Source organism: Ursus americanus, chromosome 26, assembly GCF_024610735.1.
Source record: "Ursus americanus isolate L20-20 chromosome 26, mUrsAme1.1.p, whole genome shotgun sequence".
NCBI classification, from domain to species: Eukaryota; Metazoa; Chordata; class Mammalia; order Carnivora; family Ursidae; genus Ursus; species Ursus americanus.
Window position 1 is genome coordinate 7,725,319 of NC_142152.1, and position 144,179 is coordinate 7,869,497.

Sequence of the window (144,179 nt, forward strand, 5' to 3'; positions counted from 1 at the left end):
GGAAAAAATATCTTGGTAATTACTAATTGATTTTCTTAACACATTCATTGTATAAGAGTATTCTAGAGGGCCAATGGTCTGAAATTATACTTTCTTACATTGAAAAAGGTTAATTAGGAATTGAGCTCAAAGTTAATTTTTTGAAGGTCAGCTGCTATGCTGTTGGGTGCTGTGACCCTGTCTCAAGTAATCACAGCATTAACATACAAGTTATAGCTTTCCTTTCACTTGATGACATAATCTCTTTAATTGGTGTCGGGAAGCCTGCATGTGAAAGAACCGTGGAAAACACCTAGACACTATAATTTTACTCTCTCCATTCACAGGGCAAATGAAACAAGCCTTAAGAATGTACGAAAGACTCATTACAATCCCTTGGCTGTCAACACAAAGCCCTCACATTTCAACTAAGAGTTTTAGGAATGATCAATTCTGTTTAGTTCTAACTTTGGCTGGTGAACTATTAACCTTTTCAGAAAAACCGTTGAATGCTAAATGTCAGATAATCTTCTATGAGAAAGCTAAGAGGGTAGATAATGTGATTTAACTGATTAGACATAAATGTGAGAAGGTAATATTTGCAAAGTTATTAAGCATGCTCTCTGAAAGAAACTATTGGAGTGAGACTCCCTAACTCTCACATTGCTACAACCTTTGACATCATTCTCATAAATCCCCTGCACCTCATCATGCAGGCTTGATATGGCCCATTTTCATTTGAGAGTTTTAATTCACCTCTTACAGAGAACTGATTGGCATTGTTGCGATCCTGTTTTCCCAACAGATTCTGCTTAGTAATGAAGAAAGCTACTGTGAAGTAACCCTTGAAATGCCCATTATGAAACTTTTGCAAGGACAGGCTTTGGGAGAAGGAAGAAAGGAATACTAAAGTTTGCTAAGCCTCTCAGCATCAGTTTAACAAGTGCTCGGTGCAAAATGGAAGGGCCCCGGATCTGTGGTTAATGGAGTTCCTGTCCTTGTAACACTATTTCAGTCTTGTCACCTTTCATGTTCCTTTTACCTCTTGAATTCTGAGATGACTTTTAAAAAGTCATTTTTAAAAAATTAGGTAAACATCCAACCAAGAAGTGCTATGCCTGGACTGCTTTGTGCTAAGGCCTCAAATCCAGTCGGCCATCAGCAGACTGGAAAATATGGGGATGTGCTACCTAGCAGAGTTATGAAATCATCATTTGGAACTGGTTCATATTTGGTTCTGATATAAATACTGGACTCTGCCTCTTATACCCTGTCTAGAAAAAACTGTACCCTGAAGGTGTGGGGAGAGAGAATGTGGGTAGAAAGAGCAGACAGGCGTCCATGATTACAGACAGTACCATACTGCCTTCCTATGACAACTATCAGACAATCGCAATACTGTGTATTGACATGTCTTTGACCATGGCTCTGTGTAGATAATACACTGGTCTTATGGGATCTGTTTTGTGTTTTGCATAATCTTCCATTTTTCTGCCCAGATGCATAGTACACACACTCAAGGCTACAAAGCCAGAAAATAACCTATTTCCTCCATTATTCTAATTTAGTCACAACCACAATTTTATTAATCAGCAAAATAATGATGCACAAATGCCTTAACTATAATTTGCTTTGTTTCACTCTGTGCCAATTTGGTGCAGCCTCAGTAATATCAAGGGGTCACAGATTCATTATGCCCTGAAAATTGAATTATATTTTCACCTTCACACAACAAAACCAACAACCTTCTTTTCCCATCAAGAGTTTTCAGCAAAATCTGAACTCTATCATCTAAGTTAAATGGTAACTTACAATGGGGAATTTGCATTCTTTTATTACCTGGGAACTTTCTGGAGGAAGAGGAAACAAAAATCACCTGTTAATGCCCCCTGCAGATCTAATGCCACTGTATCCTAAGATCTATCAGTATTTACTCACTCCCTTCAAGAAAAGTCCTGAGAGTGATGTCACTGAGACAGCAGCATAAGTCATTCCTGACTTCACTCCCCCTAACAAGAACCAACATCTATTCAAGAACAAGACACCACTGAGGGAATCCTAGAACATGGAGCTGAGGCTGAGGAGCACCCTGCACTGCAGAGACCAAGACAGACTGCATTAGAAAGGTAAGAAAAGTGACTAAATAAATGTACACCACATTGCCCCTCCCACAGGACAGCAGAGTACTACACTGAGAGGTCTCCCCCAAGCCACTACTTCCTCCAGTGGGAAAAGAAAACCAGGGGTACAACTAGCCTCCCCCAGCATGGTGGGACACTTTTTGGGAGCCCCTACTCTGATCTTGAACTCTGGAAATTGCAGGGAAATCTGTGGGGCCAAGCTGCTGGGCATCTGACTGTGATAGAAAAGCAAGAAAGGGCTTGCAATGACCATCATGAGGATCTTGGCAGACTGAGCTCATACCTGCAGTGCCCAAGCTGTAATCCCAAGCAGCTGCTTTGCTCATCTGCAGAACCAAGTGAGGAGCACACTCTGACCAGGGAACCCAGGGGGATGCAGACATGCATGATTCAGATCTTCAAATATAGAGTTTTGCTGGCCCTAGAGTTTGCTCACACCCAGGCAAGGTGCTGAGTCACAGACCCACTCACTGTTAAGAGTTCCTTCTAGGGGCATCTGGGTAGCTCAGTCGGTTAAGTGTCTGACTCTTTTTTTTTTTTTAAAGATTTTATTTATTTATTTGATAGAGCTAGAGACAGCCAGCAAGAGAGGGAACACAAGCAGGGGGAGTGGGAGAGGAAGAAGCAGGCTTCCAGTAGAGGAGCCTGATGTGGGGCTTGATCCCAGAATGCCGGGATCACACCGTGAGCCAAAGGCAGACGCTTAACAACTGAGCCACCCAGGCGCCCCAAGTGTCTGACTCTTGATTTCAGCTCAGGTCATGATCTCAGGGTCATGAGATCAAGCCCCACATTAGGCTCTGAGCTGGATGTGGAGCCTACTCGGGATTCTCTCTCCCCCCTCTTTCCTCTACCCCTCCTCCCTCTCTAAAAAAAAAAAAAAAAAAAAAAAGCCCCTTCTAGTCCCATCTAACCAGAAAGGCAGGGACAACTCCTGGAAGCTGTGTAGCCTAGTGGTGCTTGAGCTGAGAGGTGGGTGGGCAGAACTGATCACCCCCAGCGCAAAGCCAATACTGGACATGAAGACTTCCAATGCTATGCACAGTCAGGGAATTAATTCTTAGCCAAGGCTGAGGATAGCTCCTAGTCCCTTTGAAATGGAGAGCCTATTTGGGAGATTAAGAGTAGCCTAGGACATTCCCCTTCTATCCTGTCCAGGAAAGGGGGTTGAGACATAGTTCCATTTACTCTGGAGTGCATTCTGGTCTTATCTGATCAGAATGGTTGGTGACAACTTTTGGGAACTATGTGGCCCAGTGGTGCTCCAGCTAGAAGAAGTATAGACAGAGGTGATAGTTTGCAGAGTAAAACCAGTGGCCCTGTTTGTCCAGTAAAGTTGGGGTGTGAGTCAGCTTGAATTAAAACAACAAAGAGCTTTAGAGCTAATTTGTAGCCCTGTTCACTGCTGAATATAGCTTTAGCCTGTCTGACCAGGGAACCTAACCAGGGCACACAGGAAGCTGTATAGCTCATTCAACAGCCCTCTACATAATAGCACTTGAACAGAGAGCACAGCCTGTGGCTTCCCCTGTCTGCAGAGCAAAACCTCACCAGACCAGGAAATTCAGTGCATACTCAGGCCTGATTCAGACACCTAAAAAATGAGCTCTATAGGACTTGAGTCCTGGCCTGCTGTCCTGCCAGGGAGGGAAGCTAATTTATGGACCCACCTTCTATTGAATATAGTATCCAGTCCCAACCACCTAGGCACCCTGACTAGAAAATTCAGCAACTGTGGGGCCCATCTTACAGCCTCATTTGACTAGCAGGGAACAAGCCTGCAGTTCATTCCAGCTGTTCTCAGCCAATGGTACACCTACGTTCCCTATCCTCAAAGCTCAAACAGTTGCCACACTCAAAAGTAGACTATAATACTGGGCCTTACCTGCCCAAAGATTACCAGCAGACATAACCAGAAATCAAACTGAGCTGGAGTGAAGCACTGTCTCTGCCCAAGCAAACCTGTAAAGTCTGGAGGAGGAGCCCCATTACCCAAATGTGCAGATAACAATGTTAAGAATCAAGGATCACAAAAAATCTGGTAAAATGTGACACTACCAAAGGAAACTAATAAAGCTAATCATAACTGACCTAAAGAAAAGGAGATCTGTGGACTGTCAGACAAAGAGTTCAGAATAATCCACTTAAGGAAGCTTAGTGAACTACAAGAAAACATAGACAACAAAATGAAATTAGGAAAAAAATAGATGAATAAATCAAGAAGTTTGACAAGGAAATAGCAACCATCAAAAACAAAAACAACAAAACCCCCAGAAATTCCAGAGTTGAAGAATATACTAATTAAACTGAAGAATTCAATAGAGAATTTCAAAAGTAGGCTTGACCATGCAGAAGAAAGAATCAGTGATCTGGAGGATAGGACATTGGAAATTACACAGTCAGTGGATCAAAAAGGAAAAAAAAAGAATTAAAAAGAGCAAAGAAAGCCTACAGGAATTATAGGACACAATGAAAAGAAACAATATTTACATTATAGAAATTTCAGAAGAGGGAGAGAAAGAGAAAGTGAGAGAGAGTATATTTAAAACAATAATGGCTGAAAACTTCCTTAGCCTTGGAAAAGAAACAAATATCCAGATCCATGAGGCCCCAAGGATCCCAAACAGGTAGAACTTGAATGCACACACACACACCAAAGCACATTAAATTAAATTGTCAAAAGTCAAAGACAGGGGCACCTGAGTGACTCAGTCCATTGAGCCTCCCACTCTTGGTTTCTGCTCAGGTCATGATCTCAGGATCCGGGGATTGAGCCCTGCATCGGGCTCAGTCCTCAGTGGGGAGTCTGGAGTCTGCTTCTCTGTCTTCTCTCTTCCTCTCTTTCTGCCCTTCCCCCTGATCGCACATTCTCTCTTTCTCTAAAATAAATAAATAATTTTTTTAAAAAAAGTCAAAGACAAAGAATTTTTTTAATATGCTTTTTAAAAAATTCACATATAATGTATTATTTGTTTCAGGGGTACAGGTCTGTGATTCATCAGTCTTAAATAATACCCAGTGCTCATTACAACACAAACCCTCCCCATGTCCATCACCCAGTTACCCCATACCCCCAAGGATTTTAAGAGTAGCCAGAGAAGAAAGAAAAGTTACATACAAGGGGCACCCCATGAGACTATCAGTAGATTTCTCAACAGAAACTTTTCATGCCAATAGAGAATGGCATGACATTCAAAATACTGAAAGAAAATAATTGTCAACCAAGAATTCTATACCTGGCAAAGCTGTCCTTCAGAAACAAAAGAGGGATAAAGACTTTCCTGAACAAGCAAAAGCTGAGGAAGCTCATTACCACCAGACCTGCCTTACAAGAAATGCTAAAGAGAGTTCTCTGGGTAGAAGTAAAAGAAGGCTAATTAACATCATAAAAAACACAAAAAATTAGAGTAAATCTCACTGGCCATGGTAAATATATAGTCATAGTTAGATTCTGCAATATGGTAATAGTGGTGCTGAACTCACAACTCCAATTTAAAAGTAAAAAAAAAAAAAAGAATATAGCAAAAATAACCATAAGTAAGATAATCTGTTATTAGTTACACAATAAAAAACATGTAAATTGTAACAGAGATAACCTAAAATGTGAGGAATAAAAGTATGTGTTAAGTATACAAATTCTATTGATGTTAAGTTGTTATCAGTTTAAAATAGGATATTACAAGTTTAAAATATTTTGTGTAAACCTCATGGTAACCACAAGGGAAAATCTTGTAGTAATTACACAAAAGAACAAGATACAGAAGTCAAAGCATACTGATACCAAAATACATCAAAACACAGAAAAAGACAACTGGATAAGAAACAAGGAACAATACATATACAAAACAGGAAAACAATTTAAAAAATGATAATAGTAAGTCCTTACCTATCAATAATTACTTTAAACATAAATGGATTAAATTATAAAATCAAAAGACATAGAATGGCTGAATGGATAAAAAACCAAGATCCAATAGAATGTTGCCTACAAGAGACTCACATTAGCCTTAAAGACACACATAGACTGAGAGTAAAGGGGGGGGGGAATACACATTTCAAGCAAATGGTAACCAAAACAAACAAACAAACAAAAAAGACAGGAGTAGCTATCCTTAGACAAAATGGACTTTAAACTAAAAATGGTAAAAAGCAGGGTGTCTGGGTGACTCAGTCAGTTAAGCTTGATTTCAGCTTAGGTCATGGTCTCACAGTTGTGGGATCAAGCCCACCATCAGGCCTGTAGTGTGGAGCCTGCTTGGGATTCTCTCTCCCTCAGGCCTTCCCCCCCACCCAAAAAATGGTAAAAAGAGACAAAGAAGGTCATTAAATAATAATAAAGGGGTCAATACATTAAGCAGATATAATAATTGTAAATATTTATGTGTTCAATATTAGAGCACCTAAAATACAGAAATAAAAAAACAAACAGAACTAAAAGGAGAAATACACAGTAATACAATAATAATTTGGGACTTTGATACCCTTCTCTCAGCAATGGATAGATCACCCAGACAGAGAATCAATAAAGAAACAGTGGATTTGAACAACACTATAGACTAAATGGATATAATAGACATGTACAGAACAAGAGAATACAAATTTTTCTCAAGTGCACACAAAATATTTTCTAGGATAGACCATATGTTAGTCCACAAAATAAGCATCAATAAATTCAAGAAGATTGAAATCATACCAAATATCTTCTTTGACCACAATGCATACAACTAGAAATCAATAACAAAAGGAAAATTGGAAAATTCATGAACACATGGAAATTAAACAATATTCTCCTGTACAACCAATGCATCAAGAAAAAATTAAAGGGGACATAAAGTTTCTTGAAACAAATGAAAATGGAAATGGAACATTTCTTATGGGATATAGCAAAAGCAGTTCTTTTTTTTTTTAAAGATTTTATTTATTTATTTGTCAGAGAGACAGAGAGACTGGGCACAATCAGGAGGAGTGGCAGGCAGAGGGAGAAGCAGACTCCCTGCTGGGCAAGAAGCCTGATGCAGGACTTGATCCCAGGACCTCAGGATCATGACCTGAGCCAAAGGCAGACGCTTAACTGACCAAGTCACCCAGGTGTCCCAAAAAAGCAGTTCTAGGAGGGAAGTTCTTAGTGATAAATACATACATTAAGAAGCAAGAAAGAGCCCAAATAAGTAACCTGACTCTATGTCTTAAAAAACTAGAAAATGAAGAAAAAACTGAGATCAAGGTGTGCAGAAGAAAAGAAATATTAAAGATTAGAGCAGAAATAAATGAAATAGAGAATAGAAAAACAATAGAAAAGATTGACCAAATTAAGAATTGGTTCTTTGAAAAGGTGAACAAAATTGACAAATCCTTGACTAGACTAACCAAAGAAAAAAGAGAAAGGACCCAAATCCACAAAATTATAAATGAAAAAGGAGACATTACAATCAATACCACAGAAATTCAAAAAGTCATAGAGGTTATTATGAACAACCCATATACCAATAACTGACATCTGGACTATCTAGAAGAAATGAAAAAATTCTTAGAAACTTATGACTTGGGGCACCTGGGTGGCTCAGTTGGTTAAGTGTCTGCCTTCAGCTCAGGTCATGATCTCAGGGTCCTGGGATCAAGCCCTGAGTTGGGCTCCCTGCTCAGCAGGGAGTTGGCTTCTTCCTCCCCCTCTCCCTCTGCCCCTCCAGCCCCCACTCATGTGCATGCTCTCTCTCTCTCTCTCAAATAAATAAAATCTTAAAAAGAAGAAGAAACCTACAACTTACCAAGACTAAATCAGGAAGAAATAGAAAATCTGAGAAGAAGAATTGCTAGTAACGAAATTGAATCAGTAATCAAAAATCTCCCCAAAAAGAAAAGCCCAGGACCAGATGGCTTCAAACATTTTCAAAGAAAAATTAACACCAATCCTTTTCAAACTCTTCCCCCCAAAACTGAGGAGGACCAAAAATACTGAAGAGGAATATTATTTAGCCATGAAAAATGAGGAAATCTTACCATTTGCAATAACATGGATGAACCATTATGGTAACTAGAATACGTAAGACAGAGAAAGACAAGTACTGTATGATCTCACTTAGATGTGGAGTCTAAAAAAACAAAAAACAAAACTCAGAAGAAATCAGATTTATAGTTATCAGGCAGGGAGTGGAGGGTAGTTAGAGGAAGGTGGTTAAATGTTATACAAACTTCCAGTTATAAGATAAATAACCACTCAGGATGTAATGTACAACATGATGATTATTGCTAACACTGCCGTATGATATATAGGAAAGCTGTTAGGAGAGTAAATCCTAAGAGTTCTCATAAGGAGAAACTTTTTTCTTTTCTTCTTTTCTTTCCTTTTTTAAAAATATATCTATATGAGAAGATGGGTGTTAGCTACACCTATTGTGGTAATCATTTCACAACATACGTAATCAAATAATCATGCTGTATGCCTTAAACTTATACAGAGATGAATATCAATTATTTCTCAATAAAACAAAAAACAATAAAACAATAAACAAACAAATAAATAAAGTCCTTAGCCTGGCATACAAGTCTATGTATGACTTTGTTCTTCAATACACCTCTACCTCCAGACTCACACCGTATCAAACTTTCCTCAGTTACTCAAAGCACCATGATCTTTTTCTTTTTAGAATCTTTGTACAATGTTCTCTTTGCCAGAACTTCTCTTTCATTTGGACACTCTCTAACCAGATTAGGGGTTAGCTCTGGTGTCATTCTCCCCGAATACCTAACCAGTATGGACAACATTCTCCTACATTCCCCTACCTTCCGGGCCATATAACACTCAAGGTGTTCCCTTACATGCCGAACTCAATCTCAATATCCTCCACACCTTGCTTTAATGGTATGATACTCCTCAGGTTCTCTTGAGGGTTAGGACTCTGTATTTTTCATGTCTGGAACCCCAGCATCTAGAACAGTGCCTAGCATAGGTAGGTGTTTCATAAAAGTTTGTTGAAACTTTTGCATGTTTTGGTAAGAACATTGTGTTAACGTGTGGGAAATCATTTATGTTTTGTAAAAGTCATATATTTTGTATGATAAAATCCTTGAGTATAGGAACCCTGACGGATATATTATGTTTGCTAATCTATTTAAAAATAATTTCAGTATTATTTCAAAATTAATTAATTAATTAAATGACCTGGTTTTAAAACAACTGTCACTATGCTGGATCAGTCCTTTCAAAGATCCCAACATAATCTTTTATAGGAAATCAACCTAAGCCATACACAGGTCACTTTAATGGTGTCCTCAAGATTAAGAAGATGAGCTATTCTGCTATCTGCTTGTCTCTGCTCCTGTCTCTGAGCCAGGTTAAGATTTTAATGTGTTTGAAATGGTGACTGAGCTTTGACCAGCAATTTACCGTCTCTTCACAGAGGGCACAATCAAGAAATCAAAATTCTCTCTACTATTTTTGTCCAGTTGTTTTGCAAATGAATGAGCACGCATTGCCTGTCTGCCTTCAGCAAAGCAAGCATTTGGGAGAGCAGCTCTGAATAGAAGTTTTCCTGTTTACCTTCTTATCACTTGTTTAAGTTCTAAGGAGAGAGACCTGGCCATTTTGTTATAGAATGGGTATTTTCAATGCAAAGAAAAGAAAAAAAATCACAGTTTTGAGTTTTTACAATGTTTGCCCCTTTTCCCAGCAGGAATGTGTTTTGAGTGCCAGGAGACAAAAGTGTGGCCTCAACAAGCAGAATTTTAAAAAGAACATCATTTTCATTATGTAGTCAATCTCAATTACAAGCAAATGTTTTCTCTGTGGAGACTCTTCTCCTTTCAGGGCATTATGTGAACCTCTTTTGTGGATTGAGAGAAAGGATCAGTGGTCAATAGGGAGCAGAGTGCTGTGTACAGTGGATTTTTGTATCCCTCCGTCTCCTACATAATGCGTTTTGTCAGGAGAACAGCCTGCCATCCTGAGCAGATTTGCTGAATTAAAGAGCACAGCGGGGATAGGAAACTTGTTGCTAGGTGACTGACCGCTGCTGCTTGGCGGGTCTGGGCCGAAGGTGACTCTCTGCTTTTCTTCCACTACTTAATCTTGCCTTTTAATCTGCATCTATAATTAACTCTGTTAATGCCACACATCCATTTGTTTCTTTTATACTGCACTTCAGGCAACTAATTTATCATTATTTAGTCTTTACGCTCAAACAACAAACTATTTTTTCTCCATTAGCGTCATATGAGGTGAAACATTCTACAGGCAAAAAAAGATGTAGACTCAGTAGATATTGCCTGTGATTACTCACTTCCTCTGAGGATTTTCAGAGATACTTTTTGCTAATCTAAATGGAAAATACATCCTTGAGAAAACACTCCTGTTTTCCATTATCTCTACAGATTGATTGTGCCTAATTAATGGAAATGTTCTTAGTGACTTTAAATTCCTCTCAGTGGTGACACATATCAACAATTAAAAATTGCTTTCTTTATCAAAGGTTTACATAATTGTTTCACCTGAAACAATGTGTTGCCTCCATTGTCTTTGCAGGACGTATTCTTTGTGGTCATTATCAGTCATAGAGGCGGGACTTGGATGCAGGACCTAGGAATGCAAAGAAGTGGGGACTTGGCAGAATCAGTTCTGTTGAAGTGATGGCTATGTCCACTGTCTGGGGAATGCTGTAGTAGATTCTGGCAGCAGCATCCAGAATTCAGCTTGGCTGTGTTGGTGGTTCAAGTATGATGTTGTATGAAGAGGAAGAACTAAGGTGGTTTTAAGGAACTGGGTCTATGGCATGATTTTCAACACTGTTCCCGACCCGATGGCCCCACACCTAAGTCTCTGACCCTCCTCGACATACTGTGAGTTAAGATATCCTGCATGATATAATAGGCCTCGACTTGTACTTCTACCCCCCTACAGACATTCTGGTATAATAGTTAAAAGAGCTGACCTAGAGACAGACTGACTGCTTGGGTTCAAATCTCAGGTCTACCATTTACATGTTGTGTGGCCTGGGATAATTTAACCTCTCTATGCCTTGGTTTTCTCATCTCTAAAATAGTGATAATGATAGTACCTTCTGATTAGGGTTGTTATAGTATTAAATAAGCTAACCCTTGTAAGGCAATTAGTGCTTATTAGCTATTATTACTATATTGATCATATGATAAAACAATTATCTAATTTTACATGTCTTATTAAGACAATGCTGCATGCCCACAGTGAATAAAAATATTAAGACATGGAGATTAAATAATGCCTTTTAGGGTTTTCATAGCAGTTTGCTCACATGATCTCAATCCTCAAACTCCTCTAGTTTCACAAATTCTCAGTCTGTGTACAGAGACAGCTTACCATACCAAAGATAGTTTAAATGCACATTTTCCTTAAGAACGTATATTTTGTGTGTACTATAGGGTTATACTATAGTTCAGGTTTTTAAAAGTGCTCGATCTGACCTTTCTAAATTAAGAAAAGGCAGGTTATGCAGGCTTTTATGCCAGACATATTTGGAGAGCATTAGGCTGTAATTAGACTAACTGGGGCTAGTTGGAGGTTGTGATGGCTCTACTTCAGTGGTGCATAAAAGCATCTTGTGCACAGAGAATTAGGAACCCAGAATAAGGACCATTAGGATGTCATTTACTACATTTTCATTTAATCAATTTATACTCTTTAATGTGATGGCCTAGTTTGCATCCTTTATGCAGGTGTTAATTCTCTGCCTTTGACTCTCTTTAATATATGTCTATGAAATGTGGCTGCCTGCAAGTTCTATGCACGTGTGATGGTGGAGATGAGATCACACTGTTGGGGAAAGCGGGCCCAGTCCAGCACTCTTGATCATCACCAAACACAGTGGAACAGCTAGAAAACTTTTATTTCTGATATTCTGAGAGTGAGCTAAAAGCCCCAGTTTCTTACGAAGAGTGCCTGAATCTACATAACACAATGAACTTGAATTTATTTCAGGGTATTTCTTCCTTATTTTTCCTTTTGACCATCAATGATAAAGTAATGTACAATAACAGTTTGAAGTAGTGGCTCTTCTGAGCACTCATATATAATCTCACTTACCTTAAAAATCTGCGTAGATAATTCCATTTTATAAGTGAGAAAACGAAAGCCCAGTTGTTGACTTAGCTGCCCAACATGATTCAGTGAGTTGATAGCAGGGATGCGCTGAAGCATATATAAATTTTCCTTTAGGCCATACTCCATGCTGCTTCTCTGCTAGCTTTTGCTGATTCAAGTATGGTATAGACAGAACAATAAGTTGTTCCTCTTCTTGTCTTTCAGAAAGAGTAGGTGATGACCTCAATTGAACTTACAGGATTGTTTCACATTTTGACATTTTATAAGATTTTCCTTCCAAAAACAAATAAAACACTCTTTAAAACTACTGTCAATTTGTGAGGCTCCATAGCAGATTTCTTAATTCTCAGGTAAAGCATGTCTGGAAGCTGAAGCTCCATGAAGGCAGGGACCATGTCTTCGGGGTTCACCACTATATCCCCAGCATTTAGCACAGTGCTCATCAGTACATAGTAGGTGTTCACATCATGTCTGTTGAACAATAAGTTGGTAAACAAATGAATTACTAAATTAATATACTTGAAAGGAGAAGCTGGTGTCTACCATTAGTTCCCTAAAATCCATTAGTTCTCTAAAATTCATTTTTTCCAGTAGTTTTCTTTTTTATATATATTTTATTTTTTTGAGCAAGAAAGAGCATGAATGGAGCAGGGGCAGCAGGAGAAGGACAAGCAGACTCCCTGCTAAGCAGGGATTATGACCCTGAGATCATGACCTGAGCCAAGGCAGATGTTTAACCCACTGAACCACCCAGGCGCCCCTCCAGTAGTTTCCTTAAAGTGATTAAAATTTAACTTTAAAATGAATTTCAAGGATTACTATATTTTTTTGAAGGATTACTTTAAACTTGACTTAATTTTCTCATTTTGATTCATGTTCTCCTTTATTTATTTATTTGGGGGGGGGGTGCAGCAGGAGCAGAGGAAGAGAATCTTGAGTAGGCTCCACTCCCAGAACAGAATCCTACTTGGGGCTCAATTTCACAAACCTGAGATCAGGACCTGAGCCGAAAGCAAGAGTCCGACACTCAACTGACTGAGCCACCCAGGTGCCCATTTCCTCCTTTTAATAAATTCTTGGCTTTTCAGTGGGCTGTGCAGAGACTTGGTTATTGGTTTAAAATCATGGAGTAAAATGAGTTCAGTAATGGTATATCATTTTAATTTCTCCATATCCAGAAAAAGATGGGAAAAAATTAAAAAGTTAAGTTTAGAGCCTTTTTATTCTTTGCCTTTCCTGAGAAGTGACTAAAATTTTGAATTTAAAATGGATAAAATCTTTAAAAAAAAATAAAAATAAAATGGATAAAAAGCTCAAATTTAAAATTTGTGTTTGAAAGGATGGAAATTATATATCTTTTCCTTTTCAGCCTAATGAATTTTTTAAGAAATGTAATAAATAGTTATATTTATGTACCAGCAGCCATTATTAAATTAGTTTGTCATTTTAATATAATTAGAGAAAATTATCATCAAATAAAGTTCATTAATAAACTTCGATATTTGGTGGCTGATTATCTCTGATTTTGCAGCAGAGTCTGTTTTTCATTGAGTGCTAAAAACTCACCTTTAGTTAGTAAGTTCTGCTAAATGACATAAGTATGCATAATGAAAGCTATACACTAATAGGTTCACATTAATATCCTTTTTGCATCTGCTAAAAACCTAACACTAATTGTTAATAATTTTTCTGCAACAATCCTTTGCAGTTTTTCCAGAAATTTGTGGATATTTGTTTGGAACAAGCTTTCTATTTTGCTATTTTCCCCATATTTTGGGTCTGTTTTGTATTAACTTAACTACATTCATATGATTCCATGTCTAATAGGCAAGGATTATTTAAATACAAAAACTGCAATCAACAGGAAAGATGTTTTATAATGGTCTTCATTTTAAAAAGGAATATATCCTATGATTAGATCAATCTCATAGTATGAACTTCAGTCACTAGGATTTGGTGAAAATCAAAATAATTTTTAAAGTACTTGGAAATCACCAAACAAATTAGATTAAACAAGTGATATATCAACTCAGAGGAATATCTACAGCATTAAGGGACCTCATGTAGATTTATTACAAATAGAATGATATGCCAACTTGTTCTACAGTCTTTAGTACATAATGCTGGCATCGAATCCAATCAAAAGTTCAATTGCCTTTGCTAAATGTGTATTTTGGAAAGTTATTATTATTATTTTTTTACTTTTAAAAAATTTTATTTATTTTTTGTTTGAGAGAGAGAGAGACAGGGAGAGCATAAGAGGGGAGGTGAGGGAGAAGCAGGCTCTCATAGAGGAGGGAGGCCAATGTGGGGCTTGATTCCAGGACCTTGGGATCATGACCCAAGCTGAAGGCAACTGCTCAACCGACTAAGCTACCCAGGCACCCCTGGAAAGTTATTTTTCAAAGGTATAATTCGGTTTGTTTTCCTTCTGTTTGTGTGATGGTTATTTCATAGCTGAACACTTCACTAATTTCTCAAAAATTCTAATTCTTAGAAAACCTTGCACGTTGACCAACAGATTCAAATAAATATAGTGCCTTTTAAATTTAATTTTCTTCTTTGTTTACTCCTCAAAGTGCTGTGTTAAGTATGTTAGACAAAGTGTAGTGATAATGAGGCATCTATTGTGATATAAAACAGATTGTGGTCCTGTGTGGACATACAATCCATTCATTCTATACCTTCCTCCCTCACAAGTATTAATTTGTGCCAGGTTGTGTTAAATTCTGAGGTTTCTCTATATGTAGAAAAACAGCCTCTTCATATTTCTTCCTGAGCATCTTTAAAAAATAAATGTACTGTTTTCATGACATTTCTTCCAAAACATCCAAAACACTTAAAAAGTGATCATTCCATTTTTGAACACAATGCATGTAATAATGAAATTCCTTGGCAAAGCATCAAGTTTTTAAACAATTTTAAGTGAAAAAATGAATATTTATTTAGGACGAGGAAATAAATAACAATAAAGTATGGATATCTAAGGTAAACATTGTGAAATCTAGAAAACATAATTTTTAATTAATTGCCTGAAAAGCCTCTATAATACATTTTCCCTAGTATTTTTATGAAAACATTTTTGAAAATTCCTGTCAAATTTCTTTCCAATACTAGCTATAAAAGATGTATTTGCTGTTTGTATGCTTCTTTTAGGCTTGTGGTTACAAGCCTATGGAATCTGATAAACACTATTTCACATGATTACTATAAAAAAAAAGTGCTCCTTTCCATGCACGCTGCTACGTTGAGTATCTCACAACATGGCAGCTGACTTGATGCAAGAGGAAGTACATACAGGCAAGAGGACAAGAGAAAATGCTGCAGCAAGAGAAAACAAGCTAGCAAAAAGACAGTCTTCTTGTAACCTAATCACAGAAGTGACATCCCTTCACTACTCGGTTGGAAGGAATCCCTAGGCCCCACCCACACGCAAGCGAAAGTAATTACACAGGGTGTGAATATCAGGAAGCATCATTGTAGGAGCTGCCTGTCACAGAACCATAGGACAACTTCATATGGTACTGTGGGCTCTGGCCTTATACCTTCTTGTCACGCTGCTGGCTAAGCAGGCTCAGTGGGCCATGGGAGCATATTAAAAGCCATTCCAACACTATTCTGACATCCAACAATGCATTAAATAAACATGCAAGTAACTGCAAGGTACCCAAATATACTGCATCAAACTCAAAGAAGATGTACCCCCAACTCATTTGTCCCTCATTTGAATCCCAAAAGTGCCACGGGGTTACTCCAGTACCACCTCACACAAGTGGCCTTAACTGGTTACAGTTAAAATATTTTGGTCTCACAAATTTTATAAAAGCATAAGTATGTGCATACATCGGAAGGGGTCAAAGAATTGCTTAAGCTTTAGTACTTTCTCCATAAATTGCCTCTGAATGGAAGCCATCATTACTGACTAGGTTGACATAGAAAATGAAATAAAGTTGATAGAATTTAGAAATTACCTTGAAGACCAGTTTCCATTGCTGCTTTTAAGCCCCTTTATCACTAGGACTTTTCAAAATTTTTATTTTAATTCTGGTTAGTTAACATACACTGTTATATTACTTTCAGATGTACAATATAGTGATTCAGCACTTCCATACATCACCCAGTGCTCATCACAAGTGCACTCCTTAATACCCATCACCTATTTAACCCATTCCTCCACCCCTTTCCCTCTGATAACCATTAGTTTGCTTTCTATAATTAAGAGTCTGTTTCTTAATTTGTCTTCCTCTCTTTTTCCCCCTTTGCTCACTTGTTTTGTTTCTTAAATTCCACCTATTAGTGAAATCATACGGTATTTGTGTTTCTCACTGACTTATTTCACTTTGCATTATACTCTCTAGCTGCATCCATGTCATTGTAAATGGCAGGATTTGATTCTTGTTTATAACCTCTTTAGCAGTCTATATTAAGTTGATGGTTGTTCAAATTTGAACCCATACTTTACTCTTCTCCTCCCCACGTTTTAGGTACATGTTGTTATATTTTACATTCTTTTATTTTGTGAGTTCCTTAACTAATATTTTATAGCAATATTCATTTTTATTACTTTTGTGTTTCCTACCTTTATACTGTCACTTTTGCTCTCTCCTTTCCACTCAAAGAGTCCCCTTTAATATTTCTTGCAGGGCTGATTTAGTGGTCATGAACTCCTTTAGCTTTTGTTTGTCAGGGAAACCCTTTCTCTCTCCTTCTATTCTGAATGAAAGCCTTGCTGGATAGAGTATTTTTGGCGGGAGATTTTTCCCATTCGGCACTTTGCATATGTCATGCCACTCTCTTCTGGCTTGCAAAATTTCTGTTGAAAAAGTTCCTGGTAGCCTTATGGGTTTTCCCTTGTAGGTTACTGTCTTATTTTGTCTCACTGCTTTAAAAATGTTTTAATATCACTATAGTTTGCCAATTTAATTACAATATGTCTTGGGGTGGATTTGCTTTTTTTATTTTTATGGGAGTTCTCTGTGCCTCTTGGACCTGGAGATCTGCTTTCTTCCCCAGATTAGGGAAGTTTTCACCTATTATTTCTTCAAATAAATTTTCTGCCCCCTTTCCTCTCTTCTTCTTCTTCTGGGATTCCTGTAATATGAATGTTATTATGGTTGATGGAGTCACTGAATTCCCTAAGTCTATTCTTGTGTTGCATAATTCTTTTTTCTCTCTTTTCAGCTTGATTACTTTGCATTGCTCTGTGTTCTAGGTCATTAATTTGTTCCTCTGCTTCTTCCACCTCGCTCATTCCAACAAGCATGTTTCTCATTTTGTTTATTGAGCCCTTAATCTCTGCTATGTTATTCCTTATTTCTGTGTTAAGGGTCTCATTCATGTCTTTCACTCTTTTCTCAAGTCCAGTGATCATCTTTATGATCATTACTTTAAATTCTCTATCAGGCACTTTAATTTATATCAGTTTTGTTTGGATCTCTGGCCATGGCCTTGTCCTGCTTTTTCATTTGGGATCAATTTCTCTGTCTTCTCATTATGTCTAAGTCTCTGTGCCTGTTTCTGTGTTAAGAAAGTCAGCTATATCTCTTGTTCTTAAGGATAAGACTCCTTTGTTGTTGAATATATCCATAGTTCATTCTTTTGCATTGCTGAGTAGTGACCCACTATAGGGATACATTACAATGTTTATCAATTCATATTTGAGTTGTTTCCAGTTTTTGGTTATTGTGAATAAAGATGCTATGAACACTATTGTTCAAATCTTTGTGGGAGATGTATTCATTCCTCTTGGACAAATAGATAGGAGTGAAATTACTGGGTCTTTGGGGTAGGTATGTGCTTAATTAACATTATGGGAAACTATCAAACAGTTTTCCAAAGTGATTCACTATTTTGCTCTCCTGCCATCAATGGAAGAGTACTCTTGTTTCTCCACATTCTCACTAACATTTGGTTTTGTCAATATTTTTAATTTTAGCCATTCTAACGGGTATAAAACAGCATTTCATTGTTATTTTATTTTGTATTTTCCTGATGACCAATGATGATGTGCACCTTTTCATGTACTGATCATCTGCACATCCTTTGAGAAGGATCTGTTCAGTCTTTTGCCCATATTTTACTGAATTGTCTTTTGTTATTGATTTGTAGGAATTCTTTATATATTGCAGATAGAGGTCCTTTGTTAATTGTATGTATTAAAATATTTTCGTCTTGTCTATATCAGTCAGGAAGGGGAAACCACATAGTTTGAACAGGAAAAGTTTAATATACTTAAGAATTCTTAAAAATAACAGGAGATTGAAGAACAAAAGATTGGCCAGTGAAAAATAAAAATAGCTTTAAAGACTATAGAAATAGTAGTTATAAAGAGCAGATACTATCCCTAGGACTGAGATAAAGTGTCCAAGGAAGAAGCCCCACCAGAGCCGAGAGGCAGATCTTGCTGAAGGCACTGGCTATGCTTACCAAATGGCTGACAGGAATGTCACTGTGATGCCACATCAGTAGAACTTGTTAGAAATATTCCTCTAGCGTGCTGATGAAGGCTGTTCATAGGGAGATGTCTCACTGGAGCACTCTGCTACAAAACTGCCTGAGGGAAGTACCAAGTGAAGCTGCTTGCTACTGGGTGCTGCTGGCCACTGTGCACTATAGCACATGGGTGCTAGAGAAGCTGAAAATATTGCAGGAGCCTGAAGCTTAAATAGGAGTCTGTGAACCAGCATACCAAAGTCCTTTACTGACAAAGGTGGCAATGGAAAAATATATAAATGTCCCAGAGTATGTAGAGAAGGGTGAATTTGGAGGTAACAGGCCATAAATTGATAACAGGGACACTGTGGTTTGCCTTTTCATTTTCTTAACTGTTGTCTTTTGATGTGCAAAAGTTTTTATTTTCTATTAAGTCTACTTTATCAGTGTTTTTCTTTTATGGTTAATGATTTTGTGTACTCTAATAAGTCTTTGTTTAACTCAGGTTCTCAAAGATATCCCCTTACGTTTCTTCTAGAAGTTTATAGTTTTAGGGGCTCCTGGGTGGCTCAGTCAGTTGAGTGTCTTACTCTTGATTTTGGCTCTGGTTGTGATCTCAGGGTCATGAGATCTGGCCCTGTGTTGGGCTCTGCGGTCAGCGTGGTATCTGCTGGAGATTCTCTCTCTCCCTCTGCCCCTCCCCACTCTCTCTAAATACATATATAAATATATAAAATCTTTTTTCCCCCCAAATTATGTCAAATTGATTGTCAGGTTGTCAAATAATCCTTTATTGAAATATTTTCCTTTGTAGTTAACTAGCTGGGCATTCCACTACACCACTATTGATGTCATCTATGATGTCATGAGAGTGGTGGCCATCAACATTGCAGCCCACAGACTGGGCAGTCCCCAGGATCTCTTTAATGGTTCCAGGGAGTTGCCTGGCTAAAGATCGGTTTTGCATTTGTCAGGCAATATTGACAATCTCATCAAAAGTGGTATTTCCACTGTGCTTAATGGTTTTCTGTCTCTTTCTATCTCTTGGTGGTTCTTTGAAGGCTTTGATAATCAGGACAGAGGCAGAAGATACCACTTCAATCTGGGCCTGTCTGTTCTGAATGGTCAGTTTCACTATAATCCTTAAACCCTTCCAATCACTGGTCACTTTGGCGATGTCATCACCAACATTTTTGGAGACAGACCCAATGGGCCGATCTTCAGGGCCAGGGCAGACTCTGGTGGCACCAACTTTGCCACAAGTGCACCTCAGGTACACAACTTTGATCTCATTGGAGTCGAACTCAGGGGGCATGGTGGAGGCAGCTGGTGTTGGATGAACCTGGATTCTGGATGACCGAAGATAGTTGCACCTTTGCCTCTTCCAAGCCAAAAGCCAAAAGCCAAAAGCCATAAGCCATATAATCTTTTTTTTTTAAAGTTTATAGTTTCAGCTTTTATATTTAGGTCAATGATACATCTCAAATTAATTTTTGTGAAGTGTGTAGGAGTTGGGGTTCATGTTTTACATATATTTACCATTTTGCTGTAGTACCATTTGTTGAGAAGTCTTTCTTTTCCCTGTTGCACCAGCTTATTAGACAACCCCCTTGCTATCTTTGTAAAAAAAAAATCAAGTGACTACATATGTGAAGGTTTATTTCTGGATTTCCTGTTCTGGTCCACTGATCTATTTGTCCTTACTTACGACACCATCACATTGTTTTGATTATTGTAACTTGACAGTAAATTTTGAAATCAGAAAGTATACATCCACCAATTTTGATTTTTTTCCCAAGATTGGGTTCTGTTTTTCCACATAAATTTTAGAATCAACTTGTCAACTTCTAAAAAAAAAATCCCGTTGAGATTTTGATTGGGATTGAATTGAATCTATAACTTTAAGAGAATTGAGCTTTTAAATCTATAACCGTGGTACTTATCTCTGTTCTTATTTTGGTCTTTTAAAATTGCTCTGTGAAATATTTCTTAGTTTTCAGTGTACAGGACTACCAGTTAGTACCAAATTAATGCTTATTGAATTAAAGTCTCTTCTTTCATTTACTACCAGTATGTAGTCTAAATCCTTTGAGCACTCATCAGCACCCAGCCATCATCCTATAACTCCACCTCCATTACTCTGTTGAAACCACATTTTCCATAGCCATAAGTGGTTTCCTTATTACTTCTTCTTTTTTTTTTTTTTAAGATTTATTTATTTATTTGAGAGAGGGAGAGAAAGCAAGCACAGGGAGAGGCAGAGGGAGGGGGAGAGAAACCTTAGCAGACTCCACACTGAGTGCAGAGCCTGATGCAGGACTTGATCTTATGATCCTAAGATCATGACCTGAACTGAAACCAAGAGCCAGATGCTTAACCAACTGTGCCACCCAGGGGCTCCTCCTTATTACTTCTAAGTCCTCATTTTCCGTTACCTTTCTATAGCTCTTAAAGTCACCTACAACCTCCTCTTTGAAACTCTCTATGCATTTGGCCTTCATTCTACTGCATTATCCTGACTGTCCTTTAACTTTGTTGACTACCCATTCTGACTCTTCTTTGCTTATTTACTCCCTAACCATGAGTAGTCCCTCAGACTCAGCACTCAACTCTGTCTTCTCTTCTGCTTACTGCTTCTACCTCATAGAACCAGTTACTCAAAACCTAAATATAAATTCCAATCATCTTCCAAGTGAATGATTTCCAAATTTATATGTATCCCCATCCATCAATCTTTTGTGGAATGAGTGAGAAATAAATATTATCAGCCCTATCCCTTTCAGGGGTAAACTTGAGTCATCTATCTCCAACTGCCTTCTAGACTCATGAGTCATCATCACCATCTCAAGTATAATATACCAAAGTCTGAATTTACTATCTTCTCTCCTCCTTAATATCTTCAGCTCCTCCTCCTCTAGACATCATCATTGAGGCCTTTACTGTCACAGCCAATTAGTGAGAAAGTTGTTTCAATTCTTTCTTTTTCATAGTTTTCATCTGTCCTATCTTTTCCACTTCCAGTCACTCTTCGGATTTTGCATAAAAACTCCTCAATTATTACCAAACTAATTTTCCTGTTTCTGGTCTTCTATCACTTTCATTTCAACTTTCACACCATTGTTTGATTAATCTTTTAAGATCACCTTTATCTCACAACTTCCCTACTCAAACAGTCGTCTTCAGTGATCACTCACCTCTGAATTCCTTAACACTTATCCTTCCACATTTATTCAATCCTTTGCCCAGGAATTTAGATGTGTTCTTTATAATAATTCTACTCTGTCCCCTGAGATTTATTTCTATACTAATGTGAACATGTTTTAACTATATTCTTTTAATAAGTTTTCATCTGTTTCAAAAGTTTCTTGGGTTTTCTCATCCATTTATTTTTCCAAATTAACTTTAAAACATGTTGCTAAATTATTTGAAAAAAACTTGTTGGAATTTCATAATCCCATGTACTTTATAGATTTATTTCAAGAGAATTAAGATCTTTATATTTTTTATATTTTTTTCATTCAAGAATAAGCAACTTCTCTCCATTTATTCCAGGTTTTTATGTTTCTATTAAGTTTTCTGGTTTTCTTCATGTGACTGCACACATTTTTAGTCTATCTATTACAAAATATTTAATGGATTTTGTAATCATTATGAATAGATTCTTTTTCTTCCTTCCTTTTTTCTTTCTTTCTCTTTCTTTCTTTCTTTCTCTTTTTTTCCTTCCTTCCTTCCTTCCTTCCTTCCTTCCTTCCTTCCTTCCTTCCTCTAGTTCCTATTTAACCTATTGAATTCACTTTATTATAGAGAATCTCAAACAAGATAAACACTTTCTAGGTGATTTTGTGGATTTGGCTATATATAGATATAGAAACAAAGATATATAGATATGTGTGTGTAATTTGTTTTGTTTTAAATAAACAGTGAATGCAGAAACGTTTTCTCTCATTACATAGCTTGATTTCAGGTACCATACTTCTGACTGGGTACTTGAACTGCATAACCTAAAGAACAGTTTATATTCATTGAGAAAATGTGCAAATATCCATGAAATGACTATATTTATTTCATTCTGTTTCTTGTTACTTGTGTTTTTCTTCTAATCTTAATGAGAATCAGAATATTTCTATTCTAATGAGTTAAAAAGAGCAGGCTATTTATTTTCCTGAATGTTATGCACCCAGAGTAAAACAACAAAGACAGTATTAACAAAAGATTTAGTGCATGTTATGTGAATGTGCTCCCAAGTGAAGATTAATAAAACAATGCTTATAAAAAAAGGAATGTTTAAATATATTGGTTATCCTAATATATTATTTATCCTAATTATCTCATTTGTCAGTACTGAAAAAAAATACGTATATCCTCTGAAGTTTTTCTAACACTGGAATTTGCCATCAAAGCCAGAGGCAATTACATCCTACTGAGTGCACATTAAAGCAATCTAGAAACAGTTATTAAAATACATATATCCCTTTGCAGAAATACCAAGAGATGCAATAGCTGGATCATATAGTAAGACTACATTTACTTCTATAAAAAAAACTGCTAAACTATTTTCCATTCCATTCCATTTAGCTGTACCATTCTGCACCTAACACGTCCCTAAAACAATAAAGCCTATTTTTTTAAAAGGGGAAAAAGAAAGGAAAAAAAATACATCTACCCCAGTTCTGCCAAGATGGAGTACTTTTTTTCCTCCTAGGACCTCCTCCTTGCAACTAAAAAACCCTGGGCATACACAACAAACAAAGATAGGAAGACTCTGAAAGATAGTAAACTGCCCAGGGACCTCAGGACTTGAGGAAAAACATAGTGATGAATTCCTGAGTTTCCTTGTTGCCTCCCACATATCCCGGACAAGGAACTGCAGAAGCCTCCAAACTGAAACCATGAACAGGCATAGGCAAAAACCAAAACCAAAACCAAAACACTTCCATGAAAAATCTGTTTCCCCTAGCCAAAGAACTGAAGGTCCTAAAAACAGAAAAAGTGAGAAAGTTGTTTCAATTCTTTCCTTTTCATAGTTTTCATCTGTCCTGTCTTTTCCACTTCTAGTCACTCTTCAGATTTTGCATAAAAACTACTCAATTATTACAATTATTTCCTAACTAATTTTCCTGTTTCTGGTCTTCTATCACTTTCATTTCAACTTTCACACCACTGTTTGATTAATCTTTTAAGATCACCTTTATCTCACAACTTCCCTACTCAGTCATCTTCAGTGATCACTCACCTCTGAATTCCTTAACACTGGGCAATACCTACCCCACTCCAGGCAGACATCAGTGGGAAAACCCCACTCCTAAAAAAGTTCAAATAGCTCACAGGAAGGCAAGAGAAGACAAACAGAAAAAACAAACAGAAAACAATAAAATGACTGACTTAATCCTCAACATATCAGTTATTCCCTTAAATGGAAATAGTTTAAATACACCAATCAAAAGACAGAGGTTGGCAGAGTGGCCGAGAAAACATCATCCAAAAATATGCTGTATAGAATAAATTCACTTCAAATACAATGACATGAGTAGGTTTAAAGTAAAATAGAGATCAGGTGACATCAAAATGACAGAATAGGAAGTCCTAGCTCTCATTCCCACCCCCCAACCAACACAGATTTAAAAACATAAATTACAAAATACCTTTATGAGAAGTCCAGAATTCAGTTAAGAAGTTGCAGTATCCCAGGTAAGTAAAAAACCTGAGATCAGCTGCAGTAAAACAGGTAAGAAGAGCAATTTCACTTTTTTGGCATCAGTCCCCCAAACCTGGCACAGCTTATCACAGAGAGAGATTGTGACTCCTTCCTGGGGCGGGGGGAGAAGGCAGAGTGAGGAGAACATCCAACACCCCCAGGCTTTCAGTGCTGCAAATCAATTAATGTGATATACTGCATTAATAAAATGAAGAATAAAAATCACACGATCTTCTCAACAGATGCAGAAAAAGCATTTGATAAAATTCAATACCTTTTCATGATAAAACTCTCAACATACTAGGTATAGAAGGAATTTTATGCCCTTTTTTTTTTACTCTGAACTTAATATATTTGTATTTGAGTAGACAAGTCAAGTAAATTGAAGTAAATTGAACATGCACAAAATTCTTTACTATGAAAATAAATGGTTCCAATGTTTTTTAATAAAAAACTAATTTGTAAAAAAATAAAGTAAAATACTAGAAAGAGATAACAGGGATGCCTGGGTGGCTCAGTTGGTTAAACATCTGCCTTATGTTATCATAAAAATGTATGCAAACTCATGTACATACACACATATATTCACAAACACATAAGAGTTTTTGTCATTATTTCCCTTTATTAAAAGGGGATTTATATTACACACATTTTTCACTTTGTTTCCTTACTCAACTTTGTGAGAATTCTTTCAAATCAATTGGTATAGCTTTAACTCATTTTTAATAGATGTATATTATATATCATAATTATTCTATCACTACCAAATTCATGAGTAGTCACTTGTTTCTGAGTTTTGCCACTAAGAACAAATTCAGTAAGTGCTTATATGTGGTTTTATTTCTATGGAATAAACTCTCAGGCCTGAAATTAATGGGACTATTAATCCCATTATGAGAGATTTGGTCTGTAGTCTTTTGCTTTCTTTTTCTTTTTCTTTTCTTTCTTTTTTTTTTTTTTTTTTTGTGCTGTCTTTGTCTAACTTTGGTGTAATAGCAGCCTTATAAAATGAGTTGGGAGATGTTTCCTCCTCTTCCATTTCCTAGAACAGATTATGTACAATGGGTGTTAATTCTTCTTCTTTTTTTAAATGATTTTATTTATTTATTTGAGAGAGAGAGCGAGCACAATAAGAGGGAGTGGCAGGCAGAGGGAAAGAGAGAGAAAGAGGCTTCTTGCTGAGCAGGGAGCCCGACACAGGGCTTGATCCCAGGACTTTGGGATCATGACCCAAGCCAAAGGCAGATGCTTAACAACTGAGCCACTAGGCGCCTCTGGGTGTTAATTCTTTAAATGTTTCGTAGAATTTTCCAGTGAGCCTACCTGGACCTAATGATTCCTTTGGGGGGTGCTTTTTTTTTTTTTAATAAAGATTTTTATTTATTTATTTGAGAGAGAGAGAGAGTGAGCAAGAGAGAGCACAAGCAGGGGGAGCAGCAGGCTGAAGGAGAAGCAGGCTCCCTGCTGAGCAAGGAGTCTAATACAAGACATGATCCCAGGACCCTGGAATCATGACCTGAGCCGAAGGCAGATGCTTAACCAACTGAGCCACCCAGGCACCCCTGGGGGAGCTTTTCAGTTACAAACTAAATTTCCTTTATTGTTGTCAGACTTGAGGTTTTCTACTTCATCTTGGTTGAATTCTGATAGTTTGTGATATTTGAGGAATTCATTCATTTCTTCTAAGTTTATAAAGTTGTTCATAGTTGTGATGGTTAATTTTATGTGTCAACTTGGTTGGACCACAGTGCATAGATATTTGTCCAAACATTATTCTGGATGTTTCTCTGTGGGTGTTTTTGGATGAGATTAACATTTAAATTGGTAGATTTTGATTAAAGCAGATTGCCCTCCATAATGTGACTGGGCCTCATCCGATCAGTTAAAGGCCTGAATAGTACAGAGACTCGTCTCCTCTGACCAAGGAGAAATACTGCACCAGATGGCTTTTGGACTTGGACTACAACGTTAGCTCTTCCTGGGCCCCTAGCCCGACTGCCTTCATACTTGAACTGCAACATTGGCTCTTCTCTGGGTTTTCAACTTGGTAGTTTTAGAATTGAACTGCAGCACTGGCTTTTTCCTGGATCACCATGCAGATTTTGGACTGCCAGCCTCCATAACACATGAGCCAATTCCTTAAAAAAAGTCTCTTTCTATACATATACATCTTATCAGTTCTGTTTCTCTGGAGAATCCAACTAATAATTATTTCCTCCTAATGGCTGCAGGACCTGTAGTAATAGTCTCTGTTTAATTGCTAGTATTGGTGATGTGGGTCTTCACTCTTTTTATCTTTGTTGGTATCATTAGAGATTTATCAATTTATTGGTTTTTTAAAAAAAAAAACCAGTTTTTTGTTTTATTGATTTTTTCTATTGTTTCCAATTACATTAATTTCTGCTCTTCATCATTTTATTCCTTCACCTTGCTTTAGATTTATTTTGTCTTCTTTTTCTAGTTTCTTGAGGTAGGAACTTCAATTATTTAGTTAAGATCTTTTTTTCCTAATATTAGCATTTAATACTCAGCACTGCTTTAGCTGCATCCCCCATATTTTCATATGTTGTATTTTCACTTTCTTTCAGTTCTATGTATTTTTAAATTTTTCTTTGAGACTTCCTCTTTGATTTATGGATTATTTAGAAGTGTGTTATTTTATTTCCAAGTGTTTGAAGAGTTTCCTAACCTTTTTCTATTATTGATTTCTACTCTGGCTCCATTATGGTTACAGAATATACTGTTTGATTTCAGTTCTTTTAAGCATGTTGATATATTTTCTGTGGCCCAGGATATGGTCTATCTTGGTACATGTTTCATGGGCTCTAGAATAAAAAAACTGTATATTTTGCTGTTGCAGGCAGAGTATTCTGTATATTTCAGCTAGATCCTGTTGGTTGATTGTGTTGTTCAGATCTTATAGTTTGCCATCTAGTAGTTGTTTAGTAGTAATTGCTGAGAGTGGGATATTTAAGTCCCTGGTGTGCAATTATGGATTTGTCTATTTCTCCTACCAGTTTTTGTTTCATAGTTTTGGGGCTCTGTCGTTTGGTGTATACACATTTAAGATTAAGTCTTCCTAATGAATTGATCCTTTCATCATGTGTAATGTGCCTCTTTGTCTCTTGTAATTTTTATTGTTTTGAAGTCTATCTTATTTGATGTTAATATAGCCACTCCTGCTTTAAAAAAAATAATTTGTATGGTTTTTTTTTTTTTTCCAGAGAGACGGGGCACAAGAAGGGGAACAGCAGAGGGAGAGGGAGAAGCAGGTTCCCCGCTGAGCAGGGAGCCCGATGTGAGACTTGATCCCAGGACCCTGGTATCATGACCTGAGCCGAAAGCAGATGCTTAACTGACTGAGCCACCCAGGCACCCCCAGAAACACTTTAAAAAGCATCAAGTTATCTGTTTTTGATAGTTTGGTAGTAACAACCATTAAAACCCTTAAGGGCTGGCACATTTTATAGAGGCCAATTTTAATAAACTTCTCAACTTGTTACATGATTGTTTTTCCTTTTGAGTCAATTTTGATAATTATTTTTTTAGAAAATCATTCACTCCATCAAAATAATCTTGTCAAACCTTCCCATTTTGCAAGAGAAGCTTGAAAGAAGAAGTCTTATTAATATTCCTTTTATTAAAAATAATGTTAGACTTACATTCATGTTAATACCTTATATAATCACAGTACAATGATTAAAACCAGAAAATTGGGGCGCCTGGGTGGCTCAGTCGTTAAGCGTCTGCCTTCGGCTCAGGGTGTGATCCTGGCATTCTGGGATCTAGCCCCACATCAGGCTCCTCTGCTGGGAGCCTGCTTCTTCCTCTCCCACTCCCCCTGCTTGTCTCTCTCTCACTGGCCGTTGCTGTGTCAAATAAATAAATCTTTAAAAAAAATAAAAATAAAACCAGAAAATTAACATTGATACAACAGTATTAACTCATGTGCATACCTTCAAATTTCACCAATTGTCCCCCTAATATCCTTTTTTCTGAAACAAGATCTTATCCAGATACCACATTGCATTTAGTCATTTCTCCTTTGTCCTGATTTTAGCAATTACTTATAACACTGTGCAAGATTAACAAGACCCTCTGACCTCCAGTTTGCTACTTCTGGACAAGCAAGGCATGGCTGAAATGTACGTCTTATGTGTTATCAGCAACAGCTACCCTGGAACTCAAGTCAATGTGGGGATGAAGGAGAGCTGACAGAGTGTAGAGGAGTGAGTGTTCATTACATCTCTTCTTTCCTCAGTTTGCCAGATGGATCTTTTTTGTACTTCTTGCATCATATGGAAACCAGTTTTTATTTGCTTATTCTGGGATTCCCTACATCTTGCATGGCCTAGCATATAGAACATGTTGAATACTTGTTAAATAAATGAGTGAATTCTGACAAGGACAAAATGCTTGCTGTTCATTTAGAAAAAGTTTCTACTAGCAAGAAAGTATATATGCTATATTGTCATGGACATGGTGTTTTTGTTTATCTATAATCTATTTTCCCTTCTTTCAGAACAGGAATCTCATTTTCCTTTTAGAAACTATTTCCCCTGACTCCATGCAGTCTTGGTAGAACCATCGATCAAGATATCAGGGAGTGACCACATGACCTAGGTTAGGCCAATCAGCCTTTACTTGACATGCTGAGCAGGGAGCCTGTCCTGGGGCTCAATCCATTGACCCCAACAGCATGATCTGAGCTGAAATCAAGAGTTGAGGCCCAGCCGACTGAACCACCCAGGTGACCTATATCTTTTCTTTTTTTTAATTTTTTATTTATTTATGTGACAGAGAGACAGCCAGCGAGAGAGGGAACACAAGCAGGGGGAGTGGGAGAGGAAGAAGCAGGCTCATAGCGGAGGAGCCTGATGTGGGACTCGATCCCAGAACGCCGGGATCACGCCCTGAGCCGAAGGCAGACGCTTAACAACCGCGCTACCCAGGCGCCCCATCCTATATCTTAATACAACAGTGAGATGAGATATAGCAAAGGATACTGTACTATTTTTTCATGAAAAAAAAATTAGTTCATTTTAGAAAACAACGATTAGGCATTTTTTCAAGCTACCACATTAACATTTACTAAATTTAGTATCACCTTCTTAAATAGATAGTATGTTAATCTGAAAATATGCATTATAAACATTTTACCTCTAATTCCTTGGTAATAGCTGACCCACTGTTTTCTAAAATAACCCACCCTGTAGCAGTTCTCATAGTTGACTTATAATAGAAAAAATAAAAATAATGACATATTTGAACCATTTGCTTATAAGAGTAAATCTGGACACATTTTGTGTTATTTTTCTTATGTGTTTACAATATAGAATTTGGAGACATTACAAAAGGATTCTTATTAGTAGTTTATAAATCCATGCTTATTAACATTATAATAAAAATACATGTATTTGCATCCAATTTCATTTCTTAAATTACAAAGATGTGGTAAGCATTGACCATCAAATGTCATCTCTCATATATTGATAGCCCAGAGAAAAGGTAACTATATTTGAAGTCCTGGAAAAAATTGCTAAGCCTTCAGCATTCCCTTGTCAAAGTAATTTTCATAACTAACAAGGAGCAATAAATGACAAAAACCAGGAATACAAATAGTTTTACATTATGTCAGTACTTACAATTGATACATCCACCAGGCTTAGCCTCTGATGATCTTAATTCTGAAGTGCCATTTCCTTTAAGAACTAAAGGAAAATACATGAAAGTTCCCATGAAATTCAAATAGTTATTTTAGATCGGTCTTGATTTTACAAACAGAAAGAAACAGATCATGAAACATGTTAAATTTAAATAAAAGAATTATTTCTCTTATACAGCATTTTTGGCATTCTTCCTTGTTATCTAAACCAGAAAATATGCAACTGTGTGTATGGATTGGTGAAAACTCTTAGAAGTAAAATGGCAGTGGTATACCTCAACAGAGCTAACCCTCAGTGTATTTTCTATAATCCTTGTTCTGTTTTAGGCCACCTGTACCTTCCAGAAAAGACTAATTTTTCTCCTAATATAGAAGACTCACTGCATAGTTACAATTTTTCTTTTTATCTGGGGTAGAAGAGACTGCTTCATTATTCAATAAAAAATTTAATGACAATTTCTGAGGCATATTTCCCTAGGTTTTATTGCTTATAAATTCTAGTAGTTTTCAAAAAGAATTTTAATTATCTATTTGACAAAAATTTATGTAGTATTCTTATGTGAAAAATCCTGTACTAGGTGTTTCAGAGACAGCAGTGAATATGGCAGACTTGATCTCTCCTCTTCTGGAACCTTCAGTCTAGTGGCAGATACAACATTAAAGTACACATATAATTCCTTGTATAATTAAAGTTGTAATGTTATATGAAGGAGGTATGCAGAATGTTATGAAAGATAGCCTAACAGTCTATGGGAGGAAGGGAAGGCTTCTTTGAGAAACTGACATGAATCAGTGAGTATATTGGTGTAACAAAGCCTATGGTTCTAATCAGACCTGAAGCCAAACCTATGGTTCCTTTTGTGTTTAAGCTTGTATGAGTTGGGTTATCTGTTGATTACATCTGAGGAGTCTAACTAACATGCCATTTAATGTCAAAAAGATGTAAAATAACTTTTGTTCAAGATATTTAAAGAAAAGACAATTATTAGATTTTAGGTTGCTATTTGAAGTTAATTTCAGATTGCAAATCATTTTTCTGAGGTAATTTTTTCAAGTTCATTCTCTAAAGAAAATGTAATAATTTAATGCTGGTTAATATCAAAGCTATACATACTTTTTTTTTGCTTAAAAAGCAGAATATACTTTAGGTCAAGCTAATTATCTATTAAGATAAAAATATTCCAATTTCAAGTATTTTTAAATAACTTTAAGGAACTAAACATACTTTTCAAATTATCATCTGCACATACATTTAGCAAGTACATACTACATGCTACAAAGTAATTCAGTAAACATTCACTGATCACCTATTAAGAACCAGGCCATGGGGATATATTAAAGTTGAAAGACCAAGTCCCTGCTCTCAAGGAACTCATAGCTAGGGTTATGAGAAACGTTCTCAAGTAAAATTATATTCTATACAACAGCAGTGATAGAAACAGATGACATAAAAAGTAGTCTTTGATCTGTAGGATTGACTAGCCTATTGACCTAGTTGGCTCAGGCCATTCACTTTTCTTCCAGCAAATATTTATTGAGCACCTTACATGGGCTAGGTACCACACTAGATTCTATCTGAGTCAGAAGTATCAAACAAATTAGATTGGGTCAGGTGGGGAAAGTGGGAATTACTGAAGAATTACAAAAATAATTAAAGCATCATTGTACTTGGGGATACTAAGATATCTAGAGCATAATCCTTGTCCTCATAAAATACAAAGTCTAATTTTACAAATAAATGATAAATATTGTAAAAGCTATGCTAATAGGTATAACCAAACTATGTTTGGAGCACATAAGAAGTGCTGAGATCTGGGTGTCTGGCTGGCTCAGGTGGAAAAGCGTGTGACTCTTAATCTCTCGAGGTCATGACTTTGAGAGCCTCAATGGGTGCAGAGATTACTAAAAAAAATTTTTTTTTAAAGTGCTGAGATCTGCTTAGTGAAGTCAGAGAAGGCTTTGCAGAGGTGTCTTTGAGCTGAATTGTAGAGGATAAGAAGAAGCAAATAGCAGAGAGGTGGTATTTTAAGCAATGGAAACAGGTAAAAAATTTCCCCCCTCACAATTCTCTAATCTCAAAGTAAAAAAATAAATATTACTATTGTATTGATTTTGGTTTTTTAGGCATGTTAATTACATTTCTGTTTAATTTAGGATATCTGCTAGAGATACACTTATAATAATTTATTCTCGTGTTATGTAGAAATCTAGGAATAAAAATATTTTGTATTATACTCTCAACTGTATTTTTGAGACCAGGTTGGTTTTATGCATGAGTAAACTCAGGTTCTTATAGGGATGTTACTATTGCTATGGAGGATTAATTTTTGTTTAGCTCAGATAAAATAACACCACTATTTTCCTTTTCTTCTCTTCTCATTCACTTTCTCTGGCCATAATGACTTCCACCTTGTAGAAATGCCAGGTTCCTGCTTCAGGACCTCTGCCCATTTTGTGCTCATTACCGAGAACATTTTAAGTATTTATGCAAGTTTTGTGTACTGCCTATCATTCCCACTTGGTAGACCTTAACAAGTATTTCTTAAATTAATTATTATCAGTTTAACCGCATTATTAATTTTTGAGATCCTTTCCTTTTTCTACCCATTAGGTACAGAGAGTAAGAAAGAGATAGACTAATTCAACAGATATAGAATATTATTAGTTGTCAAAAACCTCAATTCGTAATTCAAATATTTTTATATCATAAGAAGGCACCAATTAATTATAAAGTTGGGCAAAAGAATAAAAATGAGATTAGGGAGTAAACATTTTAATGTTACTCCTTCATGATGTATTGGAACGCAAAATTATCTCTTCCTTGGCTAGAAAAAACATGCATAACTTTTGCAAGTAGTTATTTTTCAGACTCATTTGGTACTTGTATCATTGAACAGACTCTAAAAATACTTTAAAATATCTTTTGCCTCTATCATTTGATGTATTTAGCATTTCTTAATAAATTTTTAAAAATCTGAACATTAAATTATCTTATGTTTTGCATGAAAATCTCTATCATCTGTCTCTAAAACAAATTAGATCACCAAGCACTTAGCATGAGCTAAGTCACTTTAATACTCTCAATAATCTTCTTTGATAGGTAGGATGATCAACCTCATTTTTAAAATGAGGAAACCAAAGCAAAGAGGATAAATAATTGGCCTAGAGTCACACTTCAGCCTGAATCTTTTAGTGTTTAAACCCAGACAGTAATACCAGGGCCCACACTTTCCATTACTATTCAATAATCTATCCATCATCCTTCTGCTATACTCTCTTGTGATTCATCAATCTGGAGCTACAAATCCTTCATGAAGGAACTCCTGGCTGGCTCATTCAGTAGAGCATGTGACTCTTAATGTCAGGGTTGTAAGTTGAAGCTCCCACATTGGGTGTAGAGATCACTTAAAAATAAAAAATCTTAAAAAAAAAAACCAAACAACTCCTTCATGAAAAAAATACTTCCTAAAACCCAAAACAAACAAAACAAACAAACAAACAAAAACCCAAAAGGTGAGCTGATACTTTGGGAAAATTACCCTCTAAAAAGTAAGGGAAACTTCTAAAAAGAGTATCCTATTCATCTCAAATCAAAAAAGAAATAATGTTTTAAGAGACAAATTCTCAGCCAAATGTCAACATCAGAATACAAAGTGATGTACTTAGGAGCAGAACTGCTGCACTGTAAACAACCTGGGTGTGAGTCAGAGAATATTAGGACAGGCCTGTCCACCAGGGATATAGATTTGATTGCATGTGACTTGTGTCAGCTTAGGAGAAATCAAGAGCAAACTATGAAAGCAAGGCAATGGGAGTGTTTCTAAATGAGCCATTCAGCCTCTAAGGCAAGTAATATGGAGCAAATTGAAATTCAAAGGGAAAGCATCAACATGCCAGCCAGGTTTATACATTGCTTGTTAATTCATTCCTTCAAAAGATCAGAAAAAGTTTATTTCAAAAATTGTAATTTTTCTTCAAGATTACTAACACTCTCTAGTTAGATAGCAGTAATTAAAGCTCTAGTCAGTCATCTATTTAGGCCCCTGAAATTCTCAGTCACGATAAATAAAAATTAATATTTACATTTTCCATTACTCAAAAAGTATTTACAACCCTGCAATCAGCAAAGCAGTAGAAAGCTTAAAGCTGTGTGTGTGTGGTGTTCAAATTTTTCCGCTATTGATTTTTTTTTTAAGATTTTATTTATTTATTTGACAGAGAGAGAGACAGCCAGCGAGAGAGGGAACACAAGCAGGGGGAGTGGGAGAGGAAGAAGCAGGCTCATAGCAGAGGAGCCTGATGTGGGGCTCGATCCCATAACGCAGGGATCACGCCCTGAGCCGAAGGCAGACGCTTAACCGCTGTGCCACCCAGGCGCCCCCACTATTGATTTTTTTAATAGACTTTACTTTCTAGAGCAGTTTTAGGTTCACAGAAAACTTGAGCAAAAGGTAGAGATTTCCCATAAGCTCCCTACCCCCACACATGCATAGCCTCTCTCATTATCAATATCCAACACCAGAGTGGTACATTTGTGCAATCAATGAACCTACATTGACACATCATTATCACTCAAAGTCCATAACTTACATTAGGGTTCACTCTTTGTGTTGTACAATCTATGGGTTTGGACAAACTTGTAATAACATGTGTCCATTATTATAGCATGATACAGAGTATTTTCACTGTGCTAAAAATCTTCCACTCTGCCTATTCACGCCTCCCTCCCTCTTAACCCCTCACAACCACTGACCTTTTTACTGTCTCCATAGTTTTGCCTTTTCCAGAACTTCAAATAGTTAGATCATATAGTATGTAGTCTTTGCAGATTGGCTACTTTCACTTAGTAATATCTATTTAAGTTATCTCCATGTCCTTTCATAGCTTGGTAACTTATTTCTTTTTAACACTGAATAATATTCCATTGCCTGGGTGTACCACAGTTTACTTACCCACTCACCTACTGAAGAACATCTTGGTTGCTTCCAGATTTGGGCAATTATGAATAAAGCTGCTATAAACATCTGCATGCAGGTTTCTGTGTAGATATATGTTTTCATCTCCTGTGGGTAAAAATAAGAAGCACCATAGCTGGATCATATGGTAAGGGCATGCTTAGTTTCTTCAGAAAATGCCAAATTGTTTAAAAAAAAATAGCTGTACCATTTTGCATTCCCACTAGCAATGAGTGAGAGTTCTTGTTGCTCCACATCCTTGATAGCATTTGGTGTTGTCAGTGTTCTGGATTGTGGCCATCCTGATAGATGTGTAGTGGTATCTCATTGTTGTTTTAACTTGCATTTCTCTGATGACATATGATGTGGAGCATCTTTTCATATGCTTATTTGTCATCTGTATATCTTCTTTGGTGAGGTGTCTGTTCAGAGCTGTGGCCCATTTTTAAATTGAGTGATTTGTTTTCTTATTGTTGAGGATTTTTTTTCTTATTCTTGAGTTTTAAGAGTTTCTGTATGTTATGGATAGCAATCTCTTATCCGATGTGTCTTTTGCAAATATTTTCTTCCAATCTGTGGCATCTCTTTTTATTCTCTTGACCATGTCTTTTGCAGAGCAGAAAATTTTAATTTTAATGAAGTTCAGCTTATCAGTTATTTCTTTCATAGATTGTGCCTTTAATATTATATAGAAAAAGTCATGGGGTGCCTGGGTGGCTCAGGTTAAGTGTCCAGCTCTTGATTTCAGCTCAGGTCATGATCTTGGAGTCCTGGGATTTTGCCCCATGTTGGGCTCCCTACTCTTCAGTGAGTCTGCTTATCTCCCTTTCTCTCTCTCTGCCCCTCCCCGTTCACACTCATGTGCTCTCCTTCTCAAATAAATAAATAAATAAATCTGAAAGAAAGAAAGAAAGACCAAACCCTAGGTCATCACCAAACCTTAGGTCATCTAGATTATCTTCTAACTAATCTTCTAGGAATTTCATAGCTTTGATTTTATATTTACATTTTTGCAACCCATTTTATTTTTGTGAAGAGTATAAGGTCTGTATCTAGATTCATTTTTTTTTTTTTTTTGTATGTGGATGTCCGGTTGTTCCAGCACCATTTGTTGAAAAGACTATCTTCACTCCATTGTATAGCAATCTTCATTCCTTTGTCAAAGATCAATTGAACGAATTTGTGTAGGTCTCTTTCTGAGTTCTCTGTTTCATTCCATTGATCTATTTGTTCTTTCATCAATACCACACTGTCTTGATTACTGGACATTTACAATAAGTCATCCAACTTTGTTCCTCTCCTTCTTTATTTTGTTGGCTATTCTGGGTCTTTTGCCTCTCCATATAAACTTCAGAATCATTTTGTTAATATCCACAGAATAATTTGTTGGGATTAACGGCAATTGAATTGAATCTATAGATCAAGTTGGAAAGAACTGACATCTTGACAATATTGAGTCTTTCTATCCATGAACATGGAATATCTCTCTATCAAGTTCTTCTTTGAGCTTACTATCTTTTCTGCTTTTTGTACTATAAGTCTACACATTTCAATATGTTCTAGTCAGTAGTATTTATATCTTATTCCCTGACTATACTAAAGTACATTAATGCCACAATATACAAGTAGAAAGTTGTTTCATTCCTCTGAGTTTTAAATTTGATCTAAATTACACTCTTAAAAATCTGACAGAACACTGAAAAAGAGCAAGGTCAGTTAAATGGTGGGTTCTTTTAATATTTACACTGAATCAAACACTTAACAACCAAATCAAATGATTTTTACATAGTGATGGTATGGTTTCAGAACTGTTAAAGTCAATCCAACTTAAATAAATTTTCTTTTAGTCCAGAGTCTCAAAATGCTGCCTAAATTTCATTGCCAAAGATAAATATTTCCTCTTTTGTAAAGCTTCTTGCTAAACTCACCCACTTCACATTTTTAAGGTTTTGTTGTGTTTTCTTTAAAATTTGTATTTAACCTGATACAACAAGTCAATACTTAGAATTATGGGATTACTTCTTCTGAAAAAAGACAAATATGCCCTCATTCCCAAATATTTTACACTGTAAGTCTAAAAAAACAAAAGGTGAATGGGTAATCTGAGGCTGCTAACTCATAAGAAAATAATAGTTAGCAAATGGGACACCAGGGATATTAATTGGAGCAAATGTAATATAAAATTATCCTAGATTTTCTATGGATTTTCTAACACCATAACAAAAAACAAACTCAAAGCAGATTAAAGACCTAAATGTGCAACTCGAAACCATAAAAATCCCAGAAGAGAGCACAGGTGGTAATTTCTCTGATGTCAACTATAGCAACCTTTTTCTACACATGTCTCCTAAGGCAGGGAAACAAAAGCAAAAATAAACTATTGGGACAACATCAAATAAAAAGCTTTTGCATAGTGAAGGAAATCATAAACAAAACAAAACAAAACAAAACTACCTATTGAATGGGAGAAGATATTTGCAAATGATATTCCAATAAGGGTTAATATCTAAAATATATAAAGAACTCTTACAATCAACACCAAAAAAACAATCTAATTAAAAATGGGCAGAGGACTTGAATAGACATTTTTCCAAAGAAGACATACAGATGGCCAATACACATGAAAAGGTGCTCAACATCCCTAATCATCAGGGAAATGCAAATCAAAACCACGATGAGATATCACCTTACACGAGTTCAAGTGCTAAAATCAAAATAACAAGAAATAACAAGTGTTGGCAAGGATGTGGAGAAAAAGGAACTCTTTGTGCTCTGTTGGTGGGAATGTAAATTGGTATAATTGGTATAATTTACCAATTATACCATGGTGGTACATTACCACCATGGAAAACAGTATGGAGGTTTCTCAAAAAATTAAAAATAGAAATATAATATGATCCAATAATTCCACTACTGAGTACTTACCCAAGGAAAACAGAAACACTAATTCAAAAAGATATATGTACCCCTATGTCTACAGCAGCATTATTTACAATAGCCAACATATGGAAGCAGCCCAAGTGTCCATCCAAAGATGAATGGATAAGGGAAGTGTGGTATACACACACATGTACACGCATGCAGGCACACACACTGGAATATTATGTAGCCATTAAAAAGGAGGAAATTGTGCCATTTGAGACAACATGGATGGACCTAAAGGGTATTATACTAATAGGTCAGATTTAAAGACACAAATACCACATAATTCCACTCATTAAGTGGAATGTAAAGAAAAAAACTATGAATAAACAAATTAAAAGCAAAAAAAAAAAGAAAAAAGAAAAGAAAAATGAAGGCTGTCTTTAAAAATACAAATAAAAGCCAAACAAGAGTATAAAACAAAAATGGCAAGCAAGCACTGACTCTCTCCTCAAAAACCTAAACCTAAAGACATTACAAAACCTGGAGAAAAGGTGAGATATCTGTCAAAATTAATATAAAGACAATTAGGGCTGAATACTTGTACCAGCCAGAGAAATATAACCAATAGAAAATTTTATATATTTCAGAGAGAGAGAGAGATTGATTGATTGATTGATTGATTGATTATAAGGAATCAGCTCTGGATTATGGAGTCTGAGAAATCCTAAGATCTGAAGTAGGAAAGCTGGGGACCCAGGAGAAATAATGCTATAGTTCCAATATGTATGTGAAGATCTGAGAAGCAGGAAAGGACATAGTATAAATTCCAGTCTGAGTCTTGAGTCCAAAGGCAGGAGAAGACCTATGTCCCAGCTCGAAGACAGTCAGGCAGAGAGAGTGAATTCTCTCTTACTCAGCCTTTCTGTCCTATTCAACGGATTAGAGGAGTCCTACCCACACTGGGAAGGGCAATATGCTTTTCTTAGTCTACTTATTCAAATGTTTATATCATCCAGAAACACCCTCATAGAAATACCCAGAATAATGGGCACTCTGTGGCCCTGTTAAGTAAGCACATAAAATTACCCATCACACGATAGCATTTTGGGGAGGTAGCATTGTTGGCCAAGTTTTTAGGTATATCCTTTAATCTCGCCCTCACAGGGCGGGCGGCATGTTGTTGATGGGAAAAGGCAGGGAAACATCCGGGTTTGGAAAGCACTTGAGAAGTACAGGCAGGTTAGCTGGTCCCTGACTATTTCCTTTACCTTCACTCCCTTATACAAATAGGTTTCAAAAACAATTCTTTAAAATGATTGTTTCTAGTCCAACTTTCATATAAAAGCAAAATCAAAGATCTTTGATACTAATTGTTAAGTGGGAAAAGAAAGGTAAAATATAATGTATCTTCAATGTGTCTTAAATGTGAAATAAGGGAAAATAAGAATGTCCTTATTCTCTTTTTATGCATAAAACTCTTAGAAGAATAGGAAAAAAAAAACCCACATAACTACGTTTACAAATGAAGGGGATAGGAAACAGGTAGAGGAGACACGGATGAGAAGGAGAGTTTTTTCCACTGTTTACCTTTGTGTGTGTGTGTGTGTGTGTGCATGTGTGTGTATCTGTGTGTGTGTGTCCATGGGAGTATATTACCTTTAAAAAATAAATTTAATTTTTAAAAATAAACGAAGGAGGAAAACAGAGGTGTTACCAGATCTAAAAGGCCTCAGAAGTTTTATTGTTCAAGGACCATCTTGGGAATTACTCTTGAGAAAGTACTTGAACATAGAAAGAATATATCCAGGAAGATATTATAAGATATGCTTAATTACTTCTCAATATCCAGTCACCTCTTTTTCCTTAGTAATAAAACCGTGAGTAACGTGCTCACCTAAAATCCAACATTTCTCAGCTTCCCTTGCAATTAAGGTAGAGTCATTCTGACCAATGAGACAAAGCCAAAATATTATGTGAACTTTTAAAGAGAGTATGTGCAGAGATTATTACAATGAACTTAAAAACCAACCATATGCTGTCTGCAAGAGATATACTTCAAATATAAAGACACAGACAAGTTGAAAATAAATGGATGGAAAAAGTATATCATGGAAACAATTATAAGAAGGCTGGAAGGGCTATGTTAATATAAAATAAAATAGAAGTTAAGAAAAAGAATATTAGTAGATATAAAGGGAGATTTCATAATGATAATAGGTTCATCTGGAAGATATAACAATCATAATGAATACAAACTTATTGACAATGTTTCAAAATATATGAAACAAAAATGGACAAAATTAAAGGGAGAAATAGACAAAAACACAGTCATAGTTTTTAACAGCACTTTCTCAGCAATTGGTAAAGATGATCTGAACAACACTGTCAATCACCTTGACCTAACTGGTGTTTACAGACTACTATACTTCACATAACTGCCAAATACACATTCTTTTCAAGTACACTTTTCAAGCACACATATTTTGTTTACAAAGGTAGACTATATCTGGGTCCACATAAGTGTCAAATTTAAAAGACCTAAAGTTTTGTGTGGAGGTGAGCATGTTACTCATGTGTACACAGGGATGGGGGAGAGGCAGAGGGAGAGGGAGCGAGAGAATCTTAAGCAGGCTTCACACCCAGTGTGGCGCCCCACCCAGGGCTCAATCTCACAACCTTGAGATCATGACCTGAACTGAAATCAAGAGTCAAATGCTTAACTGACTAAGTCACCCAGGCGCCCCTTTCTCAAGATATTAACTTTATTTGATATCCGCCAGGTGCTGAGACTCCTTCCCTGTCATAACTTCAAGCCGACAGATAATCCTTTCAACTCAAGGAGATTCATATATGTTGTCTACCTTGGATTTGGCTGCCTCTGCCTCTCATAACTCCTATATGTAAATTCCCCAGTGGATCAATGTAGACCCATAGGTAGGGACTTCTCTATGCCCCTATTCAGCAGGAAGAATTTACAGAAGATAAGACCTTCCACCCTCAGCAACCTTAAAGATTTAAGGGTCAAAATTGTTCAGGGGGTAAAATGAGAACAAAGGCAAGAGAAATGTAGATAAAATTAAATATCCTTACAATTTACAGTCCTTTGATAAATACCTGAGACAAACAGAGTGTGACATTCCTCAAGGGACTCACAGCTGCCTTAATGTTAAAGCTTTGCTAGAGACTAAAAGCTACATTAGCTTGATAATAGCCAGACCTCCGGGATCCTGTAAGTCTTCTCTGAAGTACAGAAATCCCTTTAGATAATTTCCTTATCTCTACCCCACCTCCAACCTAAAAATATATAATCAGCCACGCCTCACAATCACAGCTTTTTCTACCCACAGGTCCTGTCCCCATGCTGTAATAAAAGCACCTTTTTGCACCATAAAAAGAAGGAAGGAAGGAAGGAAGGAAGGAAGGAAGGAAGGAAGGAAGGAAGGAAGGAAGGAAAAAGAGAAGAGAAGAGAAGAGAAGAGAAGAGAAGAGAAGAGAAGAGAAAAGATTTAAAGGAAAGGAAAGGAAAGGAAAGGAAAGGAAAGGAAAGGAAAGGAAAGGAAAGGAAAGGAAATCATACAAAGTATTTCTTGGGCCATAATGAAGTTAAACTAGAAATCAATGACAGAAAGATACTTTAAATTCCCTAAATGTGTGGAAATTAGGGGCGCCTGTGTGGCTCAGTCTGTTGGGCATCTGCCTTTGGCTCAGGTCATGATCCCAGGGCCCTGGAATCGAGCCCTGCATTGGGCTCATTGATGAGTGGGGAGCCAATTCTCCCTTTCCCTCTGCCTGCTGCTCCCCTTGCTTGTGTGCTCTCTCTCTCTGTCGAATATATCAATAAAATATTGTTTTATAATGTATGGAAATTAAACAAACTTTTAAATACCCATGAGTCAAAGAGAAAGTCCTATAGGAAACATAAACATAATTTTACCCAAGTGAAAATAAAAATTAAACATATCAAAATTTGATGGATAAGGCTAAAGCAGGGCTTAGAGGAAATGTTATAACATTAATTAGTAACGATAAAAGAAGAATGGTTTCGAATCCATAACATAAGCTTTCACTTTAAGAAACTAAAAGAATAAAAGAAAATTAATGCCATAGCAAACAGAAGGAAGGGAATAATAAAAAGTATAAACCAATAAAATTGAAAACAGAAAAATAGAGAAAAATCAATGAAACTGAAAGGTGGTTTTAAAGGGAAAAAACAGTAACATTGATAATCCTCTAGCCAGACAGACAGAAACAGCCTACAAATTATCAATATCAAGAATGAAAGAGAAGTGATCACTAAAGACCACACAATCAATAAAAGATTAATGAGGAAATATTACAAACAACTCTATGACTATTAATTTGAAAACCTAGATGAAATGGACTAATTCTTTGAGATACAAACAATCAAAACTCATTCATGAAGAAATAGATAATATATTCCCCTATTTAAGAAACTGAATTCAAAGTTTAAAACCATCAAACACAGGAAACTCCAGGATGAGACGGTTTCACTGGTAAGTTTCCCCAAACATTTAAGAAAAAAAAAATGACAATTCTACACAATCTCTTCCAGATAATACAAAAGGTAAGAACATTTCCTAATTCATTTTGAGACCATCATTACCCTAATACCAATAGACAATAGAAGAAAACTACAGATCAAAATTTCTCATGAACATAAATTGCAAAAGTCCTCAAAAGAATACTACCAAATTGAAATCAGAATATATTAAAAAGGATAATACATCAGGGTTTATCCCAGAAATTTATGGCTGGTTCAACATTTAAAAAGCAATCAATGTAATTCACCATATTAATAGACTGAAAAAATACAATATGACAATATCAATTGACGCAGAAAAAGAATTTGACAAAATTCAACAGCCATTTATATTAAAAATTCACAGCAGACTGTTAATTGAATGGAATATTCTTAACCTGACAAAGGCAACTATAAAATAACCTACAGCTATCATACTAAATGGTGAAAGACTGAATGATTTCCCCCTAAGATTAGGTAAAAAGCGAAGATGTCTTCTCTTCCTACCCCCTATTCAAAATCCTAGTGGAAGTCCTATCCAGTGAAATAATATAAGCAAAAGAAATAAAAAGCATGTATACTGAGGAAAAAAAGAAATGAAACTGCCTCTATTTGCAGACAACATTACTTACATAGAAGATCGCAAAGAATATATAAAAAAGCTACAAGACCTATTAAGTGAGTTTAGCAAGATCACAGGATGTAAGGTTAATACACAAAAATCAACTTTATTTCTCTATACGAGCAATAAACAATTGACATTCAAAATAAAAATTAGAAGAAATATAGCATTTACAATAGTACCAAAAGGAGAAAAAGAAGAAAAATAAATATAAATACAACAAAATATGTGCAGGACCTGCACTATGCAAATGACAAAATATTAATGAAAGAAATCAAAGAGATGTATGTAAATAGAGAGATATACCATGGTCATGATTAGAAGACTCAAAATTGTTAAAGGGCTGAATCTATAGGTCAGAGGCACCTGAGTGGCTCAGTTGTTTAAGCATCTGACTCTTGATTTCAGCTCAGTCATGCTTTCAGGGCCGTGAGATTGAGCCCCACATCAGATTCTGTACTGGGTGTGGAGCCTGCTTAAGATTCTCTCACTCTCTCTCTGCCCCACCCCCTCTAAAAAAATGCTAAATCTAAAGGTCTAATGCAATCCCAATTAAAATCCCACAGACATTAACAAAAATCAACAAGCTGATTCTAAAATATATGTGGAAAGGCAAAACAACTAGAAGAGCTAAAATAATGTTTACAAAGAACGAAGTTGGAGGACTTGCACCACCCAATTTCAAGATTCATTATAATTCATAGTAATCAAGAAAATGATTATAGATGAAAGGATAGACACCTAAATCAAATGGAAAAGACTAGAGAGCCCCAAAATAGACCTATATAGGAGTACCTGGGTGGCTCAGTTAGTTAAGCATCTGCCTCTTGATTTCAGCTCAGGTCATAATCTCAGGGTTGTGAGTTCAAGTCCGGCACTGGGCTCCACGCTGGGAGTGGAGCCTACTTAAAAAAAAAAAAAAAAGATCTATATGAACGTATTGATTGATTACTGTCAAGGATACAAGTTATTCAATGGAGAAAGGACAATCTTTCCAACAAATTGTGCCCCCCCCCAAAGAAGTTTATCTTGATACATACCTCACACCTTATATAAAAATTAACTTAACTGTATCACAGACATAAAAGTAAATATAAAACTCTAAAGTTTTTTTTTTTAAGATTTCATTTATTTATTTGAGAAACAGAGAGAGAGCATGAGCAGGGGCAGAGGAAGAAGGAGAAGCTGACTCCCCGCTGAGCAGGGAGACTCTGGGGCTAGATCTCAGGACCCTGGGATCATGATCTGAGCTGAAGGCAGATGCTTAACTGACTGAGTCACCCAGGTGCCCCAACTCTAAAATTTTTTTAAGTTTATTTATTTATTTATTTATTTATTTATTTATTTAAGTAATTTCTAATCCAACATGGAGCTCAAACTCACAACCCCAAGATCAATAGTCACATGCCCCTCCAACAAAGCCAGCCAAGCACCCCCAAAACTCTAAAATTTTTAAAAGAAAACATAGAAGGAAAATTTATGACCTTGGATTTGGCAAAGAGCCTTTATATCTAACAAATAACCAAAAGCACAATTCGATGATAGATTGGACTTTATCAAAATTTAAAACATTTTTCTCTCTGAAAGACAGTGTTAACAAAATAAAAAGATAAGCCACAGATGGGGAAAAAATATTTGTGAATTGTGTATCTAATAAAGGCCTTGTATACAAAATATATAAATAACTTGCTTAACTCAACAATAAGAAAACAACCCAATTTTTTTAATCAACCCAGATATTCCAATGGCAAATAAGCATATGAAACCATGCTCAGCAACAACTAGGGAAATACAAATTAAAACTACAATGATATAACACTTTATACCTATGGGAATGGCTAAAATCTTAAAAACTGATAATACCAAGTATTGACAAAGATGTGAATCTTCATACATTGCTGGTGGGGACACAAAATGGTACAGTCACTTTGTAAAACAGTTTGGCAGTTTCTTATAAAGTTAAACATATACTTATTGTGCAACCCAAAAATCCCATTCCTAAGTATTTACTCAAATGAAATAAAATTTTATATTCACATAAAATCCCACACGAGTGTTTTTGGCAGCTTTACTCATAATCACCGAAATCCACTCACATGCCTGTCAACAGGCAAAGGAATAAGCAAACTATACCACATCCATACACTGAAATACTTGCAAGAAAAAGAAACAAAATATTGATTTATGCAAGGACAGGATGAAGCTCAAGTACATTTTGCTAAGTGAAAGAAGCCAGACCCCAAAGGCTACATATAGTATGTTTCCGTTTATATGACATTCTGGAAAAGACAAAACTAAAGGGACAGAAAACGGACCCATGGTTTCCAGGCTTTAGAAGTAGAGGGTGGGGCTGACTACAAAGGATCACTAGGGAATTTGGGGGATGATGGAATTATTCTATATGGTACTGTTGTGGTGGATACGTAACCTATTTGTCAAAACCAATAGAACTACAGATCACAAAGAGGGAGTTTTACTATATAAAAAATTTTAGGGGCGCCTGGGTGGCTGTTAGTTAAGTATCCATCTCTTGATTTCAGCTTAGGTCATGATCCTGGGGTCGTGAGATTGAGCCCTGCTTTGGGCTCCACACTCAGTGGAGAGTGTGCTTGAGATTCTCTCTCTCTCCCTCTCCCTCTGCCCCTCCCCTTGCTTACATGTGCTTGCTCACTCTCTCAAGCAAATAAATCTTTAAAAAAAATTTTTAAAGATCAACCAGGAAATTCAGATAAACTCAAGATGGAATGCATAAATGAATATAACTATATTATGACTGACATAATCATAATTAGGGAGTAGGGAAGACAGGAGTTATCCTAAGTAACTTTGACTAGATGCTCTAAAACTACAAATTAAAAGAAAGTACACAAACACTAATATATACCCTTTATCATTGGCTAGGAAATGGCCACCTAAAAATATCCATATCCCACTCCCTGGAACCTGTTGATGTTACCTCATATGACAAGGAATGGGTGGGGGGCAAGGAAGGATTTTTTGGATGTGATATATTAAGATGGAGAGACTATCTGAATTACCCATCCAAGTAGACCCCATGCAAACACATGTTCTTATAAGGGAAAGGCAAAGGGAGATTTCACACATGGAGAGAAGGTCATGTGAAGGCAGAACAGAGAAAGATTTGAAGATCTTGGCAGTGATGGTTAATTTTCTGTGTCAACCTGGCTAAGCTATGGAGTGCCATTGTTTGGTCAAACACCATTCTAGATTTTGCTATGAAGGTATTTTTAAATGTGATTATCATTTAAATCAGTATGTTTTGATTAAAGCAGACTATTATTCATAATGTGAACAGACTAAACCAAAGACTTTAGGAGCAAAGACTGAGGTTTCCCAAAAAGGGAATTTGGCTTCAAGATTATAACCTAGAAACCCTGCCTGAGTTTCCAGCCTGCCTGGTCTGTCCTGTGGATATCAGACGCAAAACTGTAGCATCAACTCTTACCTGAATTTCCTTCCTGCCAATTTGCCCTACAGATTTAGGACTTGCAACTTCCACAATCATGAGAACAAATTCCTTAAAATAAATCTAGATGATGGATGGATATATAGATAGAAGACAGAAATAGATGCTATTGGTTCTGTTTCTCTGAACCCTAACATAATGGCCTTGAAAACTGGAGTGATGTGGACACAAGCCAAGGAATGTCAGCAGTCACCAGAAACTGGAAGAGGCCTCTGTAGAAAGTATGGTCTTGCTAACACCGTGATTTTTACCCAGTAAAACTGATTTTGGATTTCTGGCCTCCAGACCTCTGAGAGAATAAATTCCTGTTGTTTCAATCCACCAAATTTGTGGCAATTAGCTACAGCAGCTACAGAAAACTAACATACCCTAATTGATAAATTTGTTTCTTACCGGGTCTGGGTTCACAATTCTGAAATTATATGTATACTAAGGTTGAACAAAAGAGTAAATAAATTATAATTAATGAAAGCCAAGTTTCTCACTGTCAGAGAAAGAAGTTTCAAATAAAAGAACACTAGAATGACCCTCATGTTGCTGGAGTTATCAGTACAAGCTCATGTTTTAAGTATGTAGATAGATGATAGATAGACGATAGACAGATGTATAGATTAATATACATACATATATTTCCTAGCTCTGTCCACTGAGAATTAGTGATACCACAGTAGCTATAGTATATTAGACCTCCTTTGAGGATAAATCAGAGTCTTAACTGAATTGGAATATTCCTCTTGTAAATTTAGGATACCTTTTCTAATCATAGAAAAAAAAGTTAGTCTAATCACATTAAAATAGGTTTTTTCCCCTTAAACATAATCTGATGTGCAGTTATAGTTTTTCTACTAAATGTAACAGAGGGTTCTGGGACTGGACAGCACATTTCTAAAACCTTATTGAATAGAAGTGGAGACAAGTTATTTTGAATATGACAGTTATTTTGAAGATTTCATCTATAATTAGGGGAATACTATTCTTTAAAATTATCTTTAGAAGGCTGTTTGATTATATAGTTATTTCTGTGATCTATATTAGAAACACTGCCCATAACTCCACTAGTTGAGATTTGTGATATTCAAACACAACCAAATAACTCTGGTTCTTTTATCTTATACCCAGATGGTATTCAACCAAATATATTTCTTTTAGGTGACATAAACTTTTTAAATTTTAGGTGTCAGCAGCAACAAACCACAACACAATTAGTTGTTATCATTGGAACTTATCACTGCATATCTGGACCAGTGCAACTGCCTCCAACTTGATTTAACTCTAATTTCTCCCAACTCTAACCGTATTACCTGTTTAACCTTTCTTAATCATCCCTTTTATCTTGCAGCTCTGGCATTTAAGACATAAATTCCTTATCAGCTTCAGAAACCAAGTCAAAACACTTGAAGATTCTCTATTCATCAGTCTTACCATATCTAGTAATCTTAATTTCCTACTACTATTTACCATTCTGTTTAGGCCTATTTTGAATATCCTCCACTTGTACTAAATTTGTGATTGCAAATTTGTGATTGCATTGTTCCCCTTACCTAGAAAGCCTTCCCTGCCTCTATTACCAATTCAGTTCAATTCTATTAATTCAACAAAAAAATTAATGAAATATTATAAAACACTTGCCACTAGAGTTAGGCAACAAAAAATGCAAAGCTTAAAAAAAGCAACAACATTAACATTCAATAATTTTACAATCTACATACCTTTAATGTCCTATTTCAAATCCTACATCTTCAATGAATCTTTGCCAGGCTTTCCCAGTCCATGTAACCTTCTGTTTTATAATTCTAATAGCTCTCAATCTCTTCTCTACCACAGACCAAGTTATAAACTATAGAATTTGATTATAAACTATTTTATTGTAATGTGTTTTTGTTGTTTCATGTTATGTCTCCTCAAATAAATGATAAATTGAGTATAAGACTGTCTTTTAGCTCTTCTACATACCCTCAAAATGCCATGCACACTGTACTTTAAAAATACCTACTTTATCTCTTTTATTGATACATGATACCTGTGTGCTAGGCATTTCTCTATTTAAAGTAAAAATAAACCATGGAATCATTGGGTCTCTCAAGGCTAAACCAGTTTTGAACCTCTTAAATAACAAATAAACCAATTACAACATTTTCTTCTTCCTCATATATAGCCAATGTCTTTATTACATCAAAACAACCAATTAATTCAATCACAGGGTCAATAAAATACTTGATATAAAAAGAAAAACTCCAAGTTTTTAACTGAAATTTTCTGTTTTCAACCAGTTGTTGAAGCTTTTATTTTTAAAATACAGTCCGAAATTTTCTTAAACTCTTTCTCTCATTAGAAGTATCTATTCTCTCTGACTTCTATCACGTCTTTGGGAAGGCTTTATTTAATACAATTGTGATACGTTGTGGACACCCTGAAGAAGCAAGAGAGACTCTCACCCAAAATTTGGCTTGATATTGAGACTAATGGTACCACACACACCCCAATACGGTATGAAAAGGTTTATTACTCATATAACGACATTTTCTGGAGAGAGCAGGCCAGGACTACCTAGTTTATCTAAAAATGGTTTGAGAGATCAGAGGAAGGAGACTGGCTGTGGGTTTTTATGGTGGTTGAGGGTGGGACCAGAACAAGAGTTCCTATACATGGCTTGAACTTCCCACTGAATGCTAAAGTTGGGAACACCTGGGCTTTCTTATCGGCTTGATCAGATGTGGAGCAGAAAGGAAAGAAAATGCTGTGAAGCTTAAAATCTGTCAGCAGTCACACACCAGAATTTGGAGTCAGACTTTATTACTTGGTAACTCAATGTAACCAATTTAAAAAGCACAAAATACAAAGAGGTTGAGCAATACATTTATATAATTTCATCAAAATTTAAATATCTTCATTTAACCTATATAATTCACAAGCAAATACTGCATATAAAACATGAAGGCCAATTTTTTTGTTAGAAACAGAAAACAAAATTTTAAATGTTCTTCAAAAAAGTTTAAGCAAGAAAATATAACAGTATCATCATTAATACAACGATCTAGTTTTCAGAAATTACTCTAGCCCTTCACATTTAATTTCTTTCCATTAAAGATATTAGAATAACTGATAAAATTAAAAGTTTATTATTTGTTGTATTAGAATAACATATTTTATTCACTATAAATAACATGAATTCTGCGAGAATATTATTAAAGCACCACTCCTTATACTGCAACAGTGAAGCATAAGTGAAACAGTGGTTTTAAAAGCATTTTTTAGTAGCAAAAGTACAAAGTACACCTCAACACTAATTCTGCTAAAAGATCTTCTGATGGCCTAAAGTTCTTGTTCTTATCAAAACACCTAAAATACTACCAGAATGAAACTTAGGTCCTGGGGAGAAGCAGGCTTAATATTTATAGTAAAGATTAATGAAAAATCATCAAATTCTATTATGATTAATTCTGCCTAAATATGGCTTGCAAAATCAAAACCAAATAAGTAATGATAGCAAATGCTTCAAATAAAACAAAATTTGATGACATAGGGTTAATTGCCCTCAATATTTAAATATATAATCAAATAATGTAACTATGGTAACCCATTACTGCTTTAATCAACAAAAGAAAGTAGTCTTCATTTTTAAGTAATAATGTAAATTTGTGCCCTAGATGATTACGGAGCAGTTAAATAATTTGAGATATTAGTAATTAGTTCAAAAAAAAGTAAACTGTGTTGTATTTTGTGAGGAAGATGAAAAACCTTTTACAGAAGAAGGTGCTGAGTTTTGATCCTGTTCAAATGAAAATGGAAAACTAAAATCATCTTTTCCAGTTCCAAATGTATGAGTTGAAGAGTCTGATGAAAAAGAAAATGTGAAGCCATCGTCTCCTTCTGGTTTTCCAAATAAGTTTCCTGAGGAAGATAAACATTATAATACCATGCTATTCCTGTTACATAATTTGCATCATCTATTAAATTATAGTATACTGTAAACAATAAATAGGGTAACACTGAATCACTTATTAAGCAGATATTTAACTGTATTCCTACAGGGAAAGAACTGTCCTTTGTACTATGAGAAATCAAATAGATCTAAAATTACTTTCAAGTAATTTGAACTCAAGTATAATAAGGGCTAGTATATATGGTAGAAAAAGGGTTACAACACCTCAAATGGAGAGAATAGCACAGAGGCAGAGAAACAGGAACGCATGGGAAGTATTAGAATAACAGAAATCAATTCAGCTTGTCAGGAGCACTAAGAAATAATAAAAAGTTATTAAAAGAGTATTAATGAAAAGGAGCTGGAAAGATAGCTGAATGTCCAACTATAGAATCTGGACTTTATTTTATATGTAAGAGGAAGCCATTAAAATTTTCAAGTGGAGGGGCAAAGGGTGGCTCAGCCAGTTAAACAAAGGAATCTTGATTTTGGCTCAGGTCATGATCCCAGGATTGTGAGATCAAGCCCTGCCTCCCACTCCATGCTGGGTGTAGCTCCTGCTTAAGATTCTCACTCTCCCTTTCCCTCTGTTCCCAACCAAACTAATTTTTTGTCAAATTTTCAAGTGAAGATATGACAGGATTTGAACTACTTTGTAAAGATTACCAAGGAAAGAATGCGTAGAAAGGCTGGAACAGTAGAGCGTCTAGAAGCAGGGAGAACAAGAAAGAAATGATGAAAGCTTGGTCTTACAGTCATAGCAAAGTGAATGGAGAAAGATGCTGGGTCTGAGAGATACTGCAGAAGTCAAACTAATTCAACTATTATTTATGAGTTACTACAATGTACTGTTTGTGGCATTGTTCAAGGAAATGGACAGAACAGTGAAAAGGCTTCTATAGTTCTAAAAGGAATTTTTTTAAAGATTTTATTTATTTTAGAGAGAGAGAGAGAGCACAAGCTGGAGGGAGGAACAAAGGGGGAGAGAGAAGGAGAAAATCTCAAGCAGACTCCACGCTAAGCATGGAGACTTATGCAGGGCTCCATCTGACAACCCTGAGATCATGACCTGAGCCAAAACCAAGAGGCAGATGCTTAAACACCTGAGCCACCCAGGCACCCCAAGAGGATTTTTTGAAATCAACTTTACATAAAGAATTATTTGGTTAATTACTCCAAGAATTGCCTCTAAGGAAAAATATTATTTTTCATTCACTGTATTATGTAAGACTATAAATATTAAAATATTTTAATATCTTTATTACAATTTTAATTATTAACAACTCAAAATGCAGTAATCTAAAAACTTACTTTAAGTCTTTTAAAGCACTTGTATTTTTTCCATGAAGAAACAATTCAATTAAGCAGAACAATTTACTTTGTAGCACTTTGAAATTTCATGTATCTTTAAACACCTCAATTATTTCACCCTCAATAAAGCTAAGCCTACCAGCAGTAGGGTGGGTGAATGGAGGGATGGTTAGAAAGACAGATGGACTGACTGATTACCAGATACTTGAGTTCTTCCTGTATCCCTTTATTTTTCCACTGACTTCAGTACATATCCATAAGACTTAAATGAAGAAAAATAGCTGTAACATAGCTAAAGGCTCAGAAAGATTTAAAATCTTGAATCTCCCTTTGAATAAATGAATTTGATGTTTTTATTTAATTTCAGAAGAAAAGATGTTCATATAAAGTCTTCATAAAACTCCTAGGCTCATTATGAATAAAATAATAGATTAATGTGCAAGGTGCTATGGACAATACAAACGTGAATAAAACAGAATCCCTGCACTCAAAGACCTGTAATTAGAAGAGACTTACTAACATAGCATAATTTCAAGAAAAAGAAGAGATTTTTATATATATTAATAAATAATAACAGACAACAGAATATTTTACAGTATATTAAAAAAGAAACATACAGAAAAGTGAAGAAGAGATCTTTTGGGGATGAAAAGTTGAAGGGAAATAAAAGAATTTATGGGACCTGGTCTTGGAAAATGGTTAGAAAGAAATAGAAGTTGAGGATTTCAGGAAGAAAAAAGTGGGTAAGAAGGTGTTGGCATATTTGGGATGTAGTGAGTTCTTCAGTCTGACCAAAAGCATATATTATTTTTATAAGAGAAAAGGCTTAAAAGATATGTTGGAACAAGGTTAGATACATCACAATAGAATAAAAGAAAATAATCATATGATCATCTCAATAAATGCAGAAAAAGCATTTGACAAAATTCAACATCCATTCATGATAAAAATTTAACAATTTAGACATAGAAGGAACATATCTCAACATAATAAAAGCCATATATGACAAGCCCACAGGTAACACTGTACTCAATGGTGAAAGGAGGAGAGCTTTTCCTTTAGGATCAGGAACAAGACAAGGGTGCCCACTCTTACCACTCCTATTCAAAGCAGTACTGGAAGTCCTAGATAGAGCAATCAGGCAAGAAAAAGAAATGAACATATGTGTGTGTGTGTGTATATATATGTATATATATGCACACAATGGAATATTATTGAGACATTAAAAAACCAGGAAATCCTGCCATTTACAGTAACACTAACGGCATTATGCTAAGTGAAATAAGTCAGACAGAGAAAGACAAATAATGTATGATTTCACTTGTATGTGGAACTGAAAGAAAGGAAGAAAAAAAGAAAAAGGAAATGTCCACTATTCTATCACCAGAGCCAAAGCAGTACTGAATATAAAATATACTATATGTATACACATATATATTTATATGTTGAATGAATCAGTTAATCATGGGATAAGAGAAGAAAGAAGATCCAATAAAAAGTAAGCACCAGAGATATAGGAGGAAATCTAAAAACTTCAGAAAGAAGATGAGAATAGTCAACTATATCAAATGCTACAAAATAGTGAATATGATAAATACAAAATACCCATAATGTTTAATAATTGTTAAATCACTAGTAGTTATTGGAGAATTTGGTGGAGTAGTGAAAGAAGCTAAATTGCTACAAAAAATAATTAGTGAGTGGTGCACAACAGAATTTTAAAAGAATAAACTGAGGGCCTGAGAAAATCAGAGGCAAACTAAAAAAGTGGAGAAGTTAACATGTTTTTATATGTAGCAAACTTCAAATCACTTACCAATTTCTTGTTGTGATGATAGAGGATTTAAATTTCCTGCAGAATAATGTTCATTAAACTGAAAAATAATTTCCATTCAGTATTACTCAAGAAATCAGTGAAACAGTAGATATGGCATTTATATTTGAATATAAAGCCTGGTTCTTCTAATAAGCATAATTAGAGTAGACAAAATGGCAACATTCTATATAGCACATTACTGTACTTTAAAAAAGAGATCTATCTTTAAAACCTATCATTTGTTTATATTAAAATAAGGCTTATTGATTTGATTCCAGCCATAGATAATATATTAAAAGGTATATATAGTATACTAAAGATAGTTCCTACTTTGGAATATTAATATAACCTAAAATTCTAATTAACATTTGCTTTACTCTGAAGGCCTTTTACAAAACAGGTTCTTGGTATTGTTTTCCTGCCCATAAAAGTAATAGGAACTAAGACAGTTTCATGTCAGTTCAGATCAAGTTTTGCTGCCAAAAGTCTGTTTTCTCTGTAAAACAGGGTTTGTTTTTTTTTAAATGGGATCATGGCAACATAGTTTTCTGTCCCCTTTTTTTCTCTTAATGGTGTATTATGAGCATTTTCCCATATCACTAGTCTTCCAAAACCAGATTCTTTTCATGGCATTTTCATATTTTTCCATATGAACATACCATACAGTTTCTTTCTTTTTTTAAAGTTTTTATTTAAATTCCAGTTAGTTAACATACAGTGTAATATTAGTTACAGGTGTACAATTTAGTGATTCAATACTTACATACAACACCCAGTGATCGTCACAAGTGCACTCCTTAATTAACCCCCCCCCCACCTCCCTACCCTCTGGTAACCATCAGTTTGTTCTCTATAGTTAAGAGTCTGTTTCTTGGTTTGCAATCATTCTTTCTCTTTGGACATTTAGGTTACTTCTGTTTTTTTCTAATACAAATTACACTTGAGTAAATACTGTTATGCACAGACTTGCATTTTTTTGACAATTAATAAGGAAAGCATTTTCCCAGGGATTTTTATAAGTCACTTGAATTTCTTTTTCAGTGAGTTATTTATTCACCTAAAAAACTTTGTATATACCTCTACTGAGGCAGTAATTCTTATTAATCCATATAAGCTTTTTACATATTAAAGATATTAATTCCTTATATTATTGCAAATATCTTATATCACATTATCATTTTGTCTCTAAAATGTTTTTAACATATAAAACTTTTCTATGGAACCAAACCCAAACTCTTTTTATTTTCTTTTGACTCTTCTTCCACTGTTTTAATGCTCAGAGAATTCTTCCTTTTATTAAGATCTGATGAATATTTAAAGTTCAAGACTTTCTAGCCCATACTATTGATCAATTTATCAATCCTTGTATCACTATCACATTTTGATTGCTCTTGGTTCCTCCTCACCAGTCTTCTTTTCCACAATATTCTTATTATTAATGTCTGTAGGATCTATAATACTATTTTATTTGCAAAATAGGTAAATTGTCTCATCTTTTTGTTAGTCTAATGATAAGTTTATAAGTTCTGTCAATTTTTCTCAAAGAACCAACTTTGGCTTTGTCAATTTTCTCTGTTGCTTATTTTCTATTTCATTGATTTCTCTTATCTCCCTTATTTTTTCATTCTATTTACTTTGGGTTTACTTTGTTCTTTTTTTAGATTTTCTTTCTTTTTTTAAAGATTTTATTTATATATTTGATAGAGACAGAGCACACAGCAGGGGGAGCAGCAGGCAGAGAGAGAGAGAAGCAGGCTCTCGGCTGAGTGGGGAGCCCAATGCAGGGCTCAATCCCAGGACCCTGGGACCATGACCTGAGCCGAAGGCAGACACTTAGGCAACTGAGCCACCCAGGCGCCCCATTTTCTAGATTTTCAAGATGAAAACTTAGGTCACTGATTTTAGACCTTTCTTCTTTTCTATTAACTGAATTATTTAAAGTATTAATTAAATCATTTAAAGCTATGGTTTTATTTTGGTTTTGGCAACATCCCTCAATTTTGATACACTGAATTTTCATAATCATTCATTTCAAAATCTTTTCTAATTTCTCTCATGATTTCTTCTTTGATCCATGGCCTAATTATTTAGGATTTTCCTTCTATCTTATTGATTTCTAATTTAATTATATTGTGGGCAGAGAACATACTCCGTATGATCTTAATCCTTTGAAATTAAGACTCATTTTATGGCCCAGAATATGGTCTTGGTGAATGTACCATCGGCACTTGAAAAGAATATACAGGCACACCTCAGAAATATTACAGGTTTGGTTCCAGACCATCACAAAAATGTGAATATCACAATAAAGCAAGTCAAATGAATTTTTTGGTTTCCCAATACATACAAAGGTTATGTTTACACTACACTATTAGTGTGCAATAGCATCATGTCTTAAAAACTGCAATATTTAAATTTTAAAATACTTTATTGCTAAAAAAAATGCAAACTTTCATCTGAGCTTTCAGTGAGTTGTAATCATTGATCACAGACCACCATAACAAATATAATAATAATGAAAAAGTTTGAAATACTGTAAGAATTACCAAAATGTGACAGAGATATGAAGTGAGCAAATGCTTTTGGAAAAATGATGCCAGTAGATTTGTTTGACACAGGGTTGCCACAAACCTTCAATTTATTAAAAAAAAACAAAAGCAGTATCTGCAAAGTGCAATAAAACAAGACATCCCTATATAAGCTGCAGAACTAAGTATGCTGGATGTGGTTAGTTTCTATAAATGTCAGTTAGGTCAAGAGGGTTGATGGTATTGTTCAGATTTTATAGATCTTTATTGATTATGTTGTCTAATTCAATCAAGTGCTGAGAGAAGGGTGCTAAAAATCTCCAATCAAGTTTGTGTTTTTTTCTATTTCTCCCTTTGATTCAGTCAATTTTTGTGTCTGTATTTTTTTAGTATAGTTGACAATGTTACATTAGTTTTGGGTGTACAACTTAGTGAACTGACAAGTTTATACCTGATGTTATGTTCACCACATGTATAGCTACAATCTGCCCCATTACATTGCTATTACAATATCATTGACTGTATTCCTTATGGTCTGCTTTTCATTTGTTTCTGTATTTTGAAGTTGTTATTAGGCACATACACATTTGTCATTGTTATATCTTGCTTAAGAACTGCCCCTTTTATTTTATTTTTCTATTAGAGAGGGAGAGAGAGTGAGCAGGGGGCAGAGGGAGAGGGAGAAGCACACTCCCCGCTGAGCAGGAAGCCCGATGCACAGCTAGATCCCAAGACCCCGGGATTATGACCTAAGCCGAAGGCAGATGCTTAACCAACTGAACAACCCAGTCGCCCCTAGCCCTTTTATTCTTAAGAAATGTCTTTATCTCTAGCAATATTCTTTGTCTTGAAGATTACCTAAAATGATGTAAGTATAGCCACTGTAACCTTCTTACAGTTTTCATGATATATCTTTTTCCATCCACTTACTTTTTTTCCTTTCAAGATTTTTTAAAGTTGTAGTTAGTTAACATATAGTGTAGTATTAGTTTCAGGGTAGAATTTACTGCTTCATGATTGCATATAACACCCAGTGCTCATTACATCAAGTGCCCTCCTTAATACCGATCACCCATTTACCTCATTCTCCCACCCACCTCCTCTCTAGCAACCCTCAGTTTGTTCCCGATTGTTGAGAGTCTCTTATGGTTTGCCTCTCTCTGTTTTTATCTTACTTTATTTTTCCTTCTCTTCCCCTATTTTCATCTGTTTTGTTTCTTAAATTCCATATATGAATGAAATCATATGGTATTTGTCTTTCTCTGACCGACTTATTTCACTTAGCATAATACCCTCTAGTTCCATCCACATTGTTGCACATGACAAGCATTCATTCTTTTTGGTGGCTGAGTAATATTCCTGTGTGTGTGTGTGTGTGTGTGTGTGTGTGTGTGTGTATCATGTCATCTGCAAATAGTGGAAGTTCGATGGGTATTAAGGAGGGCACTTATTGTCATGAGCACTGGGTGTTGTATGTAAGTGATGAATCACTGAATTCTACCCTGAACCTAATATTACACTGTATGTTAACTATCTGGAATTTAAATAAAAACTTGAAAAAAGAAAAAATAAAGTGTGCTTCTTGTTGATAGCTTATAGTAGGGTCATATTTTTTGATCTACTCTTATAATCTCCACCTTTAATGGAGTATTTAGCCCATTTATAGTTAATGTGATTATTAAAACTTTTCATACTTGGGTCTAACGTTTTACTATTTGTTTTCTGTTTGCTCTCTCTGTGTTTTGTTACTCTATTACTTCTCTGCTTTATTTTGGGTTGATTTTTTTGGATTACATTTTAATTTATTGCCAATCTTATTTTTGAACATTTTCTTGATTATTCTTGACCAGGAAACTTAGTAATTATCTGCCAATCTCATTCCCCACCCCAACACTACAAAGCAAAACAAAACAAAAAATTAAAGATAAACCATCTTTCTAGGATTCCAATTAGATTAGAATTCAATTACATTTATAAATTATTTGGGGAAGAAATACATATTTACAATATTTTATTCTATATAGCTACTTTCTATGTCTATGTACTCAATAATTTTTGTCAGTAGTTCTTGTGGTCTGCTTTACCCAAATGTACATGTTTCCTGTTAAGGTGACATACATGTATTTTGCATTAATGTTAATATTGTAAATGACAATTATCTCATTGTATTCTACTTTTTTATGCCCAGCACACACCTGGGAATTACCTGTTTTTGAAATAAGCATTGAGATAAAAATTGAGACAAAATTGAAGACATGAAATACTATGAAATGTATAGTACTATATCGTCCATCAATAAACTTATAATTTCAACAATTTAAGATAATGTGGGGGGTATAGGAATAAAATATTCTAATCCATATAAAACTGGTTAAATGTGACTAATCTAAATGAACAACAATATAATACTTATTATATTACACTACTACATACATTAGCATTATTAAGTGGTTAGAATTTTTGCAAGGCTTTATGCATATAAACTCATTTAATATCCATAAAACTAATGGCTACATCCAAAATCCTACATCCAGTACACACTCAGCCAGAGTGTCAGCAGAGTCTGGTCTTAACCACTACACTGTGCTGTCTCTACTGATCAAATAAAGTATATCTTAATTTTCAGTCTCAATTGCCAAATACAGAAATAAACATTTTACTGTTCTATCACTGAATAGCAGAAATCACTATTAGAAGAAAAATAGGTCTTTTAAAATTAACCAATAACGTTGCTATGTACACATATGTAAATAAAAAGACCTGGGGAATTTTTCACACTGAGAAATGAAAAGTTTGTTTAGAAGTTAGGCACATAGACTATAAAGCCAAATTAATTTTAAACTGCCTTTAAGTGCAATTTAAATCATCCCTATCCTGATATTCTCTTTTTTATAAACAGATACCAACTGAGGGCACCTGAAATTGAAAACAAAAACATAATGGGGAAACGGTGCTACATTATCAATACTCGGAATCTTTTTTAAAAATTGCCTCTGCTTTGTACTCTGCTCCAAGATAGTTTGAAACTAAAGAATTAAAATTACTTGGGGGGGGTACCTGGGTGGCTCAGTCGGTTAAGCTTCCGACTCTTCAGTTTCACTCAGGTCATGATCTCAGGGTCATGAGATGGAATCCCAAGTCGACCTCTGCATTCAATGGGGAGTCTACTTAAGATTCTCTCCCTCCCTCTGCCTCTTCCTCTGCTTGCTCACTTGTTCACACCCTCTCTCAAATAAATAAATACACCTTAAAAGAAAAAAGATTCTTTCTCCCTCCCTCTGCCCCTCCCCACCCCTGCTTGCATGCATGTGCGCATGTGTGCTCTTTCTCTCTTGAAAAAAACTACTTGAGATTGATTTCAGTGTACAGTTTTTTAGAAATAAAACTTTAGCTTCTCATATTACCTGATCTGATGAGATTTCTGAATCAAATATAGTAGAATCAAATAAATTCAATCCAGGAGATCTAGAAGTATAATTCATAAGAAAAGAAAATCCAGGGGATTCCTTTTGTGTTTGACCTTCAGGCATTATATTTCTATTTCTGTTACAAAGAAATAAGAAATAATAAACATGTTAAAAATATATTACTAAATATTGCAGACTGGTAAACAATAGCACAGAAGTAAGAATCAACACAGTAGGGTAAGGGAGAGAATAGTTATTGAAGTGACAAACCTCTTGAGAAAAAGATGGTCTGAGGTGGAGAATAATGTTAAAGTAGAACAATTACGGAATAATAATGAATTCCAACTGAGAATATACTGTCCGGCTCAATTCTAGGTATTTCCACTGGCATTAGCTTACTTATTCCTCATAGTAAACCTACGAAATAGGTACTATTAATACCACCTCCATTTTACAGAAGAAAATTTTGAAGCATAGAAAGGATAAATGACTTTCTCCAAGAAATATAAGTGCCACAGTTGGGATTTGAATTCAGCAATCCAGATTCAAAGTCAGAGCTCTTAACTTGAGGATATATTTTCTCCAAGATCTTGAAAGACAATGATAAGATTTTAGTCTTGATGAGAAGTCAGCTGTTACATATTGTTGCATAAGGAAGTTAAACTATAAAATGATTTGGGAAAAATAGAGAACACAGTGGTTAGACGAATTCTGGAGGTAGAGCTGCCTGTATTTTTTTTTCTTTTAAATATCCGTGTCTTGGCTTTCATATTGTGCATATTGGCCTCTATGGCACTACAAGTAAACATGAAAATAGTTCCCATTTCCATGCTATAACACCATTTAAAATTAGTATGGACAAGGTAAACTTTGCAATGATTAATATTCATTTGGATAACTACAATTAAATGAATATTAAATCAAGCAAGAAATAGGCTATGTTCAATATGCTCTAGATGTCAGGGTGTAATATTCAATGTTATTTAAAACTTAATTTTCTTTTTTTCTCTAAAGGGACATCTTCTCTGTATGTGGGTGCTCAAATGAAAACTGAGGAATTCATTCTGACCATAAGAACAAAATTCAGACACAAGAGAGTGCTTGCCTCCTCCTCTAAAAGAATAGATTTGCTCATTATCTCTCTCTCCAGACATCATTTCCCATATCATTAATGAAAATGCTTACAAGTACCAATCCCAAAATTCTGTCTTCAAGCGTAAGTTATAAATTTAAAAAAGAGTGGTTCATTATACTAAAAAAGTCAAATTCCAGCAACACTAATGCTAAAAATGACATTAAATTTCTTAGCATCCATGCAGCATATTTCCATGAGTTTTCTATTATGTGCAGATTTATTTTCCTTAAGAAGTAAAATGAAGTTTGAATAGTACAGTCTGTGGTGTGGTGACATCAGCAACTGTCAGTTCCTGCCCATCAACGAGTCCCAATTCTTTCAATGTCTTGGAGAGATTTGGCCTTGTTCGTTCTTCAATAGAGGTTACTGACTGTAAGTAAAGTGTTTTATTTTTTCCCTCTAATGTGGCTGTGATGGCTGGAGATTTCATCTGCAGAGAAGCACTATTAGTTAAATAATCCAAAACCTCCTGCAGTTTAGCGGATGGAGAAAACTGAATATTTTGAGGAAGCTTGCTACAAACTGGGCAGTTTTCCTTTCTCTCTGCTTCAAATGTGTACATGTACAGTCCATCTGCATCCTTGAATACCAAGTATTAGGAGGAATATATGCACTTGTGGCTATTTTAAAAACCTCAGTGGCACACACAGCTGCAATGACTGTATTTGTAGAAGCTACTGCAGGAATGATTCATTTTACTACTCCTTGAGTGAGTCTATAGGTTAACACCCCTAATATTATATTGTGATTCTCTCTCAACGGACTTTTGGAAAATCCACTGAATATGATCAGGATCATCTCCATCTAATGGAACTCCTTCTCCAAAAGCTGCTCCTTAGGCCGCTGCAGTATCCTTACATACTCAATACAGTATTCTGGTAGCCTGGACATAGATGCAATGGTGCACATGGGAAAATTAACCTGTGGAGGATACAGTTCTAGTGTGCATTCAATACAAGCAGTCATTCCATGCAGAATCACCATGGCATTTCCTTTAAAACCTTCTGTCCCCCCATCTATCAAAAGGACAATGGAGCTTGGATCTAATACACCATCTTCATAATTTAGAAGAGATATCAGCATGCCATTTATCCATCTTCTGGCTATGATAGGGTCCAGTCCACATACAATTTTATGAAACCGTCGATAGAAAGTGTCATTAAAATCCTGAAATCTTGTTGAAATGTGGAACTACATTACAATTAGAAGCTCTGTCATTTAGAAATTCTGCAGCAACTTCAGCCTTAGGTCTTTCAACATCTTTAGGCCTATATAAAAACTGCTTTTTAGACTGGAAGCATCTATAGTGTCCATGTCTATAACATAAATCTATCTAAAACCAGACAATGCCAGATTTTTCAGGAGCTCACATCCTAAGCTGCCAGCTCCAATGACCAGAACTTTACATGTATCTAACAAAAACTGGAGAGATTCAGTGCTCGGTTCAAAATCAGGATGTGTGAAGGGTCCAGATCGCTCGAGGAACTTCTTTACATGGTTCCAGCGACCTTCCCAGTCTCCAGTGTCCCCACACCCACCATCAACAGCCATTTTCTCAGTCAGCAGCTCCTCTATTCTTCTTTTCTTCTCCGACTCCTCGCCATCCGCCACATTGTTCTCCTGAGCTGCCTGCATTTAAATCTCAACTCTATCACTGACAAGTTGTATCACCTGGGATTCTGTTTCCTCTTCTATAAAATAAGTATAATAATGTATTTACATCTCATAAAATTGTGAATATTAAATGAGCAATATTTATAAAGAATTTAGACACAGTTAATGCTATTGTCAAATAAGATAGAAATCTGAAGATACTTCCATAACTGTCTCCACTGACCATCAAGAAGTCCCTTAACTTTACAGATCAGTTTTCTCATCCATCAACAGATGTTTCAGCATATAGCTGCCATATCCTTTTACAGTTCTCATATTTGATGATGAGTTCCACTTTGAATATACTGTGTGTAGAGTCAACAGCATGTCTTTAATATATAAAACTCTTATTAGCTATTTAAAGTACAGAAGTATAACATGGGTGAGAGATTTCTGACGTGGAATCTGTTTGACATATGTTTTAAAAGAATCTTACACGTTTGTAGTTTAAAAAGGGACTAAACTAAACAAAAAGCTTAAATACAGCCTATTCTCTTGGCTATAAACTACAAATCTGTGGTTTCCAAAGTTAAATAATAATGTTAAGAGATATTTCTGCCTACCAAGATTACTTAACAGATCGCAATTCTTGCTTTAGACACTACAACATAAAGAAAAATGACAGCTGGAACATTATTCAATGATGTCCACAATCTACCATACATAATAGTAGCTTTTTAGCTTGATATTTAATATTTTCCATACATTTTTTATCCTTTGGAAAATCTTAAATGTATATACTATGTGCTAGATAAGTACTCAGAATCTATACCACCTTCAGCTGAATGCTGTAGGAAAATGGGAAAGAGGTTCTATGAAACAAGAATGGCAGAATGTTAATAATTGTTTAAACAGGACAATAGGTACATGGAGGTTCATTATGCTAGTCTTTCTCTCCTTTGTGTATTTGAAATATTCCATAATAACACCTTTTTAAAGTTATAGGAACTAGACATTTTACTATTCCTATCAATTGTTTATAAAATATTGGCTCAATATATATAGATTCTTTAATGATAATTATTAATTAAAATCCTACGTTTCAAAAGAGGGGGTTTTAGGGAACGATAATTTCTCCAAAGGTTCAGGTGTTTTCACAGCTTCAGGAGTTCTTAAAAATAAAGGAATTTCAGGAGTTTGTAGAAAATTCTCAGCCCTTTCTTCTACTTCATCACTATTATTTTCTATTGGCTTCCCAAAATGTTCTGCACATATAACCTGCAAATTCAAAATAACAGAAAACTATAAAAATGAATGCTATTTTTTAAAAAAGGTTATCACATTAACAAATTCACATATGCAAAAATGTGTGAGGAAGAAAACACCATAATAACCTATGATGTTATCATTTCATAGACAAAATTAGTAAAATAAGAATAATTGATTAAAGTGATACCAAAATATAATTGTGCAAAGTATGGAAAAATAATTATTTTAATTTTCTAATTTTTCTTTTCTTCCCAGTTCCACCTCCCTTACCTCTCCCTGAAAAAGTAAATGATAACCAGAACATACTCAAATTGATGAAGAAAAATGTTTAGGATTTTTTTTTTTTTAATTTCCACATCATGCGCTGGCTCAGGAATTGTATATGATACAGGAAGGAAAAAGTGATTTACTTCTAAGCAATCTTTTTCTCATTGGCTGTGTTCTTTGTACATTTTTGTCCTTATAAATTCATTACGCTACTTTCTCTGCAAAGGTTGAGAATGTGAATACTAATTTTCCTTTATATCATTTTGTAGGGTAGGACTATAATTTCTCAAATATGTTTGCTATACTAAATCCTACTTCAGAAACAATTTGGGTCTCTCCACCAAAAAAATTTTAAATGTTCTTTTTACCTGTTTTTCTTGAGCAGAATTCTACTATGTCATTTGTCTTGTTTTAACTCTTAGTAGCTAACTTAGTAAAGCCAACAAACATTGTCTACATCTATCATTAAAGTTTTCCACTATTAAAAAATATTTTGAAAATATTTTTGTGGCAACCACTGGTCTTGAGCTGCCTTAGAAAATCATTCAGTTTTACCAAACAAAATTGTTTTCTTCAGTTGTGATTTAGCTGTGGCATCAATATATACAGTCAATTATTAATGACAACTCTTTCTGTATATTTTCATGTAAACTTTTTGTGGCTTCATTTTTTAATCTAATACTTCTCTAAGGAATAGAAGCTTTAACACCACAGGAACTTGATTACCAACCTAATAACACCTAGACCTCATACATATAATCTTCATTAAACTTAATCTGAAATTAAAGTGGAAACAATATTTTAAATTGGAACATTTTGCTTAGAAATTAGAAATCAAATATTTGACTTACTTGTGAAGCACATTTTGATTCCCTCAATTGTCTTACTGTCCCTTTATCTTCACACTCAGCATCTGTTTATTATAGGAGAACAAACTATTTTTTCTTTTAGCAATTTAATTGTAAATAAAACATACAGACAATAAGAAATTGCCAATATTTAACTGTTTTTGACCTACAAAAATAGCAATTTCATACAGTTTAACCCAATCCATACAGATTGAGAATAAAACGCATACGAACAGTTTAATAAAGAAAATATATTCTAGAGAATACCCATGTAACCACCACCCAGGTAAAGAAACAGAACATCATACATACTCCAAAAGGCCCCATATTCCTCATATCATCCCCCTCAGAGGTAATCACTATCCTGACTTTTGTAAGGATTATTTCCTTGATTTGCTTTCTCTAGTTTTATCACCTAAGTAATACAGTTTATTTTTCCTGTTAAAACATTTTATGATAAAATGGTAATATAGGTGTTCTTTATCTTGTTTTTTTTTTTCGTTCAGCATATGCTTGTGCAATTCAACCGTATTGTTTCATATAGACATAATTTGCTTATTTGTATTGATGTAAAGTATTCCATTGTACAAACACAACATAATATAGTTATATTCTACTAGCAAATGGACATTCAGGGTGTTTCTACTTTGAAACTATTACAAACAGTGATGATATGAACATTCCTTTACATATATACTTGGATGTATGTACTTGTATTTCTCCAGGTATATACCTAGGAGTGGAATTACGAGGTATAGAGCATGTGTATCTTTCATTTTACCAAATTTTAAACTATTTTCCAAAGTTTAGTTTCCAAACTATTTATCAATTTTGTTGTGGTACCTAGCCATCCCAAGTTACCTTAGGAACTCATTCAATTTCACCAGACAAAACTATTAGCTCTAATTATAATTTAGATATGGTCTCAATATATAGTCATTTATAAATGAGAGTACCCCCCCCCAATAGTTACAAGAGTTCTTATTGTCCTGTATTTTCGTTAATGCTTAGTACTGTCAGACTTTCTGAATTTGCTAATCTGTTGGATGTGTAATAGCTCATCGTGGCTTTATTTTTCAGTTTCCTAATTTGCTGAGCATCTTTTCAGATGTTTATTTACCACATGAGTTTCTCTATTTGAAGTGCCTATATTTTGCACATATTTCTAATTGGGTTGTCTTATTTTTCTTGGTTTGTAGAAATTCTTTATACATTTTTGGAAACTAGTCCTTTGACAGTTTTAGGTGTTAAAAGTATATCCTCTTGTCTTCCTTTTTTTTTTTTTTAAGATTTTTATTTATTTGAGAGAGAGAGAGAGAGAAGGCATAAGTAGGCAGAGTGGCAGGCAGAGGAAGAGGGAGAAGCAGACTCCCCGCTAAGCAGGGAGCCTAATGCAGGACTTGATCCCAAGACCCTGAGATCATGACCTGAGCTGAAAGCAGCTGCTTAACCGACTGAGTCACCCAGGTGCCCCTTCCATTCTTTTTGTAATGTCTTTTGATGAACAGAAATTCTGAAGTTTAATATAGCCAAATTTAGCAAACTTTCTTTTATGATTGGGCTTTTTAATTCTTATTTAAGAAATTCTCTCCAACCTTGAATAGACATTTTTCTATTTGATCATCTGAAAGCTTTATAGTTTTGCCTTTTGCAGTTAAGTCACAACTATTATTTTCACCACGTATTAACTTCCTCAAAAGACAAACTTGGAGATCATTGGAAAGAGTCCTTTTTTTCTTCTAAGATAATTGCATGCCTTTTTGAGTATGAAGCCTTACCATATATGCTGAACAGCAGCTAGACTATGCCAGATATATGCATTTCCCCACATATCTGTATTAGCGGTGCATGGTTCCTAGAGATCAGCCATTCTTCCCTTGTCTAACACTCTGTCAGCTTAGTATATATAGAGGATTATAAAAGGTGGAACAAATCACCTGTGCAGTTAAGATATAGTTCTTTTTTCCAGAAGACAGCAGGAAGAAAATCCATCTACATGGAATCAGCACATTATGTTGACTGAATATTATATTGAGAGTGAGAGAAATAGATGCATAGTATAAGAACATTTTGAATACACATATATTTACAGGATTTTTCTACTGACAAAATGAGCCAGTTTTATTTTTTATTTTTAAGTTTTGATTTGAACTTGTTAGTTAACACACTGTAATATTAGTTTCAGGTGTGCAATTTAGTGATTCAACACTTATATACAACACCTGGTGCTCATCAAAGTGCACTCCTTAATCCCCACCACCTATTTAACCCACCTCCCACCCCCTTCTCTTCTGGTAACCATTAGTTTGTTCTCTATAGTTGAGTCTGTTTCTTGGTTTGCCTCTCTCTTTTTTCCCCTATGATTGTTTGTTTTGTTTCTTAAATTCTACATACAAGTGAAATCATATGGTATTTTTCTTTCTCTGACTTATTTTGCTTAGTGTAATACTCTCTAGCTCCATCCAAGTTGTCGAAAATGGCAAGATTTCATTCTTTTTTATGACTAATACTGCATTACACACACACACACACACACACACACACACACACACACAACCCCACATCTTCTTCATCCATTCATCAGTTGATGGACATTTGGGCTTTCTCCATAATTTGGCTATTACTGATAATATTGCTCTAACATCCAGGCACATGTGCCCCTTCAAATCAGTATTTTTGTATCCTTTGGGTAAATACCTAGTGCAATTGCTGGATCATGGGGTAGTTCTATTTTTAACTTTTTAAGGAACCTCCATACTGTTTTCCACAGTGGCTACACCAGTTTGCATTCCCATCAACAGTGTAAGAATGTTCCCCTTTCTCTACATCCTCACCAAAGCCTGTCGTTCCCTGTGCTGTTAATTTTAGCCATTCTGACAGTTGTAAGATGATATCTCATTGTACTCTGATTTGTATTTCCCTGATGAGTGATGTTGAGTATCTTTTCATGTGTCCGTTAGCCATCTGGATGTCTTCTTTAGAAAAATATCTATTTGGGTCCTCTGCCTGTTTTTTAATTGGATTATTTGTTTTGGGATGTTGAGTTTTCTAAGTTCTTTACATATTTTTTTAAAGATTTTATTTATTTATTCGACAGAGATAGAGACAGCCAGCAAGAGAGGGAACACAAGCACGGGGAGTGGGAGAGGAAGAAGCAGGCTCATAGCGGAGGAGCCTGATGTGGGGCTCGATCCCATAACGCCGGGATCACGCCCTGAGCCGACGCTTAACGATCATGCAGATGCTTAACAACTGCGCCACCCAGGCGTCCCAGTTCTTTATATATTTTGGATACTAACCCTTTATCAGATAGGTCATTTGCAAATACCTTCTCCCATTCCGTAGGGTTGCCTTTCAGTTTTGTTGTTTCCTTTGCTGTGCAGAAGCTTTTTATTTTGATGAAGTCCCAATAGTTTATTTTTGCTTTTGTTTCCCTTGCCTGAGGAGATGTAATAAGTAAGAAGTTGCTAAGGCCAATGTCAAAGAGGTTACTGCATGTGTTTTCCTCTAGGATTTTAATGGTTTCCTGTCTTACATTTAGGTCTTCCATCCATTTTGAATTTATTTTTATGTATGGTGTAAGAAAATAGTCCAGTTTCATTCTTTTGCATGTGGCTGTCCAGTTTTCCCAACATCATTTCTTGAACAGACTGTCTTCTTTCCATTGGATAGTCTTTCCTGCTTTGTCAAAGATTAGTTGACCATATAGTTGTGGGTCTATTTCTGGGTTTTCTGTGCTGTTCCATTGATCTATGTGTCTGTTTTTGTGCCAGTACCATACCGTCTTGATCACTACAGCTTTGATATAACTTGAAGTCTGGAATTGTGATTCCTACAGATTTGCTTTTCAAGGTTGCTTTGGCTATTCAGGGTCTTTTGTGGTTCCATACAAATTTTTGGATTGTTCGTTATAGCTCTGTGAAAAATGCTGCTGGTATTTTGATAGGGATTGCATCATGTGAAGATTACTTTGGGTAACATAGATATTTTAATAGTATTTGGTTCTTCCAATCCATGAGCATGGACTGTTTCTCCATTTCTTTGTGCCATCTTCAATTTCTTTTATCAGTGTTTTATAATTTTCAGAGTACGGGTCTTTCATCTCTCTGGTTAGGTTTATTCCTGGGTATCTTATGGGTTTTGGTGCAATTGTAAATAGGATTGATTCTTTAATTTCTCTTTCCGCTGCTTCATTATTGGCATATAGAAATGAAACAGATTTCTGTATGTTGACTTTATATCCTGAAACTTTATTGAATTCATGTTATCAGTTCTAGCAGTTTTTTGGTGGAGTCTCTCAGGTTTTCTATATAAGGTATCACATCATCTACAAATAGTGAAAGTTTTACTTCTTCACCGTTGGTTTGTCTCCCTTTTCTTTCTTTTTGTTGTCTGATTGCTGTGGTTAGGATTCGCAGTATTATGTTGGATAAAAGTGGACATCCCTATCTTGTTCCTAACCATAGAGGAATAGGTTTCAGTTCTTCCCCACTGATGATGATTTCAGTTGTGGGTTTTTTGTATCTGGACTTTACTCTGTTAAGGTGCGTTCCCTCTAAACTTACTTTATATAGGGTTTTTATAAGGAATGGATGTTGTACTTTGTCAAATGCTTTTTCTGCATCTATTGAAAGGATCATATGGTTCTTATCCTTTCTTTTATTAATGTGATGTATCATGTTGATTGATTTGTGAATACTGAACCACCCTGGCAACCCAGGAATAAATCCCACTTGATAGTGGTGAACAGTTCTTTTAATGTACTTTGGATTTGGTTTGCTTATATTTTGTAGAGAATTTTTGCATCCATGTTCATCAGGGATATTAGCCTGTAGTTTTCTTTTTAGTGGAGTATTTATCTGGTTTTGGTATCAGGGTAATGCCAGCCTCATAAAATGAATTTGAAAGTTTTCCTTCCTTTTCTATTTCTCGGAATAGTTTAAGAATAGGTATTAACTCTTCTCTAAATGTTTGGTAAAATTTGCCCGTGAAGCTATCTGGCCCTGGATTTTGTTTGTTGGGAGGTTTTTTATTACTGATTCAATAGAATGAGCCATTTTTAAAACTTTAAATAAAAGTCTATAATCCACATGACACAGACAAGAAGAAGTGAAGACTTTCATATAGCCTAATATATATATATATATATATATATATATATATATTCCACTATATATATATAGATATCTATATCTATATCTATATCTACATATATAGTGGAATAACTGTTATTCATTACTGGATTACTGATATATGTATATATGCATATGTACATATGAGATGTCTTATGGTACACGTTATATATATTTGTATACATGTGCATATATATGTACATATATATACATAAAGAGATAGAATGAGTTTTTTTCAAGGGTGTGATACCCTTAAAATTTTCCAACAGCTTGATGATTCTAGGATAATAAACTCATATATACATACATATGTATGTGTGTATATATATATATCCTGTGACCTTTCTATGATTTTATTCAAAGAAAATAATCCAAGATAGTAAGAGATTTATGTAAAAGAACATAGTAGCATTAGGGAAAAAAACCCAACCTGCAAACAATAAAATATTTAATATTTTGAAAAAGAATGGCTAAATAATTAAAATAATTCAATATAAAAATAATTCAATATTTTAAGAGAATGGCTAAATGAATTATAGCATATCCTTACAATGGCATATGATACAGTCATTAAAAATAAAATCTATTTAATGGCATAGAAAAATACCCTAACAGTGTATCAAATGGAAAGAAAAGGTTACAAAATGATGTATAGTGTGTTTCAAATTTGGAGGAAAAAATAAAAGAACACACATATATATAGGAAAAAAGGACAAGAACATATACCAGTATGGATGGTGTCAGTTATATCTGGTGATGGTATCTTTGTTTCTTTTGTATTTTTCTCTGTTTTCCAAATCTTTTACAATGAAATGATCTATTTTATATTTAGTGAAAAATGTTTTTAAAAACCAGGCATGCATGGTCAGTTAACCAGAGATGCAAACAATCGAAATAATGTATTTGAATAGTATAAAAACTGGATACAATTTGTTACTCCCACTTCTTAGGAAAAATATAAACAGCAAATACCTGTATCTCCTTTTTCAAACCATTGACTGCAATTTGATGGTTTCTGTGGGGCTAACAACCTAAAATATAAGAAATAAAATTTTTAAATAAATAAAAATAATAAAATAAAATTTAAAAATATAATAAATAAATAAATAAAAATTTTATATTATTTGCTGAGTTGGTAAATTATTTCAGAAATTAAAACATTTTCCTATTTTAAAAGTTACCTGAAATGCATCATATTTTGTGAACTTTTAACAGCCACAGAATTTGAGCATTTTGAATGGTTATTCAGAGTAGAGTCATTGAGTACCTGAACAAAAGAAATTAAGTATTAGAACCAGCTACACAGACAACAAAAATTTTTTGCTTGCCGTGGCTACTGAAGGTTCTCCAAGAAAACTGTCATTCTCATCATCATCATCGTCAATATGAACAACTACAAACATTACCAAAACCACTACATATAAAATAAGTCAAATACTGGGAAAGTTTAAGACTCTTGAGGAATTTGGTATTTTGGACAAGTATAACAAATATAGGGGCGCCTGGGTGGCTCAGTCGTTAAGCGTCTGCCTTTGGCCCATAGCGTGATCCCAGGGTCCTGGGATCGAGCCCCACATTGGGCTCCCTGCTCCACTTGAAGCCTGCTTCCTCCTATGCCACTTCCCCTGCTTGTGTTCCCTCTCTCGCTGGCTCTCTGTCAAATAAATAAATAAAATCTTTAAAAAATTTTTTAACAAATATACTTGGTAGTATGTCTACATTTGAGGTAAACTTAAAAATTTTACCCCATATTTATGACTAATCAAGTCAATCTTACCATTTTCTCAAATGATTTGTGTCTGTAATCTCTTAAATTGAACATAAAAAAAGCAAAACAGCAGGTCAAAAGATTAAAATCTGAGATTTTGTTTTTTATATATGTATGAAAGCGGTAATTCTTCATTTTTAACTTTAAATTTTATTTAATATTAATATCTAAGCCACTGCTTTACTAATGTTTGTATTGCCTGTTTCAAGTCATTCATTCTCCATGAGTCACTCATTTTGGAAGAGTTCCTGATTTTTCTTATTTGACTCAACATAAAAATATCTTTATTCTAATTGGAAATTTTATCCCATTTATTTTTATTATAACAGCCATTGGTCTTTATTCTGTAATCTTATTGTGCTTATAGATCATAAGAAAATGCCTTGCCCCTTAAAGAACACTTGTCCCTTAAAGAGTAAGTGTGGTTACTGTTTAAAGGTATGTTTTAAACAATACACATTTTGTATGGACTCCCTGGTAAAAGTATTTGTACAAGTTAAGTAGTTGTTTGCAGTAGATGCCAAGAACTAAAACTGCTGAATATCTGAATTTTTATTTTTAATAAATACTATGAACCAGCCTTCCAAAGTAATTACACCAAATTACATTCCCACTATTGCTGACTTTACTAGATATTATCAAATGTTGTAGTGTATGCAAATCTGATAGGGGAAACCAGATATCTCGTTGGTTTAATATGTATTTCCCTGTACCTCTGAGCTCAAGCACCTTGTTATGTTTTGTGACACTTTTTCTGTAAACTGTTTTATCTTTTGCCTACTTTAAAAATTAATTTGTAATTATTATGTATTTATGTATTATACATTCTGCATACCAATCTCCTATCCATTCTGTCATTTTCTTTAACTTTGTTGGTGTCTTTTGTCACACAGAAATTTTTTATTTTGATGTAGTCCATTCATCAATTTGTCTTTCCTTACACCACACTGTTATAATTATTGCATTTTGATAATGTTTTAAAATGTTCTGGGATGGGGCACCTGGGTGGCTCAGTAGGTTAAGTGGCTGACTCTTGATTTTGGCTCAGGTCATCATCTCAGGGTTGTGAGACTGAGCCCCACAATGGGCTCTGCACTGGACATGGGGCCTGCTTAAGATTCTTTCTCTCTCTCTGCCTCTGCCCCTACCCTCCTGCCCCTGCTTGCTCGCTCTCTCTCCCACTCTAAAAAAAAATGTTCTGGGATGTTGAAAATGTTCTGGAATTAAGACAGTAATGGTGGTTACACTACCTTTAGAATACACCAAAAACCACTGAAATGTACATTTTAAAAGGAATTTTATGATAAACATTTTGATATCTAAGAGTATGATTTTTCCTTACATTGTTTAAAAAGTTCTTCTATTCTAAATCTTTATTTAAAATTATTTATTAATCTGGGGCGCCTGGGTGGCACAGCGGTTAAGCGTCTGCCTTTGGCTCAGGGCGTGATCCCGGCGTTATGGGATCGAGCCCCACATCAGGCTCCTCCATAATGAGCCTGTTTCTTCCTCTCCCACTCCCCCTGCTTGTGTTCCCTCTCTCGCTGGCTGTCTCTATCTCTGTCAAATAAATAAATAAAATTAAAAAAAATTATTTATTAATCTGTTGATGTAGTGTCAATATGATTGATAGCTTTTCTAATGCTAACTATCATTGTAATTCTTGGGAAAACCAAGTGTTAGTCATAATATATTATTTTTTTAATGTTACAGTACCAAATTAGGTTTGCTAATAATTTATTTGGATTTCTACATGTATGTTCATTCTTGAAACTAATGTATAATTTCTTCTTTCACTACCTTTGTCCTTGTTACCTAATGAATTAGCCATGCATAATTTGTTGGATAGTTTCCAACTTCTTCTAGACTCTAGAATTGCTTATTAATAATAAATAATAATAGTAAGATTGCCCCTCAACTGGCAATTTTGCCTCTCAGGGAACATCTGACAATGTCTGGAGACATTTTTTATTGTCTTTTCTTTGGGGTGAGATCCTATTGGCCCCTAGAAGGTCACAAGATGACCCTACAAAAAAGGATTATCTGGCCTAAAATGTCAATGGTGTCACAGTTTAGAAACTCTGATTTAGTCCTTAAAGGTTTACTAGAATTCACCTGAAAAACTGACTCTGGTGTTTTGAAAGGGGTGTAGGTGTGTGTGTGTGTGTGTGTGTGTGTGTGTGTGTGTGTGTGTGAGACAGAGGGAAAAGGGAGGCAAGTAAGGGAGGAAAGAGGAAAACAGAGATTTGCTTACATTTCAGTTTCACTTACATTTCCATTTCTTCTAGTTTATTGATCTACTCACGTCTTTCTTTTTCAGTCTATTTAACAATTTATATTGTCCTAGAGAATTAACCCTCTCACCTAAATTTTCAAATTTATTGATATAAAGTCTGACATGGTATTCTCTCAGGACCTTGAAAACATTTCTTCCCTATGTACAATGATATGCACTTTTTCCCCTTATTATTCTTTTCTTTTGGGAGGTGGGGGCTTCTCTTTTTTTATACCTGCTGAAATTTTATTTTTTGATATTTAAAAGTTATTAACTTTTGGCCACACTGATTAACCCAACTTTCTAATTTCATTAATTTCTGCTTTTCTCTTTATTAATTCCTACTTTCTTTGGATTGCTACTTTCCTGTTTTGAGTTGAGCTTTTTTCATACTTTGAATTGAACTTTTCATACTTAGAATTCAGCTAATTTTAATCTTTATTTTCTAATATACTTGTTTTCAAATATAGATTTCTGAGGGCCAATTTGGCTACATTCCACAGGTTTTGGTTTATAGTATTCTTCTAAAAAGTTTTTAAATTTTATTTTGATTTCTTATATAACTCCCAAATAATTTAAAAGTGTGTGAATTTCTTTTTCCTCTGCTAAATACTTTTTTGAGAGGAGGGCTTATCTTTTTGTTGAACTTTTTTTTTTTTTTGTATAATGGTAAGTAAAGAGAACAACTTTTTAGAACTGGTTGAGATATCCTTTTAGTTGCAGTAAATGGTCAATTTTGGCGAATACTGCAAATATAAGTGGAAAAAAAGCATAGATGAGCCTCAGAAATGACCCTGTAGAAATGGTGCTTTCAGCCCTGATAAGTGAACCTGAGTCACTTACTTTGAATTTCATGGCAGGTAAGAGAAAAATAAATAGTTATCTTGTTTAAGATGCTGTTACTTCATTCCTTTGGTTTTGTACTGTTACACATATAGCCAAACTCAACCTCTAAACTCAAGATAGTACTTTTTTTGAGAGAGCTATCCTTTTTAAACTGTGGATTCAATACTTTCTTGGAATTCTATCAATTTTTACTTTATATATGGTACATCATTGTTCTTAGAACTTGATGAGTTATTTTTAAAAATATGAAATATATTTATCTCTATTAATGTTTTTTTGTATTGAACTCTTATTTTATACTGCATTGTTACATCTGCTTTTTGTTTGTATTTGTCTGGTATATATTTCCCATTTTCTTCTACCTTCACCCTTCATTTGTCAAATTGTTTAAGCCCTCTGTTTTAGAAGTATATGGCTGTACTACTCTGGAAAACAGTGTAGAGGTTCCTCAAAAAGTTAAAACTAGAACTACCCTACAATCCAATAATTGCACTACTAGGTATTACCCAAAGAATACAAAAATACTAATTCGAAGGGATATACATGCACCTCTCTGCTTACAGAAGCATTATCAACAATAGCCAAATGGAAAGAGCCCAAATGTCCATCGACTAATGAATGGATAAAGGAGATAGATATTCATGCACACACACACACACACACACACACACACACACACACACACACACGGAATATTACTCAGCTATAAAAATGAATGAAATCTTGCTATTTGCAATGATGTAGATGGAGCTAGAGAGCATTATACTAAGTGAAATAGTCAGAGAAAGACAAATACTATATGATTTCACTCATATGTGGAATTTAAGAAACAAAACAGATGAACATTGGGAGAAAAAAAGGAGAGAGGCAAACCATAAAACAGACTCTTAACTATAGAGAACAAACTGAGGGTTGCTGGAGGGGAGGTGGGCAGGGGAATGTGTTAAATGGGTGATAGGTATTAAGGAGGGCACTTACTGTGATGAGCACTGGGTATTTATGTAAGTGATGAATCACTAAATCCTACACCTGAAAGAAACTAATATTACACTGGATGTTAATTAACTGGAATTTTAAAACTTGGAAGAAAAAAATAAATATATGGCTGTATTTGTATATATATTCCACGGAAGAACCTTTGTCACATTTCTGATTACTGATTTGCTTGGAACTATTCATGGCACCTTATTTATTTTCTATTTATAATGTGTTCTAGCTATTTTATCCACCTTCCCACTCCTGCTTTTTGTTGAACTGATTAAGTTTTTTTTGTTTCATCTTTTTTCTTCTACTATTTTAAAACTTACATACTGCATTTTATTTATGGTGGTTACCCTTACATGTTTAACATACACACATGAATTCACATTTTTCCAAAAATATATAAGTAAAATCAGTATTCATTTCTTCTCTCTACCTCCATCCCCAAACAAAAAAAAGAACTTGGGTAAACTTTTGTTTCCCTCATTTATCTTCCCACCTTCATCCCATATTGATCACATCTGAAATTTTAGTACCAGATTTTAAAATTTTTGTAATTAATACATATTTAGAATTAGTAAGTTTCACTAATCACTTTGATCACCACTATACCTCTATCTGTATGTATTAATTATGAATTAATGAAAGGCAATCATATTTTCCACTGAGAATTTCCCTATGGACTATTCTCAGGAAGAATAGGGGAAGATGGAGATGTGTCACATCAGAAGCTAGCTTTCTGGGTTGTATGTTCCTTGTTTTTCATAAGCATCATGAACCCCCTAGAGTACCTTCGATGGAAAACCCAAGCTTCTATATTTACTGCTTCCACCTGCAGACAGTCATCCCATTGCTGATGACTGCCCAAAGGCAGAGGGGATGAGATGAACAGGTGTTAACTAACTAACTCCCACTGAACTAACCCAAACAATTACCCTATTCATTATCCCCACACCTATGCTTTCTGCAAGATTATTCCGTGCAAGTCGTGGGCCACAATTTCCCTCTTCAACCCAACCCTGTTTTCTTCCTTCAGAAATATGTTTTTGGTCTACTGGGTACAGGGCATGGTTTTTTTTTTTTTTTTTTAAGAGAGAGAGAAAAAGAGTGTGTGTGTACACGCAAGCATCTAGGAGGGGCAGAGGGAGAGGAAGAGAGAGAGAATCTTAAGCAGGCTCCATGTCCAGTGCAGAGCCCAATGCAAGGCTCAGTCTCACAACCCTGAGATCATGACCTGAGCCAAAATCAAAAGTCAGACACTTAACCCACTGAGACACCCAGGGTCCCCAGGGCTTGGTATTTTTAAATATCTTTTCTATTTTTAAGAGTGAGAAGGCTACAGTATATGTTCAGGCTGCCATACTGAAATTCTTTTAAGATTTTTAAACCTTGAGGTTGTAGTAATGACTGAGTTAATATATTTACAACACATATATACGCATACACACACAAACCCATATTCTAAATGCAGTACATTCACTATCTCATTTAATGCAACCAAATATTTAATTTATACTATTAAAAAAGAAATGCCTACCTGCATGTTGTTTTCTTTATGTCTAAAGTCAATATTGGCAATTTTTGCCTGCTTCACAGAACTTTTTTCTTTTTTATCTAGGTAATTAAATTGTACAACTTCAAATTAATTCCAGAGATTGAATCAAATATTATGCCCAACATTCAACTTCACCATGTAATTTAAAAAATCAAGTCACATGAATATTTAATTTAAATTAAAATATAGAAATGTGAAATTCCTACATAACTTTTAATTGCTCACTATAGTTATTACAATAAGCATGAATATAAAATGAAAACCAGCTTACAAAATCACATCTTTATAATGAGGAACCAAAGAAGACTGGGAGAAAAAGAACAGCTAATGGGGTTATAAACTAATACAATGTAGTTAATCTAATCTGCAGATCCATTGAATGAAACATGATTCAAATATCTTAGTCACAAATATCATTAACACAAGTCAGCTACCCACTTTAATTATACATACTGATAACACAGCTTCTCAAATGAAAAATTTATTATAATTCATCCTCTTCTGACAGCTGTGCAACCAGACCAGAACACTTCTTTTAACATCTTGTGAGTGATTTCTCTCTCAAAGAAAAAAACTTAGGTATAGAAGGCATTTCTTGTTTGCTCTGAGAAAGAATCAAAGCAGTACTTTCCTGAGTCTACTGGTCTCTAGTATTGTCTGTTCTTGCTTACACCAAATGATAACAAAAATTGCTATTTCTTCTACATGTTCGCAACAAAAACAAAGCTTTTAAATAATTAACAAATACTGTACCTATAACTCTTGGTTCTGAAGAATGCATCTTCAGTAGTCCAACTAATTTCTGAGATTCATATGGAAGAAATAATTGACCGTTTTGAGAGGTTTTATTCAGTATAAGCGCAGGTTGTTCATCTTTTTCAAAAGTTCTAAAGGGTGAAGTACATTAAATATTTAGTAAGTAAAAAAATGTATTTTAAAGCTAGAAGAGATATTTATATACTATATAGTTTAAACTCATTTTGCATAAGTAAAAGTGAGTTCCAGAAAATTTAACAGAGCTGCCCAACATTATTAAATTACCTACTGGTGTCACAGGTAAAACACACTTTTCCTGATTAAGTCTAGTACCTTTCTCAGTATACCACACTTTCATTTTAGAACATAATCAGTTTAAAAGAATTTTTAAACATGTCAAAAACATTTAAACCAAAACTTTATCCACAAATAGAATGCTGTAGATTTGAGAGTACTTCAAACTTTAAAAATAATTATTCAGAGACAAATCAGCTAGTATGAATCCAGAAATCACTAAAGCAATATTACAATCGTAAATATGCCTTCTAAGTTTTTTACTGGAAGAAAAAAACTCATTGAACTTTTCCTAAATTAAAGAAATAATTTAAATTATTGATAGTTAAATAATTTAAATAATGATGTTATTTATAATAACTACCAAAATAGACATTGAGTAAAAATGACTAAATAGTTACATAAGTTCCTCTCAATATAGAGGATTTGTACAGTATTAAAAAGTTGTCAATGAATTATCATATGGTTTCACTCATTTATGGAACATAAGAAGTATGAAGATCGGTAGGAGAAGAAAGGGAAGAAGAAAGGGGGGGTAAACAGAAGGGGAATGAACCACAAGGGACTATGGACTCTGGGAAACAAACTGAGGGCTTCAGAGGGGAGGGGGGTGGGGGAATGGGATAGGCTGGTGATGGGTATTAAGGAGGGCGGTATTGCACGGTGCACTGGGTGTTATCTGCAAGTAATGAATCATGGAACTTTACAGTACATACAGGGATGTACTGTATGGTGACTAACATAATATAATAAAAAATATTTGTCAAAAATCACATTAAACAAAATTTAAAATTTAAAAAAAGTTGTCAATGAAGTGAAATTCTAATCAATTTCCTCACAGAATTAAAGACAGATTATCATGGTTGTGAGAAGTGGGAGGGGGGAATCAGGGAAATAATAGATCTAAGGAAGTGGGATCTGAGAAATTAACTTGGGAGAGGAATGTGTTGAAAAATCAGGACAAGAACAATGGAGCCTAAGGAGACCAATTTAAGAAGAATTTAAAAGGGTACAGGCAAGAAGAGAAAAAGTAGAAATTTTATCAGAAATAGCAACAGTAATACACCTATTTTTCTGTCACACAACAACAGACAAAATGAATCTTTTTTTATAATCCCTCCACCACTGATGTCTATTTTATCACTATTAGGATGAAAGACAAGGAAATATAAGATGCCACAGATTCAGCAGCATTTTGATTCATCTTCACTCTCTGTGGCAAAAGAAGAACTGGTCAAGCTGGTGACAGGGGTGATAAAAAGGTAAATACAATGTTGTTCCCACAACTGTTCCTCTGTTTTACTCCTATTGGTGGCCCATCTTCGAAAACTGGATGAAACGTACAATGACAGGTTATAAAACAGCAAATGTGCTACTGCTACCTTATTTCTCTCTATACATTATCCTTGGCCTTACTAAATAACAAGCATATTTGAATGTTGATCTATAATATTTAAGATTTTTCAAGAAATAAGCAGAAAATCACCTGCACAAAAATGTATATAGATATATATGTGAATATTAGTGGTTTGGGATAAAATACAGAATATAGAAATCAAATGCTTAGATGCAGAATAACTATTCCAAAAAAACCCCATTTTAAAGTTTACTGGGGGTGCCTGAGTGGCTCAGTCTGTTCACCATTCAACTCTTCTCTTGGTTCAGGTCATGATCTCAAGATCGTGAGATCAAGCCACAGGTTCGGCTCCATGTTCAACACGGAGTCTGCTTGAGATTCTCTCCTTCTCCCTTTGGCCCTCCCCCCACTCGTGTGCGCTCTCTCTAAATGAATGAATGAATGAATGAATGAATGAATGAATAACTAAATAAAATCTTTATAAAAAATAAAGTTTACCTATGCCTTTCTTTCAATTCCTTTATCTTTTCTATATTTTTACTTTTTTCTTCCAGAGTTTCTGCAAGATTCTTAGTTTCATGGAGTCTTGCAATCTGCTAAAAAGAAAAATGACAGAGCAAAACAAAATAATTATCTGCAAAGCATTAAGGAACATATGCTTCATCTTAACTAATGAATACGAGTTTTTCTATATAATCACAGGATTTATGTTTTTGTGGCATTATCTATCTTTTAGTGAAAGTTGCTAAAACAAGGTCAAAATTAACAATAGATCAAACTCCTTTAATTTTTCCTTACAACTCCATTAGCAAACCTAGATTTAATGAACTTCCATCTTCTTTTTTAAAAAGGTCAGAAGCAAAGTAGACATCAATTCCCTTATATAGACATAGTTACCATATATTTTAAAGGAAGTAGCATCTGCTTTGTTCTTATTATTAAAATGATTTTATTGTTATTTGGAACCTTATAACTATGAATGGTAAATATATCTTCTTTAACATAATTTTCAAAAAATTCAGAAAATTAGCTGTTCAATTTTTTTCTCAGAATTTGGAAATGACTTTGATGGGTTCTCAAACAGTCAATGAAAACCATTTCAATAGAGGACAGTAAACATGTATTCAAGAAAATATCATGCACCATCAATCTTAAAGGCTAAACTAGTTCTAGCCTAGTTCTATAAAGATTACAGCCATACATTTTCAAGATTAAATTCTTTAAACAATTTACTGTCTTGTTCTCTTTTTTGACAACACCATTGTAGCCCTTTTAGTGCCTTTAAATTCCTATTAAGCCATATCTTGTTCTTTACTCAACTATTTTCAGCTGCCAAAGAAAATGAAACTATTCCCTAAAACTCTTAACTAAATATGTTCAGTACCTAAAACACATATTGGCTCCAAAGATAATCTGAGGGAAATAAATTTTCATAAGTCTTTCTCCATATTTAGGCTCTTTAGAAACAGTTCTAAGACTGTCAACTAACATAGCATTATACTTATATATTAAACATATATTAGAAACATTAGAAAATATATACCTGGTTTAAATAATTAATTTCTATTTCCACTTCATCTACTTCTTTCTTCAATTCAGATGAACTTTTGGAATAATTGCTGGCATGTTTAAGAATATCTTGTGTTTTACATCTCACATTAGCCCTTTTATGTTAAGGAACTATGTTATGCCAAGTAAAATTTACATTTATAATATATGTACCATATAGGAAATAGTTAATACTACGTAACATTATTAATAATGTTACATAAAACCAATAAGCAATATTAATAACAGTATCTGAAAATAGAGGTAAAACTAACATAGATGTTTGGCAAACTGACAAAGATAATTTATTGCTTACCTATGTTATATGTTGAGCTTAAAAACTTCTCATCTAAAATATTTGTTAGAATTTTTTCTTTTACTTAAATATTTCACATAGTGGTTTTTTGCTTTTGTTTTTTTACCCAAGTTCATCATGTCATTTGGCATGACTAATAATACATAGTCAATTTAGGTCTAAATTTAACTTTTTGTATCTCCGTTGTTAATTTATTCCAAAGTCAACATTTATAAATCCAAACGGGGTGCCTGGGTGGCTCAGTCAGTTGGGTGTCTGACTCTTGTTTTTGGCTCAGGCCATGGTCTCAGGGCCGTGGGATCAAGCCCCACAGCACAGTTCTGCACTCAGCAGAGCATCTGTCTGGGATTCTCTCTCTCCCTCTGCCCCTCCTTTTCCCCTCAAGAATAAATAAATAAATCTGTTTAAAATCTTAATTAATTAGGTAAGTAAGTAAAAATCCACCCAATTTCCCTTTTCTTGCTCTGTAAGGTTCATCAGTGCAGCCTGCAGGACTCAGAAGACAGCTAGATCTTCCACCTGGGCTTTCTGCTTGAAATAGATTTATACCCAATTTCAAGTACAGAATTTCTCAGCTGTTAACAGACATCCTGCATCGTTATTAACTACTACAATTTCTTAAGTTACTCTACAAAACATTCAGGAGAACTTAAAATTAATAGAATAGTGGTAGTGAACAAGAACTCCAGAGAAAATCTGTCTACTTAATGCAGAATATTTCGTACTCTGCCTTAAAATATATAATATATAGTCTAGAACATAAAATTTTAGATGAATATTATTTATAATGCTATATTGTTATAAAAATTATCAATTAAAATTTTTAGATATAGACATTTAAATCCTGATCTTCAACTTTCCCTACCTCCATCACCTCTTCTTGTTTCTCACATAATCTTTTATCTCATCCCTTCCTACACCAAACTTCCTAAACTTCTGCTATACATCGTGCATCACACAACCTCTGTCTCTTCCCACTGAGAAGTTACAACACAGACAGGCAGTGAATAAACAACTAAAAACAGAATAAGCTAAAACCTGAACATGAAGAGAGCAAGCAGCAAAGGCGTTAAAAGGATGATTTAGGATGAAGCAGAATGAAGCAAGGTAGAATGCAGGGATAAAGAAGACTTAGTACAAACAGTGGAGTTATAATCTGATAGGAAAGCATATGAAGGATTGTAGAGGTTGGAAGAGGATTAAAGTTCTAAGTTCATCATCAGGGAAGATCTCCTGGACAAAGAGATGAGACTTAGACCAATTAAGAATTACTTAATCATCTAATGCAATGCCACTGTATTAGAATTATTTGTTTACATGTCTGTTTCCCCTACTAAACTGTGAGCTCCTTGCAAAAAACTCTAACTTCTTGAGGATTGCCTGGCACAACGTAAGTACCCAATGAATTTGTATAGATGAGTAGGTAATTGTGACTCACCTCCTCACCACCTTCCATCCTAACAAGTAATAATCAACTGATTTAACTGGAACTCTTCCTTTGGTAAGACAGAGCAAGGTGACTTTCATTGGTTTAGTTGTTAAGATACACCACTTAAAGTAAGACACATATACCACTTTATTCTCATTAAAATTGGTTGCTTCTCATCACATGCACATATATGAAAACTAATCCCAGACGACCTTTAAAGTAACCTCTTAGTTTTTTTAACTAAACAAACAAAAGAAACCCCAAATCCACTTGATTCTTACCAGGGAAACATAATAACAATTAAAATACAGAAAAAATACTTATCTAATAAAAGTTCTAGGTAGAAATACTTTGTGGATACATATGTAATGTCCATTTAGTAAGTGATGGAAAAGGAGCAGGCACTGAAAAACAAAATCATATTTTGTCTGATTCATTATTCTTTTCATTACAAAGATACCATTATTTAAACAATGTATAATAAAAATATTAATACCTAGAAATTCCATAAAGATAGTTTCGTTCATCTTTAGTTGTTCAGTACATGCCAACACTCTATTTTGAATTTCTTCATGTTCTCTTTTCTTCTCATAATATTCATGTGAAAGGGGTGTTTCTGAGTATTTTAACTGGTATTGCTTCAAAACATCTTTATACTGACATATATAACCATGGTACATTTTTCTGTTAAAATTAAAAGAAATGATGTCAATATAACAAGAACATATCTAAAAACTTTCTAAGTGTCACCTGTTAAAGTCTAGTAAGTTAAGCATAAAAGGCAAGTTAAATGCCAACTTATCGTTTCCCTCAATACTCTCTGCCTTTCAAACTTCCTTAACTCCATCGGACTTTTCAACTCTCTATGCTTTCTCTTCACTACCTGAGTTATTCATTTCTTAATCCTCTTCGATTTAACTTTTACTCCCACCATTCCAAAGAAATGGCCCTTCTCCCCCTCAAAAAAGAAAATAAACTGCCCTTCCCAAGATCACCAATGATTTAATTATCTAACTCAGTGATACCTTTTTTATTTCTCATCCTGATTGATACTGCAGAACCTAGGGGTTTTTTAAAGTTTTTATTTAGATTCCAGTTAGTTAACATACAGTGTAATACTAGTTTCAGTGTACAATATAGTGATTTCATTCACCACCCAGTGCTCCTCACAACAAGTGGACTCCTTAATCCCCATCACCTACTTAACACATTCTCTCACCTAGCTCCCCTCTGGTAGCCATCAGTTTGTTCTCTATAGTTAAGAGTCTGTTTCTTGGTTTACCTCCCTCTCTCTTTTGTCCCCCCTTTGTTCATTTGTTTCTTAAATTCCACATATAAGTGAAGTCATATGGTATTTGTCTTTCTCTGATTTTCTTCACTTCGCATAATACTCTCTAGCTCCATCCATGTCATTGCAAATGGCAAGATTTCATTCTTTTATATGGCTGAGTAATATTCCATTGTATATAGGTACCACATCTTCTTTATCCATTCATCAGTTGATGGATACTTGGGCTGCTTCCATAATTTGGCTATTGTAGAAAATGCTACTATAAACATTAGGGTGCATGTATCCCTTTGAATTAGTATTTTGTATTCTTTGAGTAAATACCTAATAGTTCAATTTCTGGATCATAGGGGAGTTCTATTTTTAACTTTCTGAGGAACCTCCATACTGTTTTCCAGAGCAGCTGCACCAGCTTACATTTCCACCAACAGTGCAGGAGGGTTCCCTTTCTCCACATCCTTGCCAACACCTGCTGTTTTTTGTGTTGTTGATAATTGGGACTTATCAAAATAAAAAGCTTCTGTACAATGAAGGAAACAACAGAACCAAAAGGTAACCCATGGAATGGGAGAAGATATTTGCAAATGACATATCTGATAAAGGGTTAGTATCCAAAATATGTAAAGAACTTATAAAACTCAACACCTAAAAATGAACAATCCAATTAAAAATGGTCACAATACATGAATAGACATTTTTCCAAAGAAGACATACAGGCGGCCACCAGATACATGAAAAGATGTTCAACATCACTCATCATCAGGGAAACACAAATCAAAACTACAATGAGAACCTGGTTCTTCCAGTGACTTCCTGATCTTTATCCTCCCTGAGGTTTTCAGTTTCTATTCTCCTCAGTTCAGCTACCTCTATAACTATGCTTTTTAAATTTTCAACTCTCTAAGCTGAAATTTTAATAGGAAGTCATGTTTTATGCGTTTGAACTCTGGGTTCACAATCATTCTTATATACCCATAACTATTTTATGAAGAAAATTTCACACTGTTTGGAGGAGCTCCACCAGTCCAACTCAGGTAGAGGTGGATGGTCACCTATTTGGACACAAGTCTTGAGTGGACAGTTAATTCTTGCAGAAGAATATTAACTCTTCCTTCTCATTTGCCTTTTGTTAACCTATGGGCCAAATTTAACCTGCCACCTGTTTTTGTATGGCCTGTGAGCTAAGAATAATTTTTACATTTTAAAATTGAAAAAATCAAAATAATAAAAATGTCTCATGACACATTAAAATTATATGAAATTCAAGGTATAATATCCATAAATAAAGTTTTATCAGAACACTTTCATTTACACAGTGTCTAAAGTTGTTCTTGCATTACAACAGCAGGGTTGAGTATCCGCAGAGACTGTATAACCCACAAAGCCTAAAATATTTACTATCTTGCCCTTAATAAAAAAAAAAAAGTCTGCCAGTCCTAATCTACAGCAGTGAAAACGTTCAGTCCAGGTTCATTATAGAAAATATATTCTTAGGGGGCACCTGGGTGGCTTAGTCGGTTAAGTGTCTGCCGTTGGCACAGGTCATGATCCCAGGGTCCTGGATCAAGCCCCATATCGGGCTCCTTGCTCAGCGGGGAGCCTGCTTCTCCCTCTCCCTCTGCCCCCACTAGTGTTTGCTCTCTCTCTCTCAAGTGCTCTTGCTCTCTCAAATAAATAAAATCTTTTTTAAAAATTTAAAAAATTAAAAAAGAAAATATATTCTTAGATCCTTTTTTATCCAATTCTTATCAAATACTTAGTTTCAAGAAATAATATTCATTGAAAATTTTCTAAAAATATATAGTACTTATGCTCCTCAGAATTCTGTAAATTTTCTAAATCAAGACATACTATACGGTGAAATTTATTTAAAGATACTATAATGATTACCTCATCTTAGCAGACGAGAAAACAAGAATGGTTTTCATAAATGCTTGTACACTGAGAAAAAAACTAAAGATAACACATACTTTACTGGTCAGCAAATCTGAATCTTCTGAATGTTTTAATTTAATATACTAAACTCTGTCCCCTTTCGAAAAATAAAGCAGTTGAGCCCAAAACAAACTCCTCTTACTCCAAATGCACATTTGCTAATTAATCTCTTACTTCTTGGGGAAATGGTCCAGGGAAGAGGGAAATATCTATTAGAAAACTGAGTCTGAGTCACCAGTTTCAGATGAAATTAGCGTACCACATTTGCCCTATTCATGTTACATATTCATGCCCACTCTTCTTATACACTCCATACAGGGACTTTAGCAGAGACCAGCATAGCCTGACTATCTCATCTGTTGCCAAAAATACTAGTATTCATGAATGTTTAGAACGGAAGATTAGGAGAAACAAGAACCTGGTACCTCTATTTCCTTCAGTAGCCAAGATACCAGCAAATGGAGTCTTTTTCTTTTATATATGTCTAGTATTGAGTCATCAATTCAATCAACCTATGTGGTTGGTTTAAGAAAGAAAGACCTGTTTTCACTTTAATACCTTTGGCTACCTAAGAGAAGTCATCCACAACAAACACTATTAGAGAGGTTCATACTTAAACTGCTTTGTTTTAGCCCCTCATAGAAGCATTTTAATAATGTTTTATAGCCATGGCTTGCATTGAGAGAAGTTCTAAGGAGAAGTAATATATATATTGTGTTTATTTTGGAGAGTCCACTGAAGATAACAGACTACCACACTGCATAATTCCCCTTTTATGATAACTCAGGCGGAGAAATTTCTCTCAAATCTCATTACCAGGAAAAACCTCTGCTTACCCTAAACAACTGAACTGGGCTCTTTCCCTCCTTCCCTCCTTCCTCCCCTCCTACCCCTCTCCTCTCCTCCCCTTCCTCTTTCTTTCTTTCTTTCTTTCTTTCTTTCTTTCTTTCTTTCTTTCAGACAGGACAGAGGAAAGTAGTCTGAATTGGGTCATGAGCCTCCCCACACCCCCCCAGGTAGCTCACCTCACCTAACCCATTGAACTTGAACTCACTTTGCTGGCTATGAGTCTGTTCCAAGCTCTGGCTAAGGAGGCATCTGCCAGAACCCTCCCCAAAAGCAAGGTCCATGGCATCTCCTGTCCAGTCCACCCTCATGCAAAGCCCTGTTCTCTGGGAATTCACCTCCCCAAAACTCAGGGAGGACGCTGTTAGGGCTGCTTTTGAACAATTGAACTGTTTTTTGAATGAATACTCTGAATCTCAAACTGATCACATTTCCACAATGCCTTGACTACTACTAGGAATTCCAAAGCCTAATCTGTATCTATATTTAACAAATGTGCAAGACCATGTAATATGAATTTCTATCCTAATCAAAGGCTTCATCTTCCTACATTATCCTTACATCCCTATAACCTTGATTTTTTATTTAGTTTTAACACTAGGGTATTATACAAATTATTTCAAATCCTTTTTAGATTGAAGCAAGGTCTAAAAATGACGAAGTAACCGTCTCATTCGCCAGTTCCACCCTCTGCCTATTCCTTGAATGATAATGTACTCTACCTTTCTCTTCTTTTTGCTCTATACATATCTAGACAGACATTTTAAAAGGAACTTTTAAAGTTGAAATGAAACGCTAAGTAGCCACATGAAAACATATAAAAGTACAAAATTCACTGGTAAAGGTGAACATATAGTCAAATTCAGAATACCATAATACTGTATTAGTAAGTTGTAAATCACTTTTATCTCTAGTATAAAAATTAAAAAACAGTAATATTAAAACATAGATACAGCTACAATAACTTGTTAATGGATACACAGTATAAAAGGTGTAAAGTGGGGCACCTGGCTGGCTCAGTCAGTGAAGTGTCTGATGCTTGATCTTGGGATCTTGGGATCATGAGTTTGAGCCCCATGGTGGGGGTAGAGATTACTTTTAAAAAGGTATTAAACAAATAAAGGGAACTTTATTTTTTTTTTAAAGATTTTATTTATTTATTTGACAGAGATAGAGACAGCCAGCGAGAGAGGGAACACAAGCAGGGGGAGTGGGAGAGGAAGAAGCAGGCTCATAGTGGAGGAGCCTGATGTGGGGCTCGATCCCATAACGCCGGGATCACGCCCTGAGCCGAAGGCAGACGCTTAACCGCTGTGCCACCCAGGCGCCCCAAGGGAACTTTAAATTAAATAAATGAAGCAAACACCTGTATAACTCCCACACTTAAAAAAAAAGATGTATTGAGCTACCCTATGATCCAGCCATTGCACTACTGGGTATTTACCCCAAAGATACAGACGTAGTGAAGAGAAGGGCCATATGCACCCCAATGTTCATAGCAGCAATGTCCACAATAGCTAAATCGTGGAAGGAGCCGAGATGCCCTTCAACAGATGACTGGATTAAGAAGTTGTGGTCCATATATACAATGGAATATTACTCAGCTATCAGAAAGAACGAATTCTCAACATTTGCTACAACATGGACGGCACTGGAGGAGATAATGCTAAGTGAAATAAGTCAAGCAGAGAAAGACAACTATCATATGATTTCTCTCATCTATGGAACATAAGAACTAGGATGATCGGTAGGGGAAGAAAGGGATAAAGAAAGGAGGGGTAATCAGAAGGGGGAATGAAACATGAGAGACTATGGACTATGAGAAACAAACTGAGGACCTCAGAGGGGAGGGGGTGGGGGAATGGGATAGGCTGGTGATGGGTAGTAAGGAGGGCACGTATTGCATGGTGCACTGGGTGTTATACGCAACTAATGAATCATCGAGCCTTACATCGGAAACCGGGGATGTACTGTATGGTGACTAACATAATATAATAAAAAATCATTAAAATAAAAAAAAATTTTTAAAAAAAAAGATGTAAAGTATGACATAAATAACATAAAATCTGGGGAGGAGGAAGTAAAAGTGTAGAGTTTTTATATGCAATTGAAGGTAAGCTGTATCAGCTTAAAATAGAGTTATATTTGTAAATGTTTTATGTTAGCCTCATGGTAACCACAGAGAAAAAAACCTAGATACACAAAAGATAAAGAGAAAGGAATTAAAGCATACCACTATGAAAAACAAATCACAAAGGAAGACAACACGAGAGGAAGACATGAACAAATGGATTTTAAAAACATTCAGAAAACAATTAACTAAATGGCAATAGTAAGTCCTTATTTATCAATAATTACTTTGGGGTGCCTGGGTGGCTCAGTTGGTTGAGAGCCCAACTCTTGATTTCAGCTCAGGTCATGATCTCAGGGTCGTGAGATCAAGCCCCATACCGGCCTCCATGCTCGACATGGAATCTGCCTAAGATTTGTCTCTCTCCCTCTGCCCATCTACCCTTATGCTTGCACTCTCTCTCTTAAATAAATAAATACATCTTCCAAAAAAAATAATTACTTTAAACATAAATAGACTAAATTCAAAAGATACAGAGCTGAATGGATTTAAAAAACAGGATCCAACAATATACCACCTACAAGAAACTCACTTTAGCTTTAAGGACACACAAAGGCTGAAAATAAGGGATGGACAAGATATTTCATGCAAATGATAACCAAAAGAGAGAAAAAGTGGCTATACTTATGCCAGACAAGATAGATGTTCAGTCAAAATCAGTCAGAAAAGACAAAGAAAAAACAAAGAAAAGTCTCCATACAATGATAAAAAGATCAACTCACCAAGAAAATACAGTAATTGCAAATATATGTGCAACCCAACACTAAATCTCCTGAATATTTAAAGTAAATATTAACATAACTGAAGGGAGAAAGAGCAATACTGGTAGAGGACTTGAATACCTCACTTTCAACATTGGAAAGATCATCCAGATGGAAATTAATAAGGAAACAGCATACCTGAAAAACACTATAGACAAAATGGACCTAACAGCCTTATACAGAACATTCAATCTAACATTTCATCTAACAACACAAGAACATACATTCCTCTTAAGCACACATGGAATATTCTCCAGTAGAGATCATATCTTGAGCCACAAAACCACCTTAGTAAACTTAAGAAGATTGAAATTATATCGAGGGTCTTTTTCTGGCCACAATGATATAGAACTAGAAATCAACAGCAGGAGGAAAATGAAAAATTCATGAATATGTAGAAATTAATCAACACACTCCCGAACAACACTGGGTCAAAGAAGAAATCAAAAGTATCTTGAAACAAATGAAAATGAAAACGCAATATACCAAAACCTAGGGGATGCAGCAAAAGTTGCTATAAAAGGAAAATTTATAGCAATAAATGCCTACATTAGGGGGGAAAAAAAGACCTCAAATAAGCAAACTAACTTTATACCTCAAGGAATTAGAAAAGGAAGAACAATTTAAGCCTGAAGTTGGCAGAAGGAAGCAAATAAGAAAGATTAGAGCAGAAATAAATAAAATAGAGAAGAGGGAGACAATGGGAAAAAAATCAGTGAAAGAAAGAGCTGGTTTTTTTGAAAAGATTAAAACATTTTGCAAACCTTAGCTAGACCAACCAAGAAAAAAAGAGAGAGGGACTCAAATAAGCAAAATTACAAATGAAAGAGGAGATATTATACCATAGAAATACAAATCATACAACTGACACCACAGAAATACAAAGGATCATAAGAGGCTACCATGAACAATTATAAGACAAATAATTAGAAAACCCAGAAGAAATGGATAAATTTCTAGAAACATACAACCTACCAAGACTCAATCATGAAGAAACAGAAAAACTGAACAGATCAATTATTAGTAAGGAGATTGAAGTAGTAACCAAAAACCTCCCAACAAAGAAAAGTCCAGGTCCAGATGGTTTCACTGATGAACTGTACCAAACATCTAAAGAATTAGTACCAATATTTCTCAAACTCTTCCAAAAACTGAAAAGGAGGCAACACCCTCCAATTCATTTTATGAAGCCAGCATTATAATGATACCAAAGCCAGATGAGAAGACTACAAGAAAAGAAAACTACAGGCAAATATTCTTGAGGAATATAGATGGAAAAATTCTCAACAAAACACTAACAAACCAAACTCAACAGCACATTAAAAGGATCATACACAATGACCAAGTGGGATTTATCCATGGGTTGCAAGAATGACTCAACATACACAAGTCAATAAACACGTTATTCCACATTAATAAAATAAAGGATAAAAATCATATGATGCACAAAAAGCATCTGGCAAAACTCCACACCATTTCATGATAAAAACCCTCAACAAATTGGGTGTAGAAGGAACATACCTCAACATAATAAAGGCCATGTATGACAAGTCCATAATTAACATCACAGTCTATGGTGAAGAAATGTTTTTGGAAACATGGAAAAATGTTTTTCCTCCAAAATCAGCAATAAGACAAGGATGCTGCTCTCACCACTCCTAATCAATGTAGTACTGGAAATCTTAGCTAGAGCGATTAGGCAACAAGGAAATAAAGTCATTCAAATAGGAAAGAAAGAAGTAAAAATGTTCTATGTTTGCAAAATGACATGATCTTATCTACAAAAAACTCTATGCGTCCACTCAAAAACTGTTAGAACTAATCAACAAATTCAGTGAAATTTCACACTACAAAATCAATACACAAAAATCAGTTGCATCTCTATATACTAACAATAAACTATCTGAAAAAGAAATAAAATAATCCCATTTATAATAGCATCAAAAACAATAAAGTACTTAGGAATAAATTAAACCAAGGAGTTGAAAGGAAATTCTGTCCACTGTAAACTATAAGACACTGATTAAATAAATTGAAGATGACACAAATGAATGGAAAGATATTCTGTGCTCATGGATCAAAAGATTTGTTATAATGTCCATACTACCCAAAGCCATCTTTGGATTCAGTGAAATCCCTGTCAAAATTCCAATAGCATTTTTCACAGAAATAGAAATAATAACTCTAAAATTTGTATGGAACTTCAAAAAAACCCCTAAATAGCCAAAGCAATCTCAAGAAAGAATAAAGCTGGGAGCATCACACTCCCTGATTTCAAACTAGGCTACAAAAATTTAGCAATCAAAACACTATCATACTGGCATAAAAACAGACACAGACCAATGGAATAGAATCAAGGGCTCACAAATAAACCATGTATATACAGTCAACTCATATTTGGAAAAGGAGGGGCACCTGGGTACCTCAGTTGGTTAAGCCTCTGCCTTGGGCTCAGATCATGGTATCGGGATCCTGGGATCAAGCCCTGCATGGAGTTCCCTGCCCAGCAGGGAGTCTGCTTCTCCCTCTCACTCTCCCTCTGTGCTCTCCTGCTCTCTCTCTATCAAATAAATAAATAAAGTCTTTAAAAAAAATAGTTGAAAAGGAACCAAGAATACTCAACACAGAAAGGATAATCTCTTCAATAAGTGGTGCTGGGAAAACTGGATATTCACATGTGAAAGAATGAAATTGGACCCCTAACTTACACTACTCACAAAAATTAACTCAAAATGTATTAAAGACTTAAATATAATACTTTTTAAAAAAGATTTTATTTATTTATTTGACAGAGTGAACGGTAGCCAGCAAGAGAAGGAACACAAGCAGGGGGCGTGGGAGAGGAAGAAGCAGGCTCCCAGTGGAGCAGGAAGCCCAAAGCAGAGCTTGATCCCAGGACCCTGGAATCACACCCTGAGCCAAAGGCAGACGCTTAATGACTGAGCCACCGAGGCGCCCCTAAATATAATACTTGAAACCATAAAACTCCTAGGAGAAAACATAGGGGAAGAGCTCCTTGATACTGGTCTTTGCAACAGTTTTTTTTTTTTTTTGGATATAATACCCAAACCACAAACAACAAAAGCAAAAATAAATAAGTGAGACCACATTGAACTAAAAAAGCTTCTGCACAGAAAAAAAACTAACAAAATGAAGAGGCAATCTGTAGGATGGAAGAACATATCTGCAAACCATATAAGGGTTAATATCCAAAGTATACAAGGAACTCATCCAGCTGAATAGCAAAAAGGCTAATAATTCATGTTAAACCTGGGCAGAGGATCTGAACATTTTTCCAAAAACATACAAATGACCAAAAAGTTCATGAAAATATGCTCAACATCACTAATCATCAGGGAAATGCAAATCAAAGCCACAATGAGTATCACCTTACACCTGTCCAGGATAGCTAGTATCAAAAAGACAAGACATAACAACTATTGGTTAAGATGTGGAGAAAAAGCAACCCTTGTGCACTACTGGTGGGAATGTAAATTGGTACAATCACTGTGGAAAACAGTTGGAGGTTCCTCAAAAAATTAAAAATAGAAATACCATATAATCCAGTAATTCCACTACTGGGTATTTATCTAAAGAAAACAAAAATACTAATTCAAAAATATATATGCACCCTATGTTTACAGCTGAATTATTTACAATAGCCAAGATATAAAACCAACCCAAGTGTCCATTAACAGATGAATGGATAAAGAAGTGACATATATATATGATATATGTATATATCATATATATATATACACATACAAATATATATATATATTACATTACATAGTGGAATATAGTAATATTCCATTGCATATATATGCAACATGGATAAACCTGAAGGGTACTAATGTGAGTGGAATAAGTCAGAGAGAGCAAGGCAAATATATGATTTCACTTACATGTGGAATCCGAAAAAAAAAAACCACACACACACCAAAAAAACAGACTCTTAAATACAGAGAACAAACTAGTGGTTGCCCAGGTGGGGGCAGCTGGGGGGCTGAGGAATACGTGAAAGAGATTAAGAGGTTCAAACTTCCAGTTATAAAATAAACGAGGGGATGCCTGAGTGTCTCACTGTGTTGAGCGTCCAACTCTTGGTTTCCGCTCAGGTCGTGATCTCTTTGGCTGGGGGATCAAGCCCCACATCGGCCTCTGTGCTTAGTGGGAAATCTGCTTGAGATTTGTTCTCTCTCCCTCTTCTTCTGCTCCTCCCCCTACTTGCTCGCACTCTCTCTCTCTAAAATAAACAAATCTTTTTTTTAAAGTCAAATCACTATGCTGTATACCAAAAAATAATATAACATTGTACATCAATTATTCTTCAGTAATAATTTTTTTAAATGTGTATATAGGGTCACCTGCCTGGGCCAGTCAGTAGAGCATAAGACTCAATTTCAGGGTCATGTGTTTGAGCCCCACACTGGGCATTGAGTTTCAACCTTTTAAAAAATAATTTAAATAAAAAGTGGTGTATATATATGCAATGGAATATTATTCAGTCATAAAAAAAGAACTGCTGCCATTTATGCCACCATGGACGACCTTGAAAGTGTCATGCTGAGTAAAGAAGAGAAAAACAAATACAGTATGATCTTACTTGTATGTAAAATCTAAAAAAAGCCAAATCATAGAAACAGAGAATAGACTGATGGTTGCCAGGGGCCAAGAGTGAAGGAAATAGGGAGATGTTGCCCAAAGGATACAAACTTCTAGTTATAAGGTGAATAAGTTCTGGGGATTTAATATACAACATGGTAAATATAACAACAGCATATTTATTATATACTTAAAAGTTACTAAGAGAGTAAATCTTAAATGTTCTTACAAAGAAAAAATAGTACTTATACAAGGTGACAGATGTGCTACCTTCCTAACCTTGTTGTGGTAGACACTTTAAGTTATATACATGTATCAAACCATCATGTTTGTACACCTCAAACTTAAACAATGTTTTACGTCAGTTATATCTCAATAAAGCTGGGAGGAAAAGTAGTAAAAAATAAAACCAAAGTATAAAAAAAATAACATAAAATATAAAAAATCATGCTCTTGTTCAATTATGTTAAAAATGAAAACATTTCAATTTTTTTAATTAAGTGAAATTATAATGCTATATAATGTGTTCAAAGTCTCTCTTGGTATGTCGGGTGGCTCAGTCAGTTAAACATCTGCCTTCACTCAGGTCATGATCCCAGGGTCCTGGGATCAAGCCTCGCATCGGGCCCCTTGCTCAGCAGGGAGCCTGCTGCTCCCTCTGCCTGCCACTCCCCCTGCTTGTGCTCTCTCTCTCTTTCTCTCTGGCAAATAATTAAATAAAATCTTAAAAAAAAAAAAAAGTCTCTCACCTTGTTACATTATATTCGCTAATTACATTGAGTCCTCCAAACGAGGTTATTTTACACATAATAAAATAAACCCATACAATAGGTTTCTCCATTAGAATATAACACCCCACTACATTAGCTCTCTGAAAATGAGCAGTTACATATAAAACCCTTCAAAAGTCAATACTCCAAATTTTTCATAAGCTAATTCTATAGTTAACTATTCCCCCAGATATTTACCTATAACAATTCAATTGCAAAGACCATTAATTGAAGCACTCTGCTGTAACAATTCCTACTTATAAATTGTTTCTATCTGAGGACATATTTAAACATATCCAGGGTGGTAGAGCTTTATAACAAATTGGTAGGCGTCCAAGGGCACCCAAAGAGCCCAAGTACTGGATTTACTTTAAAAACAAAAAACTCTGCCAATGTACAACGTTTCTACATTTTTCAAGTAATATTTTTACTAAGCATATCCTATTAATATGAAATTATATAGCTAATAAACTTTAATTAATATATGTACTGTACTTGTCTTTTTCAATAGTTTCTTGATAAATAGTAAATTGGTCCTGCATATAGTCTTCATGCTTATGAAAAACATCACATGTTGGCTTCCAGCTATGGAAAAAAAATATTGTAATTAGAATCTCAGAATGATAAATTGTAAGAGATAGTAACAATGAATTTAACTATTTAAAGATAAATGAGTATTTCTCTTCCTGGAGAAAACAAGCTTATATCAAAAAAATATTCCCACCTCCCATCACCACCACTACCACCATTCAGGCAATCATACAAGCACTCAAATATTAATATCCATTAATTTTTACATAAAACCCATTGTGGAACCATGACTAAGGAAGGAGCAAATGTTACATGGCTGGACTGTGTATTGCTATGGCATTTCGAGAATATACTGTGCAACCTTCCAACATCAGGCTTCCTTCTCATCATACTTCTAAGATCTTGGCTAAGAAATTCTTTTGGAGTAAGGATTCAAAGAACTAGAATAGGGCTAAAAAGATGCTTTTTCTCCTTTGAAACTTAGAAAGTCAGGTTACTATACCCTCCTGAACTAGAAAGAAAGAAAGTAAGCCAAAATGAGTTATAAAATCAGACAGTAAGAATAAAAGGAATAATTATATATTTTTTTGTTTTATTACAAGACTTGAAAAATGTTACCAAATGTGAAAAATCTAAAATTTGCATACACCACGTTAACCTCCATTCTAAGTGTTGTTCAACTATTTCCTCTGGCTCTTTTTTCAAGTCTTTAAATATTATTTTCAGATTCAAAAGTTCACACGTCCACTTTAGAAGCACAGAAAAGTACACGTAAGGAAATAACTATCTTCATAGTCTCAACACTGATAATAACTACTATTATTGTTTTAATAAACTATTTTCAGATTTTATGAAAAGTATGTATTTAACATCTTTTTTTAAATGTTTGTTTATTTATTTGAGGGAGACAGAAAGTGGGGGAAGGGGCAGATGGAGAAACTTAAGTGGACTTGGTGTGGAGTGCGGGGCCCTATGCAGGGCTCCGTCTCACCACCCTGACCTGAAAGCAAGAGCTGGATGCTTAACTGTGCCACCCAGTTACCCCTATATTTAACATCTTTGAGATCATATTCATATATACAACAATGTATCCTCCTTTATCACCTACTTTTAAATTATACACATTTTCCTTGTCACTAAGAATTCATTGTAAAGGTTTTAATAAATATATCGTATTCCATAATTTATCTAACCATTCCCATATTGTTGGCCATTTTTGCTTAATCTAAGTTTTCTATTGTAAATAGAATTTTACTTAAATATGTCTGAATTTCTAATCATTTCCTTAGAAAACATTCCCCAAAATGGAATTATAAGATCAAAGTTTATAAATACACATATTCTGAGTATTATAAAAATTCTGTAAGAAATCCATGTTCACTAAGAAGGTATTCCCTGTAAGCATTTTGATGTATATATTCCTAGGTTATTTCTAATTATATATAAATACACAATTACTAAATTGGGTTCATACTATGAATGTTGTTTTATTGCTTTGTTCAGTTTGGAATATACATCTTTCCATGTCAATAGAGAGCTAACATCTTTCCATGTCAATAAATATACACTCGTAATTGTACTGGTCACCTCCTGTTCATTCATATGCATATACCAAAATTCATTTAACCCATCACTTAATGTTGAATATTAGAGTTCTTTTCAATGTTTTCCTATCATAAAACAGGTTGGAATAAACACCTGATTGTACATTACATCTTTGAAAAAATGCCTAATTATTTCCTTATGAAAAATTCTCAGAAATGGAAATTTTTAGTCAAAAGTCATATTTTAAAAGCTTTTTAAAAAATATACTGACATGTCATCCAAAAGGTTTATACTAATATACATTCCTATAGCATACAAGATAAATGATTTTCTTATTCCCTGGCCAACACAGGATATTATCTTCATTTAAATTTCTGCAAAACTTAGAGGCAAAAAAATAGCATTTAATTATTGCTTTAATTTGGATGTCTGATTACCAGTAAGATTGGGCATTTGTTCACATGTTTATTAAACATATGTTTCTTCGTTTTGGTATTTACCTATTTGTTTTCTTTGCCCATTTTTCTAAGGGGGTTTTGGTTTGGCTTATTAGTTTCCACAAGTACTTTATATTTTTTATTTTTTTTATTTTTAAATTTTTGTTAAAGATTTTATTTATTTATTTGACAGAGAGAAAGAGAGCACAAGCAGGTGGAGCAGGCAGAGGGAGAGGGAGAAGCAGGCTCCATAAGCAGAGAGCCTGAAGGATGGCTCAATCCCAGGACTGAGCCACCCAGGCACCCTTACTTTATATTTTTAAAAATTAACCCTTACTTGACATTTTTCCTACCTTATCCTTTTGCCTTTTAAATTATTTGGGGGCATTTTTCTTTTTAATTTGTGCGTAGTCATATTTATCTGTTGTGTCCCCTGTAGTTTCTACTTTTGGTGATATACTTACAAAGGCCGCCTACTCTCAGAGATTACATGGTTATTTGTATTTCTTCTAGTACCTTTATGAATTCATATCCCACATTTTAATCTCTTAACCAGTATGCTGAAATCGTGAATTAGAGGTATATCATGGTATTAAGATCCTACTAACTGTCCTCGGAATCCAGCAGAGATTAAGGTTGAATGAAATACAGTACATCTTGGACACAGCAGGTTCTAAGGGGAAACTACTTTTCCAGCACCCACTTGATGAAGGAAACCACTGGTAAAACCTCCTATAATAAAACTTAAATCAAAATAAAAGAGAAAGTTCAATAATGTGTTTTATTATCAGATTGACAAATAATTTAAACAAAAATTTAAGCATAATTTCAGTGTTGTCAAGGGTATGAGGAAACAGGAACTTTCTCATACAGTGTTGGTGGAAGTATGAATTTATATAATCTTTTTGTGGAGAGAAGTTTGACATTAACTACCAAATGTTTAAATGTGCATACTCTTTGATCTAACAATTGCACTTCTAGAAGCTCTTTCTTAGCAACAGGTCTATAAATGTGGAAGGATACCTGTACATGTTGCTCATAAAAGGGAAAAACTAGAAACCTAAATGTCTACTAATAGGAAAATGGTTAAATAATTTAACATACACCAATATTATAAAATCCTCTGGAGTTGTTAAAGAATGAAATCTATATATAATCACTACATGTATAGTATCATTTACATAACATACTGTTAATTTTTAAAAAAATAGTAAGTATGGTCTGATCCCATTTTATAAAAAGAAAAAATAGATAATATAGATAGATGTACATGTAACTCTATATAATAATGACATTGAATTTTTATTGAAAAATGTCTGAAAAGATAGAATCGTTAAAAATGATTACCTGTAAGGAAGAGAATAGGGTTCAGGTAGGAACTGCAGGCAGGGAATAACTCTTTACACTACATACTTACATAGCTTTTGAGTTTTTATACTAGGTATGCATTACTTTTATAAAGGGGAAAAATTAAAAAGACTTGTTAAAATTCTGAATAAAAAATATTTTAAAACAAATAGGATTCTAAAGTATAGTAGTTAATACAAAGACAATGGTCTACAGAAAGTACAGAAAACTAACACATTTTATTTTTATAATATACAATAAAGTTCCATTAGTAAGCCTTTGTTTCTTTTTTTTTTTTTAATCCCATCAAGAAACATATAACTTTCTTTCTTCTTAAATTGAATCCTTTCATAGTGTTCCATATCAGGAATCTGCAAGTTTACTTAAACTGAATAAGGTTCTTCAGGGGAAAATAATGTGGTTTTTTTTTTTTTTTGGTTTTTTTTTTTAAAGATTTTATTTATTTATTCGACAGAGACAGAGACAGCCAGCGAGAGAGGGAACACAAGCAGGGGGAGTGGGAGAGGAAGAAGCAGGCTCACAGCGGAAGAGCCTGATGTGGGGCTTGATCCCACAACCCCGGGATCACGCCCTGAGCCGAAGGCAGACGCCCAACCGCTGTGCCACCCAGGCGCCCCAGTAAGCCTTTGTTTCAAAATGTTTATGTCTTATAATAAATTTAACCACTAGGATCCAGAACCTAAAGCCATATTGTAAAAATTCTTAACATATTGAAAACTTTTACTTTGAAAAGCAACTTATTTTAGGCCAGATTCCCCTAGGAAAAAATAAGATCTTAAAAACACAAAGATGGAAATGATTTCAAACGTATTTATCTAATAGGAATTTTATATACTGAGACTATATTATGCAAAACTCTGTAGACTATTTGGATCTGAATTAGAGAGATCTGACAGCACTTGTATTTTTCTTTTGATCCTCCTATGATCCCTTTTTACCGAAGCACATAACAAACAAGACCCGATTCATTATTTTGCTAATACAAAACACTACTTTAAAGCAACAGTGTCTTTAATTATAAATACTATAAATTATAAATAACAGAAACCTTGAATAAAAAATCTAGTGACAATTACTGGAAGTTCATTTATTTCAAATACTCACTTACTACAGTTGTCTTTGATCTCTTTACTATGTTTACAGTAATGACCAATTTCCTCATCTGTTGTATTTATAGTTTCATGTATCTTACAAATAGTTGCCTTGTTTTCTTTAATATCTTCAAAGCATTCTGGAAAGAAGAAATGTTTATTTTTAAGGTAGAAATCATAAATTCAAAATTAACAAATACAGAAGAAAAAGGGGTATGGCACCTTACCTAAAAGAAGGAGAATTAGAGAACTGAGAGGAAGTGAGGCTTGAGATGGGAAGGCCCTATACTAAAAAGCACAGAACCAGAACCAGGCTTGCTCCTAGACCCAGAAGCAAAGGATTTGTGTTTGGGATGGGAGAAGTACATCTGAAACTAATATTATACTGTGTTAACTAACTGGAATTTAAATAAAAACTTAAAAAAGAAAAGGAAGGAAGGACGAAGGGAGAAAGGAAGGAAGATATGTCCCTGTTCCTCATCTTTAACATAAGAGGGCTAAATTAAGTGATATCTAGGATCAATGGCATCTTATGACAGTATGAGTTCATGTAAACATTTAGTCATCTATGATACTAACTTGTTTTGGTTTTGACAAATGTAAAATTTCTCTTCATCAATTCCACATTAATTAATTATTAAATACACCTTCGACTCACTTATTCCTTTGTTACTAGTGAGTAAATATAAGATAAAAATATAATTTCTTAAATATTAAAATAAATTCTTATTTTATCTGCATTCTTTTTTGTTGCAGAAAGGTAACCAAATTCTACCTTTTAGAACTATCAAGAATTTAATGGTTCTATTTTATGATAGCTTTTATGTAGGATCTTAAAATACTATATTTATGTAATTTGCTTTGCCATTTCTATCATAATACCATTTTTCAGAATTATTCCTGAATATGGACATCCATCATTCCTGGCCCCTGACTTTTGGTGAGGTCTAAAAAGATTTTAAAAATTCATTCATGTGATCCAAAATCTATAAAGAATTTATCAAGCTCAACACCTAAAACCCAAATAATCGAGTTAAAAAATGAGAAGACACAAATAGATATTTTTCCAAAGAAGGCATACAGATAACTAACAAACACATGAAAAGATGCTCTACATCATCATCATCAGGGAAATACAAATCAAAACTACAATGAGATGTCACCTCACACCTGTCAGAATGGCTAAAATTAACAACAGATGTTGGTGAGTATATGGAGAGAACATTCTTACACTATTGGTGGGAATATAAACTGGTGCAGCCACTCTGGAAAACAGTATGGAGGTTCATCAAAAAGTTAAAAAGAGAACTACTCTGTGATCTAGCAATTGCACTACTAGATATTTCCCAAAGGGCACAAAAATACTGATTGGAGGAGTGACTGGTTGGCTCAGTCAAGCATCCAACTCCTGATTTGATCTGAGGGTGGTGAGATGGAGCCCTGGGTCAGGTTCTGTGCTGAGTGAGGAGCCTGCTTAGGATTTTCTCTCTCCCTCTGCCCTGTTCCCCACCCTTCCTCAAGGGCTCTCTCTAAAAAAAAAAAACTGATTAGAAGGGGTACATGCACCCTGATGTTTACAGCAGCATTAACAACAATAGCCAAATTATGGAAAGAGCCTAAATGTCCATCCACTGATGAATGGATAAAGAAGATGTGGTGTAGGGTCACCTGGATGGTACAGTCAGTTGGGCATCCCACTCTTGGTTTCAGCTTGGGTCCTGATCTCCATGTTGTGGTACTGAACACCCCCACCCATTCTGGCTCCGTGCTCAGCATGGAGTCTGCTTGAGATTCTCTCTCCCTCTCCCCCTGACCCTCCCATTCATGTTCTTTCTCTCTCTCATATAAATAAATAAATCTTTAAAAAAAGATGTGGTGCATATGTACAATGGAATATTACTCAGCCATAAAAAAGAATGAAATCTTGCCATTTGCAATAACAACGACAGAGCTAGAGAATATTATGCTAAGCAAAATAAGTCAGTCAGAGAAAGACAAATACCATAGTATTTCACTTATATGTGGAATTTAAGAAACGAAACAAATGAACATAGGGGAAAAAAAGAGAGAGTGAGGCAAACCATAAAACAGACTCTTAACAATAGAGAACAAACTGAGGCTTGCTGGGGAGTAGAGTTGTGGAAGGGATGGGTTAAATGGTGATGGGTATTAAGGAGAGCACTTGTAATGGGCACCGACCAGTGTTGTATGTAAGTGATGAATCACTAAATCCTACACCTGCAACTGGTATTACACTGCATGTTGAGTAACTGGAATTTAAATAAACTTGATGCTATAAAAAAAGCATAAGTTTAAAATTCACTCATATGTTTGGAATAACCTGTTATATGAGAAAAATAACATTTTCAACTGTGCTTAATTAAGGTGTTACATCTGCTTAAAGCAAAATTCTTCAACACAAAATAACTGAATGCTGAATACAGAAACTTAGGGCAAACAGCTTAGTATTAGTCACTAGATAGAACTAGATCAAAAGTTATAATCCCAACTATAAGTTACCCTAAACAAGGCAACTACTTATTATCTTATATGCCATAAAAAACTTAAAAACTAGAATAACTTCACCATGCAAAACGACTTACTATTAATCCGTTGAAGCATATCTTCTTTAGTACTTACATCTTGCTCATACTGGAAAACTAAAAAAAACAGTGACTTCATTGTTAAAATGTTAAATGATAATACAAATAGTTCTTTATTTCTTTATTTTTATTTATTTTCTCTTTGTACCTACCAAATTCTAGCAAAAGTCTGTCCAAACTGACAAATAGGCTGTCATTCATCTTGGATACTACATTAAAAAAAAAAAAATTGTAAGTAAGGATTTTCTGAAGTCATATGCAAAACAGCATATATCCGTTTGGTAACAACCTTTTTAACCAGGCCTTATTACAGAAAAATGTGGGGGGAGTAAGAACTGAGGAGGAGAGACCCCTTCAGCCCAGTCCTGGGCACAGCCCCAGGAAAGCACTTAATAACTTGCTGAATGTCGTTGCAGGACTGAACTATCTGGGGGGCGGGGGGAGCCTTCATAATCGTTTATACGCGGTATTGCTATACGTCATTGAATATTCTGGAGTGCACAGACACCAAGATCTCAAAAGGATATGCCCTTTGAAATCATCTCTCTGAATATGCCCTTTCTCGGCGCGTGTACTCTACGCGTAGCAAGATTCCTAAAGAAAGTCTTTAACCAACACCAAGGTAAAACCAAGCGAGAGTGCAATTTTACACTTAAGAATTTACCACCAAAAATCCAAGAAGTGGAGGTTATCACAGGACTGCCAAATCGCCTTACAAGATAGGCCTGCGGCGGGGGTCGTATTACTTGTCACGCGCAGATTCTAGGAGCCACTCTTCCCGCCCGTTCTGAAGCGCGAAGTTCGCTGACGTCCAACACCCTCACAGCCAACGCGCTTCCCCTCACCCGGGTCGCTCCCCAGCCCTCCAGCCGGGCGGCAGCGCCCACAGCTTGGGCGGCACTGTGGCGAAGGAGAAGGCCACGCGCCGGCAAGCCCTCACGCGGGCGCTGGTCGAACTCTGGGGGCTGGGCCCGCCGCCCCGCAGATCCCTCAGAGCCGTCGGCCCAGCGAATAACCGCCACACGCAGATCCCTTTCCCACCCACCTCAACGGCCCCTCCGGGACACGAACGTTTCATTCCCTCCCTTCTCCGGGTCCCACGACTAGACTCACGGTTGCGAACGCCGGGTACTCCACGCAGAACCTGACACTGAAAGGCGGGCCGGGGTCCGCCTCGGCCTCACCCAGCCCCGCGAGACCCCGCGAAGCCGGCCGCGGGAGCAGCAGATCACGCTGAGAGCGAGATCGAACTCCCCGCGAGAGCAGCACTGCGGCAGTCACCCCTTCCCCCTGGGCGAAGCGTGAACCGAGCACCCTAAAACCCCAGAAGTAGTGCTGGAGTCAGAGAGGGAACCTGTCAGGGATTCTCCTGTTGCCTTGATGTTGTTTTAAGACGATTCATTCCTCTTGTAACAGTTTAAAAAGGAATTTTCGGGAACAGCAGTAAAATTGATACTATCCTAACGTGAGAGGAAAAAAAAATCAATCATCAGAATTCAACTTTGCATTCAGAATTTTCCTTTAAAAGCAAGCATAAGAATTCAAATACATTTTAGTTCAACATTCTGAGTGACTCATTTGTTTAGTTTCAAATAAAATGCACATTAACATTTTTTTGTCCAAATGCTGCCTTTAGATAATTTGTGCTCTTAGAATTTGTCAGCATATCCAAAGTGAAAAAAAAAAGAGTAGAGAAAAAATAATTTAAGCAAATCAGCCCCCAAATTGCTTTAATTATTAATATATTTCTGGTAAAGATTTTCAATACTAAATGATCTAAATAATTGCCTCAACTCACCACAACCTAAATTCGCAGATTATTAAAATGCAAAAGAAACTTTCAGAGGTTGTTCTTGCTTAAATACCTCAGATTATGTGTGCATAACTGACTTTATTATGATGTGATGTAATGTTGCTCATTTGTATTAATGATAGTAAGCCATCAAAACTAATGAAGTTTGATGATGTAAGAGATTTAACAGCTTTATTCTTATACTTGTTTATGATACATTTGTTAATCACCCCCTTTTTAGGAAGGCATAAGGGCATAAATATAAAGGTTAAAGTTATTTAGTCTTGCTGGTACTACATTGCTGTGACTGTCAAGACAATTTAATAATTTGGTCAAAAGAGTTGATTTGGTTCAACATAACAGATTTTCTTGTAAAAATTTGTGGAAACCTAGAAACACCACCTTACTGACACCTGAAAATCAATTTATTTGCATCTAAATTCACATCTATGCATATCCTAATTACTCTCACAAAAATACAACTGTGTTCTACCAAAACCACTACCACCAATTCCATTCTAAAAAATCCCTTCTGGAAAGCAATAAAGATAAGAAGTTCCATCTACTGAAGAGTTTTAAATAACAAATTTTATTCTTCCCTCTCTATCCCCCCAGTGAAATATAGAGCACCATTTGAAAAATTATAGACCTTTGACTCAGGTAAACATTTATCTTAACAAATCATTTTCTAGGAAAGTAATCCTATAAAAATCCCTCCCTACCTATTAATAGCACCTTCCCCTTTGCTCCAGACATGCAAATCAGAATCTGAAGAAATTCTTTATTTAAACCTGCTCTCCACTCCAATTGTACTGTATTCTTTTTTTTTCCTTTTACTGCTAAATCTATCCAACAGGAAACACATCTTCTATTTACTATAGCTTCCACTCCTTCCCCCATTGACTTTTTAAACTCATCTGCTATCCCCATCACATTTAACTGCTTTCTCAGATAATCAATAAAATATTTTTATTCCAAATCTAATGGTCTTTTCTCAGCCTTCTCCCCACACCATCTTTTTTTCTAACTCTCCTCCATATTTGGTCCTATTAAAGGTCTTTGCAACCTTGACTTCCAAGACACTACTCTCATAGTTCTCTACCTCTCCTACTTGCACTTCTGATTTTGGCTTCTACTTCTTTCCCTTTTACCATCAACTATGGACTCTTATCAAAGCCTTTTCTTTATCTCTACCTTTCTCTATACTCGTTTCTTTGGATAATTCATTCTGATGACTTTAGTTATCACTTCTGTGCTTAAAATTCCCAAATCTTTATTTCCAGTCCTATCTCACCATCTGAAAGTTATAAAAATATTTACATTTACATGATTTTCCGTCAGTCTGGGTCCAATCTGATCCAAATCCAAAGGCATCTCTTCCTTTCCCTCTAACACACCTGTCTCAGTAGCACAGTAATTCCCCCCAAAATCAATACATGGAAAGTTGGTATCTTATACTCATTACTCTTTTCATTTCAATAACTATTCACAAAGTCTTGATGATTTTTTCTTTTTTTTAAAATTCAATTAGCCAACATATGTAGTTTTTGATGTCGTGCTCGATGACTCATTAGTTGCATATAACACCCAGTGTTCTTTGATATATCCTTCGTATATATCCAATCAACTCTATAAACCGTTTTTGTAGGAATACAGTTATGGATTCAACTTCTGGTTCTGTCACTTCTTAAGTCAAAACTTCAGGCAAGTTTCTAACCGAAGCTTAGTTTTCTCAAATGTAAAGTGAGAATCAATAACTCCAACACCTTGGGGCTCGGTTGGTAGAGCATAGAACTTTTGATCTCAGGGTCATGAGTTTGAGCCTCATGTGGGGCATGGAGATTACTTAAAAAAAAACTCCAATATCTTGGCTTCTGAGATACAGTATTTACCTGTTTTTTTCTACTATTTCTAATAATTTATCTCTTCTTTCAGAATCATCCTCTTCTATTGAATCATGAAATATTATAAATTCCTTAGGCTTAATCCTAGCCCTTTTCTTATTCTGTACTCTATATTAAAGTAATTCATCCCTGAACTCAACTTCCACTACAACTACTATACAGATGACTCACAAATGTATATCTCTAGCCCAGACCTCTAATATCAATCCACATCCTTAGTGGCAAACAACAGAAGGTTGTTCTGGCTGGTGTAAGCAAAAACAGAATTTGTTCAAATGATAACTGCCTATCACAAAATCCCCAGAATAGCTAGAGAACCAGACTCAAAGGCAACATAGCGAGGAGCAATGCCCAAGCTCATACCACAGAACTGGAGGTCAAGACAACACAACTACAACCAAGCACTAAGGACTGCAGTTCAAGCCACTACCACCAGCATGAGATGCTTCTGTTACTTCCATTACCACAACTGCCCTACAAACTTGATCTTATTTCAACTGCCATCACTGCCAGAGGAAATTCTTCCTAGGGCACACTTCTTTGTGTCACTTACATCCAATTCAAAATTTCGGGTAGGTACATTTGATTTGGGGAAGCCTAGGCCACATGCTCCATCTCTTGTTTCCCTCAGACTGAAGGTAAAAAAAAAAAATTCTCCAAATATAAGTGAATTTAAATGCTAGAAAGTAAAAAAAATAACAGAAACTTTCTATGATACCTATTCTCTGAGTCCAGATGCAAATATCTTAAGTGCCTACAAAATAAGCCAAAACACAATTCATATTTTTCCCTCCACTAATGCTGGGCCTTTTTTGTTATCTCTCTTTCCATAAATGTGACCAGTATCCATTTGTATGTGCCATAAATCTAGGTATCATCCTCGACAGTCTTCCTCTCATATCATCCCCCATATCTAATCTATCACAAACCCTACCAATTTTATCTCTTACGTATCTTTCAAATCCATCTATTTCTCTCCATCGCAATTGCCACCATTTTAAAGTCCAGGTTACCATCATTTTCTCACCTGGATTATTATAGTAGCTTCCAAACTAGTTTTGCTGCATATCTACTCGGGCCCTCCAGTCCATTCGTCATCCATCCTTCAATGGAGTGATTTTAAATGCAGATGTATTACTCTCTCTTTGTCTTTGTCTTTGTCTTTGTCTTTGTCTTTGTCTTTGTCTCTCCAATACACACATACACCTTAGAACACTTCAGCAGCAATGACTTCCTACTGTTCTAAGGACAAAATTCTTATCATGGCTTATAAAGCCCTCTATGATCTTGTCCCTATCTATCTCTGCTTCTTCATATTATACCAACCCTATTTTCTTCCCTGCAATCCAACCTTACAGACCTTCTTTCAGTTCTTAACATGTTCCTTTCTAGACATTACACTTGCTGGCTGCTCAGCCTGGAATGTTCTATCCTTCATTTGATAACCTCCTAATCCTTCAAACCTCAACTCAAGTATTGTGATGCTCATTATAAACTCTCAGAGTTCGTGTATTCATCCTTCATAGCCTTTAACATGATTACAATTCTACATTATTTGTGTAATTATTGTATAAATATCTATCTCATCCATTATACTGTAGGCTTCCTAAGAACAGACCCAATCCCCTCTGTCCCCTCTCCCCCAACACACACAAACATCTTGACAGACAGAAGGAATCATCCCAATTCAATTCACATGCAATTATAACATAATAATGCCACCTCATTCTAAGAACAGTCCTTATAGGGAAAACAGTCATAGAAGAGGAAGTGAAGCAATTTGAATCTGACACAAATTTATTTACATGAATGGCAATCAGGTCAATGAAAAAAACCAACAAGTTTAAAGTGTGCCCAAATTTTCAAAAATGCATGATGAAATTTACATTTTACTATTACCTTTATGTATTAATATTAATCAAAACAACTCCCCCTCCTTTATGTCCTCATTTGATCCCCTGTGGTAAGACTAGAGCTGCTCACCTTCCTGGCCAGATTAGGTTTGTACTTTCATCACTTCCTTGAATTACCACGTCAATAAAAATATGAGTAGCTATTTGACAACTCTGCTCTATTTTCTTGACAATAATCCTAATGCTAGTAGGTTTCCTTCTAAGTGCATGCAAACCATATTAGGCAAACAAAACTTTCCTTGTTCTTATAAATCTTATAGGCACCATTTAATGTTAATTTGACCCATTCATTGTTTTACTGTTCATGTATCTTTGATTCTGCTTTCGGCGCAATCCTGTTTCCCTCAAGTGTATCTACTTACTCCTAAAATCCTATTAAATGAGATCTTAAATTTTAATTTACCCCCTTATTCTATCCTCTACGTCACGTGATTCTTTAATTTTATTCCTTTTTACTCACCATTGTATGCCCAACAGCTAGCCAGTGCCTGACACAAGATAGACACTCAACAGATACTTGAATGAATGAATGAATGAATGAGAAGTGCTCAAAAAGTGATTATATCATTTCATATCTGAATTACTATAACAGACTGAAGACAACCCATACCCTTTGTTTTATTCTATATTCTTCCTATTCCATCTTACAACAATACTGATTTTTCTTGTATCTATGTCATTATGGTATCCATCTATTTGAAAGAAATTAATGATTGTATTGTCCTCTGCTTCAAATTGGAATGTCTGCACTATTTTAAGACCTTCTATAATTTGACCTCGACCTTATTTACCAACAAAATCCTTTTTTTAGCACCCAATTCCCTCACTGATCCATGAAGACACTATGCTTATTTAAACCTCCATGGCTTTGTGTTCAACGTTCCTCTCAACTGGAAAGTTTCTCCTTGACCTAATTAAATCAGTTGTAGAGAAATAAAGGCTTAGGACATTCAAGAGTCCCTTCTAAGACAACAGAACTCCTCTTTCTTAACAGAAGCCAATAACACTATGTATCTAGCACCCACAGGGCTCATCTCAGGGATGGCAAATCACAGTACTCCATTTCTGGAGCCAGTCTTTCCTCAAATGGTATGTGCAGATGGTGAAAGAAAAATGTTTCTCTAAGCTACTGAACTCCAAAAACGTTTTAGGGCTGGAGCTGCTAACTGTCCTTCTCTCCATATGGAAAAACTCACCCTATAATGAAGGCAACACAGACAAAAGCAGAAACAAGATATAGAGGAGTCAACTACTCCTGGGCTTTCAGTTCTGTAAGTCAAGAGATTCCCTTTTTGTTCAAAATAGTTTAAGTACAATTTATATTGCCTGCACTTATAGAGTCCTTTTAAATGCAGAGAAGTAGAGATGATAAAATTTTTGTGTCACTTCACATGCCATTTGAAAATTGACTGCATCAAATTTCTAAGCTTCAAAGTTAAATTTTCTTTGTTTAGTCTCCATCAATTAATTATAACCATGCCCTGTTTTAGTTTGTTTCATATTGATCCATGATTTCTTATACATATTTTATTTTCCCTGGAGTTTCAATTGTACTTTTCCTCCCAATAAAGAGAAGAATCATATGATTATTCAACATATCATTAAATCCCTTAGGTGCCTTACTACTTGTTAAATGCACTAGCATGATTTCTAAGCCCAGAGTAAACACAAACATTCTACTTTGAGAGACCTATACCTTCCCAGGCTAATCACTCAATTTCATTACAGACTATTTCTTAGGCTTCAGTCTGGGTGCATTCACAGGAGTAGGAGGGGATAGGAGAGGCCAATTACCACGGTCTTGCTCTGGATAATTTTTCAAGCTATGACCTCATTTTCTGCTCCTCTTCCCCTTCCAATTATCTATATCTACCAACTCAGGGACAATCAACAGAATCATTCATTTTAAACAATAGTAAATGATAATTACTGCACAGTGCTATAATACAATGATGCCTTCAAAATCTATGGAATTGTATAGGACTTAAGTCCTTTACAATAATAACCTCAAACCATGATACTTTTTCAGCTCTCATATCTGCTTTTCCTATATAAGGAAACTATAAATTCTTATTGACAGACATAAAAGAACATTTCAATAAATGACAGCCATTCCATGTACCTGAATGGGGATATTCAACATCATAAAGATGTACTTTATCCCAAACTAATCTATTTATGTAATGCAATTTGTTGAAGGAGGTCATTGAGAGGATGTGACCGCTGGTTGACCTGTGAGCTAGACCCAAGCACTTGGAGGCTCCTCAACACCTCCCCTATCCTTGGGATGCCTACCATTCCCACCATGGGAGCCATATTCAAGGACATGGCCTTGAGAGAGTAAGGTGTTATTGAGACAAACTGGACTGTATACATGACTAAACACAGTTAATGCCTCTATAAACTTTTAAGATTTGGCATGTGGGTACAGAGATCTACTCATCTTGTGCCACTTAAGACAAGCCTCACAAGTAAATTACCTTAAACCTGCCACCTACCAATCTAAAGTGGCCTGCCTGTTTCTTTGGTCTCTCTTGCCCTCTGTGTACAAGAGTAAGTTTCTTTCTTTCTTTTTTTTTTTTTTTATTACATCAAGCCGTACTGCATTATAGGCCACATTTGGCGAATTCTCTCCGCTTTATTTTTTTATTATTAACATATAATATATTATTTATTTCAGGGGTACAGGTCTGTGATTCATCAGTCTTACATAATACACAGCCCTCACCACAACACATACCCTCCCCAGTGTCCATTACCCAGCTACTCAGCAACCCTCACTTTGTTTCCTGAGATTAAGAGTCTCTTATGGTTTGTCTTGTTTCATTTTTTCCTCTCTTCCCCTATGATCCTCTGCCTTGTTTCTTAATTTCCACATATCAGTGAGATCATATGATAATTGTCTTTCTCTGGTTGATGTATTTTGCTTAGCATAATACCCTCTGGTTCCATCCATGCCATTGTAAATGGCCAGATTTCATTTTTTATGGCTGTGTAATATTCCATTGTGTATATATACTACATCTTCTTTATCCATTCATCTGTCGATGGACATCTGGACTCTTTGCATAGTTTGGCTATTGTTAACATTGCTGCTATAAACTTTGGGGTGCAGGTGCCCCTTTGGATCACTACACTTGTATCTTTGGGGTAAATACCCAGTAATGCAATTGCTGGGTCAGGGTAGCTCTATTTTCAACCTTTTGAGGAACTGCCATACTGTTTTCTAGAGTGGCTGTACCAGTTTGCATTCCCAAGAACAGTGTAGGAGGGTTCCCCTTTCTCTGCATCCTCACCAACATCTGTCATTTCCTGACTTGCTAATTTTAGCCATTCTGACTTGTGTAAGGTGGTATCTCATTGTGGTTTTGATCTGTATTTCCATGATATCAAGTGCTGTTGAACACGTTTTCATATGTCTGTTGGCCGTTTGGATGTCTTCTTTGCAGAAATGTCTGTTCATGTCTTCTGCCCATTTCTTGATCAGATTATTTGTTCTTTGGGTGTTGAGTTTGATAAGTTCTTTATAGATTTTGGATACTAGCCCTTTATCTTATATGTCATTTGCAAATATCTTCTCCCATTCTGTCGGTTGTCTTTTGGTTTTGTTGACTGTTTCCTTCTCTGTGCAAAAGCTTTTTATCTTGATGAAGTCCCAATAGTTCATTTTTGCTCTTGTTTCCCTTGCCTTTGGCAATCTGTCTAGGAAGAAGTAGCTGTGGCTGAGGTCAAAGAGGTTGCTGCCTCTGTTCTCCTCTAAGATTTTGATGGATTCCTGTCTCATATTTAGGTCTTTCATCCATTTTGAGTCTATTTTTGTGTATGGTGTGAGGAAATGGTCCAGTTTCATCCTTCTGCATGCGGCTGTCCAATTTTCCCAACACCGTTTGTTGAAGAGACTGTTATTTTTCCATTGGATATTCTTTCCTGTTTTGTTGAAGATTAGTTGACCATAGAGTTGAGGGTCCATTTCTGAGTTCTTTATTCTGTTCCATTGATCTTTGTGTCTGTTTCTGTGCCAGTAACATACTGTCTTGATGATTACAACTTTGTAATAGAGCTTGAAGTCCAGAATTGTGATGCCACCAGCTTTGGTATTCTTTTTCAACATTCCTCTAGCTATTTGGGGTCTTTTGTTGTTCCACAAAAATTTTAGGATTATTAGTTCCAGTTCTGTGAAAAAAGTTGATGGTATTTTAATAGGGAGTGCACTGAATGTGTAAATTTCTCTAGGTAGCATAGACATTTTCACAATATTTGTTCTTCCGATCCATGAGCATGGAACATTTTTCTATTTCTTGGTGTCTTCCTCAATTTCATTTACGAATATTCTACATTAATAAAAGAAAGGACAGAACCATATGATCCTCTCAATAGATGTGAAAAAGCATTTGACAAAGTACAGCATCCTTTCTTGATTAAAACTTTTCACAGTGTAGGGATAGAAGTTACATACCTCAATATCATAAAAGCCATCTATGAGAAACCCACAGCAAATATCATTCTCAGTGGGGAAAAATTGAGAGCTTTTACCCTAACGTCAGGAGCACGGCAGGGATGTCCATTATCACCACTGATGTTCAACACAGTACTAGAAGTCCTAGCCTCAGCAATCAGACAACAAAAAGAAATAAGCACCCGAATCAACAAAGAAGAAGTCAAACTCTCACTCTTTGCAGATGATACGATACTTTATGTGGAAAACCCAAAAGACTCCACCCCAAAACTGCTAGAACTCATCCAGGAATTCAGTAAAGTGGCAGGATATAAAATCAATGCACAGAAATCAGTTGCATTTCTATACACCAACAACGAGACAGAAGAAAGATAAATTAAGGAGTCGATTCTACTTACAATTGCACCCAAAACCATAAGATACCTAGGAACAAGTCTAACCAAAGAGGCAAAGGATCTGCACACAGAAAACTACAGGGGTAAGTTTCTGAACCAAAAATTGGTGAGCCAGCCAAGAAAACAAAGAAATATGCCTTGAAGAAGGGGGATCTGCTGAGGAAATTCCAAGTTGACCATTGACCTCTAAATGGGGCAGAATGGCCCATATGTCAGATGTTTATGGACCCCTGCATAAGTACACAGACACCCCAAAAATGCAAGTTGTTTTAATGAATGTGTTTGAGAAACTCTGCATAGTGCACTGCAGCAAAGAAGGGAAATAGACAGCTGCCACAGTGGACTGGCCTCTATTGTGGGCAGTTCAGCTGGCCATCAACGCCCAATGAGAGACTGAAGCTCAAGTTAGAAAGAGGGAAAAAGAGCTGAAGTTAGAGAAAGACAGGCAGTTGTCTGCTACTCTGCTAGCTTTGGAGCTGGGGACTAGGTAGGAGAGCGTCATAATAAGTTGGAGACCTTTGCATGCCATTTTGCAAAGCAAGGAGGGCACAAACTACCACAGATTAAGATCCAAGCACTTGTGACAAAGCCTGATTAGGACACTAAAAGGTAGAATTACTGGGAAAGTGAGGAGAGCAAAGGGAAGGATGTTGTGGTTATTGCCAATGATATAGACAGAATGCCCCATGCTCTCTGACCCCTAATACAAAGGACAATTTTAATTAGTAATTATCCTAGAATTCTAAAAATAGAAAAATATACCCCAAAACTCCTAGGAGAAAACTTGCATTCTTTCTTTGTCCCTTGAGGTTGTAAATTTATCATATCTGAAATGTAAACATCCCAACAGATAACTAAAACACTGACCACAATTGACTGAGAGTAGAGAAGAAAAAGGGGGAAAGAAGTTTTTTAAAATACAGACTGCTATAGAAGCTCCCTTACCCCAAATCTAGTCCGCCAAAGACTACTTGTAAAGGGCAAATATAAATCTTAAGAAATCTTCTCCACAAATATTAGTAAAAAGCTTTAGCCATGTGAGTGGGTAAACTTAATTTGTTCCATCAGAGACACATTTGGGTTCATCAGAGACACATTTGGGTTTTGTAAACTAGTGAGTTTTAGATTGTTATATTGTTAAAACTTCATGGATGAAGTTTTGGAATGAAAGCTATAGGGTTTCCGAATTTGTCTGTATTCTTGCATATGCCCGTGAATATATGTTATGTATATGTGATGATTTTCTGCCTCCAGAGGGTATTGCCAAAATTAATTTGTAGAAGAGTTCTATTTAATTGGCTTAAAGAAAAATAAGCTTTAAAATCAATAGTGTATTTATATAAAACTGAAACTTAATTTTATACATAAATTTTATATATAAAATTTATAAATATACTTTATAAATATTTTATATATTATATATTTATTTATTTTATTTATTATAATTATATATTACACATATTATTTATTATATATTATATTTATATATTTATAAATGTTATAAATATATGTGTATATATTATATATAATTTATTTATAAATTTTATATTATAAATTATATATATAAATTTTATAAATATGTATTTATTTATCCATTCATCTACTGATGGACACTAAGGTTCTTTCCATATCTTGGCTATTGAATATAATGTTGCTATAATAGGGGTGCACATATCTTTTAATTAGTGTTTTCATTTTCTTTGGATAAATATCTAGTAATGGAATTACTAGATTATATGGTATTTCTATTTTTAACTTTTTGAGGAAAGTCCATACTGTTTTCCACAGTGGTTGCACCAATTTACATTCCCACCAACAGTGAGTGCACAAGGGTTCCTTTTTCTCCACATGCCTACCAACATTTTTTATTTCTTATCTTTTTGATACTAGCCATTCCGACAGATGTGAAGTGATATTTCATTATGGTTTTGATTTGTACTTCCCTGATGATTAGGGATGTTGAGCATCTTTTCATGTGTCTGTCGACCATCTGTCTGTCTTCTTTAGAAAAATATCTATTCAGTTCCTCTACTATTTTTTAATCAGATTGAGGGTTTTTTTTTCTATTCAATTGTATAAGTTCTTCATATATTTTGGATATTAACCCCTTATCAGATAAATCATTTGCAAATATCTTTTCCCGATCCGTAGGCTGCCTCTTCATTTTGTTGATGACGCAAACTTTTTATTTTGATGTAGTCTCAATGGCTTACTGCCTATGTTTTCTTTTAGGAGTTTTATAGTTTCATGTCTCACATTTACATCTTTAATTCGTTTTGAGTTTATTTTTGTGTATGGTGTATGAAAGTGGTCCAGTTTTGTTCTTTTGCATGTAGCTTTCCAGTTTTCCCAACATCATTTGGTGAAGAGACGTTTTTCCCCATTGTATATCTTGCCTCCTTTGTCATAGATGATTTTTCTATTCTGTTCCATTGATCTTTGTGTCTATTTTTGTGCCAATGCCACACAGCTTTGGTTACTATAACTTTGTAGTATACCTTGAAATCTGGGGTTTTGATAGTTTAGTTTTTCTTCCTTGAGATTGCTTTAGCTATCTGGGGTCTTTTGTATTTCCATAAAAATTTTAGTATTAATTTTTTCTAGTTCTGTGAAAAATGCTGTTGGTATTTTAATGGGATTGCACTGTATCTGTAGATTGCTTTGGATAGTATGGAATTTTTACCAATATTAATTCTTCCAATCCGTGAGTATGGAATATCTTTCCATTTGTTTATGTTGTCTTTAATTTCTTTCATCAATGTTTTATAGTTTTCAGAGTACAGGTCTTTTATACCCTTGGTTAAGTTTATTCCTAGGTATTTGAAGTCTTTAAGTGTCTCTTTGGTTAAATGGATAACTAAGTATTGTATCACAGTGACCTATGATCCTATTTAATCAAGAGTTTTAAGCTTTTTTTTTTAAGATTTTATTTTATTTATTTGATAGAGACAGCCAGTGAGAGAGGTAACACAAGCAGGGGGAGCGGGAGAGGAAGAAGCAGGCTCCTAGCGGAGGAGCCTGATGTGGGGCTCCATCCCAGAATGCTGGGATCACGCCCTGAGCCGAAGGCAGACACTTAAAGACTGCACCACCCAGGCGCCCCAAGAGTTTTAAGCTTTTTGATAATTTTGACAAATTTCTCCAAAAGAAATCTCTCAATAAGGTTTTATTGACCTTGAGCTAACTTTGGGGTCTTGTAGAGGAGTCCTAGAACGTCTCAAAAGATGTGCTCTCTCTCCTTATAAAAGAGAGATATTAGACTAATCAGGCTTATTTGTCATGTAAAATTACATGGAAAGAATTGTAAAAAAGGAAGTGATGCTAAACTTTAAGTTATTTCATTTAAATATGTTACTAATATTAGTGTCCCTGCAAAAGTATTTCATCTTCAAGGAGATTTATGAAAAAGACTCTGACAAGCAGAGGTTGCTGATAACTAAGATCAATTTGCTTTCACATGAGAAGGGTAATAACAGACCTTTCAAGTACTTCCACGAGACTATCCACACAGCCCCACATTATGTTATGAGATGGTAGCCTAAGACCTATCCCTGTTCTCCTTCCTCATATCAGTTAAATGGGCCTATTTTATTGATAATACAGTGTTAACATGTGAAGCCTTGCCTCTGCTGCTGGACACCTGCAGACTTTGCTGAAACATCTGTGAGGGAGAGGATGGGCAGTGAATCCACAGAAAACTCAGGGCCCAGGCACTGCTGTCAAATTTCTGAGTTGTTTAGCCAGGTAAGATGCATGTTATCCCAGAGGCTGTGATTAATGATGTGCAAGCCTATCCAACCTCTAAGAATATAAAAGAGGTGCAAGCTTTTACAGGGATTTGGGTGTTTGGAGGACTTTTATTCCCCACCTGGTACAGTGCCTCTGTCTCTTATACAGACCACACTGTCTTTCACATCCAACCTATAAGGCACTGACAGTTGCTGGCAATCGGAAAGCTGATGCCCTTGGTTTGGGTATGAGGCCTAGCAACTGACCCTTCATTAGCTATGCAGATTTTGTGCATAGAAAGAGCAGCCACCATAGCACCCAGGTGGGATAGCATATTGCCAAAGATGCTGGATTGCCCTTGAAAAACAGTGACTTGGTTAATGCAGTAATAGCATTCCTGTGCGTTCTAAACAATGCCTGAGACAGTTGCCAAGGAGGCTGGGGCCATCCACCAGAGTTCTCAACTGGAAGAATTGGCAAATTGATTATATTGACCCCATTCCTCAGAGTGAGGGTTCTAAATATGCCTTGGTTTGTATGGATACTGCATCTAGCCTAACCAAGCTTTCCCCTATGGCTGCACAAACCAGGCTGCCACCATTAGGGCATTAGAGAATCTGAGTACCATGTGCAGAGGCCTTCATCAAATAGACAGTGACTGGGAATCATGTTTGAAAGGTCATAATATGCAAGATGGATCAAAGAACCCAACACTGAATGGAGGTTCCATCTTCCCTATAATCCACGAGCAGCAGAGTTGGTAGAAAGCAGAAATACAATGTTAAAGCAGCCGATTAAATTACTAACAGGTAAAACCACCTTGGCCAGATGGACTACTGTCCCAGGCTTTAATACATTTGAATGATCAACCAGTAGAGCCTATTGTCCCATATGCCAGAATGGGGATTCCTGCTGAGACACCCAATACCACAAAGATATGGAAGTTGTAGGAAACAGCCATTGCCCCAACTCTCACTGTGGATCAACATGCTATGCTGCTGGCAGACAGCCTCTCCTCTGCTGTCCTGCCTGCCACTCCCTTACAGTGTGTTTAGTAAACTTCTATCTCCTTTAAAAAATAAAATAAAAACAAAAACACACCACAAAAAAAAAACAAAAAAAACAAATATGCTGCTGAGAACACCAAAGCCCTATCACACCTGGGAAAGGCATCATCTACTGGAATTTACAATGGGATGTCTCACCAGGATGGCCAGATAGCCTCCAAATAAACCATCTCTATGCTAGTGGAATCCCTTACTGACTTCCCAGGGCATAATGTGGAAGAGAGGTATGTGTAAGATTATAAGAGCCAGTGATGAGGGATGGGGTATTGGAGAAGGTCATTGAGAATGCTTGACTACCCATTGACCTAAGAGCTGAACCTAGTCAACTGGAGTCTCCTCACCCCATTCCTTATCCTTGGAATGTAAGTTCTGCCCACCATTTCTACAGTGGGAGCCATTTTCAAGTACATAGCCTTGAGAGGGTAAGGCATTGTTGAGACCATCTGGACTGAATACATGATTGAACCCAATCAAGGCCTCTATATAGGCTTTTAAGATTTGATAGGCAGATGCAGAGATCTACTTGTTTTGCAGCTGCCCAAGGCAACACATAAGTAAGTTCCCTTCGTTATTAAACCTGCCACCTACCAATCTGGAGTGCTCTGCCTCTTTCTTTGGTCTCTTTCTGCCTTCCATGCATGGGGCCAGTTTGCAAACAAACAGAATTCCACAAAAACTCCCACTGGACTCTCTGCAGTGTCCAAAGTGTCAAAAAGACACTTGACAAAACTGACCTTTCATCTGGAAGGAAATATTCAGAGAACAGCCAAAAATTTTTCTTAAAAATGCCGAGGAATAATTTGACCTATCAAATATTAAAATGTATTTTAACAACCGTGATATCATAGGAATAAATAGACATACCAAAGAGAATGAAATGTTCAGAAGAATACCTATGTATTCTATGTATATATGAAATTTATGTACATATAGAAATTTAGTATGTAATAATGGTGGCACCTCAAATTCATGGGAAGTGAATTCATCAATCAATAAATACTGGCAGAAGAATTAGAAAATGATTTGATGGGGAAAAAACTTATGTTTTTAGTCTAAGCAGAGTAGGAGCAGAAAACACAGATTATTTATTTAATTTGAAAGGGAGACAATACTAAGTATGGCGCACAAAATACAACCAGATTTGATAGGGGCGCCTGGGTGGCTCAGTCACTGGGCATCTGTGTTCAGCTCAGGGCATGATCCCAGAGTCCTGGGATCAAGCCCCGCATCAGGCTCCTCTCCTGGGAGCCTGCTTCTTCCTCTCCCACTCCCCCTGCTTGTGTTCCCTCTCTCACTGGCTGTCTCTCTCTCTGTCAAATAAATAAATAAAATCTTAAAAAAAAACAAAAACCAGATTTGACAGATCTATGTAAAAGTTATAGACTTGCCAGGAAAACAACACCTAAAGTTAAAAGGCAAGTGAAAAAGTAGGAAAAATATTTGTAATATAGGACAGGGAAAAACAGATCTTAATATTTGGAGAAATATTACAAATGAATAAAAGGAAAAAATATTCCAATGAAAGGATATAATTGAGAAATTCTCAATGGGGAAATATAAATATAACCTTATTAAATAGCCAGGGCATGGGGGGAAATCTTATACTCTTATATAGTATGAGTAGAAGTAAAAATCCTTTTGGATGACAATTTGGAAATATGTATCATTTTTCAAATGTGTAAACACTTTAACCCATTCATTTCACTTCCAAGAATATGAAGGAAGACAACCTACTGAGTGGGAGAAGATATTTGCAAATGACAAATCAGATAAAGGATTAGTATACAAAACATATAAAGAACTGATACAACTCAATACCCCAAAACAAATAATCCAATTTAAAAATGGGCAGAAGACATGAACAGACATTTCTCCAAAGAAGATATACAGATGGCCAACAAACACATGAAAAGTCACTCATCATCAGAGAAATGCAAATCAAAATGACAATGAGATATCACCTCACACCTGACAGAATGGCTAAAATCAAAAACACAAGAAACAACAAGTGTTGGCAAGGATGTGGAGAAAGGGGAACACTCTTGCACTATTGGTAGGAATTCAAATTGGTGCACCATTGTGGAAAACTGTACAGCGTTTCCTCAAAAAATTAAAAATAGAACTACCCTACAATTCAGGAATCACATGATTAGGTATTTACCCCCAAAATACAAAAACACTAATTCAAAAGGATACCTGCACCCCTATACTATTGCAGCATTATTTACAATAGCCAAACTATGGAAGCAGTCCAAATGTCCACTGATAGATGAATGGATAAAGAAGATGTGGTACGTATATACAATGGAATATTATTCAGCCATAAAAAATAGTGAAATCTCATTATTTGCAACAATATGGATAGAACTAGAGAGTATGATGCTAAGCAAAATAAGTCATTCAGAAAAAAACAAATACTATGTGAAATTCAAGAAACAAAACAAATGAGGAAAGAAAAAAAAAAGACAAACCAAGAAACAAACCCTTAACTGTACAGAATAAACTGATGGTTACTAGAGGGGAGGTGGGGATAGGAATTAGAGTACACTTTATCATGATGAAAAAGATAAAATGATTTACAAAATTTTTTTAAAAGAACGCTTTTGCTGCAAAAAAAGGAATTTGAAAGAAAAAGGTTGGACAATGCATAAAGATGCTCATGCCTCATTGTTTATAATCGTGAAAAACTGGAATCAATTTAAACAAACATCAATAGAGACTGGTTCAATAAGTTATGTGTGTGTGTTGTGGAATACAATGCAGCCATTCAAATGATAACATGCATTTATTATCAGGAAAAATGTTCACAAAATATTATCATGAAAAAAGGTTATAAAATAGTGTAGATAATATAACAGCATTTCTGTCAAAAGAAAAAAATGTGTAGCTGTGTATGTAGGAAAAAGGTCTATAAAGATAGGCACATAGCACTATTAATGATTATCTCTGGAATAATGACATTACAAAAACTTGCACTTTTGACTCCATATAACCTTAATATATGGATATTTATTGCAGTTAGTATGTATTATTTTTATAAGAAGAAACACAAAAAAGGTATTTCCAGTAAGGAAAAACCACAACTAGCACTCCAGATAAGGAAACTACATGAGAAAAGAATCTAAATGTCAATAAATGAACCAGAGCAGAAAGAAGAATGGAGAGGAATGTGTGTGTCTGTATCTGTGTTCATAATAAGAATAGGCTGCCTAGAACTGTGTGACATTATTGTTGAGTAAGTATTCTTAAAACAGAAGGGGCGCACTTCAAGGAAAACTCTAGGCACCGTACCATTTCAGAAAACTTTTAGGATTGGTGTAACAGAGTGGAGGAAAGTGGGGAAGTGAAAATACTCTAGAAGTTTGATCTTATTTGGATAAGAAGAAGAATGGGAAAAGTAATGTTGTGGTAGGAAAAACAGTGCATCTTGATGGGGGAAATATGAAGTATCTTGTTTATAAACTGTAGTAGAGTCATACGTAATAATCAAAGAAAGCAGGGGGAAAAAAGATAACCACTGATGGACTAAAAATGACTGATGAACTTCCAAATCATTATTTCAACTAACCGAACTAAAGAAAAATACAAATAAACTGTAAATTTCTTCTCATATCTCTGAGTTGTACTTCAACATAATACCATGATATGTTTTCATTTTATATTAAACATATGCAGAAAGGGAAAGAATCTTCTCTTTTATCTTATCCCATAAGATAAATTCACTACTTTAGTTGTTTAATTCAGTTAATGTCCCAAGGGAACCTTTAAAAGAAAGCTTAATATGAAAATAAAGAAATTAATGACCATTCTCCTTTGTTTAGGATCTTGCCAATCTTGACTCTGAATAATGATAAGGTGAAAAGTCTGTAATTTATTTTTTTTAAGATTTTTTATTTATTTATTTGTCAGAGAGAGAGAGTACAAGCAGAGTGAGCGGTAGGCAGAGGGAAAAGCAGGCTCCCTGCTGAGCAAGGAGCCCAATGCGGAACTCAATCCCAGGACCCCAAGATCATGACCTGAGCCGAAGGCAGAGGTTTAACTGACTGACCCACCCAGGCGTCCCGAAAAGTCTATAATTTATAAAAACAAAGCCAAAAGGATTACTTTCCTACTCGTAGACTAACTACTTATAATGTTCTATTCTCTTAATTTACTTTCCAGAAACTTTGCAGACTAACACATTTGTCATATAAGTGGGTATGGTAGGCTGAGAAAAAAAAGCCCCCAAAGATATATTCACTTCCTAACCTCTAGAATCTAGGAATATCACCCTATATGGCAAAAGACATGATGAAGTTAAGGATCTTGAGAAGAGGAGCTTATCCTGGATTAAACAGGTAAACCCTAAAAGCAATCACATGCATTTACAAAATACAAGCTGAAGGAATTTGCACAGAGACAGTGAGAGTAAGAGCAAGACAGGAAGGGAGGATGCAGCATTATCTACAATAGCCAAATTATGGAAGCAGCCCAAGTGTCCATCAATGGATAAATGAATAAAGACGATGTGGTATATATACAATGGAACATTACTTAGCCATAAAAGAGAATGAAATCTTGCCATTTGCAACAACATGGCTGGAACTAGAGAGTATAATGCTAAGTAAGTGAGATAAATCAGAGAAAGACAAATGCCATATGATTTCACTCATATGTAAATTTAAGAAACAAAACTAATGAATGAGTAAAAAAAGAGAGAAACCAAAAAACAGACCCTTAAGTATACAGAACAGACAGAGGGTTACCAGAGGGGAGGTGGGTAGGGTGATGAGTGAAATAGGTGAAGGGGATTAAGAGTACACTTATCTTAATGAGCACTGAGTAATGTATAGAATTGCTGAATCACTATATTGTATACCTGAAAATAATATAACTGTATGTTAACTACACTGGAATTTTTTTTTAAGGTTGGGGGGTGCGGGGGGAAAAGGAAAGAAGAGGAGAAGAGAAGATGTGGTGTGAAGGAGGCAAAGACTGGAGAGATGTGACTACAAACTGAGAAATGCCAGCAAGCCATCAGAAGCTGGAAGAGGCAAGAAACTCATTCTCCCCTAGAGCCTCTGAAAGGAGCACAGCACCTTGATTCAGACTTGTGACCTCCAGAACCATGAGAGAATACACTTCTGTTGTTTTAAGCCACCCAGTTTTTGATAATTTGTTATAGCAGCTACTGGAAACTAATACAATGAGCATTTGGGGAATTTCATGTAAACTATCCACTGACTTCTTTAGACTAACTTATTGTAAAAATAGTGGTCTACAGAACAGGAAGGCTTACTTCAAAATAATTTATTGCTTGGAAAGTTTCAAGAGACCTAAGCAGAACACCAAGGGATTATGAGACCAAGGACAAGATGGAAAGTGAGCCATCACTAATATAGAGGGTCAAACTAACAGATTAACTGGCTGGTTTTCTGCGGGGGGGGGGGGGCACTAATACTTGTTGTGAATTTACTGTAAGTCAGGCACTATGCAAGGAATAGTCATGCATAATCCAATAATGAAACCGGGGCCTAAAATCATGTGGTTACTGCAATGATATGAAATTAAATTATTTAAAGTCCTTGCTGTTTCTAGTATTTTATCTGCTTCCTCAAGGTTTAGTTTGAGAAGCATTACTTCCCTGAAACATCATCATAGTGACACTATACCCCTCTTCTATGAGAACCACTCCCAGTTCCCATCTACTTTCAGGAGTGAGCACTTTGTCTATCTCACAATTTTAACAAGGCTTAGTTCAGTGAGGAGGTATTTGGCAATGGAAAATGGGAAGTAGAAGAAAGGAGTCATGGAGTGAGAACAAATCATTACACTACAGAGAACTACAATCATTGGGAAATATGAACTTTCAGAGTCTACAAAAAGGACAGATAAGGATAAAAAGGTAAGTAAACATAATGGAGATGAGAGGGATAGGAAGAAAATTTAACTAAATGAAGGGTAAAAATTAAATACTAAAATTCCAAAAAGTCATTTCAGCCTCAAATTTTAATAGCTATAATGACAAATTCTCTTACACTAATTTCACCCAAACCCAGTAATAATAGAGAAAGTAATATCAAATAGAATAGAAAACAGAGAAAGTGGAGGATTAAAATTCCATAGTTTGAAGGACCTGAAAAAAAAAAAAACATGCTGTTAAAGGAAACATGCACACGTTTCTCTGCCCCTTAATTTTTTTCTAAATCTATTCCCACTGTCTGCCTATATAATTCCCTACCAGAGCTTTGCAGCTGGTCCCCACTGGGGCTTAAGCAGACTCCTCTCTGTGTTTCCATTTAAAAATCTTTATTTCAATAGGTGGGCCTAGAGCATCTGCACTTCCAAAATTACCACACAACTGATCCAAAATGATTGAAACAAAATTGGTTTCAAAAATTGCCCTTAGGCTGAAAAGAAGATGAAGGCTAACATTTCAAACCTAAAGAAACATTTATCACAATTCTGTGGTCTGTAATAGATTTCTGTGGTTGTAATAGAAATGTTGACAGCTTGTTAATTACAGAAATGCTAGTGAGCATCACTGTTATTCTTTTGAAAAACCTGACAAAAGAGTTTTTTTTTTTTTTTTTTTTTTTTACTTAAACCAAGCCTTACAGCACCTCAACTCCAATCTCTCCTCCCCAAGAGGCTGGATTCAGTCCCATTTTCCTGTAGTATACAGCATGATGAGTCAGAGAAAGGTCTTCAATTAAACCCAGACTCCAACGTTCCCACCCCCTCAGAGAAGTCCCAGAGTCACATTTGAGATTCAAGGCCTTTTTAGGGCTTGCAAGGGCATAAAACTTGACAAGACCCAGAATGGTTTAAATCTCTCTGAGACCCATGAACTAGAGTGCACCAACCCCTGAAAGTCACAGCCAACAAGAAACAGCATAAGACCTAACACAGGGCAGCCACCAATAAATATTCATGTGTGCTTCAGATCCTCTGTGCTCAAACTCAACTGCAATTATACCATCTTCTTCAGGTAGGGAAAGCAAGGTATATAGTGGATAGAGGTTTGAATTTGTGTTTTAAACCTATCTCTGCCACTAATCATTGTGCAAACATGAGTAATTGTTTAACGCCTTTGGTCTTCATATTTTATTCATTTGTAAAATAAAGAAGGGGTGAGCAATAACTTTCAACCATTGTTGCATGTCCCACCAATTACTCAAACAAAATAAATTCCAACATGATAGAAGCAAAAGTCCACCTTTCCCAGAGATATTTCTAAATGTATAAGTATTCAGTCACCCTAAGTATCATTTATAGTAAATTTTAAGAAGAAATAAAATTGCAGTAGGCTCTTAGGAACAGATTTTATTGGTGTGGACTAGGCCTAAGGTGAAATTAAAAGAGCACTGATTCCTTTGAAAGTGCTTCAACTCCAGAATAAACAGAATTTTAGCAGGTTTTGTATGTCTATGCCCTTTGATTGTTTTGAGATTCTTTGAAGCAGGGTTTCTCAACAGTAGTGCTATTGACATTTTGTTGTAGGGGACTGTTCTGTTCATTGTAACATGTTTAGCAGCATCTCTGGCATCCACCCATTAGATGCTAGTTGTGAAAACCAAAAATATCTTCAGGTTTTGCTTAAATGTCCCCTGAAAGGGGGAGTAAAATTGCTCTCTGTTGAGATTTGTTGCTTTGACTGGTCAGATGTCATGTATACGTATTTTTGTAATGCAGTATTCTTATTTATTTATATTTTACATAAATTGTATATAATATATAATAAATATATATTATATATTACTTACATATTTTTATAATGCAACATTTTAAAACTATTTTCTGCTAACCAGCTGGATTGCCAGGAGAATTTAGGTTTTTATTAGAGGCTAATATGTCTATTTGATTTTACAGTTTGGAAGGAAATTAGTATTTACTCATATAATACATGTAACTAATACATATATGTGCCACACATATAATTTAAGATGAATACCCTTTCACTCATCTGAAAGAGCATAAACAAATTTACACTCTTTCACTTCATTAAATTTTAAGGTTTCTATGTATATTTTAGAAAGACACTTTGCTCTTGGATTTGAAAATTGTCAAAAATAATCAGCTGGTGGAAAAAAATAAAGTTCCAGTAGAGAACTACAAATTAATCATTCTTTCAGTCATTCAACTAATGTTTCATTACTGATAATAAAGTGTTTGTAAGTGACACGGTGGTTACATTTTTAAGCATTAACCCTTCATGCAAGAACCCACTGATACATAGCCCTAAGCAAGCTATGCTGTGGTATAGTTAGCCCCATGCAGATTCAGACTTATGCCACAGAAGCAGAAGAAAGGGAGAAAAGAGAATTTAAGACCATAGTTTAAAAAAGGAGTATGACTTGGGGCACCTGGGTGGCACAGCGGTTAAGCATCTGCCTTCGGCTCAGGGCATAATCCCAGCGTTATGGGATCGAGCCCCACGTCAGGCTCCTCCGCTGTGAGTCTGCTTCTTCCTCTCCCACTCCCCCTGCTTGTGTTCCCTCTCTCGCTGGCTGTCTCTGTCGAATAAATAAATAAAATCTTAAAAAAAAAAAAAAAGGAGTATGACTTGAAATACACTCTTTGGTTTAAATACAAATTCTCATTCAAATGCCTAGGATTAACCACAAAGTAGAGGTCAAGACAGAACTTTATAGTCAGCCTAACATTAAAAAAAAATTACTGTTAATTAATCATTACTTTCAAATGGTACATTTTCCCACATTTAAGCTTCTACAAATTTCCTCCACTTAACAACATAAGCAGTTTTGCATCATTTAAAACATAACTGGTGAATAAGTTTGCAAATAACAACAAAAATATTGTAATCTCTTAAAATTAGATTAATATTTTAATTGTAATACTTTTTTCCCAGTTAATTTTACAGTGCCAGGAAATCTACAAAATATTTCCCAAGTGTTTTTTTCTCAGGAATACACAATAAAGAGGCATCTCTGTTTTTTGTTGCAAGGTGCGTACTGGCTGGGGAAGAATGCATGAAACAGAACAATCTACCTTGGGAGCTAATTAGGACAGTCAGCACATTAAAACTAGGATATTGAATTAATTCCATAATCTAAAGATTTGGACTACCAAATACATAAACAAATATACATCTATATTTATGCATGTGGTATCATCTGAAAGTCACAATACTAAACTTATGAATAAATGTTTGAGAGTGTAAAATTTTAATTCTGTAAATTCAAAGACAGTAAAATGTTTTTTTAAGATTTTTAGATCTTTTTGTACATTATCCTAACCCACCAGCAACACACAGCTTTGAGGCGCAGGAAAGGGAAACCAAGATCTCTCCCCCAAATGTCAAAATGGACTTACACAAAAGGACCTCATTGTCTACCAGTCTATGACTCTCAAACGCAGCACATGTCTTTATCAAGGAATTCAGATGCACTTGATTATTACATTCTTAAAATCCCTGACTGTGAAATTATGTAGGAAAGAAAACAAAAATATATCATTTATTTTACAGGTGTTTGATTAAGGAAAATTCAAAGACAAGAGACAAAACAAGACGCCGGAATCTCGAGATAAGACTGTATTGACCTCTAAGCAGCGCTCTCCGCTGGCAAATCATTCAACAAGGTGTAATGGGGCTGCACATGTCCCTCTACTCTAGGGGAGAATCAGAGAGGGCAAAACGAGGGGGGGGGGCGACATGGATAAGCTCAAGAAGTCCTACTCTGAAGATTTCTGGTATGACTCTCACAACATTGGGGGGGGGGTGGAGGGGCACTTAGCTCTGCTGCTTCCTCGCTGAATAATTAAACACAGAATCAGCCCAGGGGCAATGTCTTCTATAAGCTTTTTTCTCCATATTTTTCCCGGTAAAGTAAAACTGAGTCTGCAGAGAACCGAATAGACGTCTTTGAATTCCCTGCGGGAATCAAGCATTAGCCTGCCCAAGGCCTCCCAAATCTACTAGTTGCAGACCAACCACAGAAACCTGCAAGTCAGGCCAAGGGCTGCCGCTAAGTTTCTAGGTTTCCTGGTCAAACGCAAAAGAAAAATAAAGTTGGGGATGGCAAGGAAGTGGATGCCCGGAGGGTTGCTGCAAAGTTTCAAAACTAGTAAAAATCTATCCTTCCGTAAAATTTTAAAAAGTCAACCGGAGGTCCAGCTTTCACCTGGCGCCTTAAGGGTGGGGTGGGATTCACCGTCCTGTCCACAATGGGGTTATTTGTAAGAAACCCAGTGGGGCTTCTCTCATTTCCAGGGATGGGGGAGGGGGCCGAGGGCGGGCAAGCATTTCTTCTGTTTGTGAAGGTGATGAATGAATATGTGATCCTGTTTCCCAAGGGTGGTTTATTTCCTCGGAGTTAATAAAATTAAACGAAGTCTCCTGTGATAGAGAGAACAGGATCTCCTGAGAGTAGACCCGGGCCTCTAGACACTTCTCAGACCTCCGCACGCATGGCGTCCAGATACAAGATCTGGCAGAACTGGGACTCTGCCGCCCCTAACCAGAGCCCTTTTTCCTCCGCTCCAGGCGCAGCCAAGCCAGGATTTTGGTCCCATTTGCCGGAAAGTCCCAAACACGCAGAAGCCAACGTGCCCTCTCCTCTAATATTTGCAGAACTATTACCAAAGAAATGGGATATTCCTATTTTCTGGGTAGGGCACGTAGTCTTGGAAAATTAACAAGACTTTGCTCACAAAAACTAAGGGTAAGAAGCCAGCTTTCCCCGAATTTGCAGCTTTCAAACTCTTTAGCAAAAGGCGGAGAGGCGCAGTCCCGTGAGGTACCCGCAACTTCTCACCTCCAGCGGCTAGGTGCAGGTGTTGGGGTCCTCTCTGGGCTCTGGGGCTGTAGGGTCTCCCAGACTTGCGGCTTCTTCCGCGCGGAAGGAGAGCGTGCGGCAATTCTGCTGGGGGAGTTGGCAGGGAAGACATCCTGAGCAAGGGAATGCTTTCCTTCCCTGGCCAGAGGTGTCCGGAACACAGCCTTCCCGGGGACCGCTTCACCCCTGCACGATCCCCATGGCCCGCCGGGTTTTTACACTGCGTATTTGGGGCACTTGTGTGCGATGTTTCTCACTAAAAGTTGTTCCTCCAGCGAATTCAGAAATCTCCCCCAAGCTAGAGAAGATTTGTGCTTTGACATTATCCTCATTGCCCTCTCTATTTTGCCCCTGCCTCCTCGCATTTCAAAAAAAAAAAAAAAAAAAAAAAAGCTCTTAGAAAAGAAAGTCTCTCCGTGGAGGCGGCAGGCAATCTCACAGAAATGATGTAAATGGTCGCAGCCCCCTTCCCCCGCCAACCTCAGCTTTTTTTTTTTTTTTTTTTTTTTTTAGTGAACTGTGAAGATCTGTGAAAATAATATCAGGGTTTTCCGTCAGAACGAGCTTTGCTCTGCACTCAGGCGTAGCATAATCTGACCCGACACCTCCAACCATCTGTGCTATCTATCTGCCTTCTGATTTACCAGAGCTGTACAAGCCACATACAAATTGTACTTGATACTAAAGAAAAGACTGCCGGGCCCAGTCCAGTTCGGTGGTGAACATTCCTATCTGATTCCTTTAGTGATGGACCTCCAAAGATGGTTTTCCAGTCACTTTCGTTGGACTCCTCTCTCCCAATTATTTTCTTCAAACTAAACAAGCCCTTATCAAAGGCCCAGGTGAGATCATGGTTTCTTTTGACAGAAACCTCAGAAAATGGTATGATGTGGATGTCAATTGGGAATCAATAAAAGTTGCCAATTCAATCTGCTGGTCCTAAGGCAGAGCTGCCAAGAAGGCCCTTCCTCTCTCTGCAGGAGGGGTCAGTGCTCGGCAACTTAGAAAGCACTTTCTGCCCCCTTCCGACTTCTGTGGTTCCCCTTCTCTATTTTACTTGTACTGAGTTTCTTTGGTACAAAAAGGCCAAGGTTAGAGTTTCTATCCCCCGCGCAAGAGTTACATATTCTAACACGGGGTAGGGCAAAATCAGCCTGCAAGAAGAGCAAATCAATATTTCTAAAAAGATCTTTGAAATAAGCTTTTAAGTTGCTGTCCTGACCTACCAGTGACTTCTCACTCTAGATGTGGCTATGCTGCACATTTGTTCAAGTCCATTAAACTGGGGGGGGGGGACTGAAAAGTATAAACTTTTGGGAGGTACAACGCCCCTTTTCCTGAGTGTTTATCTTCATGGTCAACACCTGTGTTATCAGGCGTGAGATTTGTTCTAGCCCGTATTTAAAATGATTTCAGGAGGCTTTTGAAGGTGTTGGGGATAGCCCAAACTGACCTCTTAAGAGATCCCTGGTCCCGTTCCTTCTGCTTCAAATTCGCTTCCCACTGGGCTGCTTTGGCAGCTGAAAAAGGGGGAAAGGCGTGCGGGGATGGGTGCCGGGGGGAAAAATGAGGTGATCTACTTCCCTCCCTCCCCATTCGTGCGCTCCCCCAAAAGTTTTCTGTTTCGTTTCAATTAAACTTGGCGAATTCTGGGAGGATTTCGATTTGGCCCGCTCCTCATTGTCCTCTGGAGACCTCTTGACCCAGGCAGTGCATCATTCCAAAGTGGATTCCTGTAGCACTACTGCCTCTTTTGACGGGGGTGGGGGGGATTGGGGGGCTGGGGATGGAAGAACAAGGCTGGAGGAGGGTGTTGAAACGCTGCTGTTCTTGCCTCTCTTTTTCTCCTAGCCAGTCTCCAGTCTTTTCCTCCTCCAGATTCTGCAAAATACTGAGGAAAAGTCCATGGGTGAACGGCGGGCGCTGTCGAGAGCTGGGAGGTGCTGAAAGGACCCGGGCGCACTGGTTGCAGTCTTGATTGGCAGAGCGGGCCAGTGACTGACAGGGGGTCTCCATGGCGCCCGCGCCGCCAATCCGCCCATTCCAGTAGCGGCGCCAGCTCGCCGGCCTGCGTGCCCTAACGGAGCCGAGCCGAACCTGGGCGGCGGGGCCGGCACCTCCTCCAATCCCTACCGCTCGCTAGCTCCCAGCCGTTGCGCCGCCGCAGCTGCCCCGGCCGTGCGTCCCCGCTGCCCTAAGCCGCTTCACCGAGAGAGCCTGGCGCACCCCGCGAGGCCCGCGGGCATCTGCTGCGTGTCCCGCTCCGCGCTCAGCGCCCCCATTGCAGTCGGCGCTGCCTCGATGTTCCAGCTGCCCATCTTGAATTTCAGTCCCCAGCAAGTGGCCGGGGTATGCGAGACTCTGGAGGAGAGCGGCGACGTAGAGCGCCTGGGTCGCTTCCTCTGGTCGCTGCCCGTGGCCCCTGCGGCCTGCGAGGCCCTCAACAAGAATGAATCGGTGCTGCGCGCGCGAGCCATCGTGGCCTTTCACGGTGGCAACTACCGCGAGCTCTACCATATCCTAGAAAACCACAAGTTCACTAAGGAGTCGCATGCCAAGCTGCAGGCGCTGTGGCTCGAAGCGCATTACCAGGAGGCTGAGAAGCTGCGTGGACGGCCCCTGGGGCCGGTGGACAAGTACCGTGTGAGGAAGAAGTTCCCGCTGCCGCGCACCATTTGGGACGGCGAACAGAAGACACACTGTTTCAAGGAGCGCACGCGGCATTTGCTACGGGAATGGTACCTGCAGGACCCATACCCCAACCCCAGCAAAAAACGTGAGCTCGCCCAGGCAACCGGACTGACCCCTACGCAGGTGGGCAACTGGTTCAAAAACCGCCGACAAAGGGACCGGGCGGCTGCAGCCAAAAACAGGTCAGTACCTAGAGGCCTATTAGCCTTGCGCCCTCCCGGGTGGGGCAGGCGAAGGCACCCAGGGCGCCCTTACCCAGGGCCCGGCGACTTGGATCCGCAAGACTTGAGAGCTCAGTCTGTCTTCAGTTATGAGCCCACCGTGTTCTGGGATCCTGGGCGGGGAGCAGGGGGGCGTTTTCCTTCCGGGCTCTTGGTTCCCCATACTCTTTCTCTCGTTCTGGGCTCCTGGGGGTCGCTCCAGCAGCCAGTTCCAGTCGCCAAACCAAGGCTGCACTGGGAAGGGGAAAGAAATAAAAATTAAAATCCCAGCAATAATTAGGGACCCGAAGGCCCCTAATTCTTGTCAGCCTGGGCCTAGGCTCCTATTATGTGAAGCCTGGCTTACGAGCAATGTGGCATTAGTGTTGCCGTTTTAAAAGCCCAGATAAATTCTTTTCTAATGTTTTGAAAAGAGTTTTCAATGGACTTCTGGATGGAAGTCGAGTTCTCCTCTTTTCACGCGTGGACAACCCTGCCTCAAAACAGCAAACTAGTCACCTAAAGCTTTTCGTTCCGCGGTGTGTGGATCTAAATTAGCCAAACATTTTGGCCAAGAAACCCCGTCTCATCCCCCAGGCCCAAACGTTCTGTGCAATCCTCAGGCAGCCCTTTTTGCTTTTAGCTTTGGTCTGACCCGGCCTCGAAGGCACTGACACGAGCGTGCTCCCGGAGCAGATGCACGCTGGGAAGGGGGTTCCCTACCCAGGAGCCTGATACGTCCTTGTCACCCACACCTCATTTATCTTGACAGTATTGTAAATCTCCCAAAGGCGGCCAACAATCGCGAATGACCCTGTGAGCCCAGCGTCTCGGATGGGGAGCCGAGAAAGGATTCAGAAGAAGGATGAGACAACTGCAGGGCTACTTGGAGAGGCGGCCGCGGACTCCGGCCCTGGCCTCTGTTGCCTCACTTTTCCCACTTTAACTGCCCGGGTCTGTGGGAGATCCGCCGGCTGCTGGGCTTAAGGAACGCAGATCCGGGCGGGGGCGTGGGGGGAGGGCAACGGGCGGCTATGTTACGCGCTGCGACTGGTATCCCTTTCCTTCCCGTAGACTCCAGCAGCAGGTCATGTCGCAGGGCTCCGGACGGGCTCTAAGGGCTGAGGAAGAGGGCACGCCCGAGGTGCTGGGCGCCGCCGCCAGCCCGGCCGCCAGCCTATCCAGCAAGGCAGCCACTTCGGCCATCTCCATCACGTCCAGCGACAGCGAGTGCGACATCTGAACTGCCCATCCAGCACGCTCAGAAACAGAATCCAGTGTAAAAACAAGACAAAATGAAACAGGGAGGATGAGAGACCAAGCAAATACACTGCTTGCGAAACCGGGTGGCCAGGGACCCGCGGGCTCGGGTTGCCCATTTCCGCCCCGCGGCCGGGCCTGGCTCCACTGGCGCCCTCCGGCCACTATCACAGAGGTCCGCGGTGAGGCCCAACCCAGCGCTACGTTCTCCTTGCTTTGCTTTTTTCCAAGAATTTTATTGCAAAGATGCCTCCGGAACCCGGACTGCACGCTGAGCGCCTGCCCTAAATCTTCCGTGGGTATTTCACGTCGAAAGGACGCTGTTATATATGTATAACTTTTGCTTTAAAGGTTTAAAAAAAACAGGACATATATATATATGCTGTTTATTTACTTATTTAAGAGACTGCCCTTGTAGGTTTCGCCATATCTTGGGAACTTGCTCTAAAGGCTTAGGATGGAGCAGATGGGTTCGGTGTGAAGAAGCCAAACAATAAAAACCTGGTGAGCAACCTTTCTTAATTAAGTGAGCTACTCTCAGATTCCTTAAAAAAAAAAAAAAAAAAGATACTCTTCACCAGGTAAGCAGGAGCCCTCGTGCAAATAGTCTCAGGAGTCTTCTCTTATCTTTTGCTTTCTCTGATGTCTCCTGGTATATATTTTTAAATGGCCCATGATAGATCCATAACCACCTGCTCAAAAAATTGTATGTATGTATATACTTGTGTGTGTGTGATATATTTAAACCTAGAAACTGGCAACATGAGCATCCCCCATAAGGCAACTCCACATATCCCCAAGCATGGGTTACTATGGCTCGTCCACCTGACACTCACTTTTTTGACATGTCAATGGCTTTCAGGAACAATTTAAGAAGCCAAACTCTGGGACTCAGTCATGAGTCCTATTTTATAAAAATGCAAGACTACTCTGACACAGGCTCTGCAATTACAAGTTTTCCATCTCCTTTCAAGACCCCTCCCATACAAAAGCAATAGGCACCCATGATCATGCTAAAGTGAGTATATACTACATTTAGGATTGAAATTGTATTAAAATAAGACAAAAGATAGGAGAGGTTTTAATAACTAAACTAACATCTTCTTGATGAAGAAGCAGGTTTTAATCAAACATATTCCACAAAATGGATACTGAGATGAAAGAAAAGATGTAATCTTGTGACATAATAAAGTGAAATAGAAGGCTGTAGAGAAATGACTGGCATTTTAAAAATCTGATCTCTGTATTAAACATGAAATGTTTAATAGAGCCTCATTGTCCTGTAATGGCCTCAATTAAAACTATCAACTATTCTTAGGGTTTAATTTGTCTTCCCAAAGTGAGTAGGTACATGCAGGCACACACACACCAAAAAAAACAAAACAAAAAATCCCACTGTCCTTGCACTAAAAAAGTAAATGCTATCCAGAGTCTCTAAGATTTTTGCTTAGTGAAATGGGTTGTATATTATAAAATTTGACATTGATCTTTAAATCACTTAAGCTGAACTTCCCTCTTTGAGCTCCTCCTGCCACACACACACACACTGGACTCCTTTCAATTCACCTCTCTGTCCTTAGCAGATGTCCTTTGGTTCAGAAACCTGTTAACTTATCTGGGTAGAAGTGCCAATGAGCAAATTAAAAAAAAAAAAAAAGTGAAGTCATGGAAGACAAAAAGCAGTCAAATGGCAAGATATATGAGAGAAGCCCAAGATATGAATAAGGGTTGATTTTTGGTTTCTAAATCACTTAAACAGATTTGGCCTCATTTGGGCTTTATAAATTGTTGTCTTTGTATAGAGGGGCCCTTATCCGGAGAACTGCTGACCATCAAAACTCTCTTGCACAAGAGCTCTAGATGGAAGGAGTGGGGATGTTTTTGTGATCAAGCTGGTGTTCTTCAGGAAAACAAGCAAATGCCCTTCTTTGGGTCCAGAAAGGCTAAGATGATAGAGCTTCCTGAAGACTCTTATTTTGTTTCCTAGAACACCAATCCCCCCCCCCCACCTGTCCATCCCACGTCTAGTTCCTTGAATGCCAAGGAGCGGGGCCAGGACTCCTATGAGTTAAGGGAGGCACCCAGAGTACAAAATTTAAGGAGTCATTCACTCTCAAGATCAGCAAGTACACAAGTGCAAGGCATCTGGGAATGAGTGCCTCCTGAAATTTTGCACTGTAGGTGCTTCCCTTGCCTTACCCTAGTCCTGAATCTGCTAAGGAGTATTGCACTTCAAGGAAAATTCAAGAGTTTGCCAGTCTTGTTCACCAGACCCAACGGGTACTAACAAAGGAGCTGTCCAAACCAGCATTTGCAGAAGATAACAAATTTAACTCTGAAGCTGATGTTTCCAGGTCCAAGAAGGAAGGGAAAGAACTAATTAGTAGAATGATGTAATGGCGGTTCAGATTCTAAAAATCCCATCCCACTCACCAGTTCAAATGATGCCTAAAAGCAGAAGAAAATGTCCATTCTGCATTCTCAAGAAAAAAAGGTTATACTGCTAAGAACTAAGCTTTCTCTTTACAAATAATTTTTAAATAACCCTTATGGCTTGGCAAAAAAAAAAAAAAAAAAAAAAAAGGAAGACCAAACAGTTATGGAGGACTTTTCTTCCTGCCTTGGTGAAAGCCTTTAAGGTATATTTTCCTTTAAAGTACATCTAATTTGCTTAAAGTAACATGTTGCCTAAGGATTACATTATAAAGTAGGTATTCTGTTTCACCAATCTGTAGGTTTATTTATCTGATTTCACTGTAGAATCGTAAGGGAAGGGTGACATATTATTTTAAAGAATTTTAAAAATGTTTATCTGAAACCAGGTGGCACCTAATTGCTCTTGTGAGTAATCAATTCTTTGATGATCACTTGTTGGAAATTGGCCCAAATCTTCCCTTGGGCAGATATCGTAAAAGTTTTCGTTTTCTTCTTAAGATTTTTTTTCTGTATCAGTTTTATCCTGGTTTAGAGAGGTTTTTTTGTTTGTTTTTAATTCCAGGTAGTAGCAATGCTGAACGTTTCCGAATTTGGAGAAATCTACATATGATGGGTTTCCTTTCTGTCTTCTCTTGAAATTTATTTTCTGTAACAATTTCCCAAAAAGCAGTTACTCCAGCAGAGTGGAAAGAAGTTGCATTTTAACAATTCAACGGATCTTACCAATGTGCAGATTTAACCACCAGCCCCAGCTCAGGCTTCTTTATCGGTTATAAATATTTCAACCACCCGCCAGTTCCACCAAAAGCCCGATGGCTCCCGCTCCCCAAATGCCGCAGTTCCTCGCTCCTCCACTTTAATGACCCACTCTGCTTCCACCCGCCGCGCCCGCCGCCCCCCTTCCCTTCTCCAGTTTGTTTATAAAAATCTGCGAGGGAGGGGATGAGAGACTGGGGCGGGGGGAGGACTTGCTCTTTGTTTACATTAAACAAATGACAGGCAAAGAGCTCAATCAAAATCTTCCTTGACCTCGTTCTCTCTCCCTAATTTTAACAAAAAGGAAAAAAATATTGTATCCAAAGAGAACGTGAATGGGGCGGGAGGAGAAGAGAAGCAGCTTTTCGATCTATTCAGCCGGGACGCGGGAGCGCGGACGATTTCCGCTCCTATTGTGAGGCGGGGCCCGGGGGCGGCCGTGAATGGGGGGTCTGCCGAGCGGCCCGCAGGGCTGTCAGGCGGCTCAGCGTAATCAGGGCTAATGACGGTGGCCGGGCGCTCCGCGGGACAATGCGCGGGGCCGCGGGGTTTTGTCGGCCTGAATGGCTAATAGGTTTGCCTGGGGGTGCGAGGGGGGCGGTGTCGGGGAAGAGGCGGCGACGAGGGGAAAAGGGGTCATTGTTCGCGCACTGGCCCGGGCGCCGAGGCGCGTCCCTCCCCGCGCGGCGGCCCCCGGGCCGGGAGCGGCCGACTGGAAGGCGGCGGCTGGGAGGCCCTCTGGAGGCCTGCTGGGAAATGACGGCAGGAACGGCGGGTGCGTGGGTCCCCTAAAGCAGGCAGGCCTGAAAGAGGAAGTCGGGACGAATTTTGTTCCCCAGGAGAAGCCCATCGTGGGCCCAGAGTACCCGGGAAGGTGTGTCCCTCCTCCAGGGTTCGGATCGCGACTCCGTGAGGTGACAACTCCACACACCGACCTTTTCCGTCCAGCGCCCTGGAAGCTCTCAGACGCGTAGGCCGCGAGCCACTCCTATTGTTAAGAGTGTCTGACTTACATAGCTGGTGCGGAGAAACCTCTCCAAATCAAGGGGGACGCGGGGTTAAAAACCAAGGTGAGGGAGGGGATAAGCAGATGCGCGCCCTGGCAGCAACTGAGGCGCGTGCTCGCCCCGAGCCTCGAACGGCGCGGCGCTTCGTGCGCCTCGTGCGGGACGGTGCGACGCGCGCCGCGAAGCCGCAGCGCGGGTCTGGGCCTGCGCGGGTTGCTGCCGCGCGCGTCGGGCTTGCGTGTGAGGAGGCTGTGCGCGGAGGGCCACTCGTCCCGCAGCGGTAAGCACCTTGGTGCGCCGTGACCAGAGAATGGCAGTTGTCACCGCGGGCTCTCGGCTGCGCTGCTCGAGTTGCCCAAGCAGGGATCAGAGGACAGAGAGGCTCCCGACTCGAGGAGCGGGCTTCTTAGGCGCTGAGGCCTCGGGAGGGCTTGGAGCACCCCTCAGATCCGCTTGTCAGCCGTCGGGGCGGGGACCCAGGGCAGAGCTCCCTGAGAAACAAAGGCCCCGCGGCAGCACGGTTAAACTCAGTCAGGCCGCCACCCGAGCCCTGGGCTTTCAGGAACTTGGCGGCTCCCTTTTCGGCTCCTACAAATCTCCTCAGGCTAGATCATGCTTTGCAGCTCAGTTTGCTAGGATTTATATTCCCAGACTTCTTTAGACCTGCCTTGCCGTGAGGGATTGAACTGGTTTGCTCCCGTTGTCAGCAGACAAAGGGGTGTGAGGGCGATCCCAGAGCAGAACCAGCAGTTTCACGCCTGTGCCTCTGCTCGCGCTGTTTCCGCTTCCTCTGCGCGAGCTCCGCCGCCTACCTCCATGGTTAACGGGTACATCTGGAAGCCTGTCCCACCTCCAAGGAGTCTTTCTTGATTCGGTGGGTTCCCCACAGAGACTTTTCCACTTACTTTTTAGTGCTCTCACCGTACCTTATTTAATGTGTGTTTTAAACATTGTAATATAGTTGTGCATTTGTTTATATGTTTGACACCCCCCCCCTCCAGAGTGTAAGCTCCTTAAGGGCAGGGATTGAATTTTATTCATCTTTCTATTCCCAGGGCCTGGCCTAGTAATAGATGCTCAATAAATATTTTAAACTGAAACAATGGATGTTCCTTGAAACCTGTTCCGAATTAGTGGGGGAGTATTGCTAGTTCTGAGTTCGTTTGAACAGCAAAGATGACAAATACAGGCTGGACCCAAAGTTTACCTAAATATTTCAGGTTACCGGCTCTTGCCTACTTGTCAGGTTCTCTGGGATGATACTCCCTCTAAGCAAACGGTTTTTCAGAATCCTGTGGTTTTGGGTTCATAACACGAAAATTGTCTTCTCACATGCACATTTTCTCAGTAGGGTATGAGTCATCCCCTTAGATTTCAAAAATTCTAGCTATTACACTCTCTGAACCCTACAAAATATAATTCCTAATATTTTTGTCTGTTATAGAATGATAGAGGTTTCCCCTTCCAAAATAACTTTCCCTTCTCTCTCTCTCTCCTTCCTGCCCTACCTCCCCCACTTTAGTCTAGACCTACAAATTAAAAGATGAACAAAAAAATCACAAACTCAGGGTGTCCAATTTTAAGATCTTGGATTGGCATCCCATCCCCTTAGGTTAAATCAGGGGGTGAAAAGAGTTTTCATTAAAATCTTAAATCACAAAAGCCCTGTGAAAATCTACTAGCTACTAAATTCATCTCAATTTTAAATTTTAATGGACAGAAGCAATGAACTGTTTGTAATTTTGAGTTCTGATAAAATATATATATAAAGCTGCCTCTTGGAAAGTCATTTTAGCCTGGCACTGTCAATCTGCAACCTGAGAATGTTGACTTACTCATTGTTTTCAGACTGAAGAGATTAGCCTTGAATTTTTTAGCATGAAATCAAGTATCTTAGTTTAGATTGTGCATATTAATTTAATACATGAACAGTCTGGTTGGTGGTAAACTAGTTTATTATGCATTTCAAACATTTTCAGATGTTTAGAATTCCTATTAACGATTTGTCCATTCAGAGTAAGTACCATTTAAGGCATATTTTATTGCATTGGATATACTTCTGATTTTCCATAAATTCATGATGAAGTATGCATTTGAACTAAAGACCCATGCATATACACTAGACATCTGAACTACAAGATTATTTTTGCAGGCAAGTGTGACTGTATGAGCCTGATTCAATAGGAATAGAAAAGACAAGCAAATAAGAAAAACTAGTAATACTGGAAGCAGCATGTAACAATAGACCAATACCTATAAGGGTGGGATCAAACAGACCTTGCTTAACATACTCTAATCACTGTGGATTTGGGCAAGTCACTCAACCCTTAGAGCCTTAGCTTTTATTTCTGCAAAATGAGGTTGATAATAGCCAGGGATATTCTATTTGGGATAATGTATATACAGTACCTAGACGATATGCTCACATGTATTAGGTGTTCAGTGAATGGAACTTCCCTTTTCCCATTTTCCCTGGTTAAATGCAAGGTTTTAACAGAGGTCATCTACATATTTGGAATATTATTTGAATGCTAAATGCTGTCTTTAGAAGCAGCTCTGCTCACCACCCCTAGCAGGGAGGATGCCACATGTTGGTTTCCCAGCCATGGTAATGGAAGAACTTGTGCTAATGCAACATCATTCTTTCTTAGGCTTTTAACTCTGCCTGGGGCTGCTTGTCATCTATATGAAGCTCTCCAAAGGCATCTTAGCCCATCCTACAATTCAGGATAACCCCAAATGTAAGTATGATCACTGAAAAGATAACCTCTTAGGGAAAATGCAAGACCTATTTTTTTTTATTATTATGAAGCAGTGATCCCAGTTTACTTATATTTGTATGGCTCTTCATAACTAGTAATGAGGTCCTTTCAACTGCACGATCTCACTTCCTCACAAGAACCCCATGAGGTGAGTCAGCAGATATGGTTCCTACCTGCCAGATAAGAAAACTGGGAGGTCACATTACTTGCTTAGCCACAGGACCAGGGAAGAATCCCGAATTTATAGGGCTTAAAGTTTAGATTATTTAGAGGGTAGGATACTCTTTAAGATAAAGGGTACAAAATTATGAGTACAAAATTGGGTGTAAGAAATCACAACAATTATAAAATTTTAAAACCTAGCAAATAAAACAAATGTCACAAAATCCAAATAATAACAAAATCATTTTATTAATTGTCATTAATTACCTCTAGCATAGTTTCTTTCCCTATTTTTTTTCTCTGTGTGTTCTTTGGTTGTTTCTACATATGACAACAATTTTATAGTACAATCTTGAATAGAAAGATAGTTCAGTCATTCCTTTAGTATGGGTTGGTTTTTAATACTTTTATTATTCATTCATGTTTAGAAAAACTTCTTTCAGTTTCATAGCTCAATGGTAATGCCATATGTAATTTTTTGGATTGGTATCAAATTTGGGAAAGCCTCTGAAGTTTCTTTCATATATGAGCAGATTTCAAGACATTCAAGTTTCCTTGAACAGTGACCCATCTTAAATAATCTTTGCATTGACAACACTCATTAACCAGTTTGTAATCAAGGGTGTTACATATTCATGTTCTGACACATAAATTAGCACAACCGACAGTAGGAATATTCCTACAAGACATCCCTGAACCAAAAGAGCTAGCAATAACTGAACAATACACAGAAATGACAATAAGCCATAAAAAATATATACCACTGAACCCAAGCTGTATCCCCAATTCAAGTTCCCTTTAGGTACTGGATAGCAAAAATGACTGGTTACTCCAGTGCCACCTAGCACTAGGGGAAATTTGACAAAGGGAATATAGGAGTGGATAGAGGCAGTTAAATTAGTTATTTATTAGTTATAAATTGTAGTTAAATTATCTTGTTTTGCATATTTTCCAAAAATGCATGATCATATGAACATATTGCTAGGATCCCTCCCAGGGCCTTTGAAGGGGTCTGTGCAAATAAGGTATATTGTAACTTAAGTGTCACTTGTTTCAAGGTAATTCTGCTTCTGCCAGGCCAAGTAAGTGTGTGATGAGAACAGGTTTTTTCTTTTTTTTAGAACAGGTTTTCTGATTCTATGTCCAGTACTGTTTTCTATCATCCAGGACAAAATGTATTTCCCTCAAAAGTTTTGACAAGGTTCTACTCAAAAGCTGTTTTACAAAACGGTTCACTGATGGAAGGAAAGGGTTTCAGATTGTAGCTGGCCTTGGGCAGGACTGTGAGACAGACAGGTTACCCCTTAGAACCTCACCTTTTCCGTTTGGGAGTTCTTCACCTTGCCTCCTTACAGGTGCCACATCCCAAACTGTCAAAAACTCTTCAGTGCTCTTCACTCTGCCTTTATCAAAATCTATTCTCAGTTGTTACCAAAAAATCAGATAAGCCAATTCACATGGACATACAAATAGCTGCTAAAAGCTTAATGAATTACCTACAGATGGGGACCTAGGGGACTACTCACTAACTGCTAGGAGATAATCCTTTAATTCAATAACCCCAAATCACTAATGGTAGCAATTCAGACATCACTAGTAAACTAGTACAAAATTATTTTTGGTTGGAAGGGAGCCAGGAATCCTTCAAGACATTCCATGGAAGTAGATAACTGCTTCTTGGGTCAAATAGCACCAATATTAAAAATAAAGTAAAATAAACTTGTTGGGCCCCCAGCTTTTCCCTTAAGTTGTAATTCCTCCTCTATCATTCCTTTTACCACCAAACTTCATGATGGAGGAGACAGTAGCCTACATTCTCTGCCACCATTTCTTCACTAGAGGCTTACTCCTTAACCTCTTGCAGTCTGGCTTTTACTTGCATAGTTCCATCAAAACTATCCCCTCAAAGGTCACTCTACTTGGTCCTCAACTATTCAGCCTATTGAACATCCCTTCCTTCTAAACAGGGCCAAAATTAGGTTGAGGCAAGCAAGGTACCTAAGGTACAAAATTTAAGAAGGTTTCGGGGATGTACTGTATGGTGACTAACATAATATAATAAAAAATCATTATAAAAAAAAAAGAAGAAGAAGGTTTGCCCCTCTCTCTCTCTCTCGCTTCCCTCTCCCCACCCCTTGGGAGTTCTACAAGTTCAGGGTTGACATCTGAGAATACCTCTGAAGTTTTGCAACACAAATCCCTGGGCTCCTTTACACAAGTCCCAAACCCTGCTTCTGAAACATAACTGAGCTTCTCACCATATTCACAGCATGGCCTGCAATTTGCTGCCTTCTTGCCTTTGCTCATGCTGCAGGTGTAAATGGACCTCCATGCTCTGTGTCTCCCCTGCACTCCTTCCCACCTTCTTCTGATAGCAGCACTCTTAGGGAACTGCTCCTCCTAATACAATGTGTTTCTGGTGGGGCTGGCAAACACGGTACCTCCCCCCCCCCAACTCACAGCAGGGTATAACCACCAAGCTGGGCCAGTCCTTTCCAAAATTTCTAAATTGGAAGCAGAGGGGTAACTCTCCCTTTACTCTTGGATTCAGAGCAGTAAGAATATGATGCCAAAGTTATTGGCAGTAACATCACCTGTTACAAGAAGGAGCTTGCTAGAAGAAGGAGAAGAGGCAGGATGGAGGAAGGAGAGACAGAAAAAGGTAATGCTGATAAAGTCTTCATATGCTATTGACACTAAAGATAACTCCAGTCGTGTCTATTCTGGTTTTGGTTACAGGAATGAATATAGTACCCTCCTACTTTTTCTTTTTTGTTTAAGCTACTTCGAGTTTCTGTCATTTGAAAACAAGAGTGTTGAGATATAACGTAGAATGTTCTTCCTTTTCCATCATCCCATCTCCATAGGTACATAGACTCAACTTTCATGGCTCAGCTCAAAGGTCATTTTCCTCCCAAAGCCTTCCTTGATCCGTAGGATTGAACTAATCTTTCCCTTCTCTTGAAATGCTGTGGCATTTTATACATCTCTCATAATTATTTAGCTTCATGTCTTATATCTCTTACTCTACTTCGTGTTCTTCCAGGGCAAGATCCATAATCTTTGTACTCCTCTAAGAACTGAGAGCAGGGTCTATCTTTGACACAGGAAGCAAATCAATAGATTTTTGCTGAATGATTGAATGAGTCAAATGGATGAACAAAAATAACTGAAGAATACCCGGAATCTTGTTGTTTAATTTCAGGAAACTTTAGTCTGAATAATCTGAAGTTCTGTATTTTTTAAAAGATTTATTTATTTGAGAGAGAGAGCTCATGAGCGAGAGCGGGGAGAAGAGCAGAAGGAAAGAATCTTAAGCAGACTCTGTGCTGAGCACAGAGCTGATGTGGGGCTCAATCCCATGACCCTGAGATGATTACCCTAGCAGACATCAAGAGTCAGACACCTAACTGACTGAACCACCCAGGTGCCCCTAAAGTTCTTTGGAAAGAGACCTTTTTTCCTAAGAGAAAAAAAAAAGAAGGAGTGGCCCACTGATTGCTAGAGAAAATGTTGAATGTTAAAGGGTACCACAGTTCTTTAAAACATGGGAAATGAGACCTATGTTTATATATACTCATATCTGAATAAATAAACTCTGGAAGAATACACAGGAAACTATAAACAGTAGTTTCAAGTTTGGAGGAGCAACTGAGCAGATGGGGACAGAGGTGGGGGAGAGACTTTTCACTGTTTACTTTGTATATTTTAATTTGCTTAACCACATGAATCATTGCCTTTTCAAAAGTTAAATTAAAACTAAATGAATAAAAGAACAACTAAATAAAGTGGTTTGTTGTAGAGATTATCCACCTACAAGATGAAAGGAAAAATCTTTCTTCATGTAACATGCATGTGGTAATAGCACCATGCTCTGGTTTAAAAAGTGAAATAGCTCAAATAATTTACACAGACATGAAGATGATGTGGTCTGGAAAATTCTGTTAGAGATCTCAGCAGATGGAGCAAACAGCCCTGGTAATGATAATGACACTGATGTTGAAGCTAAATCAAAGGGTTCAAATAAAATTGTCTCATATTAAAAAAAAAAAAAAAGGATAACAGAGAACTCAGAATTCTTCATCTACTAATTAGTGTTTTTCTTTCTAGTAAAAAAAAAAATCCTTGTCTTAGAACTTACTGAAATTTACACTTTC

The 144,179-nt window shown here is 36.5% G+C and overlaps 2 protein-coding genes, 1 non-coding gene and 2 pseudogenes across 5 annotated transcripts; 1 reads left to right on the forward strand and 4 right to left on the reverse strand.

The window, feature by feature from the left end:
• Window positions 1–19,405: 19,405 nt before the first annotated feature.
• LOC123800750 (large ribosomal subunit protein uL11 pseudogene) lies at window positions 19,406–19,936 on the reverse strand (annotated as a pseudogene).
• Window positions 19,937–50,030: 30,094 nt separating this feature from the next.
• C26H14orf39 (chromosome 26 C14orf39 homolog) lies at window positions 50,031–102,915 on the reverse strand. Of its 3 annotated transcripts, XM_045810439.2 has the most exons (18): window positions 102,867–102,915; window positions 102,715–102,771; window positions 100,125–100,251; window positions 95,635–95,724; window positions 83,300–83,487; window positions 83,165–83,207; window positions 81,054–81,174; window positions 80,015–80,106; window positions 77,857–77,990; window positions 77,086–77,162; window positions 70,860–70,945; window positions 70,651–70,709; window positions 64,550–64,611; window positions 63,262–63,440; window positions 59,834–59,839; window positions 59,432–59,570; window positions 53,500–53,557; window positions 50,031–50,341 (listed from the first exon to the last, which is right to left on the reverse strand). In XM_045810439.2, exons 1-18 carry the CDS (start codon window positions 102,913–102,915, stop codon window positions 50,142–50,144), a joined length of 1,767 nt encoding a protein of 588 aa, XP_045666395.2. In that variant the 3' UTR covers window positions 50,031–50,141. The 3 variants fall into 3 exon arrangements, with proteins under 3 accessions (XP_045666395.2, XP_087712069.1, XP_087712070.1); XM_087855943.1 differs by lacking the exon at window positions 59,834–59,839; XM_087855944.1 differs by lacking the exon at window positions 59,834–59,839 and having other exon boundaries at window positions 80,009–80,106; window positions 102,715–102,825.
• LOC123800647 (NEDD8-activating enzyme E1 catalytic subunit pseudogene) lies at window positions 60,645–62,152 on the reverse strand (annotated as a pseudogene).
• On the reverse strand, window positions 86,991–87,342 carry LOC148107677 (Nuclear RNase P). Its single transcript, XR_015721941.1, has one exon.
• A 28,056-nt stretch (window positions 102,916–130,971) lies between the features above and the next one.
• On the forward strand, window positions 130,972–132,882 carry SIX6 (SIX homeobox 6). The gene is made up of 2 exons (XM_045810600.1): window positions 130,972–131,621; window positions 132,714–132,882. Exons 1-2 carry the CDS (start codon window positions 131,050–131,052, stop codon window positions 132,880–132,882), a joined length of 741 nt encoding a protein of 246 aa, XP_045666556.1. The 5' UTR covers window positions 130,972–131,049.
• The last annotated feature ends 11,297 nt before the right edge of the window (window positions 132,883–144,179 follow it).

What these genes read in the sequence shown, in the direction of transcription:
- SIX6 (XM_045810600.1), top strand. Translation starts at nt 131,050, where the DNA reads ATGTTCCAGCTGCCCATCTTGAATTTCAGTCCCCAGCAAGTGGCCGGG. An exon ending in GCGGCTGCAGCCAAAAACAG is followed by an intron (nt 131,622 to 132,713) that starts GTCAGTACCTAG and finishes TCCTTCCCGTAG; the next exon opens with ACTCCAGCAGCAGGTCATGT.
- C26H14orf39 (XM_087855944.1), bottom strand. Translation starts at nt 102,915, where the DNA reads ATGAATGACAGCCTATTTGTCAGTTTGGACAGACTTTTGCTAGAATTT. An exon ending in ATCAAAGACAACTGTAGTAA is followed by an intron (nt 95,725 to 100,124) that starts GTGAGTATTTGA and finishes TTTTTTCCATAG; the next exon opens with CTGGAAGCCAACATGTGATG. An exon ending in TTCAGAACCAAGAGTTATAG is followed by an intron (nt 77,163 to 77,856) that starts GTACAGTATTTG and finishes TTAATTACCTAG; the next exon opens with ATAAAAAAGAAAAAAGTTCT.